The 118,850-nt window shown below is 43.8% G+C and overlaps 2 protein-coding genes and 1 long non-coding RNA gene across 7 annotated transcripts; 1 reads left to right on the forward strand and 2 right to left on the reverse strand.

Moving 5' to 3' along the window:
• Window positions 1-10,263: 10,263 nt before the first annotated feature.
• Window positions 10,264-59,654, reverse strand: LHX9 (LIM homeobox 9). 2 transcript variants are annotated; one of them, XM_072998069.2, is made up of 6 exons: window positions 59,482-59,654; window positions 47,376-49,033; window positions 43,661-43,863; window positions 39,338-39,708; window positions 20,235-20,437; window positions 13,006-18,082 (listed from the first exon to the last, which is right to left on the reverse strand). In XM_072998069.2, exons 2-6 carry the CDS (start codon window positions 47,547-47,549, stop codon window positions 17,825-17,827), a joined length of 1,209 nt encoding a protein of 402 aa, XP_072854170.1. In that variant the 5' UTR covers window positions 47,550-49,033; window positions 59,482-59,654; the 3' UTR covers window positions 13,006-17,824. The 2 variants fall into 2 exon arrangements, with proteins under 2 accessions (XP_072854173.1, XP_072854170.1); XM_072998072.2 differs by lacking the exons at window positions 13,006-18,082; window positions 59,482-59,654 and adding an exon at window positions 10,264-12,187 and having other exon boundaries at window positions 47,376-47,549.
• On the forward strand, window positions 50,626-60,590 carry LOC140706714 (uncharacterized). 3 transcript variants are annotated; one of them, XR_013544560.1, is made up of 4 exons: window positions 50,639-50,766; window positions 54,956-55,480; window positions 57,220-57,717; window positions 57,835-60,590. It is a non-coding gene; the product is annotated as an uncharacterized LOC140706714 (long non-coding RNA). The 3 variants fall into 3 exon arrangements; XR_013544558.1 differs by having other exon boundaries at window positions 57,220-57,656; XR_013544559.1 differs by lacking the exon at window positions 54,956-55,480 and having other exon boundaries at window positions 50,626-50,766; window positions 57,220-57,656; window positions 57,835-60,322.
• Window positions 60,591-74,083: 13,493 nt separating this feature from the next.
• C4H1orf53 (chromosome 4 C1orf53 homolog) lies at window positions 74,084-87,465 on the reverse strand. Of its 2 annotated transcripts, XM_020784688.3 has the most exons (3): window positions 85,592-87,465; window positions 79,345-79,446; window positions 74,084-74,987 (listed from the first exon to the last, which is right to left on the reverse strand). In XM_020784688.3, exons 1-3 carry the CDS (start codon window positions 85,886-85,888, stop codon window positions 74,916-74,918), a joined length of 471 nt encoding a protein of 156 aa, XP_020640347.3. In that variant the 5' UTR covers window positions 85,889-87,465; the 3' UTR covers window positions 74,084-74,915. The 2 variants fall into 2 exon arrangements, with proteins under 2 accessions (XP_020640347.3, XP_078248421.1); XM_078392295.1 differs by lacking the exon at window positions 79,345-79,446.
• Between the last annotated feature and the right edge of the window lie 31,385 nt (window positions 87,466-118,850).

Consider the following 118,850-nt stretch of genomic DNA (forward strand, 5'->3'; position numbering starts at 1 on the left):
CTTGAAATTAAGCTAATTAAATAGAACAAAATGCAGATTAATTGGACTGGACTAGTAAAGATTATGTAACTGTGAATAGGACTGGACTACAAATCTGCTGTTAGTAGATGTATTGACCTTATCAAAGATGGTGCCTTATTTTAGATGTTCCACACCACTAATGTACTGAGTGGAGTGGCTAGTGGGGCTATGCTGTATTGACTTGGGATGGAAGTTAAGTACAGGAGCCTATGAAAAGGGCGACACAGTCCCTTCATGGCCCCGCATAAACAACATAAAAATGCACATCCAGGGGCAATTACCGTACAGGCAAAGTTGAAATAGCCTACTATCTCCTGTAGTTCTTTCAGGGACACCTTCTTACTTTGTAAAAGAAGCTGAACTCTGTCCTTAAGTGACATTAGCTTAGCTTCCGGTACCGTAGAAGCTTGCTGCCTAGTGTCAAGCTTAATCCCTAAAACAGTTAGTGAAGTCACAGGCCCTTCCGTCTTTTCTTCAGCCAAAGGCACCCCTAATGCTCTTGCCAATGACTGAAATGTCTCTAGGATAAATGCGCACTGCCCAGTATGGGCTACTCCACAGAAAAGATAATCATCTAAATAATGGGCTGCATTTCTGCAACCCACTCTGCATCTGAGGTTCCATTCTAAAAATGAACCAAATCACTCAAAAGCAGGACAAGACACAGGACATCCCATAGGCAGGGCCCTATCTATATAATAAAAACCCTGAAAATAAAAACCGAAGAGGTCAAAATCTAACAGATGGATCGGAAAAATACGAAATGCTGACTTAATGTCATATTTTGCTAGTTCCGCCCCCTGTCCGCATCTGTGCACCATACGTATCACCTCGTCAAAGGAGGTTTAGCGCATCGTGCACAGCTCCTGTGGTATAGCATCATTCATTGACTCCCCTTCCAGGTAAGACAGATGGTGAATGTCCCTGAACTCTCCTTGATTCTTCTTGGGTACAACATCCAAAGGCAATACACAAAGATTCTCTAATGGGGGATTCTGGTAAGGTCCTAGGGCCCTACTTTCATATACTTCCTTACTATTTTTTCCTGAACAATGTTCTCCATGCCCTTCAGAGACCTGAAGTTCTTTGCAAAGAATGCCTTATGCTTGCCCACTGCAAGAATTCTGAAATCGAACGTAAAACCCTCCAACAAATATTGGGCATCTACTGGTCACGGATATTCTGCTAACCAGTCCCCCAGTACCTCTAAATTAATCGAGCTGGGGCCCTTTGCCAGGGGGACCTTCACCCCCGGGCACCTTCTTATTCTCTAGCAGCCTTATTGGTGTTTCTCTGTGTTCTGGCTCAAAAGCAGGATATGCTGGGGTGTTGAGCCCTGCACACCGAGCATTCATGTTGAAATCTACATTCCCTTGGCGTGTAATCCCAACAAAGAAAGCGGGGTTGAATCGCTTGCCCCATACTGGTACGGGAACCCATATTTGTGCCCTGTTTATGGATCAGGTGACAGCCGTTGAACCATTCTCCAGGGTTAGGTCTAGCTGGGGTCATGACCTAGAACCATAAGCCTGGCAACGGCTCATTCCAGTGCAAATTTGGATGAATCTTACTGTGCATATGGAATGATTCATCATATGTCAGCCAAGCCTGTCCCGCAAAGTCTACATATGCTCAATAAATCAAGTCTAGGTAATGGAAGAGAGCCAGCACCCTCCAGGGCTGCGCTCTCACAATCACCCCTGCATAAATGATAAATCCTGGCAACCAATTGGCCCAGGTCCTCTCTGGCTTATGCGTTCTACGTCTTTCTTTTCCCCTTTCATCCTCCTTATCAAAATCCTTCTTTTCTACTTTCTATTGAAGAGGTTGAATAAGTCAACATACTTTCTTCTCAGATTTTTTCCTTAGTCACCTGTGCTGTGTGGTCACCTACAGGCATGGCGTGGTCTCCGAAAGGCAAAGCATTTAGAGACACTGTGTTATAGCCTGTATCTGGTCCTGATGGATAAGGCCATACACCTACTCCCAGCATTGGGTCAAAAAGCACAGGGGACAAGCCTGTAAGAGGAAGCCCAGGAGGCTACAGGTATACTAATACTAGGCCAATGAGAATCCCCTATACCTGAGCCGTGCATGCCATGTGGTATGGGTGCTGGTGTGTTCAACTGGCCACTAAATGGCCAAGGCCAAACTGGCATTGGTGTCACTGTGTGCTGTGCAGCCTCTAACTCACATGTGGTGTCCGACGTTGATGGTTCACTGTCTTATACCCAGATCGCTTCCTGTCCTTCATCACACCCACTATGTCATGCGGCGGCCAGCCTTCCAAGCTCAGATGATCCCATGCCTGGTTCCTCTTCCTCGCGACTGCTCTGTGGTGTAACCATTGAAACAGCAGTCCCTTTCCCAGATGATTGCACCACTGCACAGTCCTCCTCTAAAGCAGAAAAACGTGATAAGTTTTCTGCCAAATCCCTGAGTTTGGCCTTCCTGTGACTCCTAGCGTTCCTGGCAGAACAGTGTTGTGTTGCACTAGCTGGCAAAGCCTGTCGAGTTGCTCACTCAGCCTCTAAAGCTGCAATCTTTTCTTGAAGCTGGTGCCATATTGGACATGCCTCTTCATTCAAAGATGATTGAGGTGGGGAAACTTGGGGGGCAACCCTCTTTTTGGCAGGTTGCTTACCCTTCCTTCTCCCCTAGCCCTTTTTTGAGGACATCACTATTTTTGTACACAAGACCTGGACTACTTAATATCTCCTGTTGCCTAACAAACTCCTAAAATGCTTACCGTATGACAATCAAGCTAATTGCTGCTATTTATACAACTCCCCATTTCTATTTAAAGAATGAAGTCCAGGTACTGCACCTGCAGTCCCAGTGATAACAACCATGTACAACACTCCCCCTAGTGGTGAAAACTGAATGTGAGGACTGCCTGGTGGGACCTAATCAAATCAAAATACCTAGTCCAGCTAAACCAGTATACAAACAGATAATAAATCTATTAACTAACAGCTATATTAGCCTAGCTAGCCCACAATTATTATCCTTATTTATTTATTTTTTAAAAACCTAACTTACAATGACTTATCTATAGGTGGAAATTAATCCAGCAACTCAACACCAACTATTAATTTGTAAATATCATTATAATTAATAAACTACAGTAAAATGAATTATGTAACCAACTATTATTTCTATAAATTTATATTTAAAATTTTTCTAAAAGCTTCACTAATGGATTAAGCAAGATATCCTAAAAGACCCCAACGATATCAAACCAGCAGAAGTCTGTCCTGTTAATAAGCCCAAATTATTGCACCATGTGAAGTCTCTTATTACAGAAACAATGCTAACTTTAAAGTAATATGTTTTCTGATAAACGTGTAACACCCCTCAATATCATTAAAATCTAAAAGAATAAATTAAACACTATTATTAATTCTAACTGACTGCTACCTAATTAATAACTCCCAGAGTATATTACTAAGTGGAGGGGCAGGGAGGTCTCAAAAACGCATCTTCAACATCCTCTTTTTTAAAATAAACAATTAAATGCTACAATTCTTTACGATTTATTAATTAATAATCAGTGTGCCAACACTTTAATGCTTTGTGTAGCAGCTCTAGTGGGTGTGCACGCCCAGCCTAACGGCCACACTGCCTAGCACCCCAACCTCCACTCAGTCCCGACTCTTCCCCTATTTGATTTCTTTCTTTTTTTAAAAATAATCATTTAAAAAACTCTTCAGGCTGTAATCTTTGAAAGCTGAGCTGAAGCCTGGCTATCAAACTGTGTGTGGGGTGTGTGTGCCTAGAGTGGTCTTAAGTGACTAGATAGGCGGGATATAAATAAAATAAATAAATAAAATAAATAACCCCCCCATCCAAAATGGCATTCGCTCAAGTGACAAAGATTGAAAATTCTTTGAAGCAGCGCTCCGTCTTCCTTTGCCGACTGCCAGAAAGGAAGAAGCCAAAGGAAGGAGGAGCCTTGGCTTAAATACACACCCCCTTCCCTCATCTTTTTGTGCTTACCTTGTCTCGTGTTATCCCGGAAATAGGACAATGGCGGCTCCACACTGCCGAAGTACTCAGCAGTGGACCAGGCATTGCTTTCAGTAATGGGGAAGTAGGTCACTTGACCAGGTCACTTGTCATGGGAGAAGACTGTAACTACCCATTCCAGCAACCTGTTCCCATCGCTCAGCTGACTGTAGATTGGCTGGTTTGCAAAGAAAAATCAGAATGCTTGTCCAGGTTGCTCATAGGTTCTTTATCTCATGTTCATAACCAGCAGTGTACATAATGCTATTGAAACACAAGAGCCTAGGTGGAACAAAGTGTTTTTTATAACAATTGCTAAGATTTTCCTCTTCCTTGATCCCCATGGCTTCCTGCAAGTGGAATTGCTATCAGTTCCACTAAATGAATAATTTTAAAAAAATCAATTTTGCTTACTCTGAGAAATACTACTCCAATATTTTATATCCTTACAAGATACTGTAAATCAGTGGTCCCCAACCTTTTTGGGACTGCGGACCGGCTGAGCCTTTGAGGAAGGCGGGACACCCCCCCGCCCACGCACACTCTCAGGCACATGTGCCAAGTGGTGGAGGAGCATGCATGCACCTGTAAGCGCTGGTGTGAACACTCCCCACCCCTTCATGCATGCGCAGGAGTGCCTGCATGCCCTCGCACGGGCACTTGGGCACTCGGGCACATTCATGACAGGGTGGGGGAGCATTCACACCAGTGCTGGCATGCATGCATATGTGCAAAGCAGCTGTGGTGAGCAGAGTGCATGCGAGGGACAGGCCATGGACCGGCACTGGGCCGCGGACCGGGGGTTGATGACCTCTATTGTAAATGATAAATATAATAATGGAATGCCTGTTCACATTTAAATGTCCTTCTGTATAAAAGTTTTGCTTCTATCAGGGCGGGATACAGGTTCTTTGAAACACCAATGGACGGGTCATAAAGAAACCGAGGTCTGAGAACAATTGCTTCAGGTAGTAATGGTTATCTCTCGGTCTCCAAATCCTGCTCTGCTGGCATCATTGTTAATTTTCAAACAGTTGAATGGCAATCTTAAGTACTGCTAGCAACAACCCCCTAGTTGCTGCAATCAACTTGAGCTCAAATGACTGCAATAGGTGTGGCATGTAAGACATGGAGAAAAAAAAGAGCAGACAAATATTCTCAGTGTGAATGCTCCCTATTTTGTTGTCAAAAAATGTTAAGAAGAAATTCTATACAAATGCAAGTGTTTTGTTGAAAACATCTAAGCTTTTTAGCAATGCTACAGGAGAAAGCAGAAAGGGAAATGTCTAACATTAAAATTACAGGTTCTATTACGCTGCGTGGGGAGGTTTTATTTTCGTTTGAATGACTTCAATTAGAATGAGTGTGTTCTGTGTGTCTGAAAGGAAGCCTGGGAAATATGTATATAAGCCTACGTGTTTGGAGAAGGCTGTGTCAAGTAAAAAGCCTATAATTGCTCATCAGTGCCGTAGAGCTGAGTAAAATCTCTGCACTGAAGCTCTACCAGGAAATTGCAGTCATATAACATCTGCTCTGTACTCAGGGAAGGGAAACATTTGAAGTGAATTGTAGAGCTTATGAAATATGCCGGTTATGCTGTTCTCTGATGGAGAGCATCTTACTCACAGCTTGGCGTTTTGAATGTGCCACTGGGAGCTACTCCTTATCAGGGTGGAGCTGTGAGTGGCTACATTGAAAACCAAGCTTGACTACTAGGGCCCTTTAGTATAAGGCAAATTCCTGTGTTCCTATGATATCTTGCTGTGAGTGAGCTCTCAGACCAGCCACCACAGACAGTACTAAAAAGAGACTAGTGGAACATTTATGCTTACACATTTGGCTGTTGAGTCTACAGGTGGTGTGCTTTTTTTAAAAAAAAACCCATTGCATTTATATCTCTTCCTTGCTCCAAAAACCTACAAAGCAGAACATATGTGCCTCTTTGCTATTTTTGTCCTCCCAGCAGCCTGGTGAGGTAGGTTAGACTGAGAAGTGAATGGCCTCCAGGGTTGCCCAATGATCCTTGTGGCTGAGTGAGAGATCTCTATCTGAGTTCTCCCCATTCCTGGTTCTGCACATTGTATATTGCATCTTCATTTACTCTTCATTAGTGATCCAGTGCATGTGCGAACCAGCCCATGGAGAACCATGAAAAAGGAAGAGAGAGTCAAACCGTTACCATCACATTAAGGGAACAGCAGGGTTATACTGCTTGACTCCATCCCATTCACACAATGGCTGTGCTTTTCCCAGGCTCCCAGCTTACATGTCCCATGAGCCACAACCAGCACAGCTAAAATGAAGAATACTGCAACCCAACAGCATCTGCAAAGCCAGGTTAAACTTTTCACACTCCTGGTCTACAAGCTTTCTATGTGACCCTAAACTTTTCTGACTCTTCCCCCCCCACCATCTATGGAGGGTAACAGTAGGACCGACAGGGATTTATGACCGAGGATAAAACTAGCAAGTACAGTTCACTCGTGAGAGTGGATCATTTCAAAAATGCCTTTGTGTTTCCTTTTGTGTGTGTGTTTCATTGCAGGGAAGATGGAGCTACTATGGCTGCCCATTCACTTTGTGTGCTTCTTCTTCAAACCATGCCCACGTTTTGTACCTTAAGGAGAAATGAGAAAAGGAGGAAATGCTTACTTTAGACTTCCTGTTTCCTCTGCTTATGGAAGCTGTTGCTAGAAATCTCTGACAAAAAGGAAATCCAGTTGGCCGTACATATGGCGGAGTGCCAACGCATCTGTACGTAGCATTCAGCTGAACCCCCTTGTTCAATTACGAGTAAGCACTGTGGTCCCAACCTGGGTTGAGAGACTTTGAACCTCCCTCCCCAAACCATTTCTTTCCTTAAATTCTCCTCTCACTCAGCAAATAAGGGCCAGCTACTGGTGGAGGGAGTGTTCCCTGGGATCAGTGAAGGGAGGATTTGCCCACTGATGGAATGGAAGCAAAATCAGAGTTTCAAAACTTTTGTGTGTTGGGTGGGGGTTCCAATCCAGATTGAGTGGCTGTCTCTGCACACTTACCTGCAAGTAGCAAAAGGAAATTTGGTCACACACTCCCAATAGCATACAGTTTAACTGTGAAGCAGCTGCCACAGGCAGCTCATCTGTGGTGTCCTGAAAGGTCGCCAAACTATTGTTTATTTACTATTGTGTTTTTACTGCTAGAGTTGGGGAGAGGTGCCAGAGGGATTCTCTGCCCTAAGGTGACAGAGTAATGTGCTAACTTTGAGTATGAAGCATCTTGACTTTGAAGAGGGGCTTGTGCTGTTCTGACTCAGGCAGCAAAATGTCTTTCAACAGCTTCAGAGAAACAAGCATCCACAACTTACCAGGACAACATGTTCCATTGACCAGGACTTAAGATGCATTCCCTGATGACCAAAATTTGTCACACTGCCATTTTTAATACAGCCTTTCCCAATCTGGTGGCTTCCATGTTTTAGGCTTCACCTCCTATAAGCCATAACAACTGACTGTCCGAGCTGTGAATGATGGGAACTGTCGACCGAAACATGTAAAGGTGACAAGCTAAACATTCTGTTCATTACTTCAAAATCAAATCCCTGACAAATCAATGATCTCATTCTTTTTTTCCTGTAGGAAATTATTATTACACCAGCTTTTCAAAATGTCCCACATTTCACAAACCCTTCGTTGTCTTTCAGAACTTACTTGTGCCATAAACACAAATACACAGCAAACTTTCTGACATTTCACAGATGGCAATAGGAGTATTTAAGTGTATTTTCATTCTCAGGATCACTGCCTGGCTGAATATCAGCCAGGAAGAGCTAGAAGGAGTGGGAAAGGAAGAAGAAAAAGAGTGGGGAGGATTCTGAGTAGTAAACTTCTCAGAAGACATTTGATTTGATCTGCTTGAGTAGAACCACCTCCTTCTGATGTGGCTCCATATCAGCACTCTCCAGTTTCTGGAACAACTGGTGCTGCCACTAGTGTAGGAACTCATTATGTTAATGGCTCATCTCACATCATCTCAGAATCTGCGATGACCTCTGAAAGAAGGGCATGAGCTGGAGATGTTTCCCACCAGGGCATAAAGTTAACTAGAGCAATAATAATCCTAAAGTGTAGATTGAGTTCTCTATGTGGCCCTGTCACCAAATTTTTTCCTGCATTAGAAGAGACCAAATGTGTTAGCGAGTCTCATATGAACCAGAAAGGATATAAATCCTGTATTCTAAAACAACAACGACCCTGTGATTTTGCATTCTAAAATCCAGTATTAATGGCAACTGATCTATAACTGTTATTTCCACCGGCATTAATTTATGGATTATGTTGCCCAATGTAAATATATATGTGACTGCATTTGATAATGAAATGGGACTTTGATCACTTTGGTAATTAAATGTGGCTATAAAACATTGAAACATTTATGCACCATCCTTGCTTGGTATGTCAATGTGCGACCAGAAAGGGTTGGCAGGGTCTGCAGGCTCTACTGCACTGCCTCAGGAGGTCAACGGTGGTTGATGGCACATGTTAAGATAAATAACGTCAGGACCCCATGCATCTGCTTTCTACAAGATTGGGCCGCTGTCCTTGCTCCAGCCCTTCCACCAGCAATGCCACCGAATGGCACCATCACATTTCCTTTGGCGCTATTCTTCAGGAGTGGCTGAGGAGAATGCAGCCTTCCTTTCTAGACCATATCTCCTAATGGCCATGGTTGTAGAGGAATTCTTAGTATGTTTACAACAGTAAGAATGCAAAGCTGGGTCACTACTACTACTTCTTCAGGGTGAAGTTGTGTAGCATTTGTACATTTCCTCAGCCTTCAAATTGTAATTTGTTGTCTCTGAAAATGCCTAGTATTTCTTTTTCCTTTCCCATCCCTGCCCTCATGACGGGTTAGAAGTGTGATGCATGCCAAGAGTGTGAGCATGCCAAGGACACAGATAAGCTATCAAGGGGAGGGGAGGAAGAAAAGAGAGAGACTATGCTGTATTTACTGTCACCACCATATTGGGCATGAGCTCAGTTCTTTCAGAGCATTGGGTTTTTAACATTTTCCACTTTCACATTTTCAAGTTGGCTAAGGAGGCATGCCCTTGGCTATAACAGATTTCTTTAATGTTGCAGAGGAGTCTCTGGAGCTTATTTTAGAGTGAACACTCAATTCACAAGTGGGACTGGACAAGTCAAGGTGGACATCAGCTTAGGACTCTTTGGCAACTGCTGGGTCCCTCACCCCACCCTGCTGACACCTGTCCTGTTCCCACTTTGTAAAATCCAGTCCATCTTTCTGGGGAGTATTGTGCATTTGGACCTAGGTGTCATATTAATAGTCTTCACTGACCCAGTCATAGCATCCTCTTGGGGCACTGAAAGAAATTTAAATGTTACTTTTTTAAAGATGTTAAGACATTCAGCCTCTCATGCTTCTTGTATTGCTACTCAGAATGTTGCTGACACCATAGATGCCCCCATGAGTCCCCTACATGCTTCAGCTTCCTTTGTACTAGCTGGTTAGGTTCCACCATTCCTCAGGGTTAGCTGAGAGCTCACCCTTTTAATGCAACCAAGATTCACTTCTGGCTGCATGTTGGAGGAGAAGGTTAGTAGCAGTGGATACAATGTTTTTGTCAAGAGCATTGATGTTTTTCTGATTTGAAAAAAAATGCCTTGATAAGTGGTTGAGAAAGTTTGGCATTCTGAGGAGCACTACCAGGAAAGCATTTGAGAAAGCAGCAGGAACATTACTGCTTCTTTTAAAAATATACTAAGATAAACAGAAATCAAGACCCCACATATCTGTTAGAGATGGAGTTGTTGCCTTATATCCAACATAATGCCAATGGAGTGACTATCTGTTTACTATAGTTGCACTATTTTGTAATGTTGTACAAGCCATCATGCAAGAGGTTACCCAGAAGACTATGCAATCAGTCACATAACCCCTTGTGGACTTGGCTGTGCACCCATCCCCTAATTCTGCAACTGCTAGCACAATGTGTCTTGTGCTTATATCATGCTGGATAAAAGCCAATAACATCTGTATCAGGGCTGAGGCTTTGGGCTCAAACTCTCATTAGCCTCAGCCAGTGTAGCCAAAAATCAGGAATTGTGAGACTTGAAGTCCAACAACATCTAAACACCTTGATGACTCCCTGCCTTGGTCTAGATATAGTGTCAGTTATATACATAGTAATTTACAGGATAACATAAGCAAAAAAAAGGTAACTGCCCAAAGGACTTAGAATCCAAGGATTTAACGTTTATTCAGCAGTAACAGTCTGAATTTGTTTCACGCATTAAAAAAAAAAAGTATAGACATTTGGCAATATGTACTCAGGCTTTTCATCCACTTTATTCTACTCATTGTAGTCACTTTTTCAGCAGGACATTTATTACACATTGTGAAAACATTCTTTCAGCATAAATGTCCATAATGACTACCTTTAACAACTGTTTTATTACAAATGGCTACTGTTGCCTTTCTGATGTCCAGACCATTTCTGAAGTAATGTGTGTGCTAATTTGGTGCTATGTTGTTATGAAAGGCATGGCTTTCTTTGTGTAAAACCTCCCGCCCCTGTTCAGACACTCAAAGAGCTTATGAAGACATTGAAAATGCTCAGCATACACACATAAGTGAAATATTTTAATGTCAATTCGTATTCAAAGTTACATTGTTTACATAGGGTTCATTTGTATATAATAAAATTTAATTTTAAATGAAAAGGGGCTTTTCCTTTTTTCCCTTTTTTTTGGCAAGACTGTTAAACAAATTAACACATGCTTTGGATGTACAGCTTGAGAGGATTGTAATTCTACAAAATCTTCCACAAGAAAGATTGCCCTGTAAGAATTACAAGGCCTTCATTTCTGAAGAAGTAATCACAATTTAACAATAGTAGCTGAAATTCAGCTGTGGATGGGATGATGCTGAGATCAGGTATTCTAAGAGAGTGGATTATTTATTTATTTTAAATCTGTTAAGTGATTTTCCTCATTGCATAGTGAACATGTAAACTTAGTAGGGATCATTAGGCTAGCATCACTTACGGCATAACATACTGTATTCCTTAAGCCTTCCTAAAATGATGGATAAAATATTCTAGCAGGAGTGCAATAAAAACAGGAGCCACTGGGGAAAAAAACATTAGTCAAGCAGCAGAAGGTCTCTTTCTCTCTGGTTGCTAGAAAACTATTTTTAGTGGGGGGATTCCCAAAGTTTAATTCTTAGGCCACTAGGCAAAATTACATAGAAATGTATGCTGAAAATCAACAGGATTGTGCCCTTTCTTGATAGCAATTCTTATCTATATCAACTGTGTAGGGGGTTGGGGAGGAATGAGAAAATAAGGAAATGAGAAGCAGGGAAAATACCAAGGATATCATTTTACATTGTGCAACAGCCTCTTTCATTTGGTATATAAAACACTGGGTGAGATGCATTTGTTGCATCATTTTTGTTAAAAAGCATTAAATTAATTCCAACAGTTATGTCTGTATTAACTAGGTTTGCATCAAGTAAAATGTTTATTAATGAAACTACTGTACAAGAAACATCAAAGCGAAATGCATCATACAGAAAAAGTACACTCTAGGTGACAGATGAAAAAGTGCATGCAGATTGCTTAATTTTTTTAAAGTCAGAAACAAATAATACTAATCTTGATCCCTATTACCTTGAAGGAGTGAGAATTTTCTTCTCTGAGTTTACAAAAATGCAATTGAACATATATGACTAATACACATTGGCAAGCAGGATGAATTAGCTCTGTTTTTAGATCTTATTTTACAGATATTTTTGCTTGGCAAATGTGGGTTTAAATAAAAGAAGAACAAGAAGAAGAGGAGGAAGAATCTTCTTAAATTGAACTGAGTAGTACTGCCAGGTTGCTCTGATGTCATACACAGCCTTCAGGTTTTTAGTTAGACAGCGTCAGATAACATATGTTGTGTTAACATTCAGGTAATGACATTGAGTCTTTTTTTTTTTTTGAAAATTATTTTTGGCTCAATAAATTTTAAATGTATGGTTTATCATAACCTAATATTGTCTTTGTCTTCACTGCAGTGGATTTCCGATCAAACTTTCCCCTTCTTTTAATACTTTAGGGAATTTTCAAACGTCGGGATGTTTGGCTGTAATGCCCCAAGATTTGTTCTCCCTGAAAGAAATCATAGTGACAATTTATTAAACTACAGAGCAACCTGGCTTTTAGGGGTCTGTACTTTTAGATTGTGTTCAATATACCTAACAACTAAACTGTGATGCACTTCACCATAATTATTTCTAATATTTTTCATGCAATTACCTCCACACTAAATTGGCTGGGGTTTGAGTTTGGAGTATTTTTCATTTTTGAAATAAACCTATAATCCTGACTCTAAACATGAAAGGAAACAATCCAGTAAAAGTCAGTTGTAATCAAGTTCCACTAAATGAAATGGGATGGAACTGAGCTGTTACTAAGTTAAGTCTCATTTGTTTCAATGAGACTCAGTTTTGACTAACTTTTTGGATTGTATCCCATATGATTTGGAAATAGCTCCCATTGACTTTCAGTGAAACACAAACTTCCAAATAATTGGCTCTGATCCACCTAAAGTTAGTTGCACTTGCTTTCAATGGGATGCAAATGTTAGTCACAACTACCTTGCCCAATTTCTTTCAGTGTGACTTAAGGTGCAACTAATCTTCACTGGATCAGAGCCATAGTATTCAGCATTGCAACCTATGACAGGGTTGTGGTAACAAATCAGTGGGGCATTACATTTCATTAAAAAAAATAGAAATCTGAAACTGCATCATGTATATGTAATATGAAGCAAAAACTAGAAATAAACCTATTTTGTAATTGTGATAACACTCCCATTAACATATCCACCACCACACACTCTCACACATAGTAAAAAGAACACAACACACTGCCACGGTTAAGACTCCAATTTTTAAAAAGAAAAAATGGATGGTAAATAAAACTCCTTCAATTCGAAATGGTTTATTCACACAAATTTAATAGGATATATCACAATTGTTTGGTCCATAAATATTTAGGGGAAATAGTTTCTATACAATGCATTTCTCAATAAAACAAAGAAACATGGACAAGTTTTCTAGACCACTTAACTGTACTATAAACACGAAGCTCAATATATAAGATTATTGATCAACTATATCCGAAAGAGTGCACAACTGCTTTCTATGACATGTTTGTCCCCTCTACCAGGATACACCATAAAAAGAGTTTCAGAAATAAGAGGTAAAACAGTACAAAACTAGTGAGGTGTCAAAAGGGCTTAAAACAGTTAATTTAACAAACAACACATATATATCCTGATTTTTTTTCCACAAGCTTACTCCAAAGTTATAGCATAAGGCACATTGTAGAACTGAGTTATAATTAGTCTACTTAATAAAGTAGATCTATAGTACCATATAGTTGTTCTGTCAAAGAACAAAATTTATATGTATCAATATTTTTGTACCTGTAAAAGTGTAGTAATAAAGATCTCAGCCTTTCCAAGGTTGTTTGGTCTGGTTAGTGGTAAATGCCCATAAGGTTATAGAAACAGGGAAAAGTCCAAGGTTGGCACCTCAATCCTAAATGTATGAACTTGGAAGTAAATTCCACTCATCAATTGAACTTACTTCAGTCTAAATGTGCTTTAGGTCAAAAGCCTTCATCATTCTTAATGATGACCACACTTACTAAATATATAATGACAAAGACACACTTTTTTTCTCTGTTTACAGTGTTAACATCTCTTCCATTGATTTTTTTTCTTAAAAAATAAGCTACTTTTCTGTGCTAATTTTCTAAAAACCCTGAGCAAAAGTTACAATAATGCACTTTAATGCGGGCAGTGAACTGTCAATATGTATCCACACATTAATAGAGACCAGGGGAAAAAAGAGGAAATTCCATTGAGACAGTCAATTCTAATAACAAATAATAAAATCTAAAATAAAAACAGAGATGCGTTAGAAGGGAAGTGAGTGGGAGGGCCTAAAATGAAAATTATTTGTGCAAAAGTTATTCTTCACAATCCGCTTAAACCAAGATCTTGACAGTCTCCCGTGTCTAATTTTTTTTAATCAGAATAATGGATACAAATGAACATTCACCACTGCCCAGACCATTCAGACTTTTAGCTTAAATAAAAATAAAAATAAACTTGCAAATGTAAACTAGGAAAGGTATTTCAAATCAGCAATGCATCCACAAGGCATCTGAGTTTGGCAGCTTAGAAGGGTTAAACCCAGCACTAATCTTAACTATAGAATACATACTAAAATGAATGGGACTGACTGTTAGTTAGCATTTACATATGTCTCATTGATTTCAGTGGATATACTCTAGCTGGGACAAATATTGAATTTAGCCCAGAGCTTTTCAGGTTTAAATTCCTATTTTCATAGGGCATTTTCTAATGTATTTCTCTTTTTATACATTGTTGTTGCAAAAAAATTAAATTTAAAATAAAATAAAATACAGAAGGCCTCAGCCAAAAACAACATTATACATACATTGCAGAATTAAGTCCCACTGTGCTCAGCGGGCCTTACTCCTCAGTAAGAAGGTGTAGGATTGTAGGTTTCAACCCTTTGACATAAATGGGCTTCGGCATACCCAGCTATGTGTTGATTGTAAATAGCACATCTGTCTGTGTACATGTTGGTGTGTTAACACACAAACACACATGTGCACACACAAACAAGATTTGCAAAGGGCACTATTCAGCAAAATTTATTATAATCATCATCCCACTGAAACTTATAGACTGGAACTTAAACACAATTAGATAATGTTCCATTGATTTTAACAGGACTTCCAATCCATTCAGCTGAATGCTTATTTAGAAGTAAGCTGTACTGAGTTAAAGCAGATTGACCAATATGTAAGCATATGACTGAAGCCTTGGCTGCAATTTATATTTGCTAGATTGTGCCTTTTGACATTAATATATTAAAATGCTTGACACCATTCCCATGGGCAAGAAAATCTGAAGCATGCTCAAAATAGCAACGGATAAAAGATTCTAGGATCAGCTTTTGGACATCTTAAAAAATTATATTTTGCTTATTTCCATCTTTCCCCTGATAATTATTTAAAATAGTAAAATTGCTTTAATTGTGGACACTCATATTTTAAAGCCAGAATTGTTTATGATTTTGCAAGGGACTTCTACCACACTCCACCAGATAAGCTCCAGCCAGTTTCACTAAGATCTAAAAGCATTTCATACATGATGGTTTGCGCTTTTTAATGGGGAGAAAATGACACTCCTCAAATAACTTCAGTTATTTTTCTGCAGTCCCCAAGCTACTTAACCAGAGTTAGCCCCATTTGTTTCAATGGAACTAACCCAAAGCCATTTTAATATTATTGGAGCTTGGTGTGAACCAATCTTATCCTCAGACAGCTAAAATGGGAAAGTTTTAGTCACTGGCACCCCAATTCTAAACACATTAGGTATGATCCAACCAAAGTTCAGCAATTTGAAGACTCTTATTTCTGTAGGAAAGAGAGGGACACATTTAGCTCTCCCACTGAAATCAGTGGGATTTCAGTGTTGGATTTAATCTGAAGTGTACCTATCATTTATTATGAATTCTGGTGAAAATCGGTAAATGAGCAAACCTAGATCTCATACATATTTAGAGTCTCCTACAGCTGAATGGGAATTATTCCTCTATACATGTGCCTAGGAGAAGAGAATTTGGATCTAGCATGGATGTATTAGAGTAGGGGATACACATGTTGTCATGGAACAACAATCTCTCTAAAGCAATTTTGAAGGCTTTGCTGATATGCACAGAACAGATGTTTCAACGCTTTAAATTTGGACTCACCACATTCAGGGCACAAGTTCTCCTTCTGTTCCTTAGCCCTACTATGCAAAACTCAGTTCCAAACAGCTACCACTTTCCATGAATAAAAGCCATTTGGGGTTGTTGTTGTTTTTTTACACAGAGAAAATAAAAGGAAGGAAGAAAACTAAAATATCCCAACAGTGAAATGAGAACTTGAAGTCTGACACTTATGTCATCCTTTATATATAATATTTCAAGAGTTAAATACTGGCACTGATTTAAAATGGCCACAAATCACATCCATTAAAAGTGGGCAATCCCAAGAGATGGCTGCATTAGGCCAGAAGAGGGAATATCTAACATCATGGTGCAACAGATAGCCTTCCTCCTGAATCCAATACATCTATTTGGTCTACAGGTGAGTAACACCCACCTCTAGGATTCTTGGCATTCCTGTGGTTTCGGAAGTAATGATGCAGAATACTGCTTTATGCCGCATTTGCTCCGGATGCTTCATAAAACAATTTGTCTAAACCACTGGTTTTTAACCTTGGGTTACTCAGGAGTTTTGGACTGCAACTCCCAGAAGCCTTCACCACCAGCTGTCCTGACTGGGGTTTCTGGGAGTTGCAGTTCAAAAGCATCCAAGTAACAAAGGTTAAGAACCACTGGTCTAAACAGTTAGGAGATGGAGTGAGAACTTTCCCTGTGATAGTTTGGATCTCTAGACAGCTCTTGTCAATGAGAAGCTATATACGGCCAATGTCTTGTCCAGATTTGGGGTGTCTATTTTTCCCTTCAACCTGTGGGGCTTCCTGAGAATGTTACATCAGTCAAAGAGCTGCTGCCAAAAGAAAGAGCTGCCAGTTTTACAAGCCAGTCCCAATCAGACCCACAACATGGGGGCAAACCCGGAAGGTTCTGTGGGCTGCAAAACAAGTCACAAAATGAGAGAGCCACCATGGACTAAAGAAGAAGGCAGGATAGCTCTCAGACATACACATTGCCATGACAGGCACACAGACCTACAATTTTTATTACAGGAGTTACCTGAGTGCTCCTCTTGCAATGATTTAGAGGCAGCTTTTAAGGCTGCAAGTGTAATCTAATTTAATAACTGTATGCCATCAAGTCAATTCTGACTTGTGGCCACCCTTTTCAAAATTCTCTAGGTAGGGAGTATTCAGAAGTGGTTTACCATTCTCTTCTTCCGGGGATATCCTAGGACTATGAAGTTTGCCCAAAGCCACACAAACTTGTGGGATGCACAGAGGAGAAGTGAACTCTCAACCTCTGTCTCCACAGCCAGATGCGTTACTCACTGAGCTATTCAGCCAGCTGTAATCTAATTTACAGAGACAGAAATTATGTCGCAGTATTAGAACTTTAATGTGGCAGAAGAATGCTATTGCTTCAAATGGGAGATTCTGAAGTGCTGAAAATGTCTATATGGCTCTCAGTGGGGCAACATTAAGATTTTTCTACTCAGGTATTAAAATGTCTTGGCCAGTTCTGCTCAGTGGGATCTTCTCACAGAAATATGTTCTTTAAGATTGAGGTGCCAATGATTTGAGGATAACAAACTGCAGTTTTACTTGGAAACATAGTTTTCTGAATTTCATGATAACCAATTCCCACCATCCCCAGATTCTGGAAATAAGGAACATACAATTTTAAGAGGCACTTAATAAAATTATTCAAAACTTTCCCTTTAGCTGGGCAGTGATTTTTTAAAAATCCTGAAGACACCTGTAGCTTTATAATAAAATGCCATTACTGCAAACTCATTTGCCAAGCAGTTGCAGATGCTACACACCAAGCTGGTTTTCCCAAATATTTTGTGGGTTTGTTTGTGTGTGTGTTTTTTTTTTAAAAAAAGAAAAGTCTTGCAAATAATATTAATAATAATAATAATAATATAATGGACAAACAAGAAAAGTAAGAATAAGAAGAAAAGAGTACGAATATTTTTTTGTAAAGTCAAATGTTAGAAAAGATTTGTTAAGGTAGTTTGTGAGGGGCTCCCGGAATCGTGGCTGTCCAAGTTAGAGGTCACTGATGACACTACAGTGATAGTGGGATTGGTCAGGTCTGTTAAAGTGGTCGCAGTGCCGGGTGGAGTGAGAGCGCCGCTGTCTGCTGAGGGCGGTGCCGGAAGCGACGTGCCATCAGCTTTATCAACACCCCCATTCTCCTGCCGCAAAAGGTTCCTTCTGAATTTGGCTCTTGCGTTTTGGAACCAAACCTGCAAACCAATCCCAATTGATGTTTTTACCAATGTTTGTTTTTGACTGATCCCTCTCTCTCTCTCTCTCTCTCTCTCTCAATCTCTCTTTCTCTCTCTCTCCCTCAGTCCCTCCCTTCTTCTTTCTATTTTGACGCATTTTAAAGTTGTTAGTTTACTTATGGGATTTGGAGGAGCTTCGGCAAAACACCCAATCCAGGAGTTGTCAGACTTTCTACCAGGGAGTTCTTTCAACACCACCTTGTCTTTTGAGGAACATTTACAGGCCTGCTGTGCAATCCCTGCATGTTGTAAAACATCCTAGGGCAAAATCAATTCACACAGGCTACTGACTGGACCTATTAAGCTACTTGGTTGCTCACCTGAACTAAGAATTCCACACTCAAATTAAATGGGAAAGATAAAGGGGGCCTTAATTAAACTCACCCACTTGTTCCCTGAATTTAGTCATCTATGATCTCCTGACTTTTAATTGTAGCATGTATAGGAAGGGTGGGTCCTCTGAAATTTGAACATGATGATAACAGACCCTCGAATAAAGAAACAAATGCAAAATTTTCCTACAGGTTAGAAAGAAAGGGATGGACAAGAAGTCTTTCAAGAAAGCTTGTTGACTATTATTGGTCTTGTCCATGTAGACCCCTAGGAAGTCTCTAAGAAACCCCAGAGTTCCCCATAATCTAGCTTGAATACCATTGATCTACATACACCATTTACATCATTTTTCTTTCATTTATGTTTTGTTCTGTTTTATAGTTTCTGATCAATTCATTTTTCTAGCACATAGTGACACATAGCCTAAAGAATTTTTTTCACCCATTCATTCTAGCAAATTTATTATCATTATTTTATAAGACAATCAGGTTGCTTTTGATTTTCTTTCATTTTTGCCACAACACTTAGGTAAAATGTGGGCAGGCTGAATTTTCTGCTTAGGGTAGTAAATTTACACAACAGTTTTGAAAATTGGAGAGTAAATGGAGAAGAAAAAACTCCACATCCCAATAAATGTAAGACTTTTCTCACATTATTTGTATGTGAATTATTAACATGGTAATGAAGTCACTACTCTCTGTTTGCAAAATTTCATTTAAACCTCTACTATGCATCTTTGCTGCTTCCATAGAGCTGGTGTATGGGAAGTTATGGATAATTTAAATGCCTGACTCTCTTGGTATCTGAGGACAGAATCTTGTATTCATTGGCTTTTTAAACAAATCACCATCAGTTCTCTTTTACGTTCTTTTTTACATGGTGATCATTTATTTCAATTGTATTGTTCAAAGGTCAGATCTGAGATATATCAGCCTATAGAGAATGATTCAAGCCCCCCAATTTACTACATGATCCAAAACAATGGAGTATTTTTGTATGAAACTGGACAACTGTGTTAAACATGACAGATTAAACATGATTTTTACCTACAGATTCAACAGTTCTGTTTCTGGAGTGTATTACTTCAGAATTTAAATGGGAGGAATCAAGTCTGGATGTTCCCAATGTAAAGCAAAAAACCCTTCATGCATTGCAAAATTAAACCCATGATGTATCAAAATGAGAAGACCAGGCTAGATCATCCTCCCTCAATTTAACTTTGTATAGCTACACAAGGAGTCTCCTGAGGCATTTTATTCTAAAGTAGTACAGTCCAGCAAAAGACATATCATGTTTGTTGCTGACCATGTACGGCTGCCCTAACTTTGTATTAATAGAGAGGCCTCTAAGGTTATGTTTGGCTAATAAAAATGGAAAACTTAAATCATGACCACATACCACATACTAGTAGGGAGGGGGATCACTATCTAGATTCCTCAGTGTTACAGTGCATCTGTAGTAAATAAAAACTATTAGTTAACAATTTAATTAAAAGGGAAGCTATGCTGAAGCTACAGTTCTCCTGCCCTTATCAGAACAGAAAAGCATTCCTATGAAGGATTGGATGGTCCTTTAGGCCTGGAAGCTGTAGCCTTGCATAAGGATTCCCTCAGTGTATTTGGATCATACAATTTGAGCGTATCAGTGTTGAACATAACCATTTAGGTATTCACTGAATGACACAGCTGTATTAAATTAGTACAGGGGAACCTGAAGGAGTGTGGTTTTCTTAAGAAAGGGTAAAGGGTTCAGGAGATTTGTAATTGACCGTCCTTACCTGCAGAACTCTCTTAGTTAGGCCTGTCTTCTGGGCAAGCTGCTTGAGGTCCTTGGCATCTGGGTTGTGGTTAATGGCAAAGTAGGACTTCATGGTACGGAGCTGGTGGTGCTTAAATGAAGTACGCATGCGCTTAGTCTTCTGAGATGGGGGATAAGGCTGCTGGTCTCTGTCCAGATGGTCTGCCTCATTCTCATTACAACCTGGTTGGGAAAAAAAATAACAGAAAACAGCTAAATAATTTGGCTATGAATGCTGACAAAAAAACAGCATGCTGGGAAGCATTCATCCATTCATTGTTACAGGTAGAAAAGATGGTGAGACAGACTAACATTTTTTCTGCCATACAGAGATCACACATATACTACTGACATGAGTAGGTGCAATGCTCTTAATATACCATTTTAAGACAAGGTGATAGCCTGTTGGAAGTGCTCAAGAGACTATCTATACCTTACAGAGAATGAAGTAGAATCCTAGACTGTACCTCTTTAGAGAGCAGGTGACCACCTTTTCTGATGCTCCTCCATGTTGCTGTTGCTTTTGAAAACTCTCCATGAATGTGATACGCATATACATCAATCAGAATATATATACATAACTCCCTCCCACTCCCTCTCCCTCTCTCATTACTTTAATATATGTGGGGAACTTTTTACAAAAAGAAGCACCCAAAGGCATGGCAAGGACAGCAGCAGACATTTTGCTGCCTAAAAGAAAGGACAAGGTGGCAGATATATCTACCAGCCTGGCAAATGAACCTTGCTTCAGCCCTGGTGGCACAGTATTATCTACTATATTTGAAACTAGCCAAGGGGACACAGGACAGGCTGTATGCCACATGCAGTTCTCCCCCTCCAACACCTCACTGCTGCTGCCAGCCCCACAATGTCTGCTGCCTGCAGGACTGCCTCGCTACACCCGGTGATGGGTATAAATGTACATCATTTGCATAATATCGAGTTTGAAATGGTCAGTCTGAAATTCTACCATTCAGCTTACTCCTTTATCATTCAACACTAGTTCTGAAAGGAAAACAGATTAGCTGGGAAGAGATGTTTAAACCGACGTTCAGCAGGAGCCACAAGCGGTTCTTTTCTATTTAAAACATTTATTACGTTTTCTTGATCCGCATCTGCTAAGAAAGAAGATATTAGGAGAACAAGCCTGCCAGGATTCATTTCTTTCGTGTTATTTTTTAAAGACAAGTTTTTTTCCCTGGGGGAAAGAGAGAGCTTTACTGTGTGTTCCTAAGCAACCCCTATAAACTCTTGCTCATTACATTTTTTTTAACTTCACTATCAGCTAACTGCCACCCAAATCACATATGAAGCAACTGGCTTCTCCATGCAGTACTTTTAAGAGAGGGATAGCCCAGGATATTTTGCTGCTTGAGGCAGAGTGGCAAACAGTACCCTTAATCAACCCATATAAAGGTATGCTAAACATAAAACCAGCCATGTTATTTTGGCAAATGAGGCATGAATGAATGAACAAAGGCCTTTCCTCTTCCCTAATAGAAATAAAAATAATAATTATTGTTGTTATTAAATAATTTTATTTCATGACTCTCACAATCTGCTAATCTGAGATAGCCATCTCACTTTACCTAATCATAAATTTGGCCTCGATAAAGATAGGGAATTAGTCTTTCCCCATCTGCCTCCTTTCTCATTCAATTCCCAAAAAGGAATGTCAGACCCATTTACTCTCACAATTTAGCTACACAAGGTACTGTCCTCGTCTGTGAATAGCAATTAACAGTGGCAGTTTCACAATCCTACAGACAACCCCTAACATTTCCCACCACCCCCATGATGAAGAACCCTAAGGGGCCTTATGACCACAGCAGGGGAGCTGCTTTTGTGTCAGAATTGGGGTTGATGCACTGTAGTTCCTAAGGTCTCTACTAGCAGGGGTGGTGGTGGAGGAAGCCTCTGTTTCAGTTCCAGCTTTAATGATCCCAGACTCCACTTAGTAGCCTCAAAAGTGGAGGGAAGGGATGTACCCACACCCAGTTTTGGCTGTTCCTCAACCTTATCTCCTAGAAGATGAAAACAGGCCCCCTTACTTTGTCCACTCCTGCCCTACACCAACCCAATCCTGTGACTCCTCCCTCTGTTCTCGGGAGACTTTCTGGGCTTCCTGTCAAGTGAGGCTTTGCTGCCATGACAACAGGATGCTCACTCACTTATGGCTCTGAAAGGCTACATAGCTTTTATAAAGAGCCCCTTTCATACTCCTGCCCAACCACAATGAGGTCCATGGACAGGAGCCCAAACATTACCGACATCTTTATGTAGCAATTAATACGTAAATTTAGCATTGTGCTGGAGGACCGCAGATATGGCTCCCTTGTTTCATGCACGTAAAAGGCCTGCAGTTCCTATAGTCATCCAAGTTCCCTGTGATCTTTTTACCTCATCCCTCTCTCCCCTCTACACACACCTGTCAAGATGTATAATACTCTGGGCTAACTCTGTGGCACCTGAAGCTGAAAGCCCACCAACACCCAACAGTAAACATAAAAAACATGTAAAATAACCAATCTTTGATGAGAGCAGGAATCTGCCTTCTCAGGGGGCCATCTCACTCTGAATGGTGGGCCCAGCTCTGAGGTGGCCGTCTGACATTGCCCAAGCAGCCACTCAGTTGCACTGGGCAATGGCAGATTCCCGAATGGGAGAGGATTTTTCAGGGAGTATGTGCGGAAAGGATGTAGTAACTTTGCTGTCCCTGAACTCAAGTACCTGAGGTGACTGCCTCAGTGAGGCTAACACTAAAACTGCATATCAGGCTTCTGTGGTTTATAAAGAAGGGTACTGAGATTTTACTTTAGGCTCACCACCACACTGGTGATGATAAATCATTAAGAACAGTGAAGCAGTTGTCGCAGGTGGCCAATACTAGGACCCAGCAGCCAGGTATTTGAGGAAAGGGAGACAAAGCCAGTTTTAGTGTTAGTCTCACTGAAGCAGTCACCTCAGGTACTTGAGTTCAGGGATAGCAAGGTTGCTACATCCTTTCTGCACATACTCCCTGAGATCTGCCATTGCCCAGTGCAACTGAGTGGCTGCTTGGGCAATGGCAGATGACCACCTTTGAAAACAGGTGGAAAGACTAGAAAATAGTGAATGGAGTCAGCAGGTGTATGTACATAACCTTCATATCACCTCTGATTTTCCACACACAGCAAAAAGAATGGTTACATCTATGCCTTTGCAAGGACACACTTTCTACTCAATGATTCTGTGTAAACCTGCTTTTGCACTCTAAACTTTGGAAATTCTGAGTTGGAACCCGGCTGTGGTAGATTGCCATTGTATAAAAAACCAGCCACCACATCATGGAACTTGCAAGAGCCTCGTCAAGGGGATTAAGTCTTTGGGAAAAGGAATATATTCCAGATCTTTGCCTCATGGGTTTTAAAGCTAACACTGACACTGCAGCTGTACTTGTGCAGTTCAAAATGAGCCAGTTACCCAGGGAAATAACAAATCTTCTAACACCCTGATCTTATTATGTGGAAAAAAATCCCTGTAGAGATCAACAGGACCCGATACCCGCCATGCGTTTAAGATTGGGGGGTAAACATGGGTGTTTGGGGGTGTTTCTTACTATTAAGCATGAAAAATTAGATTGCTTTTCAGGATCTATTTAACAAAGCCAGCTCAATCATGTGGGAACACAGAAAGAGACTTCAGTGGCCCAGCTTATGTCACAGAGCAAACAATGAAAATTAAATTTAATTGAAATGATGGGTTCTAAAGGAATTTAATTAGTCCATATTTAAAGCATATGTTAGTGTGTGCATATCATCTGATTTCCACACAGAGAGACACCTTGGAATACTTCCCAACAGTTGGCTGGATTTATTTGCAAAGCTTGGCCATTTCCCACCCCTGAGAAAATGATGGAAAAGCATACATTATACTCTGTACATTACATCAGTCCATTGAGACAGAGATTCTACAGTTTATATATTAAAAAAAGAGGTAAAGCATCACACATCTGCATTCATCCTCTCTTTAAGAAAAAAATTGCACTGCCTTTTACATGTTGTTTTCACAACTACACTGTGAAAAGCCAAACAACAAATACTTCTTCAGTTGTTCTCTAAATCTGATCCCTTGTGCATTTTGAGTGGTCCCTAAACCTGTAATAAAAATAATTAAAGAAAATGTGAAATGGTCGGTTTCCATTACAGGAAGAGACAAGCCATCTTTCAGTATGAAAAACTGAAACTTCAAACTGCTTGCCTCTTCAGCAGCAGATGGGGAAAAAACCTCTGAAGAATAATGGGTGAAAGAAACCAGATTCAAGAACTGGAAGCAACTGGGCAGGTGAGCTTTGAGGTACGTATCTTCCTAAGTAATAGTCAGAAGATGGCCCATAAAAAGAAAGAGAGCCAGAATAATGGTTCCCTCAGTAGAAATTTTAAAAGCTGGTTCATGGATTTCCACACACACACCCCAGAGCAGCACTATGTCAGCAAATTACGAAAAAAGTTAATTGAGTAACTATAGCTAATCAGCTCAACGACAGTTTTTCTGAGCCTATTCAACAATATATATGTCCAGGATTGCAACTGCTGTTTTGTCATTAATTTGTGTTAGAATTCTAGTATATTAAACATGTGGGCATATTATGTCTCTTCACATTCACCCTGCCTGATAGATTAAATAACCTATTTAACAAATATGGTAAATGAAGGCTAGGGTTAGGTACATCAATAGTGGCTCTTTTCTCCACTCATGGATACAAACTACATTGTATGAATTGTTATATTGTGTTCCTCCTCCACCCACCCCATTTGCTTTTAATATTGTTTTCCCCCTGGAGTATACCCCAGTCAATTGAAAGCAAACCTACTATGGGGCCCTTGCTCCAACTCATCTAATTACAGGTTATGTGATGTGCCTGATAATGTATGTAACACCATTACCTATATGCCACTTCCTCTGCACTGTATTACTTGAAAATATAATTGTGATCTGTATACCATCTAAGAGGAGAAATATGAATTATTCTGTGTTTTTTTTTTCCTTTTTTAAAAAAACTGTTAAAATGTTGATCATGTGGATTGACAGATTTAATCTGCAGAATAGTGAACAGCTTTGGGAACCATGGTATGAATCCAATGTGACATGTTCACTGATTCAAAGAGTTGTGACCTATAACTATGGAACCTTCTTCAGTACCAAAAATTTAACAGTCAGGGAGATCTTTCTACTTTCCAGTTGCAAGGCTTTGAGGGCTCTTGGAGTGGTTTTGTGGAAAGCCTAGACTGCACCCATGCTTTTATGCTAGATTTTGTTCTTCTGTGAGTCCTGCTCTGGATATAGCCCTATAAGGTCAAATGAAAAACACTATGAGAAAACACTATGAGCCCTATGGACTAAGAGTAAACTCTTTCTGAGTGTAGATAGCCAAAATCACAGATAGACAAAACTAACTGAGTGGCACCTGAAGCTGAAAGCCCACCAACACCCAACAGTAAACATACAAAAACAAATTTAAAATAACCAGTCCGCAAGCTTGGAGAAAATGCAAGGATTGTAAAATATAAATATATAGAGAGGCAGAAGAGTAAAGGAGAGATTGCCCTCTCAAAAAAAAAAAGCTAGTGAGAACTAAGAACTCATTGATGTCAGAAAGTTGCTTGGCTATTAAGTAGAAAATTGGCTGGCCCTGCGATTGGAATGGACCATCAAGGAAACAGCTTTTTCCTCCACAGATCAGCAAATGATTTAGGACAGGATTCCCCATCTTTTTAAAAGTCACAAGCCCTCTTTATAACAACCAAGTAAACTGTGACATCCCCCACACCACATTTGCATAAAAAGACATTTTTAATGGGGTAAACTACCATGAGAAGATAAACTTCCCTAAAAAAAGATGATAATGCTAGGGAAAGAAGACAGAATGAGATGGATTGGCTCAACAGAGAGACCACAGCCTTTATTTTACTAGATTGCAGCAGAGTTTTTGACTATAGGAATGAGGTTTTTTGTGGGGTATGGGAGCATTAATTCATCTGGGAGCCACAAGAGCAACAGCAATTTGACTGCACATAACACCGCCGCCAAATATCTACTGCCTGGTGAGGAGCAGTCCTCTCGCCTCTGCTTGGCTGGGCTTGCACTATGGATTCCACCTGCTGCCATTCTGCCCCCAAATTTTTCCTAGCCTCCCCTCCAGCTCAGCTGGGATGGACTCACCAACATCACCCCCAGGCACCACCTGAGAAGGAAATCCCCAGATCCCAGAAGGGAGAGGCAGTCTTTGGGGGAGGAGAAACCCCACTTTTCTTCAGAGGAAGAAAAAAAGAGACAGAGAGAGGGACTTCTTTTGACTGCACACTCCCTCCTGCCCCCCCTTCCTTTCTAGAAACCCAACACAGTGGCTTTAAAGCTTGCTGAGAAAGAGAATCAACTACTAGCCTATTAGCTTCCTCGTAGGCATATGGATAGAAAGAGAACCCCCTGGTTTGTTAAAGTTTGGTCCCCCCCCCAAGAAAACACTTTGTGACCCTTTTGGGGGTTGTGACCTACAGGTTGGGAATTCATGCTGTAGGATCTCTTAGGGAGAAACGGGTGTGCAGGCCAGTCTGGCAGCCAAGGAATGAAGTTGAGAGTGGCTTTGTCCTCTTCAGAGCAAAAGCAGCTGTGATGGCAAAAGATGGACAGTCTTTACAGGTAAAGAAATAGACTATATAGATTGCCATTGTAGGCATAGCTGGTACAGATAGATGGTCACTAGCAGCAGCAATGTGGCAAATGCTTTAATTAAGGAAGGCAGTGTTTAGTCTTCCTATCCTTTCTTCAGAAGGCAATCAATGAAATATCATCAACTATTCAATCAGGCGAGTGCTACTATAGAATTAGTCTCTCTCTCTCTCTCTCTCTCTCCTCTCTCTCTCTCTTTCTCTCTCTCTCTCTCTCTCTCTCTCTCACACACACACACACACACACACACACACACACACATTTATTTGAAAATTCCAATAATGATTTCCAAGACCTCCTGGAAAGGTTATACTTCAACAAAGTTTCCAGCTAGGTGTCCAAGAAGTGTGACTGAACTACTAGACTACAGTATATCAGTTACTATCGAAAATTATTTTAGGCACTAGTATTCTCCACCTGGCGACTTCCATATATCCTGAATTACAGCTTCTATAGTCTTCATCCAATGTGGCCAATAGCCAACAGCTATGCTGGCTGGAATTAATGAAGGTCATATTCCAACATTTCTGGGATAGACACCAGTTTAAGTAAGAATACACTAGGCATTATCTTCCAGCAGTGCCAACATATGCCTATGAAATCATTTCAAGCCTATGGACAGGAAACTTGAGTTCTAAGATTCAGTGCTGGAGAAAAATTATTTGCCTTTGCTCTTCCCAGGATAGCTGTAAGATAGCATCTATAGCATCTGCTCATTCCTTCCCCAGCTGTCCTCCATCTCCTTCTCCTCCTTGCTGTGTGACATACTAAGAACTTTGATCGGTTTCTGCAGGTTGGTTCTTAATGAGACTAACAACAGGGCGGGAATGGGAGCAGGCATAAGCAGGCATGGTCACCTTATCTCCTGCCACCTTATGAGATGGAAACCTCTGAGCTTTATTTCTGGCTCTCCACTTCATTTCCAATTCATTTATTTTCAGACGCAGGACTTTCCCACCAACTATGTGTGGCAGTCCACCAAGGACTCGGTCAATCTCCTTTCTCTCTCTTGCTACTTGGGTAACATTGGGCGTTCTTCTAAAATATGGGTGCATGTCACCATCTATCAGTATGTAGGCTATTAAACATTAACAGCTACGGTTTAACATGTGGAATTGCTGCATCATCAACCTTTGAGACAATTGGAATACATTTTACTTAGGTGAAGGTCTAGTGCTATTATCTGAGAAGTGACATGTATAAGAAAACTACAGGACTCAACTGGGTATTTTAAAAAATATGGAACGGGTTCAACATTCAGCATTCATAGAAGCGAGATTAGAAAGCCAAAAGCCCATCTATTGTCATTTTGTCCATCCTGACTCACAACAGTTCCTATTATTTGCTCTCTGCTTCTCCTAATGGAGATTATCTGGATTTAGTTTGGCATGATCTGTGGGGCAGCAACCACTCCTGCCCAAATTTTATCAGAGTGCTTCTCTATGCAGCACACTGACATTTTCATTATCTTCTCAGGTTTCAGCTGACAAATTACTACCATTACAACCAAAGTTAGACTTCTAAAACAATGGCTGTTGAACAGATTGATTGGGAAAGTTACGTGAACTTCACAACAATTCATACAGATATTTATCTTTGTGATGTTTCTCAGCCTTTGGCAATATCTTGTTCCTAGTTATCTCAAAGTAAATAGTGCGTAGAATACAAAAACCATAACAATATGCCAGAGGCCATACATTTCAGCTTACTGACTCATACCACTGCTTGCTATATAGCACACATATTGAGCTCACAAGTCTCTAGTAATGTATGACAGTGGTAGGAGACTGCAAGCTAATGCAAAGTTAAACATAATTGAGCGTAACAGGTTGTTATTGTTTTGTTTTTGTTTTTTGCATAAAGCCTATGAAGATGGAATTATTTTTCTCCATAGCCCTATAAAAGTTTGTATTAGTGTTGTCAACTGACCTTGAAATACAGTGGCATTGCCTACTCTTGGACCTGTAACGTTAGTACAGTACAATTGTAAAAACCAGCAGCTGGAGTTCTTTTGTGACACAGAGATAAACAGCTAAAAATGCTAGATAAAGCTACTGTTAATGTCAGAATTTAAAGGACTGATTAAAAAATAAGCAACCTTGTGCACTAGATTTGCCGTCAGGTATTTAAACTCTCCATTGCACCAGAGAAATTAAAATCATATTCATGACTTCTGCACTAATTCCCAGCCCCATATTCAATATGACCATAATTTAAAGATGCAGGCCTAAATATACATACTAAGAAAATGAATAGAATAAGTTTCTTAAACACAAAATCTCAAAACACAAGTCTCAAAAACAAAAACCCTGTAATCTACTATTACTAATTTTGTTGATTTGTTTTCATCCTATATATTGAATGATGTGTCCTTTCTACAGTGGACCCTTGACTTACGGAATTAATCCGTATTGGAACGGTGGCTGCAGGTCGAAAAGTCTATAGGTCGAGGCTCCATTGACCTACAATGCATTGAAAATCGATTAATCCATAACTGGCTGTTTTTGTTCCATTTGGGTTTTTTCCCGGTCTGTAGGTCGATTCTCCGGCTGCAAGTCGAACCTAAATTTTGCCACCAGAAGTCTGTAACTCAAAAAGTCTGTAAGTGGAGCCGTCTGTAAATCGAGGGTCCACTGTACTATAAATTGACTTGTGTGAGCTGCAATCCGAAGAAAATTCATGTAAAAGGTCTGAAACGCCAATCCTATATGTTATTACAAATATCTGGGAACATTTTCCCATTGAGCTGAAGCTCCCTTCATCACAAATTTACATTCATATAGAACAGGTAACACACAAACTTTTGTTATGAGAAATACTGCTCCTGCTTTTTACAACACAGAACCAAAATTAACAATACATAGCTGGAAAAGTAGTACCTAATCTAAATTATTCTGCATGCAAATTTTCCATCTAGTCATTCATACCAAGGATAAACTTGCAACAAAGGATTGCAGTGTGGAACCCTCCATTTCAACCTGCCAGCCAGCCAACTGGGCCTAATTCAGGGTCAGTACATTCCTCCCCTCTCTATCCCCATGTTCAACTTTTCCACAGACAAAGTTGGTAAGCATACAATGCCTACTGAGGAAGCCATTTTGGCACCCAGGGCTTTGATGACCCATTTGTTAAATCTGAGTCATATGACATTGGGTCACTTGGTATGCAAAGGGAGATGAGAAGGGAATGGGCAGAACCACCTGGGCCTGCACTTAGCAACTCTGTTCGTTATCTGCTAAGCCCACCTGTGTCATGTTTCCTTCTGACCACAGGGGGACAACTTGGGGAGGATACCTGCTCAGAACAGGTATGTTTTCTCATTGTCAGCAGCAACTATCAATGGTCCAGGAGCACATTTGTGTACCTTCTAGATTTCAGCAGCCTGTGTGAAAGCTCCAGTTGCCCCACCCTATTTACTGGTCTGTAAGTGTGCTCAGATTTCAAGCAGGTTTCCACCAGAGTGGTGGGAGAGCTGGGTTTCCTTCTTCCACTGTTTCCTTAAACTCACGGATACTTCTTCCTTGTACAGGGTCCTGCTGATTTTGTGCCATTACAGTCTATGTTAAAAGAAAGCATTCCATATTATTATATAGAACTGAGTTTGGTGACAATGACTTCTAAGCCACCTCCTATCAGAGAAAGACATCAGCGACAGAAGCATGCTAGGACTGGTTCTGTATTCTCCCTTTTTCAGGCAGAAGATTAGCTGAGAAACATCAGAAGGCCTTTTCAATGTTGTTATCCCTACTCTGCATGGCACCCCTGCTGTACAGTCACTGCCTGAAAAAAAATCCATCAAGCTACACTCTTGACTGATTTTTTTGCCACCAGCTGAGAACATTCGTACCTAGAAAATATTTTCCTGACCTAGCTGTTGAGTGAGAATAGGGAACCTTTGGGCTTACCAGATGTCTTCTCCTACAACTCCCATTAGCATCACCTTGTAAGCAATGGCGGAAGTTGCAGTCCTAAACATATGGAGGTTGAAAAACTTCCAACCTCTGAACAGTATGATCAGCACTTCTGCTGTCTTCGTTGTTACTATGTTAATTGTATTGGCAGTTTGGTTTACATCACACCTTATACAATTCTGAGATTTCCCCATATAGTTCACATTTTTCTGATTTTTTTAATAGTGAAAAACAGACTAAGGACAAAATCCACCATATCCACTTACCTGGAGAATAAGATCCAATAAACTCAGTAACTGAAATCCTATTGGGTAGGGTTTGCCTGCATGATGGGTATATTGTTATCAGCACCAGCAGGTTCCCCCTAATTAAAATCTTCCTTTTGCAATTTGGGGGGTTGCATGCAACCTTATTACATTGTGTGAGAGTTGCACGCACCTCAAAATCACAAAAGGAAATCTTTAATCAGCAGGCATCTGCCACTGCTGATGACATCATTCTCATTACACAGGCAGAGAAGCACAACAGGATTTTAGCCAATAAGACTTACTTGGGGTAAATATATATATTTATGAAGAAGAAAAGGACTACAATCCTGGACTAGACCCCTTTTGGCTTGAGAATGTGCTTTGTTATGTTAAATGGGATTTACTCCTGCATATGCATGCATGGATTTAACTATACTCTCTCACCAACTCAGTGGGCATATTTCTGAATATAGGATTGCCATGCTACAGTCTTTATTCACAAGAATGATGTTTTCGCACACAAAAGCACATCTCTGCCTCTGTTTGCCTACTGCCTTTTTTCATAATATACATACAAATGTTGTTAAACATTAAAGTTAAATTAAAAATGGAAGGCCATTTTAAAAAATCTAAAAATCCTGCAGCTAAGTTTATATAAGTATGATAATACAAAGCAAATTCATTTTGATATAGGTTTGCCAGCTTTTTAAACAAATCAACCCACCCAGATGTCCCTTTATAACAAAAGTTTGATCTATAGCAATCAGCCAGTAGTAATAATCTTTATAATTTCTTGGAAAAACTCCCACAGCTGATTCCTGCTGATAAAACCACTGTGAAGAATACGACAACTGTAATCTAATGTGAGAAAAGGACCTTAAAACCTTAACTTTTTTTTTTTTGCATCACTGGTGTATAAAAGCTGCATGCCAGCACCTTAGCCAGATAGATCTTTAATTCGCAAAGCACCCAAATGAGAAACCATCAAAACTAGCCAAGGCATTAGCAAAATGCAGTGGGAACATTGTCAGGAGTGACATATGCCAAAGACTGATAGATTTAGACTTTTAGGATATAATTTTCCTTTTCATTAGAACCTTGACATCTACCAATTGCAGCCAGATGTGGAAAGACTGGTTTAGGAAAGTGCACACAGATTTGCACAACTAGTGCATGCTTAACATAGCACTTTGCTCCCCATGCCACAATTAGTAATATACAAATAAACTCCCGTTTCTACCTCACTCCGTTTTCTTCCCTAACTTAACACTTGTTGCTATTTCTAAACCACTGGGAGTCAGGAACCCTTGCCAATCAAATCATCTGCAGAGCTATTAAGATATCCCAACCTGTTTCCTGCCCACCTCTGATCTATGTTCTTGACCTGGGCAGGACCTTTACAAATGTGCATGTTAAAACGAGATCTGAAACAGGACAAATTTCCTGGGAAGGGAAAAAAATGGACTAGAGCCGGAATAGAAAATATGCTTCCTTGCTTTCTTTTTAAATTGGCTTAGAAAACCAGCTGTCCTCTGCCACTGTGCCACTGTGATGGGGGAGCACATAAAAGTCTCTCTTCTAGGCAACCACTGAAAAGTGTGGGGGGGGGCTTGAGAAGTCTTAACAGAATAACCCAACCCTGGTAAAGCAAGTCAAATTCAGTTCATTTCTGTTTGTGATCTAAGCTTGGCAAATAAGAGTGAGCTGTTATGTTAAAATATGTCATCTTTATTTCACTGTCTCTCACATTGAAAGCCAACACAGCAACAACAGAGAACTCCAAATTAAAATTAGAAAAACAACAACACACACACAGCTCCCTGCTTCGCTCTTCCTGAAAAGGGCATCTCCTTTCGGAAGCCACCAGAGGTCACTGCTACATTTGTTTGACAATTCAACATGCTAAGAGTTAGGATTTTGGGAGGCAGCAACATTTTTTTATACATATATTGATGGAAAATGTTATAGCCCATGTTTCAGCTGCAACATCCAAATGAAGGATGGGTGGAGAAAGTCAATGGCTCAATGGAGTCTTTAAAAACAAAAACAAAATCCAGGCCTCTCTGACTCTTGGTGACTGTCCCTTCCTTTCTGAACAGGATTCTCTCTTCTCACTTAAAGCCCCTAATTTATCATCAGAGAAACCCAGCACTTTTTCCACATGAAACAGCTATCTTGGAGTAATAGGATTTGGGTCATGTTCCTAAATGAAACTTGTGCCCTAGATCTAAGTAAATTGTGCTGAACCTGTGCAGCTTAGTCTTGCACATGCTTTACTCTGAAGGCGAACACGTTCTTTGGGAGCTTGTCCATTAGTGTTGGTAGGACTATAGCCTCAAAAGGCAGAAACTTACTTATACAATATTGTAACTACAACCACCATGCAATTTTCAGAGTCAGATAGGCCACCAAAATGCAGGAGAAAAACTAAAAAAAAAAAAAATCCATTCAGAGACAAACCTGGTTTGATCTTAGCTGGCCCATGTAAAGGAGAAGTTCCCCAGTTCCAAGCATTGTAGGACACATTCACCACAAATGATATCAAAGGAGAATGGTCACCTGGGAATATGTCCAGCCACATCAAGCTGAGTTTACTTCTGATTGAATAGACACAGGATTGGGCCATATGGTTCAAATGGAGATTTAGATCCCATTTATCTGGAAATAAGTCCCACTGAATTTGGAGGTTGCTTCTGAATAAATATATGAAGGGTTGGGCTGCAAGAATTCCTATTAGGTTACAATGTGCCATTTATCAAGATTATTAATGCAGGGGAGAAATTGGAATAGAAAGCCATTTTGATATCAAATCTCAAGCACGGTCCCCTTACATCAGTGCACTATAAAATAGAGGTACTGTCAATATTATGTATCCTCTGGATGTTGTAATCAATCAGATTTTCATTCCAAATAACACTCCAGTCCTAAATGTATATTTACCTAGAAGTAAGTCCTCTTTAATTTGATGGGACTTCTACTCAAATAAGCCCATACAGCAGATAGAGTATAACCAAGGGAATAGTATCAGTAAGGAGGAGAGATAGAAATACATCTGTGTTTGGGATGGGTAGAAATTTAGGGACAAACTGTGTGCTTTGCAACAGAGGGTTCCTCAGCACTACCAATCAAAAGACAACATGTAACCATTCTAGTTTCTTTCTTTCTTTCTTTCTTTCTTTCTTTCTTTCTTTCTTTCTTTATTTATTTATTTATTTATTTATTTATTTATTTATTTGGATAGAGGAACACAGAAGAATTACAAATGGAAGATCACATTGTCTGGCCACACTTACCCCTCCCATAACATTATGGGACTAAGGAAAGGTAGTTTACATGACAAAAGCCTCATCTGGGAGTACTTACATCGAGAGAGAATGGATTACACAGAGAGACACGCCATTAACAAGACCTAATGCTACAGTCCCCTGTTTTGTACCCTTCAAAACCTTATTAATAGGGAACAGAAAACTGTCAGGCAGCAATTTCTTAATATGGGACTCACTTTGGGTAACAGAAGTTTCTCCCTTCGCATTCCGGACATGGGTGAGTGATTTGCTCTGGCATTGTGTGAAGATGACCCAACTGGTATATTTGACCATAGATCCCCTTTCACACTGAGTCGTTGTCTGAATGAACACACCAAGAAAAAGACTAAAGGATCAGGATTACACCTGCCTCCATCTTCTTATCTCTGATCTAGAATAGGGCAGAAACATGTTACTGTGAACACAGGGCTGGTCATTTCTAAGACTTGGAAAGCTAATGTATTTCGACATCCTTGAAAAACACCCACCACATACTCTCTACTTATCTTGGCAAAATCTGCCAAGCACTTGCTCAACATCTATAAGTCCTAATAATATGTTGGAGGGGAAAAGTGAGCAGGTGTTCAGCTCCCGTCTTGAAAACTATGGAATTTTAAGGCTGCTCTCCTGTGTCAATTTATTTAGCCATAAGTTCCATCCAACTCAAATAGTGATCAGATAAAAACACACGTATGAGTTAGGTTTAATTTCTCTGAAATTATCTCCAAAACATTTCTAGGCAAATATTTTGAAACTTTTACTTTTTAAGAAAACTTGTCTTACTTCCCCAGCATGCTCCAGTCTGCTAGAGACACGGATCTGTGTCACGCATACGCATGCATCCATACCTTCCGTTATATACACACTTGCATCCAATATTTTAAAATGCTAATTCTATCCAGAAATTGTCCAATTACACCACCACCCTTGCTCCAGATAGGAATGCTCTCCTATATCTTCTATTAGGGATACAGGAAAGCATGGCATCCGACTTGAAATCACTTTATATCGTTCTAAATAGACAGGTATGGGACAGCGATGCCAACTCTTACAAAAATCGTGGGCGACTGTTTGTGGAAAGCTACACGGTTTTCTTCGTTCTATCTTTTCCCGAAACCTTAGAAAAGACTGAGGATGAGAATTGTGTTACACACACATGCATCTGCATCTTCAGATATATATGTGCATACACACCAATTTCCTAAATATAAATTCTAGCCACCATCTACCTGGAAACTGTGCCGGTTTACACTCAGGCCTATATATCAATATTATACGAAGGAATGATTTTTCGAACCTCATTTGGAAGGAAAGAAATCTAAAGTCGGTTTGTGTTCACCATTAAACTGGTTAGGCATTGTACAAACGCTGCTTGTGTTTACGGCCTGCTGGATCTCTTTGCTCAGAGATCTTCTCCCGGGGGGGGGGGGAAACGGGAGGATGAGGGCTTTGTTCCCAACGCCCCAGGCACTCGGAAAGGAGACGAAACGATTGAAACGAAATCAGGGCGACCAAGTCTAGAAGTACGAAGCGGTCGAAGTGTTTTTGCTTTGTTTTGCTTTGGGTTTTTTTTTCTGTCGGAAAAAAAAAGAGTCGGAAGAGGAAGGAGGCGTGGAATCTGGGATCCCTGGATCCAAAATATGGCAGTAGGAATCCGGTGTTTTCGAATCTTCGGGTTCAGGCTGGGATCTTAATGTTGGAATTTGTCTTTAAAATCCCAGCTCTCCGAAGCAAACGGTTCGGTCCAACTCACGAGACGCCTATTGAAGGGCCCGATCCTGTTACATGCTTGGGCGTCGACTTCGCTGAACTCCGATTGACTTCTCGGGAAGTTGAAAGAGGGCCGCTCCGTAAAGAAGCAGGTTTCCTTAAGAAGTACAGTAAAGGGCACCCACTGATTCTCTGACCGGCCCCCGTTGCTTCCCTAAACCTTCGCTTTCTATGCGCCGGGCTCAGGCGGCGCCTGCAGTTTGGGCTGACAGGCTGCCAGTTCCAGTCCCGGGGACTCGCTGCTCCCCTCGTTTTGTCTGAGGATCTAGCAAGGGGGCGGATGAGTCTACGTGAGGCCCGTTCCGTTGGAAACCAGCCCCCCACACACACACCCCTGCCACTTAAGTATGGGATTTCCTCGGTTACAAGCCCCCCCCCCCGGGGTATAGAATTTCAGCCTTGGACGAGTATCTATTCTATGTCATTATCCCGGAGCAAACTTCGGTACAACGCGTACGAAAAACAAAACCAGATTGTGGGAGACGCTCAGTGCATGTAAGTGTACTCTGTGTGTGTGTGTGTGTGCGCGCGCGCGCGCGCCCGCGCAGACAAATTTGCGAAAAGGGCTCCGGCAGTTGGCCCGGCCCCCAGCCCTCCCTCCCGTTTCTCCCCCCCCCCGCCTGCCCGCCCGCCCGCGCCCTGGCCAGCCCCCCTCCGAGGGGAGAGGCGCCTGAGCCCTCCCCGCCTGGCAGCTCTCGGGCGCATCGCGGCTCGGCTGCGGCGGCCGGAGATTCCAATGCCATCTCCAATTAGCGGCGAACAATTAAAGCCCGGCGTCCTCCTGCCCTCCCCCGGCGTCGAAGGGGAGGAGCAGGCCTTCCTAGGGAGGGGGAGGGGTGGGGGAGGGGGAGCCGGCCAAAAGCCTCCGTGTGCCCTACAAAGCGCCCGGCTTTGGATTCTTGGGCAGACGTCCGCAAGACCCAGATTTCCTGGCAGCAGCTCTTCCCGATCCTGCCACCCTTGTTGGAATTTGGCCCTGCTGCTTCCCTTCTCGATGTCGAATCCAGCGGGACTGGACCAACACCGCCCTCCCCCTCAGCTGGCCTTCCTGCCCGCCTGGACTTTACAGAGTTGTGCCACTCGGGGCCCCGCACAGCGCGCCCTCGCCCAGCCCAGCCCAGCCCGCGATGGGCCCTCTTTCCAAAGAGCAATTTCGCGCCTCAATGGAAGGTCGCGCCCAGAGCCGAACTCGGCCGGATGGAAAAGCAGCCTCGTTGACCCCGCCGATCGGGTCCCGGCTGGGTGTCGGACGCGCGTTCCGGCCAGCCCTAGCTTTTCCCCTTTTTCCGGACCTGGGAGGAAGTCCCTCTGAACGAAGCAGGGCTTGCTCTGAGTAAGAAAGGAGTGGGTTGTAAAGGCTGCAGTCTTCCACCCATTTACCTGGGAGTCGGCCCTCGGAAACTCCACCACACTCCCTTCTCAGTCAGCATGTCCTGGAATGTGTTACAACCTTCCCCCTGAAATAATGGGATTTAATTGTGGCTGGACCGTGTTGGTGTTCATCCACATCACTGAATATAGTCATTGCTGTAACTTTTATAATGATAAAAGAGTCTCGGGATATACTCACAATTCCTAGGATGCCCCTGCCCTAGTTAGTCTTATGCTGCTGTTTTATTAACTAGAATAAGCAACCTAATGCCATGGCGTCCTCAATCAGAGCCTCTGCTTCCTTCTGGAGAAGCAAAGCGATTCGGAAGTGCGCATCTCCGAGCTGAATGCAGAGCGAACAGATAAACTCTTATAAATGTCTGCCTGGAGGAAGTTCAGTGGGTCGTACTTCCAGCTGAACGCACAATTCTTTCCTTACCTCGGAGTAGGCCACATTTAACGCAGTTGGGCTTACTCCCGAGGAGACATGCCTCTGTTTTTGATGAAAAAGATCCGAGTTCCAATCCCACTTCTGCCAGAAACAACCGGTTTACTGGGGGGGGGGGGGAGAATTCCTTTTTTGGAGTGTTATCTGCAATACGGGATTGATAATACTGTCCTGTTTTACAAGGTGGTTTTACAGCTTGCACAAAGATGCCAGGCAAAGCTTTCCTTGAATATCCAAATAGAATAATTCCCTCAAGCATTCAAAAACACCGTCATTAATTCCTGTTGTTAATATTGTTGTTGTTCAATTCAACGCATTCATTCTGAACATTAACTTCTGCTGAGGCAAAATAAACTTTTACTACTAAGATCAAGTCAACTTAAGTTAGAGGATAAGCCAAAGTAAGGCTTAAAAGAGGCCCCCTGATGGAAGGAAATAAATAGATTTGCAAGAAGTTCATGGAGGGAGAAAACACACGGAATATCCTCTACCTCCTTTGTTCACTGAGCGTCTGCCGATTTGGTTGTTTATTTTGCCTCCTAATCCAGCGTAAACGGATGCTAAATTTAAAACTAAAAATAAATGCCGGGGAAACCAAAGGGACGCATCGTGCTGCACTGGACTCAAGATGCAATCAGAAACTCGCTTCCTAGGTGTCGGCTGAGGGAGCTGCAGCCCTCCAGATTTTGTCGGATTTCAATTCCCATCGGCCGCAAACAACCAGACTAACGGCGAGGCACGATGGGAGCATCAGCCGGGCCACTTCTGCCGGCCCATCTACTGGGAACTAAGCTCAGCAGGGCTGACTGCTGAATAGACACGCTTAGGACTGGGTCCTTCCTCCCCCGAGAAGTGTACACTTACGCTCTCTTTCTTGAGACAGGCGCTTTATATAGAATATTCCACCTACGCTAAATCTGACTCAGGGGCCTCCAAGACCCCTTTTATGTTACCCAGACTATTAACCAAGACGGTGCCACAAGATTCGGGGCTGGGGGGCTGATACGGATTAACAGGGGTCGTCCACTAAAAGTGATCCGTAAACTTGCAGGGTGGCGTCTTCCAGGGAAATTGTGCACTGTGGTTCCTCCCCCTCCCCAACCAAGTAAACAGAAAAGCACGTGTGAATGGGCCTTTAGAAATGCTCAGGAATAGGCCTAGGAATACCGCAGCCGGCGGAGGGTGGAGGGCTGCTGGCCTCCAGGAATCTTGAGACATGCACGCTCTCCCTTCCCTCCCCCCCCCCCGGCCCCAGTCAGGCAGACTGGGTGTAGCGATCCTTGGTAAGTAGGGAGAGCCTCCCGCTCGCCACTGTCACCCACCTGAATTGTAGCTGACGAGATCGACGCCCAGCGCGGGGCTTTTCCTCTTCCTGGGCCGGCCTTTCTGGACGGTGCCCGTGCCGTTGAAGTAAGGCAATGCCAGGCCGCCGCCCTTGGCCGCCAGCTCGGTGTAGCTCAGCTGCGGGGGTGGGTAGGAGGCGGGATCGGTGCCTTGGAGGAGGCTCTCGAAGTGCGCCCGGCAGTAGACCACGTTGTCCTTCATGCCGAAGTGGTCGCCCGTCGTCAGGGTCTTGTTGCACGTGGTGCAGGTGAAGCAGCTCAGGTGGTAAACCGAGTCCCGGGCCCGCATCACCATCTCCGAGGCCGAGATGCCCAGGTGGCAGCGGGCACAGCGCTGCACGGAGAACCTTCTGAAGGGAAGAGGGCACCCAGTTAGCAGGGTCCAGCCCAAGGGAGGCATGCGGGCCCATTCAGACGACCACCCGAAAGCTCAAGGCAACGGGGAACAAAGGGTTATCTTTGAGTCAGCCTGCAAAGAGACCGAAGACGCGCCGGTCGCAGGGCTCAGAAAGGGTCGTCTGAATGGGCTCACTCTGGCGCACCAAGGCAAAGGACGGCCTCAGAGTGTGGCAAAGGGAAATTAGGCGAAACGGGTCAAAACTAGACAAAGAGAGATTCGCGTGCGGGGGGGGGGTTAATCAACTGTCAACAAAATGCGTTGAAAGGTGTCCTTGTTTCGGAGTGGTCAGAATTTGGAAGAAGCTGGGACGTGAATGGCCCTCGGGACTCAAGCAGAGAAAAAGCCGAGGACTCGGTCGCCCCACGGGCCCAAGCGAACAGCGTGCAGCCCCTTAACCCATTTGTCCGGGATAAGATGCCATTAATCTCAGCGGGGGCCGCTTCTGAGTCGAGGCCACTGTAGGGTTGCACTGATTGGCTGCGATGCTAGGGAGTCTTTCCCGCGAGGAGCCCCTGTAGAGCCCCGAGGGACTCGGGTGCAACCATGCAGAGGAGACAGGGCTCTGGCCCCATTCGTTGCCTTTGAGGAAAATCCTTTTGAAATTATTGGACTTAATACTTTGGAAGGATCGTGCCCCAAAGGACCACACCCAAAAAAAAATCCATTTAGATTGCACTCCACACACTTCTCTGGGCGCAAACTCTAGTGAAAACAAAGTGGCATTTTAAAAAAAAGTCGTGCATAAGATTGCCGGTTAAGGTATACCTACCCCACCCCAATTATTTTTTTAAAAAAGTACAAGTGTTTAATTGAATAAATCTTACTGGATTTAATGGCATGACTCTTATCAGTGATATATACATGTATTTCAAAGGAATCAGCTTTTCCCCAGATGCTGGAAGAAGCATTCTGTGCTTTAGAGGATGCCCCTCGTGTGGTTCCAGATCCCACCTCCCCATTTTAGAAGGAAGATCGCCTTCCCTGTGTAGGTGGGGGGTGGGTACTTAAAAGTGCCTGTTAGCCAGTACTGGTGGTGGTGTTTTTTTTTTAAGGCGTGCACAATTGATCAAAATCATACATTGGTCAAAAACAGATTTATTGGACCAATTATAACCATTCAAAACCATCTATAACTGGGCCAATTACTGGCCATACCTCAAAACCGTATTTTCTCAAACCCACATGGACATAGATAGTGGAAATAGTTTTACCCACTTAATATAACTAATCGATAACATAAATCTTTTTTAAGGAACCCCGAAACCCATTTTTATTTGCCAGACAACTGTGAGAATCTGAGACAGAGAGCTTCATGCATGTGTGTATAATAACTAGGTTTGTTTTACTTAATTATATCAATTCTAATGATGTAGGCACATGCACACACAGTGAAGCCTGGGGAGTAGTTGGTGTTTTAGGGTGGCAGCCAAAGCACTCTGCACTTGCACAGGTGTACTCTTTATGGTGGTTTAAACTGGCTGACTCTACTGCTTTTACATGGCTACTGGGAGGCAGACATTTTTCTCCTAGGGAAGCGTCCGGCTCATGGGAGATCAGGGGAAATCTCTCCTCCTAGCCCTCCAAATTAAGCATCGACGCCTGAGGCCTGAGCCACTCACTGACGGGGGCCTCCTTTCCCTGGCTCCTGCCTTGGGTTGGCAACTCCGGGGCTACGCTGGGCCTTCATCCGCCGGCGGAGGAGGAGAGCAGGCGAACAGCCAGAACCTAAACATACTCGGTCTGAAATGCGCTTCAGCTGCCATCCGACCTCCTCTCTTTGGGCTACGACCGCTAAACTCAGCGGGGCTGACTTTCCAGCCGACACACAGGGAACTGCAACGTTACTGAAGCGGTCAGTCCCGTTCACACGTTACACACCCTAACACGGTTCTGGCTCCTTCTCCCTGAGGAAAAATCAGGTGGTGATGGGAAACTGAGCCAATTTTCGAGGGCTTTAATGACCATTTGGGGTTTCTTTAAGGAAAGGTAGGAGACGCTTTGTAAATAAGGCTTACGAATCTGAATTTTAGGTTGTTTTGCGAGTTTCTTTCTTTTCCTTTCGTGTACAGTATTGCAGTTCCCTCGCCCCCAAAAGAGAGGTGAACTAGACAGAGCTATAAAGAAGTTTAAAAATCCATTCTTTTCTCTTTCCTATTTGTTCTAAGCGTTAAAGTAGCAATTCTATGCATATTATCTGGGACAGAGTGAGACTGCTTTTGAGTCAATACGCCTGATGCTAGACAAATGTCCCTTGCAAGTCGGTTTTTATGACAGTAGGAAATTTTTCCAGGGGAAGCACAGGGTTCGGATGTAAAACTACCTATTAATTCACTGGGAAAGGTCGGGAGGGGAGCCGGCAGAAAAAATCCGGATATGTCTCTTTAACAGGAAGACAAAAACGAGGCTTGTCTGCCGGCCGCTGAGCGCTAACAAGAGCGGGAGGCCAGGCCGCCCAGCAGGAGGGACCTGATCGGGTTCCACCGAAAGGGACTGGAATTTGGGGGGCGGAGAGGCGGTGTGCCCAGCCAGGCAGGCAGGCAGGCGCGGACCCTCGGGGGTGGGGGCGGGGAGACGGAAAGAGAGTTGCCGATTCCCATACGGAAGTGGCACCACCGTTTCCTCCCAAGCCCTCATTAAGGAGCTGGTTAATCAGACGCGCGAACCCCTCTGCACCTACTAGGGACCTGGAAGCGAGAGCCGCGCCTTCATCCCCAGCTGATTTCCTTCTGAGCCAACTCACACAAGATCGGGCTGCTGGAACTACCAAGAAATGGGTCGGTTTTGTGCGGTGGGATTTGTCTTCATCTTGGACCGCAGGCCAGGGACGTATCTTGGGCAACTGGACAAGTGAATTACTCCCCAATGTTGCAAGTGTCTGCGAGTGGCCTGAATTTTTTTTCAAGCCCGCCAGGAAAAAGAAAACGGAGGAACAGACAGAATCCTCCAGTGGCTCATGCCTGACGGTAAAACCTTAGGCGCCCTCCCTAGCAGGCAGTAACGGGCTCACCGGGAGAGCAAAAGAAGAAAAATCTATATGGCCACTCACGCAGCCCACCTCCAAGCTTTCTGAACTAATGACTCCCAAGTTTTCACGCAGCCGGAGGCTTTTAAGGATCTTTTCACACGTGCAGGACTCAAAAGCTAATCTGCACGTGTAAGAGATTCCGCGCTGGCCACAAACATTTGCAACCGGGACTTACTGACTCGCACACTGCCCCGTGAAGTCAGCTCACACATTTTGGCGGCAGACCTTCAAACCTAATTCACACGGGCACCGCTTGACCTGGCTGTGAAATCATGCGAAGACGCCATCAGCTTTGTTAAAGTCCGGGGGAGTCTCTGTTATCACTCGGGGTTTGTTTCAACAGTCAGTGTGTTGACTGTGATTTTTTTTTTCAGCAAAGGCGATTTGTACACAGAGCTCGGAAATATCAAGACCGAATCAAATGTGCATTCACGGATGTGATTTCCCCCCTCTCTGTTACTGCTCCCCCTTGGGGATCTAATGTCTGTGAGGGGGGTGCAGTTCACGCCTAGGAAGCCACTTCCTTGTTTTCAGTGGTGAGGTGGGAGCCCTAATAACCCCTATGTTTTTTTTTTAATCACCTTCAAATGACTCGTAATCCAACCTGGAAACTGGACACGCATGCCCCTAGCAATGGAAGGAAGAAAAAGATCAGTGATGCCCGTGTGCGTGTGAACCCTCGCGCACTCATCCAAACAGAGAGGATTCCTTCCTCCGAGAAACTCTCCACCATTCTAGGGAGCTGCAGCAACTTTTCCGGATGGGAAGAAGGGGTGTGTGTTTTTTACTCACTCTCCTGGGCGTCGGGGGATCCCTCCCTCCCTCCCTCCCTCCCCCACCACCACTACCCACCCGCCCTCAGCCCGGGGTGCTGTACCTGTAGTAATCCTCCTTGCAATAAATGCTGCCGTCCTTGGCAAAGCAGGTGAGCTCGGACTCCAGCGCCAGTTTACATTCACAGCACTTGAGGCAGCGGAGGTGCCACTGCTTGTCTACAGCCAGCAGGTAATAGCGGTCCGAGATCTTGCCTCCGCAGCCGGCGCACAGAGCAGGCTTCTCGGGGCTCAGCGGAGGCATGTTCTGCAAAAAGCAAAGCCCCCCCCCAAACACACCAGTGAACCTCCAGGCCGAGGTCACAAGGTTAAAGCAAGGCAAGCCGGCCGGCAGCAGGGGGAATGGCTCTTTGAGGGGGGGGGGGGGTGAGTGAGGTGCCGGCCTGACTGGGGTGCCCCTCCATCCACGAGGTGCGCCACGTCTACTCGGGCGTAAGCCTGGCGGCTTGTTGGCCTCGGCGGGGGACTTCCCACCCAACGCACCCTAAAGCGTTTGCCACGGTTGTGCCCCGCCCCCGTTATTATTCCCGATGGGACCTCGCCGGTTTTAAGGCTGCCTGCCATCCTAGGCACGGACCGTAGAACTCAGCTGGACTTCCCTCTGAGGAGACACGCCTGGGATGGACCTGCCCTCCTTCCTCTAGGAACTTGGATCTCGCCTCCTGGCTCCTTCCCTTCCCCAACCTCCTCACCCCACCTCGAACTTTGAACAAGGCATAACGTTAAGGCCTCGAGTCCCCAACAAGCACTTTCGTCCCCCCCAGTACTGGAAACAACCGCCCAGAAGGGCAGCGGCGTGGCCCTGTGTCTCCTTCTCAGTTTATTTTGCTTCCGGGGTTCCAGCGAGCCCTCTCAGAAGATTAAAAACCAGGACCTAACTTTGGGAGATCTTAACTTCTGCCAGGGGAATTTTAGAGATTCATTCATAACCATTCTTCACTCCGCCGCCCCCCTCGCCCAAACAAGGTCAGGCTCGCCCTCTTTCTCCCGTCCAAGGACTGGGACAAGAGAGGATCTGGGGCATGTTCAACTCAGAAAGCCTAGCTGCCCTTTCAGCCGAGGGCCAGTAGCCCGTGGCTAGTCCCCTCTGGAGTAGACCCGTCGGATCAGGCGAGTGAGACTGGTGAGTCGACACCGGTGCAAATCCCACAGAGTTAATAGGCCTCCTCTCGTTGGTACGCGTTAGGTTCCTGGTGTTAACTCCTTTTCAGAAAAAGCCTCACTTACTTCACAGATACACTTACTTCCAAGTAAACCTGCCAGGATCCAATTGCAATTCTTAATAATCGTGTTTGTGTGTGTGTGTGTTGCAACTCGATCCAACCCCAGGTTTCCCTGGCAAGTACGTCCTGGATCACAGGGAGTCCTATCTTCCATGATGTGACTTTAGAGATACAGAAGCTTCTTGGTGGGGGGCGGGGGGGGGGGTCGATGTCAGAATTTCAACAACAAGACGGGCGAAATAGAGCCGAGGATTGTTCTTGGAGTGCTGTTTCCCTACATTGTCCCTCCCTTCTTTTCTTTTCTTTTTAAAAGCCTACTCTTTTATAAAGATCCTTCCTTGCCATCTGGGTTTTTCTAATTTAGTTTAAAGAGAGGGCAGGGAGGTTTATTTGTTTTGAAAAGGTCTGTCACGGCCTATTAACATTTGAATTAATATTTCGGGGTGATTACGTCCTTCTTCCAGTTTTGTTTTGTTTTTGTTTAAATTAGGAAACGGTTTAGAGGAATCCTGGTGAAATCTCCAGCAGATTAAAAATACAAAATAAAAACCACGCCTGCCTCTGAAAGGAGGAATACCTTTAATCTTGATTGGGGAACACCCTTCGCTCCCCCTCTCCCCAGAAAAGCAACAAAGGTGGGGAATGAGGAGGCCCGGAATGCTTATAAAGCCAAACCCCGCTCCCCCTTAATAAACTTCTGCCGGGAGTGGGATGAAGGGGGGGGGGGGAGCCAGTTCAAAGGGGCGGCGAGGCGCAGCTTTCTGCAGGCCGTTCCTTCGGTTCATTGTGGGTGCCCAACGGAAGCCCGGGGATCTGAGAGCAAAAGAAAACTTCCTTATTCACACACACATACACACACCCGTCTCCCTTTCTCTCTGCTCAGTTCCCGGGGAATTAAACCATCTCAAAGGGAGCGGATCAGTCTGGGACTAACGCGCTAAATAATCTGATTCCATACTCACGAGCTAAACCAGATAACTGTAAAGCATGTATTTAGTAGGCGGTTTTTAACATGCTTTCCGGAGGCAGCAAAACGCCTTCCTTCCATTTACGTTTGTATATTTCATCCGTTCTGTCGATTTCGCTCCATCTCTGCTGTTTTTCAAAACACACACACACACACCTCATACACACCAGTCTGTAAGGAGTAGGGCAGGGAAGCGAAGCGAAGATAATGTCTTTCTTTGCTTTTTCTTTTCATTTTAAATGAAAGGGGCCGCAGTGGATTTACAGCATCCAAAGAATTAAAAAGAAAATAATCTTTTTTTAAAAAATGAATGGCACTTGGGGCTCCATCCTTCTCTTAATATTTATTTTTGCGTTTCTTGTAATTTGGTCTTTCAGGCGACCTGACATTTTTCTGAAGTATCCTGCACTTTTTTGGAAGGGAATCTCTTGGCGTATCTCTCGAGCAAAGTCCTGCTGGCCCTGTTTTTGTTCATCTTGAGCTTGAGCTGCGGATAACTCGGGAGGAACTAAAGCAGATCAAGGAGTAAAGAAACGACGCCGAATTACTCCTTCTAAACCTTCCTACCAGGACGGCAGTCCTGCTTTCCTGCTGAAGCGAAAGCCTTGCCCAGTCCGACTACAATCAAATTTATTCGGAAGAAAAGAATCCAGTGAGTGCGGACTTCCTTCTTGGTAAATTTCCTTGGAACCGCAGCAGTAGAGGAAAGATCCATGTGCCGCTGCTTCTGCAAGACCCTTGCTTTCCAACTTTTTAATCGAGAAGAACCTACTTCTGAGCAAACCAGTTTTGCTGGGAAGGGTGTTTTAAAATGAAAATAAAAATGAGGGCACGATTTAGCCCCGTTTAACTTTTTAAAGTTCCATCGGCTTCAATGGGAAAGGCTAAAGTTTCTGCTTTATGCCAAGCGGGGCAGGGAGTGGGGAAGGTGCCGGAGAAGAGATGGATCAGTTTTACTTGGAAGTACACAAGTAAATGCAACGGCATGAACTGCTTTTCCGTAACTTCGCATAGATGTTTCGAACTTAGGATAATAATTGTTCAGTTCTGTTATCATTTTAATTTTTAAAATATTTTTTAATATTTGATCTTTTGTGTGTGTGGGGGGGGGGAATCAATATTTTGCTTTTAAAGCCAAATTCCCAAGAATAAATAAACAAGCCTGCAATTTTTTTGGACATGACGCTGGAAGTACGACTCAACAAATTGAATAAGGCTTACTTCTGTGTAAAGATTCTTAGGCTCGGGCAGGGAGTACTTGGGGGGAAAAAGCCTGCATCGGATTGTACTTGTGCTTCAAGAAGGGAGAACGAATTTTCTAATCCTTTTTTCTTAAAGAAAAGTTTCTGAGAGTTCAGGTCCACGTCACTTGAGCTCAGCAACATTTTGCTCGACATGTTTATGTGATGCTGTGAGATTTTGGGTGGCTGGAGTTCCTCCCCCCTTCCCCTCCCCCGGCTAACTGGTGTCCCACCCAACCCTCCCCAGGCTGGCAAGCTCTCCCTCCCTGGAATGCTCACTTTTTTGGGGGGGGGGTGTTTCTCCCTCCCGGCACGGGGTGCCACTTACCGCTTCCCGGCCGTTCATCTGCCCGGCTTTGGCCAGCCGCGACTCGGTCTTGGACCTCCGCTCCATCTCCTCCATGATCCCCTGGATGTGGCCTCCGGAGATGCCGTGGAAAAGCATGGCTGGCGGACGGAAGGGACACGCGTTGCCTTCGGCTCGGCACCCCACTATTTCCATATACAGGCCCCAGAGTCTCGGTTGGGTTTAGAGCATCCGAAGCGCCGGGCGACGTCGGGAAAGAAGAGCCCGCAAGCCTTCGGGGCGGCGATGCGGCGGGCGGTGTGCGTGTATCCCCGGAGCGGGGCTGGCGAGGCCGGTGATGATCTAGGGGGGCTGCCCCCCTCGCCCCGCGGCCGCGCACGGCTCCGGAGGGCTCCCTGAAGAGGACGGGCAGGAAAAGGACCGAGCCAAGGGGGTGGGGGATAAAAAGGGGAGGAGGGGAAGCGGGGGGGGGGGAAGAGAGAGAGAGACGCCGAGGACCCCGGAGCCGGGACTCCTGACGCGGCCGCTTCCTGGACTGGGAGAGCTTGGGGGCTGGAGAAGGGAGGGAAGGAGAGAAGTGGGGGAGAGCCCCTCAGCAAGATCGGCCCGCAAGGATCGGGACAAAAAGGCGGGCAGGCAGGCAGGCAGGGAAGGAGGGAGGGAGGGATGGAAAGAAGGAAGGAAGGAAGGAGAGAGAGAGAGAGAGAGAAAGGTAGATAGACCGATGTCTTGAGACACAAAGAAAAGCCAAAATTAAGGGGAAAGGTTCCTTTCTTGCTTTGGGTGGTGGTGGTTGTTTTTGAAGGCAGCGATCCCCGGCTTGCTTGAAAGTTCTCAGTTGCCTCTAGGTTGGATTTGGGACTGCTGCTCTCCGACGCTCCGTCCAATTTGTTCGAGACGAAAGCCAACCCATTTTGGATAATTCAGGAGGAGGAGTCCTCGCCTCGGAGCTGCCACCAGGCCCCCCTCCTTCTCTCTCCCTCCCTCTCCTTCCTCCTCCTCCTCCTCCTCTTCTTTATACAGACAACAAAGAGCTGTCAAACTCCTCCAGCCCCCAATCCCCGTGACGGGCAAATATCCGAAAAGGGGGGAGGTTTGGAGGTGGAAAGATGGAGGGATGCAGAACCCCTGAATCTGCACTCCCCCCCCCCATCTCTGGAGTGGGGATGGTGAAAGGGGAAGAAGGCAAACCTCAACTGATCGGGCGCGAGGGAAAGATTGGGGAGTCCAGCTTGTATTCTCCACTTCCCCTCCTTGCCTGCCTCCAGCCTGTCTCGCCAGCCCAGATCCCTGCCCACCAAGTCCCGTTCTCAAGTTCAAATCAGATTTTTCCCCCACCCCCGCCGCAGGCAAGAAAAGAAAAACAATTATCTGGAGTTCAACACTTTAAATTCTCTTTGAGTTCAGAGGGAGGGCAAAATGGATTACTGTGTGGTAAGACAAGTGGTGGGCAAGGGAAGGTCACCCGATCACGACTTTAATAGTCTTTCCGACTCTCAGATCCGGATCCGGATCCGGATCAGACTCCTTGAGGTTACATCAGAGTAAAGAAAATATTACATCAAGAAAATATTGGACAGCCATATGTCCGGGATGGTATGAGGTTCTCCTGCGTTGGGCAGGGGGTTGGACTAGAAGACCTCCAAGGTCCCTTCCAACCCTACGACGATCGTATGATTCTATGAGGGGAGAGAGAAAGAGAGTCACGGATTAGTCCATCCTTCAAGGGCGCTTTTCTCTCTAAACACGTGTCTGAGGCTGCAGTCCTAATGTAGGCATCTCGACGAGGTCGACTCCGTTACTTACCACGCCAAGAACCCAGCTATCCATCTTCTTCACCAAAGGCAATATTCAAAAGTTGGTGGCATTTGCCCGGAGAGTGTCTAAAATGTGATACGCCTATTGTCTTTTTCTACCATTAAATGCCGTTTATTTCGATGGCATTTTCAGTCCCTGTGAAAGCCAAGGGATGGGAATCGGCTTTAAGGAAGGGCCGGGACGACCCTTTAAGTCCTACTGTTGGTGAAGCCGTGCGAGTGTGGGTGGAGGTGGAGGCCAGTGTCCCTGGGGCACTGACTGTTCAGCCCCTTTGAGACTGAGCAAGACAGGGCCTTCTGAAGAAACAGTAAGCCCCGAAGGATGACTGACTTCTTTTCTATTTTTTTTATCACTTCAGCGGGAAGTTCGGTCTAACTCCCGAGCCCTCTGGATACGTGAAACAGGAAAAAAGATTGTTTGCCGTGGTTAGGATGTGAATAAAATTAAGAAAGGGAAGGAAGGAAGGAAGGAAGGAAGGAAGGAAGGAAGGAAGGAAGGAAGGAAGGAAGGAAGGAAGGAAGGAAGGAAGGAAGGAAGGAAGGAAGGAAGGAAGGAAGGAAGGAAGGAAGGAAGGAAGGAAGGAAGGAAGGAAGGAAGGAAGAAAGAAAGAAAGAAAGAAAGAAAGAAAGAAAGAAAGAAAGAAATGCTAAGTGAGCTCCTGAAGGCACTGAAGAGCATCAAGTTTGGGGAAAGTCTTGCAAAATGCTGATAGGGATTTACTGAGGGCTTCACTCTCGCTTTTGCTTCCTCTCATGATGTAATAAAGAGGCTGCCATTCATTGGGCCAGCGGGGTCCGGAGGATTGGGGTTGCAAGCTTCCGGGTCGCACAACGCCCTTCTACACACAGGAAAGAAATGTTCTTTAAACCTCTAAACCCGAACATTTGCCCTCCTAGTTCGGCTTGTTCTGTGACAGATGCCGGCCTCTGGAGGTGTCTGTCGGATTGGGGACCGAACAACCACGACGGGACGGTCTGTTGCTCTGTCTCCCCTCGTCCTGTTTACTCCTTTTTGAGTTTCTCCGGTTTACTTTTCAAACCCTCCCTTCCCCGCGTGGCGGGTCCTTCTTAACCCTTCTTGAAGAGCGAGGCTAAACTGGTAGTATCTTCTCCCCAGTCAGTGTCCAGTGCAGCTTGCGAAATGGCAAATTAGCCGCTAGCATTTCCAATCGCACGCCCTCTCGGCCCTATAGCGGGGCTTTAGCTCCGCTGGAAGAAGCAGGATCCCTGGTTTTACAAAGACTCCAACCCTCGCCATCCCATCCCCCAACGAAAGAAAGAAAGAAAGAAAGAAAGAAAGAAAGAAAGAAAGAAAGAAAGAAAGAAAGAAAGAAAGAAAGAAAGAAAGAAAGAAAGAAAGAAAGAAAGAAAGAAAGAAAGAAAGAAAGAAAGAAAGAAAGAAAGGGGGAGGGCGAGCAAAAAAAGCCCCTGCGCGTCCAAACCTATCCCAACACCACTATTTCACAGAGAAGATAAAGCCAATCAAGTGAAATGAGCTTGGATTATAATTAAGCAGCAGCAGCAGCAGAAGAAGAAGAATCCCTGTCTTCCTGTTGGCACACTTGAGCCCCCAACAGCAGAGCTGTCTATTTACTGTAAGTAATGCAATTAAGAGAGAAATCTTGGGCTGGAACAGGAATCTGAGACACACACAGGGAACCTCGGGGTTTGGAGTGGGGGGGGGAGAGAGAGGGAGAGAGAGAGAGAGAGAGAGAGAGAGACAGGGACGGATCCCCCCGCCCCCGTTCCACTGAGCAAGCGGACTGTGCCAGGGCCAGGGAGGCTCTCCCGTGCCCTCTGCCCTCACCGGGGAGATGGAGGGGCCGGGCAGAAATGGCCGGCTGGGGTGGGGGGGAAAGTCGTAGGGGAGGCCAGCGAGGTACAGCCCCGCTCACCTGCAGTCCCTGGAAGAGCTTGCGTTGATTTGAACACTCCGCTCAAATCATTGCCGCCTGGCCTGCAGGTCCCCGGCGGGGCTCTGCGCGAGGGACTGGACTGCATCATCTCAAGGTGCCCCTCTTGATACGCCTCCCCTCGCCGCCACCTCCTCCTGGTTCTTCTGCCGCCTGGGGGACTTGGTCTGTTCCCTCGAACCGTCCCTCAGGAGGCCTCCCCCCCCCCTCACCTCCACGCCAACTCGCCCGGAGAAGGGCCAGCCAAGAAAAGCAGCCTCGCCCTGCGCTCCTACGCCCCTTCACTGCCCATTTGAGCAGACTGTGTGCCCAGGGACCCCGCAGAAATGGGGGCAGGCGAGGAAGGAAGGAAGGAAGGAAGGAAGGAAGGAAGGAAGGAAGGAAGGAAGGAAGGAAGGAAGGAAGGAAGGAAGGAAGGAAGGAAGGAAGGAAGGATGGATGGATGGATGGATGGATGGATGGATGGATGGATGGATGGATGGATGGATGGATGGATGGATGGATGGATGGATGGAATTTAAGTTACTGTAACTGTTAACCTAGAGAGGCTTAGAAAGCGCAGGGATATTCCTTTTGTTGTCCTTCTTTTCATTTTAGACACCATTTCACGTTAAAGCGGTGGAAGGAGGAGGAGGAGGAGGAGCTATTTCAGTAGATTAGGGTCACAGTGTAGGATGTTCATTCCGGAAGAAAGATCAGTCTTAAGACTAGGTTTATTCGTGAATTTATAAAGCGCCTCGGAGCGTTTTGTGACCGTTTTAGACAGTCAAGTAGAAAAGCGATAGCATATCCTTTTTAAAAGAAGCAAGTACATTACTGCAAAATGTATTCACACAGACTGCCATGGAGAGAAGCTGGTGATGGGAAACCACAAAAGAATAGTTTGGTCCCAGGAAAAGAAATTTCACGTTACTAGGCTGACTGGTCCAGTAAACTATTGTTGTTACTCTATTATTATTATTAGATGATGATATAGCAGTAGTGAGTTGGGGTGGGAGAAGGGAAGTCGCTGCCCTGCCTTATGAGCCAAAGAGGCACCGGGCTGACCGCTGTCGGAGGCAGGATAGTCGTCTAAAATAAGTCATGATTTGACAAGACAAGGCTAATATTAGATCCTGGACAGGATCCTCTCCTCCCTCCCGTGCAGTCCCTCCGTACGGTTCACTTTCTAATGATGATAGACCTGTCTTTTTCCCCCTTTTCTGAGAGACTACTAGCCAGATCCTGAGAGTCAGTCAAGGTTAAAGGATGCGAATCCTACGGAAATCACCCAGCCCAGCTGAGGATTCCAGCCGGCCGGGACGCTCTCCTATTGCGCGTATTCAGTCTCCGGGAAGGAAGAGAGGGAGGGAGGGAGGGAGGGAGAGAGACTGGTCCAAAGGTGATCTTTCTTCAGACCCTGCCCCCTTTCCAAGCGGCAGGTTAGGTCAAGGGGTTTCAGTTCCCCAGCAACGGGCATCCAGGGGTGTGTTGCTCCCACACCGGAAGTAATCTAGAATCTCCCAGGACCAGCCGCCGCCGTTCCCAGCCTTCTCCTCTAGGAGGTTCCTCCTCCCCGCATCCCGGATGGGAAAGAGCTCCCCTGGCCTCTTGAAAGCGGGTCACAGCCCTGGAGTTGCCATTGCTGCCTCCCACCCCCTTCTCCCCCGTCCCCGCCGTTGCCTTCGCTGAGCGTGTCTCTGCCTCTCGGGGTTCTGACGAGATGTCAGGGGAACGGAAGGCCACTGGATCCTGGGAAAGAGGGAAGAATTCTGGTTCCTCGCCCTCGCCTTCTGATGGTCCAGAAGAGGCAAAAGTGACAGGGGAGCATTACAGGGGCTGAAAGGAAAGGACGGGGTGTGTGTGGCTCAGATACGCGGCAGTCCCTCGTTTGGATTCAAGGAGGCGCCCCTGCCGCAAGGAGCTTCCAATCCAAGGCCAAAGCCCGGCACTTAAAATGTTGGGCAGGCTTCAAGAAGAGAGCCTTAAACCTCTCCCACTGACGTCAATGAGGCTTGGAAGGACTTCCCTTTGCGTTCCCTTCGGATCCTTTCGCTTTTATTGGATCCTGCGCTATATTTTCAGAAGAGCTGAAAGGAGAAAGGGAGGCAAATAGAAACAGGTCGGATCCAGGCTTGGCTTGGCTTCAAGTAGCTTTCAGTGGTTTTTCACTAAGTGGGACTGAAGTCTGGATTCGAGCCTATGACCGGCCTGCTGTCGGGAATGCCTCTGCGCGCCACTCCCGTCGCGCCAGCTCTGGCACTGAAAGTGCCCTAAGGAACATCTGGCGTAGAAGCGCGACCGCTTGCGCCGCGTGAGACATTCCCAACGGGATGCTGGCCTTTGTAACCAAAGCCGGGGCCGGCTTCCAGTTTGGAAGCATCCACGACGGGAAAAAGTAAAAAGCCAGAATCCTCTAAGAAAATGAGGAAGTTCCCCAACACATACCTGCATGCGTTAAGCTGAGGAGGAGAGGGAAGAAGTACAGTATGATGATCATCATCATTGGGAGCAATTCTTTATTTTCTCTGCTGCACCAGCTGCTGGTCTCCTGCCCAAGAGAGACCCCACAGTGAGTTTTTAAAGGGGTCTTAGTCTATCCCCTCTTCGCCCGAAGCAGTTTCGTGGATTTCAGCCGTCCTTTCGAGCTTTGCATTTGAGACTGCGCCGCCGCCAAGCGATCCCTCAACAGCTTTGATCGGAAGGGAACTTCCTTGTGTTGGCCGGGGTAAAATAAAGAGCAGCCTTAAAGCGCTCTCTCTCCTGGCTTTCCCTGCAAATGAAGTTGCCCTGCGAGCAACCAGCGAGGATCCGGAGGCCTTAATCGAGCGCGTCAAGGCGCGTCTCCTTCGATCTTTCCATCAGATCTTCCTTTCTTTCTCCTTGGGAAGCGGGACCGACGGCCGCCCGGAGGAAGCCAAAGAAGGCAGGCAGCCGGGCAAAACACTCCCGGGATTATGCGGGCCGGCAGGGCGAGATACTCAGAGCTCTTACGGGGAAAATTTTCAGAGAAAAGGGGCTCACGAGATGCTGCAACAAATTGCGTCCTGAAATGTAACGGCCCTCTAAATTTGTAGATTTGGGAGGGAAAGCACTTTCGCTATCTGAGTTCTGCAGAGGAAAAGATGGAAGTGATCTGTAGAACCTCTTCAAACCCTAAACTGCTGCATACGATGACGATGATCTATTCCTTTATGTTACATGAGTATTTTACTACTGCTGCTGCTACTACTAAAATGAGAATAAGAATGTTTCCGTTATTATTAGGAGCTATAGTAGTAATATAGTAAAATAATAGAGTCTGATCATCAGATTCAAACGTTCCAGGTATAAAATAGGAGAAAGAGGGAGAGAGGGAGACTGAGGGACCCTGTGCGTTTCAAGGTGGGTGATGGAAGAGGTTCGGAAAGTCCCTGTGAAGGATTTCTGGCGACCGAGACTCAGAACAAAAGCAGTCGCAAGGGGAGCCAGAAAAAAGCCGCCGCCGCCGCCCGGAGCTTTTGCAGAAGCGAACTAAGAAGGGAGACAAGCTTTTTCCTGGGAGAGAACCGCGGCGGCGGCGGCGGGGGGGGGGGCGATTTTTGTTTTGTTTTGTTTTGAGTCCCGGCCGTGGTCAAGAGGAGAGGAGCCGGGGAGGGGGCGAGAGAAAGAGGGAGACTCGAGTCCTCGATCAGCCACAGGCGACGGTCTAAAGCCTATTACAGCGTGAAGGGGGCTTGTCTTTGGCTCCAGGACAAAAGTATCCACGTGCGGATTAATAGCTGACAAAAAATAATTAGGAAGGGGGAGGGGGTCCATGGGAGGAAATCAGGAAGGGAACGAAAGCTAATTATTTTTACTCTCTCTCTCTCTCCCCCCCCCTTTCTCTTTCCCACTCTCTTTTAATTGCAAGTGGTTCTGCTCCGCTTTAATGTCCCAGTGGGGACATGAAAAGAGAGCCTAAGCCCCAGAAGGGTGAATGAACCTGTCTACACTTTCCTACAAGGAGTTGGGTGCGCAGGCGGGGGAATTCATTTGCTTCCCCCCCCTTCAGGGAGGGAGATCAACAATCAAACAAACAAACAACCTTATTCCCCATGCCTTTCGAAACGCACCGGATCTGGACCGCGAGAGCATGCTTCAAAAGCCTAAGACCCCTTTGAGCCCTTGACTCGAAAGGTTTCCTCTGGGCTGTACAGCCGGCCGGCCGGCGGGCCAGATCAGACCTTGTCTTCGGCTCCAGGCGACGAGGTCCCTGAATTCAGAGAAGCTTGGACTGAAGGGTGGGCAGGGTGGCCCTCCCGATGTGTAAGAACTGCCCGTGCATTGGTACTAAAGGGTGAACTGCTCCGGAAGATGTAAGCACAGGAACACACGGCTAAAGTTAAGCTCCTCCAGTCGATCCGAATAAACACGTGTTTAGATCTTTTCTTTTAAGGTAAATGGAATTTCTGAATATTTGGTTTGCCTTAGACCAAGCGCGTGCTAATTCAGCGCGCCCTGTACCATTATCTGAAACTAGAAAACCAAGGAAGAGCACTCTGGGTTTTGGCAAAGATATTTTGAGCTGCGCTCTCATCTCATCCATTCAAAATTTTCCCTCCCTCCCTCTCCTCCAGCCAGCCAGCCAGGCAGCTATCCTACCAATTATAGGAAACATCTCCAAAATCCTTCTTCCCCCATCTCTTTTTGATCAAAACCCCACTGGCACCTTAGATGACCTTCCGCGTGACTTAGACTAAGGAGGGGTGTGCAGGTCAATTTTGGCTTCCTGCGGCTCCCATCCGTTTGCTTCCTTCCTAGATTTCCAATTGGGCGTCTTAGGAACCTGGATTTGGGACCGAGCGGGACACCGCGCCAAAGAGATCTCTTTATTTTCTGAAACCTCTAGCAGCTACAAACATCATTAGCAACACAAGACTGCAAACTTAAGCAGAAGAAAAAATAGGAAGGGGAATAACTGAAACCGAAGCATACGTGTGTACGTTTGTACACACACGCACGCACGCACGCACACACACAGACACACACAGACACAGACACAGACACAGACACACACACACACACACACACGGGGAGGATAAAGGAGAGAGAGAGAGAGAGAGAGAGAGTTAAAGTGGTTCTCCATTTTTTTTTAAAAAAAAAGACATGTATTTCTCCCTTCTCGCCGAGTGGCACTGGGGTGACCTGGAGTTAAGCGGCTGTTAGCTTTAAGAGGCCGAGATTTCAACCGTGCCACGGACAAAAAGCAGCCTCAAGGTCTGAGGCTCTCGGGCCCCAACTCCCCTCTTTCACACAGAGCTAGAAAAGAGAAACATCAAAAGGGGAGGGGGGAGAGAAGGAGAAGAGGGGGTGATCTAGCACTGCAGGGTATCCAGGAGGGGCACCGGCTAATGAGCTAATAGACCCACTCATTGTATTCGAGACCAGGCAGCAATTCCAGCGGAGACGGCGCGGATTGGCCGCCGAAGAGAAGGGAGCCGAGGTAGTAGGGCGAAAAGGAATCGAGTCAATTAGTAAAACTCCAAATTACCAAAAAAAAAAAAAAAAAAAAAAAAAAAAAAAAAGGAAGAAAGCGGGGGGCTGAGTAAGGGACATCTTAGATGCAGAATTCTGCGAGTAAAAGGAAGCTACTGTACCACTTCCAGAAAAAATGCTCCTTACCCTGCCCCCCCCCCCGCTTTCTTTTCCACCGTCCGCAGGGCCACGATCTTATTGAGATCAAGGAAAGAAACCGCCGTTGAACGGAAACAGGGGGCACCTACGCGGACTCCCCATCAAATAACAGTATATGCTACTACCACATCGCAACACTTGCTAGGAACTATTCAGGCAGCATCTTACCTTAAGAGATAAGAAAGGGGTGTTTATTTCCCTCTCTCCCTCCCTTTTCCCCCCAACTGGTTCCTCCTTAATGAGTAATGAATGGGATGGGTTTGGGATCGTTGGGGGGGGGGAGCGGGGGAAGATGGTGATGTAACCAAGAGATGGGGGTTGGATCTTGTTGTTTCTAGCAAAAGATTCCCATGTTAATTAAAATAAACAGGCTGATGGTTGAGGGGAAGAAAAATATTCACTCTCTTTCTCCCTCCTCTCTCAATTTTTACCACGACCCCATATAAAATCGAAGCGAATTTTTAACCTCTGACGTGCTTACCTGCTTTTTGTTTTTTTTAGCTTACCATCCTCAGTTTCAAACGTGAATAAAGAAGAAGAAGAAGAAGAAAGCGACGACAAGAAGAATGCTAAGTAAACACAAAATAAAAAGGTAGTCATAATGCTGACACCCTACCTGCTGATTATTAGCGAAGCGGAGGAATCTCCTTCCTGCTTAGAAAACCATCAGAGATCAGCTGAGGTGCTGAGGGAAGCCTTGGTGGGAAAGAAAAGTGACGGGGCCAGGAGCATGATTGGAAATCCAGGCTGCATGGGATAGTCATGCAGAATGAAACTGACAGGCTCTCGCTCGCTCCCCCCCCCACCCGATGCCACCCCACCCCGCGCCCGCGCCCGCCACTCCGGCCCGCCCGGCGCCTACAACCCGCGGACCGGGAGAAGACGTTGGAAACGAGCGTGGAGCCTTCTTTGCTTTTGCCAGGAGGACGGAGATCTGGGTGGGTTTCTTTACCCAGAGCAACTCAGACCCAATTCCTTGCCTGCTTCTCCTCTGAAAGGGTGTGTGTGTGTGTGTGTTATAGGAGGGGGGAGGGGAGAGAGAGAATGGGATGTGGGATGTCTAAAGCTTTTTCCACCACAACGAACCATCTCTTCTTCCTTCCTCTCTTTCATCAGTTTGATCTGATGTGATCTGATCCACGGGTGTGGGTGAAGGAGACTTCGCCCGGCCAACTTGAAGGCAGCTCGGAACTCTCATAAGACTATTTTCCTGGCATAAAACAAATCAAACCGGAGCTAATTCCTAAGGCGAATCCCCATCCGTCAAATCCGTTGAAAAGAAAAGAAAAAAAAGAGAGAGAAAAGAATGAGGTGTCTATATAAACGAAATTAGAGCGGCAGAAGTAAAGCAACAGCGAAGAAATGCCTGGACTGGGACGATCTATGGAGGCAAAATAATGGCGAAGAGATCCTAGGGATAGAAATCACTTTTTTCAAACAAGAAACAGCAACTACTTTGAGGAATCCTGCCCTCATCCGAAGGCGCGTCAGCAGAAACAGACCAATTTAATGTCAAGAAACCCAAGATTTTATGCCCAACTGTTAAAGGGCTACGGATCCGTCCACTGGGACAGATCTCCTGCGCAACAGCCGCTGCCACCCCTCCCCATAGCCAGTAAAGGGGTGGTGGTGGTGGAGGGTGGTTTTGCCTGCCTGGTATTCCCGACAAGGCGGTAGCTTCCGCAGGTCAACTTCCCCAGCCCAGTAACCTTTTGAGTAGGTGGCAACTGATGGATCCTCTACATCCAGACCCAAATGCCTTCCGGTTTGGAGGTCCTGCCTCAGTCAAGTATTGTAGAACTGACCCGGAAATGAACAGGATTTCCAAAGTAACGTTTTGGCTATGGGAGAGTCATGCAAGAACCATCGCCGAGTCTGGACACCCCAGTACTGGGAAGGCGCTGCGAGCATTTCGGAGGACCTCTCCCGGTGCGCTTCTCCCCCCTGGCGCTTATCTTGGCCCATTTTAGCCTCTCGTCTGTTGATGGAATGACGGACTTGTCTGGATTTGGAGGAAAAGATCTCGGGGGGGGGGGGAGTACGGAATATTACTATATTTAAAGAAGAGAGCGAGCGGGAAGGAAGATGTTTCACTCGGGAGGGGGAAAACGATGTGGAGAACTTCTGAAACACGTGACCTTTTAAAATCCTTTCCTAAAGCATTTAGTGTATTAAATAAACATTACTGTTGGCCATCATCATCCCCACCACCATCACCACCGTTTTCCGGTATTAAAAACACTGGACTAGAGATCCGGTTCTTTTAAAACCCTTAGGTTTCGAATGGGGAAGAAAATGCGAGGCTTGGAATCACGAAGGAAGGAAGGAAGGAAGGAAGGAAGGAAGGAAGGAAGGAAGGAAGGAAGGAAGGAAGGAAGGAAGGAAGGAAGGAAGGAAGGAAGGAAGGAAGGAGGACGACAGACAGACAGACAGACAGACAGACTCAGGCTAATAATGAAAAGAATAAACTTCGGCCGGCTCTGGCATTCGGTAGGAAAGCTTGCTGAAAGATTCAACGAAGGGTGGGCTAGCAGAAATGGACATCACCACCACCATCATCGTCTGAAATGTCTGTACTTATTTTGATAACTCGTGGGGAGAAAGAGCGCGCTGAAGCATCCGGCCCCAAAGAGAGGAGAAGGTGCTCCAGAAAGGGAGAGACGAAGAGCTGCGTGCGTTTGGGTTAGGGCGGCTGCCGCCGGGGCTGTTGCTTAGCTCTTCAGCGAGGCCCCTGCTTCCCACCCACCCACCGGCGAGCTCTACCTGCTCCTGGATTCTGGGCTCTCTGCCTTCCAGAATCCGAGCAGCCCTCCAAAGACATCTTCCTCGGAACTTCAGAGAGACGAAGGTGGCTTTAAATAACTAAGAGGCACTTTCAAGCACCCCTTTCTTCTCCTCGCTCGTGGAGTAGCCGAAGAGGCAGAGTTTGGGTCTCTCCCTCCCCGCCCCGCCCCGCCTTGCAGGATCACTTCACGCACGATAAATTCGACACATTAGGCAGAAGGAGGCGGTCAGAGCCTGGACGGTACTATCTCTCAAAGAACAGGTGTGTATTGGGGGGGGCGGCGGGGCGGGGATGAACAGTGTCCGGCATTGGGATACACAGGTCCACGCCGTCCTTTAAGCACCCGAAAGTCTCCGCTCCTGTATTCTGAAATTAACCGCACGCAGAACGGCTTCGGCAGGGCATGCGGAGGAGTGGAAACGTTCCCAGCTATCGCTCGTTTCCCCCCCCCTTACCTGCCAGCTGACGTGGTACAATCCAGATTGTACCACCTCAGCCCGTCTACCGCTTGGTTCCACCGAATGTGCGGGACGGTTCGGAAGGGTAGTCACGTGGCCGGCTCAAAACTCGCCCTGAAGCCCAGCCGGGAGCGGACGCGCGGGGAGGTTGCGCTCCCGCGGCTCAGTCTCCCCTCCCCGCCATCAGGGGACCTGGTTGCGGAGCACCAGCCGCTGCACCCGGGTGGCTTTACAAGTCTCTCTCTCTCTCTCTCTCTCTCTCTCTCTCTCTCTCTCTCTCTCTCACACACACACACACACACACACACACACACACACACACACACACACACACACACACACACACACACACACACACACAGAGGTGCGCTTGAACATATAAGCATCAAACAATTAATCGCATTTTTTCCTGCTTACTAAAAGACGTCTCATCGAAAACAAGCCCAAGATAGATGGTTAGACTGCTACTCCCCCCCCCCCCCTTTCTGCCTATCTTGTGCCTCTGCCGGTGTATGTTAAGTATCTGCGTGTTCATAGCGGCATGAATTAATCAGATGGTTAATTTCAGGTTTAATTAACATGCTTCATAAGCCGCCTCAATTTCTCAGAAATAAAAAGGGAGAGAAAGGTTCCTTGTGTCTCTATACTTTTGTGAGCGTGTTTACACACATATCCTGAAGAAAAAGAACCCTTTTGCGGAATTATTCTGGTTCGTATTTCGTGAAACCCCCCAACCCACCCATCGATTTATTCGTCCACCATACATGCTTCCCTCCTTTTTTTCCCCTGTTAGCAAACAGGAAAGCGCCTCGCACAGAAGACCAAGTAACACAACCCATACTATACCCCTTGGAGGAAACCAATACTCTCGGATTACAGGAGGAACAGAAGGGGTCCTGCGCTCGACTTGGTCTTGCGCCCCTCCCCGTTTGGGGGGTGGGGGTGGCGGCTCATGTTTTGGCAAGCAATGGGACTGATCCATTTCACGCCATAACAAGTCCCCCCCCCCCCCGCGCGCACCATTCAGTCCTGGATAAAACAGCAGAACACCCTTCACAAGTGCTTGTTTTATTGTCTTGGAAAAAAATGACTTCTCTTTAGCCACCAGCGCTCCCCCCCCCCCGCCCGCCGAAACCTCCCAGAGTCGGAGTTTTCAAATCAAGAGTAGGCGGCCTGTAGCCCTACAGATAAGGACCGACTGCAATTCGTATCAGTCCAAGCGAGCACAGCCAGTGATGGAGGGTGAGGGTGCTTTGTAGTGTAACGCCACGGGGCCGCAAATTGACCGCTTCCTGCGAAACTGCGAGGGGATCCCGAAGTCTTGGGCCAGGACCCCCGAGGCCCTGCTTTTCGGCCCCCTCTGGTCTGATCTCAGGGAACTGCTTGAACAGAGAAGGGTCTCTGCGCTGGCGCTCCGTGATGCCAAACTGCCGCCGCTCAGCAGATCCAAAGGTGTGTGTGTGTGTGTGTGGGGGGTCATGTGGCGGGAGCGACGACAATCCACCAGGCCAGGCAAGTTGGCAAACAGGTTGGGAGGGGGCACCAAACGCACAGAGAAGTCGATGCCCATCTCATCTGCTAGCTTTTGGGAACAGAGGCTTGCCAGTGCCTTTAGCCCAGTGGTTCTCAAACTTGGATCCCCAGGTGTTCATGGACTGCAACTCCCAGAAATTTTGGCCAGCAGGGCAGGTGGTGAAGGCTTCTGGGAACTGTAGTCGAAGAACTTCTGGGGACCCTAGTTTGAGAACCGTTGCCTTAGGTGACGGGGCTGGGATAGCGGATGGGAGGAAAACCGGTGTGGGTTTCTCCTGGTTCTTGTCTTGGACGGGAGATCCAGGTCGCTTCCTCAAACTGTGGATCGCCTCCGCAGTCGAGTGCTGCTGTCATTCCCAAAGCGCAGTCCTGTGCAGGTTACGACGCAATGATGGTAGGTGTTAATATTATTTCTGTGACAGGAATATTCAATGCTTAAAAAACGCCTATTGACGACCATAGATTAACAGGGCTCCTGGTCTAGAAATCCTACCCACGCAGTTTCCAAGGCTCAAGCCCCAGTGACGTCACTATATCTTACTTTCCGAACAAACATGATGCCTAGGATTGGGCCAATGGAGGCTTACATGGAAGTAAGTCTCGTTCAACTCAACAGGTTTAACAACACACTGTGTATGCAAAAATGCATCCCACAATATTTAGTAGGTTACTTTTCAATAAGTGTGATTTCAGTGATTTCAACAGGAGTGTTAAGCTATTGCTGTTTTCAATGGAGATCAGTAGGATGGAGACCATGCATCAGATCTGAGGTGGTTCCTGCCCTTAAGTCATTTCATACCCTTTACCTAATAGTATAGGGGACATGTCTGCTGTTTCAGTTCCCTTTCTCATACAGATGCCCCCAACTAACGGTGGGTATAGAAGATCATTAACCATTTGTGGACCCAAACAGTTGGTGAGCTAGCTGTACATTCACACTTGCGTACTACTCACTGGATACATGAAGCATCAAGCCATGCTTTGCCTGACCTAAATGCTGGAAGTACAGACAACTGCAACAATGCTTCTATTGCACACCTGAAAGGGGTAACAGTAGTGGGAACATATTGTTAGAGCCCCCACCACCACCACCCGGTTCTTTTCCTGTCTTGTTTGAGCTATCTCCTTTTTGCTTACAGAATGAGGCTAAGCTTCTGGGACATCATTTCACTGCCTTCCCCCTTACATTCACTTCTTTTCACTCTCTCCAAAGGGAGAATCCAGGGAGCAGGTTCTCAGCCTTTGGTGACTTTGGCTTCATCTCCCAAGAACACCATCATGGCCAAAAGTCAGAGATTCTGAGTTAACATTCAAGACAGCAGGAGGGCTTTGAGAACCCCTAGCCCGGAATAGCCTTGACCTGCCCATCTCTAGATGGCCTACTTCCAATAAATTACTGTACTGTTTTCTTCTTTGCTGCTTAACGAAGCATCACACTTCCACATATCTCCACCGCTAAACAGACCAAACACCACGGGAGAAACTAGTATTTCCTGGCAAATAAAACAACCCTTTCCCACATACACATTTTATGTAACAAAGAGCCATCAGGTGATGAAACCTGCATGTGTGAAATCAGCCCCCTTTATCATCCGACTTCCAGGCAGTCCAGAACAGGTTACTAACCATCAGAGACAGAAATATGGTGACATATGTAATTTACCATTTATTTAAAATACTTACACCCTCCTCTACATTTAGAAATGCTTTCAGAGAGGTTAAGGAATTGGATGGCAGAAGAATAGTCCCCACTCTTAAGCTAACAGTGATGACAAAAGGGGGGGGGGGAGACAAGGAAAACAAGAATGACCATGTTTGTCCCTATTTAGCCTAAACCACAGTAGTTTCAATGGAAATCACCAAAACCCGCCACTCCCTGCCCCTCATCTCCCATAGAGGTGTTAGGAAGACTGCAGTCTATATTTAAATGTCCATGAAACACTTTGGAGTTGTTTTCACCCAAACACATACACACACACACACACACACACACACACACACACACACACACTTAGATAGCCTTTCATTTTAAAATCTTAATGGGTTTTTGAAGCAGCCATGGGCAGGTCTCTGCTTCCCATGTGCAATAATCATGAAATAATCATGGCTTGGAACTATGGAAAGGAGATACAGGACTGTGGTTCTGTCTTTGAGAAGTAAATCATATTATCACAAAGGCTGAAGAGGAAGTTCATTGCCTGCAAGTATCTTTGGTCCAGCTGGAGAGATCTGAACATATGGCTGGGTTCCATGCTAAAACCAAGGTAACAGGGTTTGCATTAAAATATAGCAGTTAGGCTTTAACGAGTCGCAACATTTTTTTTTGCTTTGTTTTGTGTTTCTTATTGAAACACACACATACACAACAGAGCTACAAATATGTATGGGCTTCTAAAGGAACCCATTCAGCTGGCTAGATCGTTCAGTCAGCTGGTGCAACTGACTGTGCCTTGTAAGAAAAAAGCCAGTCTGTGTAACCTTGGGCAACCTTTAAAATCCCAGAGCACTGTGAGAAAAAGTCACCGGCAAACCAATTTTGAGTACCAAACACCTAGTAAACCCTGAAAAGGGGTCAACATGTTGAAATCCATGACAGGTAATTATTAAGTCCCATTCAACTCGGTGGGATTGTAGTGAATGAGTGTTTAACTTTAAGACCATCAAGTGCTGAGCTAATAATAGAATAATGCTACCCTACTGTGTTCCCAGTCTATGAAAAGAAGCTCCCTCTGGTCTAATTAATTGTCAAGAGAAAAAGACCTCTCCCCCACCCGCTTTGCCTGCCTAATAAGCCACCTGCTGTCTCCACTTTCCAGCAGAATTTACATGGTTTTTACTGGAAGCTGCTGAAGTGGCCTGAATAGAACCAGGGCCAGCCCTAGAAAAGGACGAGGAGCAGCCTGGGCGAGGAGTGTGCACCCTACGACTAGCTTTGCAGGACCACCCAGGGGAGCCCCATGTATTGATCCTGGGGTGGATGGGACGCTAGGGGCCCTGCTGTTGCCCCCCTACAAGGAACCATCCATTGGCATACAAAACTGGGGGCCACGTGTGAGGGTGGTTTCTTGCATGACTTAGGAGTGAGAATTCTCACCTGCAGCTCCTCTTTGCACTTAGACCAAGAAGAAGAATCAGTGCTCTCCATTTTAATTACATGGTGAATAAGGCAGCAGCTTCTACAGGGCTCTGCATGTCCCAAATACCTCGTGTAATTCTAAACCCAATTGCAGAGAGCCTTTTTTATTTTGCTTCCTGGGATTCAGCCTCACAGATCGTCTGTTCGATCCTTGGTATTAGCCCTCTCTCCCACTTACTCAGGAAGGAATCTGCCCTCACACCTAGCCCTGCCTTTTAGCTTCCACAGAAAATGACTCTTCAGGGGCATCTTGCCTGAAAAAAATCACATGTAGTGTTCACTCCCTCATTGCTTGCGCTCTTTTCCAGTCCCATCCAGAGTTATTCCTATGTCAAGAACAGGCTACCTGCTCTGCTACATTAAAGCCTTCCCTTTTCCACTTTTCTTTATAGTAACCTCTGTAACTGGGGCTACCTGGCCTGGGAAGTCATAAGGCTGCATGACTCATCTTGTCTCGATCACTGCCCAAACATAAAAGAAGATTTTACCTGGTCACAATGAAGCCAGTGTGCTATAGTACATAGAGTGACAGATTAGGATTCAGGGACCTGCATTCAAATCCTTGTTCTGCCATGGAAACTCCCTGGAAAGTGGCAATGCTACGTCCCTCTCCTAGTTTAAAAAACTCTTTGAAAGTCACCTGAGGTCATATGTGACTTGGCAGCACATGACACACACAATAAGAAGCAGCAATGCTAGGCTGTGCAAGCGTATCAGACAAACAAACAAACACAAGAGGAAAAAAAATAGATGTCACAACATTTTTGCCTCTTGTTTGTTTGTTTGGTCTGTTATGACGAGTTTAGACTCCCTTTCAGTTGGGTTGCAAGCCTAGGTAATAAGTCAGCTCCTTCCTCTCAGTCTGCCAAGGATACATTTTACAGCCAGCTTAAGTCTGACCAAAAGAGTAAAAATACTGTAATTCATTTAACCTGTTCTTTATCAGAGTGACTGCAAGCTGAGTCTAAACAATTCCATAAGCCTCAGGTTAGCATGTGTTCTGTTTTCTATATGCATCAACTCAGCTTGAATGCCCAAAGGCCAGCATTGAGGATACCCTCCAATTTCTGGAAAAAAAACACACACACAAGAATGGAATGGGATATTTCCCTGACTGGAATCAGAGGAGTGGGGAGACCTTTCTATTGGTATACGAAAATAACTACAAACCTATTTATTGATTGGTTACATTTATATTCCATTTCCACCCCAAGGCAATCAAGAGGGCACACAAGATCCTTCTCCACCATTTTGCCCTTATGGTATCAGAAAAACTGTCAGGTAGATTTAGGTGTGGCTGGACAGCTGAGTTGACTGCAGAGCCAGAGGTTGGGAGTTCCCCACCTTGCACCCTGGAAGAAGAGCCAGTCTATGTAGCCTTGGGCAAGCTGTACCGCTCTAGAGAACCCAAGGAAGAAGAGAATGGTGAACCACTTCTGAGTACCTAGAAAACCCTGAAAAAGAGCACCATGTCAGAATTGACTTGAAACCCTGTGATTATTATATTGTTATTTAGATGTATATGAGAATGTTTTAAAAGGCCCAGGATTATCTAGTGAATTGAGCTGGTTAGGACTTGAACTCATAATATCCACAGTCTTCAATATTCACAACAGAGCACAGGGAGTGTGGTTCTCTGGATGTTGAACTTCAGATCCCATCAGCCTTGCTGGCTAGAGCTGATAGGAATTGCAGTCCAGCTGCAGGACGGCTCATTGCTCACCCTTGCCGTGACTTCTACTCCACAGTAAGAGTAAGCCCATTTGAACTTACATGGCACCTCCTTCTGAGCAAGATTAAGTCCGAAATGGTCTAAAACCAGTGGTTCTCAAACTGAGGTCCCCAGATGTTCTTGGACTACAATTCCCAGAAGCCTTCACCATTTGCTGTGCAGACCAGAATTTCTGAGAATTGTAGTCCAAATTTGAGAATCACTGGTCTTAAATGACCAACCACTGATAGGTACATAAATGCACACAAACGTGAAATACTTGACCTGTCTCACCTACCTCTGTCTACTTGAAAGGAAGTGCCACAGATCCAGAGATTGGCATTCCTCTCAGACTCTAAACGGAGAAAGTCACCCTGCACCCAACTGGAGATGCTATTCCTGCCTCGACTTAAAGGAGACCTACTTTTCAGCAACATCTTCCTTGTTCTTGCTTGGAAGGAAGCCCTGCTGGAGTTCTTTTCACCCCCTTTCCCTGCCAGCCTATAGACGACTGGGCAGTCTGTGCTAGGGACACTAGAGAGGGGTGGGCGGGGAGGGGAGGAAAGCAAATCACTGTGACATGATAAAGACTCACAGATTTGTTTCAGTGTGAGGTTCCATGGTTCCAAATCCACTTCTTCAAGCAAAGGGGTACAAATACATCACCCCTATATTTATTACATAGTGGTTAGCTAAACCGAACTGGATTTTTTTTAAAAGAAGGATTCCCTGCATTTTGTCATTTTGTTTTCTTTGGTTTGGGTTGGGTTTTTCGGAGTTTGTGTTGTCAATCCCTGTTGAATTCAGCCAGCCTCCCCTGCTCCTGCTCCCACCAGGACAGCCAATAGTTAGGAGATTAGGGGAGTTGCAGCCCACATCCAGACTACCATCTGGAGGGCGCCAGCTTCAGGAAGGCAAGAAGTAGGGTACTGAAGGTCTGATCAGCCTGCCTACCTTTCTTTTCCTCGATTCTTCCCCCCCACCCCGCCGCCTTCCACTCCTGGCACAGGGAGCCGGCTTGCTTGCTAGAAAGGAGCCAAGGATGCCAAACCACAAGAGAGCAATGCTTAGCGGATGGGAAGGAACCCCGGGAAAGAAAAGGGTAACCAGAAGACGGTGGTTCCCCACCTTGGGCCCCAGATGTTCTTGGAGTACTACCCCCAGAAATCCTGGCCAGCACAGTTAATGGTAAAGGGTTTCTGGGAGTTTCATTCCAAGAACATCTACAACCCCAAGATTGGGAACCACTGCGGTGTGAGACTCCAGCCTACAGCCCATTGACTTCCTCCTGAACTCGGTGGTTGCCGGGTTAATGCTTTTGTCTTCGGTGCATGGTCAGATGAGTAAGTCCTTCCCTAAACCCGCGAGGGGGGGGGGAAGCGAAGGGATTCTCCTAATATCGCGAAACGACAACTCCCATCGGCCTTGGGCAGCAGAACCAAAGGAGTGGAATGATGGGATCTGTGATCCAACATCTGGAAAGCTCCGTCTGGAATCCTCTCCGGCTCTCTCTCAGTGAGACGACGGAGTTATGGATTGCAGTCGGGCGAGGACTGGGAGAGAGGTGTTTGTTGGGTGGCATCAAAGCTCTGCTTTTACACCATTTTTTAGACATATGTACATCCCTGTTTATTTTGTAGTTTATCTTTTAATCCCACTGGTGCTTCGCTCGCATCTTTTCACCACTATGCAAGCCGTGTCTACTCAGAGTAAGTCGCAAACAGTTCAACGGCATTCAGTCTCTAGTAAATCCCTACTGAAGAAATTTGCTAGTAGTTTGGCTCACGCCTGCACTGTGAAACCACGAAGTCCAAAATTTGGGGCTGGGGGGGTTAACAAAGAGGGACATTTAAACCCTGCTCATCTCAGCAGCATTTGGGACCCTCCCATTGACGTCAGCAATAGAACAGCAGTATTATGTTAGTTATAGGTACGATCCTTTCAGGCCAAGGCTTCATTTTCTTTCTGAGGTGGCGGATACAGTGTTTGTCCTATAAATATAAGAAAGAAAAATAAGAGTCTCGTGGCACCTCTAAAACTAACAGATTTGTTTTAGCGCGGATTTTCCTGGATTGCCACCCACTCTTCGTATTGGATCCATTCAGAAAATTGGATGTAATCGGAAAGGAATACTCGATACGATATAGTAGATAGTGTTACAGACTGGGATTTAGGAGCTCTCGGTTCGAATCCCTGCTCAGTCATGGAAACTCACTGGGGGTGTTGAACTGGTAAAACCTACTCCTTAAAGATCTCACTTACCTTGAAAGCCTAGCTAGGGTCGCTATACATTGGTTCCGAATGCTCATAACAACAAACCTGGAGTCTCAAAAATACTTCAATACCTTTTTTTTTGGTTTTGTTACAGGAGATAATTAGGGCTTTCCCTCTGAAAACTCTCATTTAAACACACCTTAACAACGGCAAAGGCTGGTTGGTCTCTTTATCAAAGCACTTCGCCCAGCGCTGTTAGACCGCATGATTAAGTTAGAGCCCCCCCTCTTCGAAAAGCGTAATTGCTTGTTAATAATAGAAAGGAGGAGGAGAGAGGGGCAGAGGCCATTCTATTACTAATCCAAGCTCTTCACGCCACTTGCACAGGGTGTTTATGAATATTCCTTGTCATGAGTTTGCATGCATACAGAATTTCCCTTGATTCCCCCACCCTCCAAATAACTACAGATCTAGCCTTCCAGATCAGTCTGAAGCTGCCTCTTGCACGTGCAGCATGAAGACACCTGCGGGTTTGTAAGCGAGGGACTAGTTCTGCTGCACTAGTCAGTTAAAATCGAGGCAGAGGGAGACTGCACCCCGGTATGGACTGAAGTGGCAAAGTCCGTCCCCCCGCTTCGGGAGCGCACGTCCTTCTGCTAGATGCATTGATCAGAGACTTCAGGTTGAAACAAACAAGCACAGAAGTTGACATTTTGACAAAATTGCTCAGTTTCTTCCCCTTGATCTTCAGGTAGTCTGATCTTCAATGTCTGCTCCGGGGTAAGTCCTTTTGTGCTCCCAGGTAAAGGTGCGTCCGGTTGCAAACTTGCTGCTTTTGTTTGTTTAAATGTCTTAGGGAGCTCGATTTGGGAATATAGGAAGTCCTTCCATGTCAGATACAAACCTGCCTTATGCTACGCAGTTTGTGCCTTTACTGGGAGGGAAAATGCACAGAAAGGTGTGTCTTTCTTACATGTATTTCAAAGATGAATCTCTTCTTGTTGGAACTCTGTTTGTTTTTAAATACTGGTTTGGTTTTATATTTTACCTTTAGGTAAAGTGATTCAAACCCTCCAAACTCATTGGTAGTTGAATTAACAAACCAAGCTGCAGTTTCCGGTTTAATCATAAAAACATTCATCAGATGTCACAGCTTCACAAGACAAATGAAGGTATCTTTTCATCAGTAAAGTCAGTTCTCAATAATAAAATCACTTCTTAGAAAACTGGGAAGAAAGCCAGCATCATGCAGCGACTAGATCATTGAACTAGGGCTGAGAAGACCTGGGTTCAATATCTGGCTTGGCCATATGGAAACTCACTAGAGAGTGTGGTACCAGGATTCCCTATCCAGCCTGGCCAGAAAAGAATCACTTCCAAATATTGGGATTTGTGCATTGTCAGACAAGAGAATACACTTTTTTTCGTTCATTTGTCATGCACAGAGATGCAATATTTATTGAGTTAATCTATTTATTGCCAGTGTGATACAGTGGATTGAGGACACAGAAGACCTGAATTCAAACCTCTGCTCAATCATGGAAACTCAGTGGGTGATAGCATGGATAAAATCACTCCTTGAATACCTCACATATTGAAGAAAAACTCTTTTATGATGGACCATAAGTGGGATGTGACTTGGCAGCACATAACATAAAAGTGAGAAATGGTCATATCTAGCAATATTGTGCATGGATGGCTTACCTTTTAAACATGTATAACTGAAAGGTATCCAATTGTATTTATTTGTTATGTACTTACTGAAAAAACAATAAAACCACATTTGGAACAATGTGGAAACAATGCCAACTTGGGCTTAAATCAAATACAGTGGTGCCTCGCATGATGTTAATTCGTTCCGAAAAAATCGCTGTCGAACGAAAACGTCATGCAATTTTAAAAAGCCCATAGAAACGCATTAAAACCCAATTAATGCGTTCCTAGGGGCTTAAAACGCACACTCCAGTGAAGATTCTCCATAGCGCAGCCATTTTCGCTGCCCGTGCGGCAAGGAATCTGTGCCAGAAAACAGTGGGTGGCCCTGTTTTTCACCCAGCGGCCATTTTGAAACTGCCAATCAGCTGGCCGAAAATCATCGCTTTGCAATAATCGGTTAGCGAAACAGGGGACTGATCATCGCAAAGCGAAGTCACCCCATAGGGAACATTGTTTTGCGATCACTTTTGCGATCGTAAAATCTTCGTCATGATGCGATTTCGTCATCAAACGGAGTGCTCGTAATGCGAGGCACCACTGTAATGTCTAAGTAGTTGAAGGATGGAGTTGGCTGAATACCTCAGAGAGTTAGGGAGAAAGAAGTTGAAAGTCTGATTCCCCACTGAGCATCCTGGGAGAAAAGCTGGCCTGTCTTGGGCACAGCTGCACTGTCACAGAGTACCCACAGAAGATGGGAATGGTATGCCATTCCTGAGTATACCCAGAAACGCTGAAAAGAGTTGCTATAATTTGAAATCAACTGCAGAGCACACACACCCCAAAGGGGGAAAAAGGTAAAGGATATTTTAAACATACACATGTCACAGTAGCATCAAGTAGTGGCTCACATGTGTGAATGGGTTACAGTGGTAGCTTAAAGAAGTGAGCAAACCGAGCAACCTCCTGGGTTGCTAGACTGTAGGTACCTCCCAAACTTTGTACTACAACACCATGCTAACCTCCTTTAGACAGTCAGTCTCAGAGTGCCTTGATTTTAACTGAGTAGTACTGTGGAACAAGTCGCTTCCTTACAAATACAGAAGTAGAGGGCGTTCGCATCCACCAGCCCCAAGCAATCAACACATTTTGTACATTGGGTTGTTGGCTGGGATTAGCCTTTATGCCTTTCCCCATCCTTCACATACACAACTGCCCAGTTTTCTAGGCTTTCAGGAGGAAGAGTGCATATTGTTTTAGCAAAAGAGGGGAAGAGATTCACAACTTTGTTAGCACTGATTTACAGTGACATCCCTGTCCTTTCTGCTGGTTTTGAGTATTGGAAGATACTCATATTGACTATTTGCTTAGCACTGAGGAAAGGGTGGAATCCCTCCTTATCCTAATACGAGCTGCCCAAAGACAACCTCAGGCAGCAATCCTGTTCTTCTACAGGTACCCTGGGACGGTGCAGCTTGACAGATAACTCAGTGAATTAGATAACTGGCTGTAGAGCCAGAGGCTGGGAGTTTGATTCCCCCCAGTGTCTTCCAGAAGAACACCAGCCTGTCTAGCCTTGGGCAATCCTGTACAAACTTGGAAATTTTTTTTACAAACATTCCAAACCAAACTAGGCAGATTCAGACTTACCCAGATTGCATCTGAATCAGATCAGTCCAAACCGCCGCAAACAGTAGAACAAAGAATGGCCAAAATTCTGTTGCTTAGCACAGTAAAATACACTAGAGTAATTTCACTGAATGAATTGGGATTTAATTAATCAACTCTTTTGTAAATGACATTGATTCAAAAGGGGCTACTCTAATTGCAACTTACTATGCTAAAGTAAGTTGTTCAAGCAGATCCATCTGAATCAATGGAATTTATGGAAGAGCTGACTCACCAAATCCCCACTGATTCAATGGGGACCTGCTCTAGTGTAATTTACTATGCAGAGCAACAGGATTTTGGTCCATGTGTCCAAAATGCAAGACACCATGTTGTACAAGGAAAAAAAGAGGGTAAAGAAAGTGGGAGGGGGTTGGACTTTGTTTACTGGTAGCTTTAGGTTCCAGTAGGGGGCAAAAATCTCAGCAACATTCTCCTAGCAGTGTTTACCTGAGAGATGTATTCGTTCACATTTTCACTAGCTGTTTTTTTTAAGGAGGATCTTTTTTAATAGTGCTTCTACTCCTTCCATCCTGCCATTACCCAATTTTCAGTGGCCCCTTCCTAATCCTATTCCAACCCCACCTCAACCTTGCGTTGTTTATACGTGTGTGTGTGTGTGTGTGTGTGTGCGCGCGCACGTGTGTGTGCATGTGCGTGTTCGTCTCTCAAAAAGCTTAGTAGTTTTATTAAAGAGTGCCATTTTACTTATCTCCCCTTTCTCAGTTTGGTCTTAGGTTTTAAAAATTTATTTTTATTTCAATCTGCCAAAAAGGTGGAACACACATTAGAAAACACTAGCAAATGCTGAAATAACAGTGGCTGGCTTTAAGTCAAATTTTAAAAATGGATAGCATTACATTTCGTAGACCCTTCTCCCTGAAATGTGACAATGTGATCCTTTTTGAAGAACCCACCATGTTTCTTTAGGTATTTCTTTTAAAAAGTTATGGCCTTGTTTCCCAATACAAGCCAGTGGGAGATATGAAGATTCAGATTTCTACATTTCTATTTGGACTTGGATCCCACTTAGCTTGGACAAGGTCTGAATTTGTATTACACCAAATGTGTGTTCTCTTGGACTGCCCTGTTGAACATATCAGGACACATATCTTAGTAAACATGCATAAAATATACCATTTTGCATCTGTTTGCTTTTGTTTGCTGTGTGGAACAGTCAATGTCTGGGGTGGGCAAGAGTTCTCCAGTAAAGCAAACACAGCAGCAAAAGGAGAGAATTAGAAACCTCTAAACAAGATGTCTGCCCTCCAGGCCAGTTAGACAGGGCCAACACAAGGATGAAAGGATTCGAGTCCTTCAGGACTAACAATTGAGACGAATTGTTACCTTCTCTAGCACCATGAAAGGAGTGACTGAAAAAACAAGAGACGAGAGCAGCATGATGGCAGTATGGAACTTGTGAGTTTAGAGGCAAATACAGCTCCTGATGAGACACAATGGTATGCAGCTGTTACTCTTGTGCTCTGCTTTTGGGATTCACACAGACATTTCAGATCTATTGGTTTATGACTTAGCCATGTATCAGTTGAGCTGTAGAGGTCACAGCAGCAAATTGTTGCACACTGACAAGCCACAGGTTACACTGTGAGTGTCCACCTGGATTGTGCAACTGGCAAACACAGGGTAAGGTGAGTGGTGCTTCATTAGTAAACAGCAATCCACTACAATGAGTTATGCAATTTATGTATATATAAATCACCACAAGATGTTGGCTATTCTAACACACTTCAAAAATGCACTGCAGAAACACAGTCCAAAAACCAAGCTCTACTCCTTGATGGAAATATGGATTCAACAAAGTTCCTGAAACAAATGAAGAAGGCTTTTAAAAGATGGTATAATCAGCTGCAGGAAAAATGCACAGCTTTGACAGTTACAAAATACATAATAATCAAGGTTTGTATCTCAATTACTGTGTAGTACTTTGCATTATATTTACTGTATTTGTAACCATTGTGTCAGACCAAAGGCCATTTTGAAGTTGAAAAGGATAAAAGGAAATCTGCTCTTACTTTTCTTACAAGAATGCTTAGCAGGATTAGCACTTATTTCAGCTGAATATAAAGTGCTGGGAAAACATTTAGGGAAAATACACACTTTGCTTCCATGAAGACATGAAAAAAGGCATGTTCATCAAATATAAAATAAGCCAGTATAAATAACTTATGTGAATACTACACAGGAAATCATGGTATGGTTGTAGTTTTATATCCATTTGCTTATGAGTGTACAATTAAATGTCAAGTAAAGTAGGACTGTACAATCTATGGTCCTCATTATATAATGATGCTGACTGATTACAAGTCCCATAATCCCCCACTGTGGGCTTGGTTGGTTGGGGACTGGTGAAAAATGAGATCCAACAGCATCTGGAGGGCCACAGGTTCCCCAGCCCTGAAATAAAGGAAATGCAAATATATAGGGCTGTGTCACAGAGATATTTAGGATATAGGCATCAGAGTACTTAGGATGAAGATGTTAAATCCAATGATTTTCAACAGAGAATGCTTGCAGTGGTTATTGTTTTTACTATCCAGTTGCACCTTGCATTATATAATTACACTGAATTTTTTTTAAAAAAACACCCAATGACTATCTTATGGATCTGTCTGGAAAAGATTGGTCTTTGTACTAGAAAAGATTGGTCTTTTAATATCAGTCTAATCTAGCAGGGCTCAACAAGGCACATCCTTAAAGTGTTTCAAGGAGAAGAATGCAGCACCACTAAGCAAAACAAAAGCAAGTCCCGAAATGGCTGGTTGATGACTTTAGAAAGCAAAGCGACCATCTTGTTGCAGCCAGAATAGCCTTGTCAGTGACTCAGCATCACTGGCACACACATGGATTATTTAAAGTTACGATTAGAAAACATTCAGGATATGGAGCAGCAGAGGTCAAAAGAAAGCCAATATGCAAAATGAGGAAATTGAAAGGGCATAAAAGAAGGAAGAGGTGGGAGTGCTGGTTGATTTTCCCCAACTTTCATGGCATGATGCAAAAAAGAAAAAGCTTCAATCCTCAAGTGTAGAAAAAGGAATTGAACCGCTTCTTTTTGGACAGATCTTTAACGTTGGCTTGGCCATATGGACACTGTAGAAGGAGAGAGAGATATGAAATAAGTCATTCTTGACGAGGTCTTAGCTTTGCCCATGGTTAAAAGAAGAGCTGTTAATGATGCTTCATAAATCATTTTTGGCCTCAAAAGGCAGGGGAGAAATTAAGCCACATATTCCGCTTCTCCTTGTCCCCCTCCCCAAACAAATGGTCCCAATTACTGGCCAAGAAACATAGTGATTCATAAGGCCTTATTCATTCTGTGAAGGATCTGAAACCCATTTCTCTTCTACATACAATGTCTACCAGGTGTAGGGAACTTATGCCCTTCCAGATACTACTTAACTACAAGTCCCATTATGTCTGGTCACTGACAATGCTGGTCTGGGATGATAGGGACTGGAAATTCAGCAACACTTGCAAGGAGGACCACATGCCTGTCCTTCCACCCACTGATGTGCAGCCTTTCTTGCTTAGAAACCCACACAAGAGGGGGGGGGGAGATAGAGTTCTACTTCTACACCCATAGAATGCTAGGTGGGAATCCAATTCTCAGGGCAGGCCAACTCTGTGAGTTTTGACTCAAACTCGGGTGTAAAGTTCCACTGTGTTTAGGGGGCTTTTGCAGAGGCCTGCATCCTTATATAGGCAGCTCAGAGGAGCTTGGAAAGACATGTTATGCAATTGTATGAACAGGCTGATGCAAGCCTTTATATCCTCACTAAACACAGAGATGTTTTAAATCTTGTTCAGACTGTCAAATGGGACAGACACAGAGGCTGCCTGTGGAGAGCCAGTGAGCCTCGATGATTTATTCACTTGCCCTCATTGGAACGGCAATTTCTAAGGCAGCTGCTGAAGACTTCAGACTGAACTGTGTCTGCTATGTTCTAAATACTACACTGAATACAACTCTGGACAAGCAGATTTTGTTTTATTATGTGTTGGTGTTCTTCCCCCTCCCTTAAAAGTTAGGATTAATTTTTATATAGATCAGAGATGGGCAGTATATGACCCTCCAAATAGCTCAACTCCCATTATCCATCACCACTGATTATGCTTTGGCTGACACTCCTTGAAGAGTAAATAGCCATTATGATACCTAACCTCTGGTAGGATGAAAACAACAACAAAAATTGTCTACAATTATACAGTTGATGGGAACTGCCGTTGAACAACCTCTGGAGGGCTACATGTTCCTCTCCCAGTCAAGGCTAACGGCAGATGGCAGGCACCATCTCCAGGCCTCCTGTCTTGTCTTCCACAAATGACAGAATGCCTCTTCCAAGACAATGCCTGATAAAACACAACTATAAATAATGTGTGCCTTTTTCTTCAGATATACTTTGCATTCACATGCAAATTTAACTAATCAAACTGATTACAGGTTGACAAGTCAGGTAAAATTTCCATAGTGGGATGAGAGCTCAGGGTTGAATCCTGTGCAGCTAGGAGAACTGTCATGGCCACGTGGAGAATGGACATTGGTACAGATTGCTTCTTTGATCCTTTTTTTCCACTGGTCAGTCTCTGAAAGATTGTGAATGAAAGAAGGCTTGTTCACCAAACAGTTACTCTGTATCAAAATATTGTACAAATGCGTGCAGGACTGGAGAGTTAAGTGTGCTAGAGTATGTTTCCCCATTGCACCTCCAGGGGGAAGAGTCAGCCCATAATGCCTTGGGCAAACTGCACTGTCCAGAAAAGCACAAAAATGAGGAATGATAAACCACTTCTGAGTGCCTTTTAGCTAAGGAACCCTTACAAGGGTTGCCATGTGTTGGAACTGACTTGATGGTAAAAATTAATTAATTAAACACAAGAGGAAAAGAATCACTGGCATGTTGTTTGTAAACTAGCCTTTTTTCAATAGGCAACATCCAACAAAGTATTCTGACATTATCTTTGCCATAGCAACACTTCTTAGTAAGGATTCAGAACCAGCTCTTGGCATTTGCTACAGTCAGATTCATTGTGAAACATTAAGCCTTTTTACTATTGAAAAATCAAGTTCAATTTGAGTGGTAGTTACATCCAAGCATGTGTTCGAGATCTACGCCATAATGCACTGGAAGTAAGCCATAGATTTTGAGCCCCTGCACTAAGGGTTTCAGAGAAATTATTGATATTTGAAGTGATTACATTTTAACCATCTTTGTATCAGTACAAAGGGCTAAGCCCACAGATCTGTAATCTCAGACACACTTGCTGGAGAGTTCTCCACACTGAACTAGGACTTATGTCTGAATAAACACGAGCATATAGAAATGTATACATTTTGTCTGGAAGAGGTAGAAACTATGACAACTTACTGCTATATCTGAAAACATTGTTTTTAGACAGAAGAATAATCGGTGTATTTTCATAACATGTCAAGGAAATAGATGTAGCTACATTAGAAACTATATCTCTACCAAAGACTCCTTATGAAATCAATTTATGTTTCTTTTGCTTTATTAGCTTCTCCCCACTCGTTATTTGGCTTTTTTGTTATAACAGAAAAGGGAATACATTTTGTGGGTAATTATGCAGTTATACTATTTTCAGCTTTGGGTTTTGTTTTTGTTTTTGCAGTAAACTACTGTGGGATTGATGTTGTCATTGAAAGCCAGGATATAAATTTCCAAATAAACTCTGAGTGTTGATACAGCACTTTGAAATGCTCAAAGCACTTCATAGCAATAATGGAAATCAGTTGTACTGAAATAAGTGGGATTTATTTGTGAATAATAATCAATTTCTAAAATGGGATTTTGTCTCCCATGAGCATGCATACAACAGAACATTAGGGTCTTAACACTGATAGTGTCACCAGTCACAGTGATAAAATGAGACAAATCTGGAGGGTGCACAGAGAATTAAAGCCTACTAAAAGCAAGGCTGCAGCACTATAAAAAGGAACATTATAATACCCAAAGAGGACTTACTTCAGAGAAAATGTAGATTGACTATAGGAGTCTACAAATTCAGATTTGCCTCCCAAAGAAATGTATTCGTGGTATGTATCAACTGACAATCCATCACTTCATCTTACCTGAACTATGAGTGGGCATATTTTCAACTGTATTAGTAAAGGTCCACCAAGAATCCCGCAGCTTTCCCCATTTATGGGAAAGTGGACTCTAGTGGAACTTGTGCATGAACACATCACCCATCAAATGTTATTGGAATTCAATGCTTATCATCTCTTACTTTACCACTGGCTATATGGGAACTGATGACAGCCATAGCCCAACAACATATGGAGACAAATGCCTTCCATTCTTGCTGTACCTTGGATGGGTTTGTGATTCAAGAAGCAAATCATAGCTTGACATAAAAGAAAAAGATGAGGACTTCACCATTTTATCCGATTTATAGCTGACAGCAGGTGCAGCACAAAGTAAGTGTGGTGTAGAGTGACGGACTAGGATTTTGGATACAGGGGTCAATTCCCCACTCAGCCATGAAACCTCATTGGGGATGTGGAACTGAAAAATCACTCCTTAAAATATCTCCCTTATCTTGAAAGCCCTGCTAGGGTTACTGTAAATTGATTCTCACTTGACAGCACATAACAATGTGTGCAACTACACAGCACTGGAAATGTGAATTCATTCGCATTCATTCACTGTGAATTTGCACCAATGAATTTGGGTCTGTGTGATTTAAGTGGACACGCAGGAATCCAGAAAGAGCCTTTTTAAATGTTTGCTTGCAGTTCTGTGTATAGCCTGTAGATAGCACCATTATAAAGAATGGCCTCAACAAACAATAAAAAGACTTCCTACTTCAGTTTCCTCATCTTGTCATCTTGCTAGCTTTTTTTTTTTAAAAAAAACTCTTGCCCTCACAGTCATTTCTTAACCTGTAAAACAAAAACAACACCAGTGTTGCCCAGTGTGTGTATGTGCGCACATGCTCACATGCATGTGTACATGTACATGTGTGTGTGCGTGCAATGTGTCTGCATGCCCGGCTTGTGAGGCAGGAGGAAGCTGCTTTGCCAAAGCACTGCTTTGTGTTTATGTGCATGCACTTGACTGGGCTTTCCTTTCTGCATTGACTTATAAAAAGATAGAAGGATCTCTGGTGGGAAGGAAAAACTATGAATTGGGGCTCTGGGACTCCAGCTGATTCACATTCCTCTTGCATAATGTGTTCAATGGGAAAAATGTGAATCAAATCATACTAAACATGTAGTCTTTCCCATATAACCCGCGTAGTCAGCCTCTAAATCTGACTGATTTAGGGATTTACTCATGGCACTCTGCTGGGTCAGTGTGGATAGATTTGGTTCTCCAGATGTTTTGGACCTTAGCTCCCGGAAGGTATAACATGGCAAGTGGCAAAATAATACAGAGGGCCAAAAGTTCTCCAGCCCTGGGCTAAATGACAACTTTTTCATACTTACATGTCTGCAGGCAGAGCCACAGCAATGTCCCCTCTGCAAATGGGCAACTCTGGTGAATACCAGATAGCCAGTGATTGGATCCACATAACTATCCTGTCCAACCTTACAAGAAAGAAAGAGATGATTTGTAGTACTTCCTTCAGTTTTGTGATCTCAACAACAAAAGTTTATATACCGCCCCATAGCGCTTCATGCACTCTCTAGGCAGTTTACAATTATGCAGGCTACACATTGCCCACCCCCAAAGAGGTGGGTATTCATTTTATCAACCTTGGAAGGATAGAAGGCTGAGTCAACCTCGAGCTGGCTACCTGTGACTGAACCCCGAGTCATAAGCACAGTTTTGGCTGCAGTACAGCAGTTTAACCACTGCACCATGAGGCTCTAAATGTAAACTGTAACAAGGCTGGGAAATTTCTGTCTTTAAGTCCATATGAGTCTTTTTGACTTCTGGAGAGACCCTTCTCTCAGTTACACCCTCTTACCAGGTTTATTTGGTAAGGACACAAGACAGGCCTTTCTCAATGGCTACTCTCAGGCTTTGGAATGCACTGCCCCAAGAAGCCAGGTTAATCTTCTCCTGCCTGTCCTTTGATCGCTAGGCAAAAATTTTCCTTTTCAAGCAGGCTTTTAACTAGTAAGTGGGAGATCCAGCGGACCATCTAATTAGAGCAGGGGTCTCAAACTCAATTTACCTGGGGGCCACTCAAGGCAGAATCTGAGTGAGGCTGGGCCACATCAGATTTTCCACCAAGCTGATCAAGAGCCCGAGGAAGCCGCCCAGGAGTTTCCTTAGCCCAGCTGGGGTAAGGAGGAGGAGGAGGGGTGCGCGAGCCCTCATCGCCGGCCATGACCCCCTCCAGCTCCTTCTTCACTACCACCACCACCACCAGCAGGACAAAGAAGCAGAGAAGGGAGCGCCGGTGACCACCTAGCAGGGTGGGGAGGAGGGCATAACATAAAATTTTAAAAAAAACCCTCACAGAATTCTCCTTGCCAAAGGAGAAAAGCCCCCACTGGTACCCGTGAAATTAAACAGAACGGGCGAGGGCCCCACAGGTGCGCACGCGCATGTACGCACACAAAACACACACATGGCGGTCCGGCAGCCTTCCTCTGAGGGGCCCCCTCAAAAAAGGTGCAATCAGCAGCAGCAACCCCCCACCATGATGTGAGGCGAGCCCAAGCAGCCTCCAGGGCTGAGGCGGCTGAAGCAGGATGAAGAGGAGGAGGAGGAAGCACCACTGGGTGCTGAGGCGGCCGCTGGCCGGGCTGGTGCTGGGGGTGCTGAGAGAGAAAGAGAGCCAGAGAGCCGCTTCCCTGGAAGAGGCGGTGGCAGATGCTGTTGGCGGCTTGGAGGCACTTTTCGAGGATGGGCCGGGAGTGAGTTCCACTCTCAGGCATTGCTCGGCAGTGGGTCGGGCGCTCAGAGAAAAGGGACGGCAGTGTGCCTTGCTCGCCAGCTCTCCCCCACAACAGAGCCTCTTGCACTCTCCATCCCGAACTGCAGCCTGCCAGCCAGCAGACAGGTGGGCTGGCTGGCAGGCTGCAGTTCTGGAGGGTGCAAGAGGCACTGTCTTGGGAGAGAGCTGGAGAGCGAGGCAAGGCTTTTTTTGACTCTTGACAGCAGAGGATGTGTGGGCACTTTGGGGGAGGCAGGCAAGTCAGGGGCCACAAACTATCGTCCGGCGGGCTGCAAATGGCCCCCGGGCTGCATGTTTGAGACCCCTGAATTAGAGCCTTGTGGTGCAGTGGTTAAACTGCTGTACTGTAGCCAAAGCTGTGCTCACGATCCGGGGTTCAATCGCAGGTAGCCGGCTCAAGGTTGACTCAGCCTTCTATCCTTCCAAGGTCAGTAAAATGAGTACCCAGCTTGCTGGGGGAGGGGCAATGTAGAGCCTGCATAGTTAACTTGTAAACTGCCCAGAGTGTGCTTGAAGCACTATGGGGTGGTATATAAGCAGCACGCTTTGCTCTGCTTTAATTTTCAGCCCCGCTGGGCATTGCCCCACCTCTCTCACACACAACTCCACCTCACCAAAGGAGTTAAATGCATGGAGGAGGAAGAGAGCTGCACAGAGGGAGGTGGAGTTTTGCATGTGCCTGCACCCATCTTAAAAGGAACCTTGGGGAGATCTCAAGAATATTATGTTCATTGAATTTAGAGAGTTAAAAATATTTTTAAAAATATTTTTAATTGTGGTTTTAATATTGATAAATGTTTACTTGTTTTTAATGTGTGGTGGGGCACTTGTGGGTGAAAGCCAACTCAAAGCAGATGCTGCCACCAGTCTTCAACTCTGTGCCCATGAACTAGTTCCATGTAAAGACACTCAGGGGGAAATATGTATATAAATGAATCATGCCAAAATTCCATATGGCCATTGACTGACATTTTTTAATTGGGAGTGGAGAGCCAGGGGCAGGGGGAAAGGGTATACTTCTACAGAATCGTAAACTCTCTTGCATATTGTTTTTGGTAACATAATTGTTTTTGGTATATTTTAATGGTATTTTAAAATCTGTGATTATTGTATAGTTTTAATTGTTGTGAGCCACCATGGGTCTCCTATGGGAGAAAGGCAGTATATAAATAACATAAATAAATAATATTAATTAAAAAATAAGACATTAATATTTAAGTCATTACTATCTACCATTTTATTTAAAATCATAAAATTAAATTCCTACATCAATTTTAACAATGCATTAGGAACATATTTACTTTAAACTTTAAAACAATCGACTATCATGACTGAAAATGGGCAGAGTTAACCTCCGCAAAAGTAATGATTAAAATGTAACAAAATATGAAAGATTAATAGCTACTGAACTATCTTGGAATTTAATTATTTAAATAATAATACTAATAATTTTTTTGTAGTTACCTAGTGTGGTGTAGTGGATAGAGTCCCAGACTGGGACTCAGCCATGGAAACTCAATGAGGGAGTGAAACAGGCAGAATCACTCCTTAAATACAGTATCTCACTTCCCTTCAAAACCCTATTAGGGTTGCTATAAGTTGGTTCAGACTTGACAAAACAAAACAATGATGATTTGGACATCATTGTTTACAACACAAATAAATAGAGGGTAACAAAATAATTTTTAACAGAGTGCTTCTAAACTGTTGATTTGATTTAGAAGCATAAACAGCTGCCTCACCCAGAGTTAGATCATTGGTCCATTTGGTGCAGTACAATAATCTTCAATTGCTAGTGGTTTTCTGGGATTTCAGGGAGGAGTTTGCTCCTGCCCTGCCTAGAGATTCCTGGTATTCTCATTCTACCAGTTGTACATGGGGAACATGCAACCAGAACACAAACATTACAATAAAATGTGAGCAGACTGGCTGTTTTCAACCTATGTACTTGTGAACCTTTTGGGAGATTATTAATAGGAGACATATTTTCTTGGAGCATACTTGTCTTGATCTGTAATGTGTAGATACAGAAAAGCATTGACTGTATTCTACACCAATCACGTCCATACTGGTACCTTACAGCTTATTGTACTACAAGTTTCATTTTACTAATAATAGCTAGGAAGCAATGGGAGTTTGAGTCCAACAAACGGGGGTGGACACCAACTTGCAGAAAGCTGTTTGAAGCAGTGACATGGCTAGAGTAAAAAAATACTAGGCTCAGGATATTTTCCTAGCTATTTTCCTAGCTCATCCTCCCCAGAGAGCCTTTTCCTTTAAATTCTTCCTCTATTTGTAATTTAAATGGGGAATATAATTCTCTGCCAAGGTAATACAAATTCCACACAGTAAACTGAATCAAATTACTAGAATAAATAATGTAAATCAAGCACCTATGTGCATGTTTGTTTCTTTAGTATAATTTTATGTTCTTCCCTGGTTCGTTCTGGGAATGAGAAAGGAAGAATTATTGCAGACTTATGCTTTACCATCCAATTTTTCCCCCATTACACTTCTGGGCTTCTAACATTCAGCCAGACATTACCCACATGCATTCCAGCATATAGTCATTTATAACTATGACTGTTAGGAAGTTGCCTTGAGAAAGAAGGCAAGAAAGCAGGGGTTATTCAGGAATTATGCTTCCCAGACAAAGAATGGTGATGGGAAGGGAAATGAAAGGACCATGCCTGGGAGGCTAATCACAACAGGGGTCCCTTTGAGTTTTATTGCAAGAGGGTAGGTTTTGTGAAGGTGAGAATGTATAGGTTTTTTTTTAAGGCTGTAAAAGAAAAGGGGAAAAAAGAAGCCAAAGCAGGCAGTGGACTTTATCCACAAAATCTCACATTAAAATATAACATTTTTAAGGTGTCACAACATTTTTTTTACCTTTTTAAATGTTGTTCTTTTGTTTTTAATTTCTCTTTTGTTTTTGCCTGAAAAGCAGGCATCATGGCTGTTCAAGATCCCTCACCCAATTCAAAGCTTGTAGCCAACCATTAATTTAGCATGTAAGGCAGAAAACACCACAACAAATCTGACAGATAAGAATTTGCTGCTTTTGCATGATATCCTGCTGTCCAAGAGAGCTGCTTCATTCTGCCTAGTGGCAAGGCCAGTCCTGGCAGGTATATTTACACTGTTTCAATATCAGGGGAAGAGCCAGGACTATAATCCCGGTTTGTCACAATCAGTTCAAAATCTGCTGTGCGTTATCCTTACTTTTACCTGCCATTGAATCAGCACTTGGTCTTGGCCTGGATGGGCTGAGGATCATAGCTGTGAACCACAGATTGAATTAACCATAGATTTTATATGTCTTCTTAAGAGGTGATGATTAGGGGACTGAATAATAGGCTATCCTGGGCAAGGTTCTCAATATGGTGACACATGCTACTTATAACAATTCAAAATGGCTGCCAGACTTCTGTTCCTTGATTAGTTTTGGGTACAGTGGACCCTTGACTTACAGACGGCTTGACGTACAGACTTTTTGAGTTACAGACTTCTCTGGCCGCAAAATTTAGGTTTGACTTGCAGACTGAGATTTGACTTAAGACCAGAAAAAAACCAAAATGGAACAAAAACGGCCTGTTACGGGATTAATCGGTTTTCAATGCACTGTAGGTCAATGGAGACTTGACTTACAGACTTTTTGACTTGAGAACCGCCTTCCAATACGGATTAAGTTCTCAAGTCAAGACCCCACTGTAGTCAGAATTATGCTTTTTTGCAAATTAAAAAGTTACAAATACATATAGTAAAATATAAGAGAAAATTGCAATACAAATGTTATGATTATTAAAGAGACAGAAAAACATATATACAAAAGATTAAATCAGAAACCCTAAACTTGTACATTACAGATGGTAATTAATGTAAAAATACAGTTTTACTTTGTCTGCCTACCCAGATAACAAATTTTATTTTACTAGTTAAGGCTTTGCCGGACACTGAGATGTGTTGTAGGTGGTTACTAATTATACTTTTAACGGGCAAAACTTTCCAACAGATTTTTTGTTCACTATTAGGGTAGGATTTTACCAATGCGAGAAAGCTCCATGTTATCTGTGCATGAAACTGCATAGAAAAAACCCCACAATTTTTGGCTGAAAATGTACAGCCACTGGCCAGCAATCACTCCTGGGAGGGAAGCAGCTGGCTGTGCAGTAGAAACTGGTGATCAATGTGGGATCAGATGAGTTTTGAAGGATGTTGCTCTGACACTTTTAGGAAGCTATTTAAAATATGAACCTGCCTGGACTAGCTCTTCAAACTTAACTTCCAACGCAAGGGATAGAACAGCAGCATCCTGAAGGCTGCAAGGTAACTTAGGGTGGTGGTAGGGGCCAGCCCTGTGCTGTGACATGCACAACTCGGTTCTCCAACACCCTGCGACCCGAGGCAGGCTAGTTGTCTTCTTCTACTTCATGGCAGCCCTGGCCCTGACTGGAGACCTTCAAGCCTGGCCCATCGGTGCTTGCAAAGGTGATGTCCCTTGATAGCGATGCCAGGAGCCCTTCACAGCTCCCTGAGAAGGAAAAAGCCAAAGTTTTCGTAATGGCGACATTGGGAGTGGGGGGGAAAGCATTGCCTCTTCTGCCCTTCGGCGTTCAAAGCCCAGAATCTTCGTTCACTAAAATGCTTTTATTTAAAAAAAAATCTCCTAGTCTTCGGGGTGTGTTCCCATCGAAATAGTCTTTCGCCTGCCCTTCGGGCGAGATTTCCAGCAAGCAGCCCGGAGCGAAAAAGCCGCTGCACCAACTCATTTCCCCCCCCTCACCCCACCTCCGCTCATAAGAGAGAAAAAGAAAGGCACTCACTGCGCATGCCTCCTCATGGAGCGCCACGATCTTTTGCTCCACCTCTGTTAACCCTTTGCTGCCCGCGCAGAGGGAAGCCTCTCCGGAGTTTTGTCCGCTGGGCGGGTCGGCGGCAGGGCGCTCCAGGGCGGGCTCGGCTCTAGCGGCCGGGTTGTTCCAGCCGCTGCCGCTGCGCCGGTCGTCGCTGGCGTCCTGGCTCAGCGGCCTTGGCCCCTGCTTGGGTTCGCTCGGGCGGGTGCGCGGGTTGGGGATCCCTTTGCAGCAGCGCGCAAAGGAGGCGGCGGCGGCCGCCGCCATGGGCTGGGCTTGGATCGGGCGGCGTGTGGGCGCGCCCTCTCCCTTTGCCAGGACTCGCCACGGGGCCGTCGCCGCCCCTCACCTGCCTTCTTCCCGCTCTAGGGCCGGGCGAGGCTCCACCTCTTGGCTCTGGGCCCCTTTGAGGAAAAGGTTCTGGGCCTCGCAAACTGCGCTCTTCTGGCGCTCTTTCATGCCGTACATAGCTTTTGCTTGTGCGTTGGGTTTAATATTTATTTATTTAATTTATACGCCGCCCACACTACCCAAAAGTCTCTGGGCGGCTTACAACATTTAAAATACAACAAAAATTCGGAGAAATTAAAATGCAATTAAAATATATATAAAAATTGCCATTGGACCCACAGCTAATACTGTATTATTTCAATTAAAAGCCTTCTGGAACAGAAAGGTTTTGACCTGGCACCGAAATGTCATCAGTGTCGGGGCCAGACAAATCTCAATATGCACCAGCGGGTTAGCTCTGTCCGTTTCTTTCGATATCAGAGGTCTTGCCCGGAACCTATGAAGAACAACTGAAAGAGTCTCTGAGCATGTGCAGAGTGCCAGGGCCTCTCATAATGCTGAACACTCCCCATCCTGGGGATATGAGGGGAAGAATTCCTCCTCCTCTGAGGAAAATATTTGAAAATAGAGCTGGGCCCAGGTGTCCTCTTCCCTCAAGGTTGAACGTCCGCAATTATGTTTCGGAAGGGATGGTGTTTCCCATGAAATAATTAGAATTATTGAGAGGGGATATAAATAGTTGCTTAAACTCTGTTAGAAGGGTTTAAACACGCACTCAAATGTATGGGAGGCCATTACAAATATATCTGCATTGTTTCACTGCAGTTTGGATTGTAGCCATGATATCTATTAGTAAACATCTTAACTGTTATTACTAACATTGGCACTTCTTGTTGTCAGTGGACAACAAACACCACAGATGCCACAACCGGCAGAAGTTGTGTGAGCTTATGGCACCTCTGGACTAGAATGCATACCCTATCTATCAACTGTTTTTATAAAATCGAGGATTCAAGGCCATGTTTATGCTTGAAGTAAATAGACATGGGTACAGTCATTGTATGTTAGACTCTTTTTGGTTCGTCATTGTATGTTAGACTCTTTTTGGTTGCAACTGATCTGTTATTTCCGGAAAATTGCACTCTTCCAGTGCCCAGTCTATACAGTAAAAGCCCTACAGTGATGCAGTTGGTTTTAGCAGCAAAGCATTAGAATTTTTTTAGTGAGTACAACACTAGAAATAACATGAAGTGTCATCTATGGAAGCTCTCAATTTTTAGAAATTGTTTAACTGTCCTATCAAGTCAATTCTGACTCATGTTGACACTTTCCCAGGATTTTCTAGTTAGAAAATACTCAGATGCAGTTTACCATTCCCTTCTGGTGGCATCCTGGGACTTGAACTTACAAACCTCTGGGTCTGCAGTCAGTACCTAACTCACTGAGCTGGCTAGCCAGTGTTTACCTTTGGCTGAAATTCAATAGTAAATCACACATTGAATCAGTGGAACTTACAAAGGAGTTGAATCACCAGTCAATGAACCTATTTTAGTTACAGCTTACTACTGGATTTCAGCCACTGAATTCTAAATACAGTGGTGCCTCACACAACGATGTTAATTGGTTCCAAAAAAATCAACGTTGTGTGAAACATCGTTCTGTGAAACACCATTTCTCATAGGAATGCATTGAAAACCGGTTAATCCGTTCCAATTGGAACGGATTGCCATCGCTGAGTGAAAATCCCCATAGGAAACATCGCTGTGTGAAACAATGTTTCCTTCATTGCAATGTATTGAAGCCGACTCAATACATTCCAATGGCTTTGCGAAGTCCTTTTTCGCTCCTGTAAAAGTGTCTTACAATGTTTGGAAGCTGTTTTAAATGATTGCAATGGTTAGTCCACCTCCTGAAACCTATGCAAACTGATTTTGGTGTTGTTCTGACACTTCGTTAATTTATGATGATTTTTTGTTTTTTCCATTGGAAACCATTAGGCAGACCATCCAATGGTTTCCAATGGAGAAAATTCAAAAAATCATCATAAATTAACGAAGTGTCAGAACAACACCAAAATCAGTTTGCATAGGTTTCAGGAGGTGGACTAACCATTGCAATCATTTAAAACGGCTTCCAAACATTGTAAGACACTTTTACAGGAGCGAAAAGGGAGATCGTTGTGTGAAAATCCCCCATAGGAAACATCGCTGTGTGAGGCAGCAAATTTGACAGAAAAAGGCATCGTTGTGTGAATTCATCGTTGTGTGAGGCACTCGTTGTGCGAGGCACCACTGTATATGTAATTGCATCTGCCCATTCACATGTAGTACATAGGGCCAATCCCATCATTAAGTGGAATTAGGTGGCTGCCTCTGGTGGCTGATTTTGGCTGCGCTCAGAGGATATCAAATTGTTAGTTGGTAAAATTTGTTTTTATTACCTGAGAGAGTGAAACATGTTTAATGTTTGTCCTCATGTGCCACAGTAGTTTGCTTGACTGTGTCCCTGAATTAAACGGTTGGGGGAGGGAGTACCATTTTCTGCTTTGTGTCAAGTACCAAATTTGGTACATAAGAGATGTTTTGGCTTTTTCCAGATACTTGTTCAACTAAGTAGATGCTTGCAGTTTACTTCCATTAAGCATTTCCACTAATGTGGTGTGAGATAGGAGTGAAAAGGATTGTGCTGGTCCACTTTCTAAGCAGAAACCAGGTCAGCTGTGGACAATTCTTATAGGCTACAACAGGACTGGTGATATTCTCTGCCCCTTGCAAAGGTTTCTGGGCAAGGCTAGCTTGTTGCTGTGAATAAGTAATGTTTTATCTCCATTTGGTGGTACTGATTTTTTTCTGTATTCTGTCCCCATTTCTTACGGCAGAGAAAACAGTCAATAACCTTCAAATTGTGTTTTGCAAAGAGATCTATCATTAGTGTGACTGTGGGAGCTTACTAAGTGCATCCCTTAGCAGAGGAAGCTGTTTAACCTTTCAGAGAAGAGGGTAAGGGAAGCATTTTTCTGAACAATTCTCTGATGAACTGTGTCACAATTCTCTGCCTTGTTTTCCAAGCTGCAAAATGCTTCCAAAGAAGGTTTTGGGAATGGCAAACAATTTAGCAAGCTTAGAAATAAAACAGTATCTGCAAGGAACACAGACAGTTTGAAATATAAACCTGTGGCCTTCCAGATATTGCTGGTTTCTCAACTTCCATCAACCACAACCTCTGGGATCAGAGCACAGATTGGAAATAACACGTTAGCATATGCACACTAATGGACAATTTGTTGCTTTTTGAACTAGCACCAGAAAAAAAGGCCATTTTGATGGTTGAAAAATATAATTAATAAACTACCTTTGGACATGCCCTTTCCAGATAGAACATATCACTCCACATACCCCTTCTCAAAAAATAAAAGGGCCTATATATTACTTCTAAAACTACAATTATGTTAGGTACCCAAACGTGACCATACAAATGTGTTTTGGGCTATAGTACTCAGAAGCCTTAGCTATTACTGCCAAGAGCCTATGACATTTCTCAGAGCTCCAAAAGATTATAGTGTAAGACCCCAAAGGGCCCCAGTTTTATTGATTGATTCATTGGATTTGATTTGATTTGTATCCTGCCCATCTGGTCTATGCGGCCACTCTGAACGGCTTCCATTATAATACAAACAATTAATTTTAAAAAACCACATAGTTACATAAATCTACAAATGAAAATGTGGAAACCAAGAAAATAGAGTAAAAATAAATAAAGGAGAAATGAGAAGAGAGATTCAAGTATTGACTGGAGGGAAGGCCTGAATAAACATCCATGTTTTTATTTGGCTTTTAAAGTTTTGGAAGCCATCGCTCTGTTTTGAACCAGTTGACCATGCCTTTGCTGACCTGATGGTACCAAAAAGTTGGATTGAATGTTTAAGTAAAACCTGCCTCAGAGACCTTGCTACCTGATCTAAGGCAGCTACACAGATTGTAGTGACCAATTCCTGTTGCACCAAACAGTTCAAAAGCATTGTCCACTATGCAAAAGGAATGACTTGAGACAGTGGGGAAACATGAAAGCAAAGAAGAAAAAGAGTTTGGCTGAAGGAGATGCGGTTCATGCCCATTTCTGAACAAGAATGAGACGTGGAACCTGACCAAACTACCACCAGGCAAGAAAGCCATTGGGTGCAAATGGGTCTCCAAGGCAAAGCAGGGTGCGGAAAGAGAAATGGAACACTACAGGGCAAGACTGATTGCAAAAGGGTTCCTGAAGAAATATGGAGAAGACTGATGTGAAACCTTTGCTCCTGTTGTCAAGCACTATAAAATGCTCCTGAGGGTGGCAGCCTTCAAACAGATGAAAGCCAAGCACCTAGGTGTCAAAACTGCATTTGTACATGGAGAAATTGCTGAGGAGCTGTATATGGAACAGCAGGGCAGGGAGGCCTGTGCTCCTGCCAGAGACTGGTCAAATAGCCAAAGAGAGGGGGGCACTCCGACTAGTGAATGGATCATTAGCCAGGAAAGCAGGGGAAGGGAACATCTCACTTCTATTCACAAAGACACGAAGCAAGGGAAAAACCTAGAACCTCACTCCTTTTTTTTAAATCAGTTAACCACTTCTTACCTAAACACAAAGCAATAGTCAGCACTGTTTTCAACGAGTTCTCCAGCTGGAAGACAGAAAGGTGTCTTCCAATTTCCAAACCCTTGCCCTACAAGTATGTTGTCAGCATGTTTTTTAAAAGAAGTTCTCTTTTGAAATAAAAAGTGAGGGGCCTGGGGTTTAGCAAAGATTATCACTTGTGTGCTGTTAGCATTTAGTTCTTTTTCTTAAGAGGGCAGAGAAAGGTCCCACCAAGCTTGATATTCCATGTTGTTTTTGGCCTTCTTGAATGAAAATACTAGGCTTTTTTAGGCCTTGCGATTCTTGGGCCTGGCCTCTAGAAGGTTATTTACCAGAATATTTTTGGAATTTAAAGTGGGACTAAGTTAGGGTGCATAAGTCTCCAACTGGGAGGAGGTAACAAGTGGGGTATCCCAAGGCTCAGTCCTGGGTCCGGTGCTCTTCAACATTTTTATTAATGAATTGGATTAGGGAGTGCAGGGAATGCTTGTTAAATTTGCAGATGACATAAAATTGGGTGGAATAGCTAATACCCTGGAAGACAAACAAAATTCAAAATGATTTTGATAGGCTGGAGCACTGGGCTGAAAACAACAGAATGAAATTCAGCAGGGAGAAGTGCAAAGTATTGTACCTCAGAAAAAAACAAACTGTACAGTGACAAGATGAGGGATACCTGGTGCAGCAATACTACAGGCGAGAAGGACCTTGGAATTTATTTATTTATTTATTTCATTTATACCCCGCCTATCTAGTCAATTGTGACCACTCTAGGCGGCTTACAACATACACTTAAAAAATAAACATATAACTCATAGCTCACAAGCTGAATATGAGGCAACAGTATGATGTGGCTACAAAAAAAGGCAAATGCTCTTTTAGGCTGCATTAATGAAAGTATTGTTTCTAAATCCCATGAGGTACCTGTTCCTGCTATTCAGCACTGGTTAGGCCTCACCTTGAGTATTGTGTACAGTTCTGGACACCACACTTCAAGAAGAATGCTGACAAATTGGAACAAGTTCAGAGGAGGGCAACAAGGATGATCAGGGCGCTGGAATCCAAGTCCTATGAGAAAAGTATGAAAGAAATTCATGTGTTGAGAAAAGAACACTGAGGGGTGATATGATAACACTTTTATTTATTTATTTATTTATTTATTTATTTATTTATTTATTTATTTATTTATTTATTTTATTTTATTTTATTTTATTTTATTTTATTTTATTTTATTTTATTTTATTTTATTTTATTTTATTTATATGCCGCCCACTCTACCCAAAGGTCTCTGGGCAGCTTACAACAATTAAAATTCAACACAATAAAATATAAAATGATTAAAATACGATTAAAATACAAATTCCTCTTCATGGATTGCTGCCTTGTCGTGGCGAAGGGGCTTGAGTAACTCAGAGAAACTATGGGCTATGCCGTGCAGGGACACCCAAGACGGACAGGACATAGTGGAGAGTTCCGACTAAACGCAATCCACCTGGAGTAGGAAATGGCAAGCCACTCCAGTATCTTTGCCAAGAACGCCCCATGATCAGAAACAAAAGGTTAAAAGATATGACGCTGGAAGATGGGCCCCTCAGGTCGGAAGGCGTCCAACATGCTACTGAGGAAGAGCGGAGGACAAGTACAAGTAGCTCCAGAGCTAATGAAGTGGTTGGGCCAAAGCCGAAAGGACGCTCAGCTGTGGACGTGCCTGGAAGTGAAAGGAAAATCCAATGCTGCAAAGAAAAATACTGCATAGGAACCTGGAATGTAAGATCTATGAACATTGGGAAGCTGGAGGTGGTCAAACAGGAGATGGCAAGAATAAACATCGACATCCTGGGCATCAGTGAACTAAAATGGACAGGAATGGGCGAATTCAGCTCAGATGATTATCATATCTACTATTGTGGACAAGAATCCCGTAGAAGGAATGGAGTAGCCGTCATAGTCAACAAAAGAGTGGGAAAAGCTGTAATGGGATACAATCTCAAAAATGATAGAATGATGTCAATACGAATCCAAGGCAGACCATTCAACATCACAATAATCCAAGTTTATGCACCAACCAGCATTGCTGAGGAGACTGAAATTGAACAATTCTATGAAGATTTACAACACCTTCTAGAACTGACACCAAAGAAAGATGTTCTTCTCATTCTAGGGGACTGGAATGCTAAAGTAGGGAGCCAAGAGATAAAAGGAACAACAGGGAAGTTTGGCCTTGGAGTTCAGAACGAAGCAGGACAAAGGCTAATAGAGTTTTGTCAAGAGAATAAGCTGGTCATCACAAACACTCTTTTCCAACAACACAAGAGGCGACTCTATACATGGAAATCACCAGATGGGCAATATCGAAATCAGATTGATTATATTCTCTGCAGCCAAAGATGGAGAAGCTCTATACAGTCAGCAAAAACAAGACCTGGAGCTGACTGCGGTTCTGATCATCAGCTTCTCATAGCAAAATTCAAGCTTAGACTGAAGAGATTAGGAAAAACCACTGGGCCACTCAGGTATAATCTAAACCAAATCCCTTATGAATACACAGTGGAAGTAAAGAACAGATTTAAGGAACTAGATTTGGTGGACAGAGTGCCTGAAGAACTTTGGATAGAGGCTCGTAACATTGTCCAGGAGGCAGCAACGAAAACCATCCCAAAGAAAAGGAAATGCAAGAAAGCAAAGTGGCTGTCCAACGAGGCCTTAGAAATAGCAGAGAGGAGAAGGGAAGCAAAATGCAAGGGAGATAGGGAAAGTTACAGAAACTTGAATTCAGACTTCCAAAGAATAGCAAGGAGAGACAAGAGGGCCTTCTTAAATGAACAATGCAAAGAAATAGAGGAAGATAACAGAAAAGGAAAGACCAGAGATCTGTTCAGGAAAATTGGACATATTAGAGGAACATTTTGCGCAAAGATGAACATGATAAAAGACAAAAATGGGAGGGACCTAACAGAAGCAGAAGACGTCAAGAAGAGGTGGCAAGAATACACGGAGGAATTATATCAGAAAGATGTGGATATCCCGGACAACCCAGACAATGTAGTTGCTGACCTTGAGCCAGACATCCTGGAGAGCGAAGTCAAGTGGGCCTTAGAAAGCCTGGCTAACAACAAGGCCAGTGGAGGTGATGGCATTCCAGTTGAACTATTTAAAATCTTGAAAGATGATGCTGTTAAGGTGCTACATTCAATATGCCAGCAAGTTTGGAAAACTCAACAGTGGCCAGAGGATTGGAAAAGATCAGTCTACATCCCAATCCCAAAGAAAGGCAGTGCCAAAGAATGCTCCAACTACCGTACAATTGCACTCATTCCGCACGCTAGCAAGGTTATGCTCAAAATCCTACAAGGTAGGCTTCAGCAGTATGTGGACCGAGAACTCCCAGAAGTACAAGCTGGATTCCGAAGAGGCAGAGGAACTCGAGACCAAATTGCTAACTTGCGCTGGATTATGGAGAAAGCCAGAGAGTTCCAGAAAAATATCTACTTCTGCTTCATTGACTATGCGAAAGCCTTTGACTGTGTGGACCACAGCAAACTATGGCAAGTTCTTAAAGAAATGGGAGTGCCTGACCACTTTATCTGTCTCCTGAGAAACCTATATGTGGGACAGGAAGCAACAGTTAGAACTGGTCATGGAACAACTGAGTGGTTCAAAATTGGGAAAGGAGTACGGCAAGGCTGTATATTGTCCCCCAGCTTATTTAACTTATATGCAGAATACATCATGCGGAAGGCTGGACTGGAAGAAACCCAAGCCGGAATTAAGATTGCCGGAAGAAATATCAACAACCTCCGATATGCAGATGATACCACTCTGATGGCAGAAAGTGAGGAGGAATTAAAGAACCTTGTAATGAGAGTGAAAGAGGAGAGTGCAAAAAACGGTCTGAAACTCAACATCAAAAAAACTAAGATCATGGCCACTGGTCCCATCACCTCCTGGGAAATAGAAGGGGAAGATATGGAGGCAGTGTCAAATTTTATCTTCCTGGGCTCCATGATCACTGCAGATGGAGACAGCAGCCCTGAAATTAAAAGGCGCCTTCTTCTTGGGAGGAAAGCGATGACAAATCTGGACAGCATCTTGAAAAGCAGAGACATCACCTTGCCAACAAAAGTCCGAATAGTCAAAGCTATGGTTTTTCCTGTCGTGATGTATGGAAGTGAGAGCTGGACCATAAAGAAAGCAGACCGCCGAAGAATTGATGCCTTTGAATTGTGGTGCTGGAGGAGGCTCTTGAGAATCCCCTGGACTGCAAGGAGAACAAACCTATCAGTTCTAAAGGAAATCAACCCTGAGTGCTCACTGGAAGGACAGATCCTGAAGCTGAGGCTCCAGTACTTTGGCCATCTAATGAGAAGAAAAGACTCCCTGGAAAAGACCCTGATGTTGGGAAAGTGTGATGGCAAGAGGAGAAGGGGACGACCGAGGATGAGATGGCTGGACAGTGTCTGCGAAGCAACCAACATGAACCTGACACAACTCCGGGAGGCAGTAGAAGACAGGAGGGCCTGGCGTGCTCTGGTCCATGGGGTCACGAAGAGTCGGACACGACTAAACGACTAAACGACAAAATACAAATTAAAATTTAAATTGCCATCATCAAGACCTCCTTGAGGGATGGCTCTTTCAAAAGGGCCCCCTGGCTAGATCTTAATAGCCGGGTAGGCTCATATGGAAGGAGGCGGTCCTTCAAGTATCCAGGGCCCAAGCCGTTTAGGGCTTTCAGATACTTGAAAGGCTGTCATTCAGAGAAGGGGCGGGATTTGTTCTCAATCAACCCAGAGTGCAAGACAGGCAACAGTGGTCTCAAGTTACAGGAAGCCAGAGTTTACTTTAATACTGTATCAGGAAAAACTTCCTGACTGTTAGAGCAGTATGACAGTGGAACCAATTACCTCAAGAGGCATTCAAGAAAAACTTAGACAACTACCTGGCAGATATCCTTTGAATTTTATTCTTGCTGTAGTGTATCACTACTCCAAGGTAGGCTTCAGCAGTATGTGGACCGAGAACTCCCAGATGTACAAGCTGGATTCCAAAGAGGCAGAGGAACTCGAGACCAAATTGCTAACCTGCGCTGGATTATGGAGAAAGCCAGAGAGTTCCAGAAAAATATCTACTTCTGCTTCATTGACTATGTGAAAGCCTTTGACTGTGTGGACCACAGCAAACTATGGCAAGTTCTTAAAGAAATGGGAGTGCCTGACCACCTTATCTATCTCCTGAGAAACCTATATGTGGGACAGGAAGCAACAGTTAGAACTGGATATGGAACTGATTGGCTCAAAATGGGGAAAGGAATACGACAAAGCTGTATATTGTCCCCCAGCTTATTTAACTTATATGCAGAATACATCATGCGGAAGGCTGGACTGGAGGAATCCCAAGCCGGCATTAAGATTGCCGGAAGAAATATCAACAACCTCCGATATGCAGATGATACCACTCTGATGGCAGAAAGTGAGGAGGAATTAAAGAACCTTGTAATGAGGGTGAAAGAGGAGAGTGCAAAAAATGGTCTGAAACTCAACATCAAAAAAACTAAGATCATGGCCACTGGCCCCATCACCTCCTGGGAAATAGAAGGGGAAGATATGAAGGCAGTGTCTGATTTTATCTTCCTGGGCTCCATGACCACTGCAGATGGAGACAGCAGCTACGAAATTAAAGACACCTGCTTCTCGGGAGGAAAGCGATGACAAATCTTAACAGCATCCTAAAAAGCAGAGACAACATCTTACCAACAGAAGTCCGAATAGTCAAAGCTATGGTTTTTCCTGTGGTGATGTATGGAATTGAGAGCTGGACCATAAAGAAAGCAGACCGCCGAAGAATTGATGCCTTTGAATTGTGGTGCTGGAGGAGGCTCTTGAGAATCCCCTGGACTGCAAGGAGAACAAACCTATCAATTCTAAAGGAAATCAACCCTGAGTGCTCACTGGAAGGACAGATCCTGAAGCTGAGGCTCCAGTACTTTGGCCATCTCATGAGAAGAGAAGACTCCTTGGAAAAAACCTTGATGTTAGGAAAGTGTGATGGCAAGAGGAGAAGGGGACGACCGAGGATGAGATGGCTGGACAGTGTCTGCGAAGCAACCAACATGAATTTGACACAACTCCGGGAGGCAGTGGAAGATAAGAGGGCCTAGCGTGCTCTGGTCCATGGGGTCACAAAGAGTCGGACACGACTAAACGACGATGACGTAGTGTATCAGGCACTTTAAAGGAGGTTTCTGACAGCTCTAGGAGACAGGTGGGCTGGTGATGCTGTAGGAGACAGGTGATGCCTAGAGGGTTTGATTGGGGAGCAGAGTTTGGGGTAATTATTGAATATGTGTCTTGTGTATGACATGTCGTCTTTGGAATAAAGAACCATATGCTGAAGCAGTTATGTCTGGACCCACAATATAACACTGGCAACAAGGATGGAATTTTGCTTGCCTGCAGAGGGTATGTTAGGTGCTAGTTCCCCTGTATTCAGCACTGGTTAGGCTCACCTTGAGTATTGCGTCCAGTTCTGGCCACCACACTTCAAGAAGGATGCTGACAAATTGGAACAGGTACACAGGAGTGCAGCAAGGATGATCACGGGGCTGGAAACCAAACCCTTTCAGGAAAGACTGAAAGAATTTGATATGTTCAGCCTTGAGAAAAGACAGAGGGGTGATACAACACTTTTCAAATACAGTACTTGAAAGGCTGTCATGCAGAGAAGAGGTGGGATCTGTTCTTGATCATCCCAGAGTGGTGGACATGCAACGATGGGCTCAAGTTATAGGAAGTCAGATTTCAGTTGAATATCAGGAAAAACTTCCTAACTGTTAGAGCAGTACAACAATGCAACCAACTACAGTGGGGTCTTGACTTGAGAACTTAATCCGTATTGGAAGGCGGTTCTCAAGTCAAAAAGTCTGTAGGTCAAGTTTCCATTGACCTACAGTGCATTGAAAACCGATTAATCCCGTAACAGGCCATTTTTGTTCCATTTTGGTTTTTTTCTGGTCTGTAAGTCAATTCTCAGGCTGCAAGTCAAACCTAAATTTTGCGGCCAGAGAAGTCTGTAACTCAAAAAGTCTGTAAGTCAAGCCGTCTGTAAGTCAAGGGTCCACTGTACCTTGAGAGGTGGTGAGTGCTCCAACACTGGAGGCATTCAAGAGAAACACCATCTGACAGATATCCTTTGATTTGTATTCCTGCATCAAGCAAGGGCCTGGAATTGATGGCCTTATATGCCCCTTCCATCTTCACTATTCTATGATTCTATGTCTAGCAAAATTGGTTGAAATCCTGTTGGCAAAGCTGCACCATGCAATTTGGATAATGTCATCAGCTGGGGCCATGCTTCATCTGTTTCAGGAGAATTAAAAACTTCTTATTCCACTCATATTCCTGGTTCAAAGGATCCTTAGGTATCCCTTTTCATCCTGGGGAGGCCTTCATGAGCCACAGAACAGAACATGGAACAATTTAAAGCAGGAAAAGTGCTGCTATGGGACCAGGACTGGGGTGTTTGTTTGTTTTTTTAAATTTAAACTGTTTCCTGTCTCATTCTGAAGCTCTTGAAGACTTCCCTGGGATGATATCTAGGAGTCTGGGGGAGGGAACAGGAAACTTTTAATTTCACCAAAACATTTGTGGTGTAGCTACGGCTGGTGACATTTTTTGCATTGCATGGCATTATTTGCACAACAGGATTTTGGCCATTACATTAATGACTATCAAAGCAGAAATAAATCATGCAGAATAGTAAAAATACAGAAATTATTATGCAAAATAAGAGAAATCATGCCAGATTTCCAATCTTGTGTATGGGAAGCAGGTTTTAAAAAATTACCTTTTCCACGTGCAGAATTAAAGGAAGTGTCTACATATCATTGCAAAACAAAGCAGTTGCACCCTGTTTGTAAAACATTCTTATTGCCAATCTTCAAAATGGTTTCACTAAACACAGAAAACATGTAATATCAAAGAGGTGAGGAAATGAATTCATCACATTTCAAAGCTCTTTAGAGGCTATTTTTCTACAGAAGATGTGAAGCAAGATTTAATTCTATTGCAATGTAACATGATGTGCGCACCAGATAAATGTAGCTGCAGGCAGAATGGAGGGTAAGAAAAGGAAATGTGTGTCCAGGACTGTTGTTACTATCAACAGGGCAGAATGATCACATTAGAACAGACGGATTCCTGCTGGTATTATAATGTGATCAGCTATAGCCAGGAAAAGAGAGATGATGTAACACAAGAGCAGAGCCACTCTGGTGCGCTGGCATCCTGTTATGATCACATCTGTTCAGTGGTGAATGCCTGGAGAGCAAGGCTGCAGGGTGGGAGCATCTGACCATACAAATTTTAACTTCTCTAACTAATGTGTGCATGAACTTTTGGTTTCATAAAGCATCCTTTGATGGATGGGAGCCACAGTGAAGCATTGTGACTGTACCACTGTAATTCTGGTCAGAGGGAAGAGATTCAGATAGAATATATTTACTGCTGCTCACAAAATGAAACATTCAAATGCCCCCAAAGGGTGAACTTCAGTCTCTCAACCAAACCTACCTTACAGAATTACTGCAAAAGACAACGAATAGAGATCATGCTTTAAGCTTTTTGAAGAAATAACTGAATAAAAGTTTAATAATATTTAAAAATCTAAAATAATTGGAACCTGCTATTGAGGTTCATGGGACAGTGGACACCGAAGCTATCAACATGAATTTGACCAAACTCCAGGAGGCCGTGGAAGACAGGAGGGCCTGGCATGCTCTGGTCCATGGGGGTCATGAAGAGCCAGACACGACTTAATGACAACATTGAGGTCCATATAGTTTAAAACTGGAATCACAGTCAAGGTATTTGTTGTTTAGTCGTTAAGTCATGTCTGACTTTTTGTGACCCATGGACCAGAGCATGTCAGGCCCTCCTGTCTTCCACTGCCTCCCGGAGTTTTGTCAGATTCTTGTTGGTTGCTTCGATGACACTGTCCATCCATCTCATCCTCTGTCGTCCCCTTCACCTCTTGCCCTCACACTTTCCCAACATCAGGGTCTTTTCCAGGGAGTCTTCTCATGAGTTGGCGAAAGTATTGGAGCCTCAGCTTCAGAATCTGTTCTTGATCTGTCCAGTCAAGGTATACATATTGTCAAGTACGGAAAGGATGATAATGGTGAAGAAGATAATTCTAATGCCACAATTAGTTATTGATCTTTTCATATTATTCACCTCAGTGGTGAAGAAGATCAGGTTGTATTAATCTCTTTGTAGAAGATACACATTCCTGTTGTGGTCCTGAAGTGACGTCTTCTCCTTGCAGTTGTTCTGCTTTGAATTCATCCTCCTCGAACAAAGGTGAATTAAAAAGGATACAGAATTCTAGAGAGGAGCTCAATAATGTGTGCTATGTAAGGGTACAAATAAGTTCATGGACCTTTGGCCTAGATGGGTGGGATAGAAATCCAATAAACAAACAAACAAACAAACCTTTTGACAACACATGCAGCATGTCCAGGTATTTCATTTGTTCCTTGCAGCCACTTCAAAATAAAAGCAGTGCATCTTGTGTGCTAAGCAATCACATAAATAATAAAAGATCTATCCCTAGGTAAGCCCAACAACGAAGCTCAAATAAAAGAAATTATGCAAGTACATTCTTTAAATGTTATATGATTTGCATAATTTATTCTGCATCTACTAGTGTTCAGATGGATCAACGTGCTGCATATAGAGTAAACAAAATTGGCCACTAGAAATCATATTCAGTTACTGCTTGTATTTCAAGATTTCATCAGGTATTGTCTGTACATTTTCAAACATATCTTGACAATATAAAGGATAGAACATGCTTTTTTTTTAAAAAAGGAAGGAGAAACAGCTCAGTGCTTGAAGTCTTCCCCCACCTCCCATTTTTAATGCCTCTTGGCTTGATGTCATGAACAAATTTCATCAATCTACTATTTCTTTCCCCTGGTCACGAATGAAATATTGAATGAAATAGGCCCATGGCTGATCCTCAGGGAACTCTACTGGTTAGTTGTCTCCAATTTGAAAAACATCCCTTTTAGCAAAATCTTTCAGTTGTAATCCAGCATGCTGTAAAGTCAATGCGATTCCATTCAAGGAAAAGGAGTTAAGTAGGATTAACTATACATAGGATCACAGCTTTTGTCTTCTGTTTTTTTGCTAGTTTCTGTCCTCTGCTATAATACCTAATGTTGATTTCCATATGAAGGAGTTTAAATAATAATAAGGTATGAGTATATGATATCAATTGGGTTCCTGGCATACTCTATAGATCTGCTGGAGATTTAAAAAAAAAAAAAGGAATAGCAGGACATCGATTTTTTTAAAATAAGGGCTCTTCCAGATGGAGCAAATATTCCTCCTGTACTTTCTCCTGTTTGCTCCTGGCTGGCCACAAAGGAGCATGGGGCTTACTGGAATTTGAATCCAAATTGCATGTACATCAAAATATTTTTGCAAGTTTCAGTTAAAAAAATATTCTCTCCCAAACATTTTCTCCTACACAAAAAGACCTAAATTTGAAACACTTTCTTCCCTCTAGCAAATTGCAGCTATACAAAATCCTGGATTTTCCCACTCTCTCCTGTGCAGCTGTCACTCTCATGCTCTTAACAGGGAAGAGGGGGACAGCAGGTCATCATCAGTAGTCAAAAACTCTTTTCTTCAGCCAGAATAGGTGGTCAGTTAAGCATTTATTTTAAAAAGAAGTACATGAAAGTTCAGTGTTCCTGCTCAGAAGCACTCCTCCCCCAAAGCTCTAGAAATTTAATGGAAAGCTTCCAACTAGGAAGTACTAACCTCAGAAGTGAACAGAGAACTGCTATAGTGCTAAAATCCAAATACTTCATCACTAAGAACTGCTGAATAGTACAGTGGTTTAGGTATCTATCTGCGGTTCCAGAGGTTAGGAGTTTGATTCCCCACTGGGCCTCCTTGGCAGCAGCTGGACTTGATGATCCATAAGGTCCCTTCCAGCTCTAAGATGATGATTACTACTACTACAGAAAATATATAATATGTAGAACATGTGCTCTATATGAATGAGTAGTAAATAAACTCCCTTTGTTCTCAAGTAGCTATTTTTTCCAATAAAGGAAATATTAGCTTATTCTAGCACAATATCCTGTCATCTTATATTCTCTCCAGAAGTATTAACATAGTTCTAATTCCTCCTTCATGTGCGACAGGTTTTGAGCAAACTGTTTTTTGTTTTTTGTTTTTGTTTTTTTTTTTGCAATATTCTCCCTTATATCAGAGTTTGGAAGTCTTATTACAAATGTGATTACAGTTCCCAGAGTCGTATAGCTGGCTTGGCTTTTTGTGTTTGTGTGTGTGTGTGGGTGTACCCTTCTTCCTACACCCCCACCCCAATTAATTGTTCTGTTCAAATATTTGATAGTAAGGCTGCAGGTTCATGCTCCAATTCTGTTGTTGAACAAAGACTGCCACCCTGGCTTGAGTGTTGACCTGAGCATTTCAAATATTTGACGATGCAATAGCATGAAAGAATGATGGGTGAGTTGGTATTCCTGTTCTCCATGGTACTTTGTAACATCTGAATGGAAGATGACTGGTTCTCTTACTTAGGGCATAGTTTCTGGACCTCACCACTGTGAAATTCTTGAGGTTCTGTTTAGTTATAAAGTACTATAGATAACCTCTGAGCCTGTATCAGAAATGTCTGTAATTGCTTCACCACATCGAGAAGACTATACAGTTAAATTTTGGGGAGATTCTGGAATTTAATCTCACAAACTTGTGGAACCTAAATACATTTTAAGTTAGAGATCTAGTGAGCCAATTTACTGTCACGGTAAAGCAAAGCTGCTTATACATACTACCCCATAGTACTTCAAACACTCTCTGGGTGGTTTACAAGTTAATTATGCAGGCTACACATTGCCCCCCCCCCCCCAGTGAGCTGGGTACTCATTTTACTGACCTTGGAAGGATGGAAGGCAGAGTCAACCTTGAGCCGGCTATCTGGGATTGAACCCCAGATCGTGAGCACAGTTTTGGTGAAAACGGGGAAAGAGTGCTAAATTGTTCTGTTCTAAATTCACTCCCTTGGTATTAGTTGTTAGCCAAGAACAGGATAATGTACAAGCACCTATATTTTGACCCCAGGTTTTTCCTTCTGTGGCTAATAGCAACTTGGGGCTCAGGGGAGCAATTAAGATGAGGTCATCAATGGACATGGGGAATGTTTGAATCCCTCTCTCTTACTCTCATGGTTGTAACCCAGAATGGAGGTCTTCATGGCTGTATTTAAAGTCAGTTGATCATGAACCTCTGATTGAATTAATTTTATTTTTACAATGCCTTTCTCCTTTAAGGGCTCAAGGCACTATAGGACCCAATGAATTAAGCATTTGAAACTTTAAAATCACCACTGCTGCCTTCTGGCTCAAAAGAAAACTGTGGAAAGTTAACTTTTTGGTTTGCAACTCCCAGACTGCCAGCTAACATGACCCATTGGCTGGGAGTTGGTCTCCAAAAAAACCCTAACTTTTCCAGACTTTGATTCAGAAGCACTTAGACTTGACAAATTAATGCATCAAATGTCAAGAGAAGTTAATGCCTGGCTTTTAAAATAGAAGCATCATGTGCTTTAAGTAATGATTACCTAAAGAGTGGCAAGAAAGTTTTAATTATGCTGCAGCTAGATTAATAAATAGTTTGGGATTTGCTCTGCAGTGAGCATGGGTGAATTTTGAAGTATTTTTCAATTATCCCTTGACACAAAGGCCAATGCGGATTAGTCCAGTCCTTTTTGCTTCTGATTTGGAGGTTTTTTTCCCATGCTCCTGGGGATTTCTACATTTTAAAAGGAAGAATGAATTGAACAGTGTTTCCCCTGCATGATCATTTGTTTCATTCTACAAAAGGAGAAGGAGGAGTGTGACTCCAGGTGCTGTTATGGTCAGCTGGGGTGTGATGTTTCAGAACAGGAGTGATCTTTCTTCCTGGTCTCTCCAAAGTGTTTAGTGAGTTTAGTGCTAGATCATCTCTGTACAGACAACAACAACAACAAATTGCATCATATTGAGGGTCAGTGTGGACACTGATAATGAAACAATCTAGTCTTTGTATGATCACCTGAACCAAATGCAACCATACAAAAGTCTATGAATCAAGCTGCAGCAAACCTGAATTGCTCTGATTGGGCTTGCCAGTATACAGTGATACCTCGGTTAACATAATTTTTGGTTTTCGAATGAAAATCCATTGAAAATAATGTCTCGGTTTACGATCTCCCCCCCCCCCCCGCAATACGAAGCAAGTTTCCCCCAGGATACATTGCACCTGGGAGGTTTATAGCACCATCCCTATACATGTGTTCCTATTGGAAACTGCATTTTGGTTTGTGGATTTTTCAGAATACGAAACGCCCTGGAGAACACATTAAATTCATGAACTGAGGTACGTACTTCTGTAGTTGCACCCTTAATCAAGCAGTGGCAGGAAGCATTTACTGAAATGTCAAAAAGGTGCATCAACCTTTTAAAAAAATGGCTGATGGCTGTCGTTTTTGCAAGAGTACCATAGCCCTACATGGTTGCTGAACTTTTTTGGTATTGGACTGTAAGGCATTTTGGCTTTTGTGTTCTGCACTTTAGAGCACAGATGTGTCATGAAAAATGTATCTACTCATGCTGCAGGCTAGGGATGACAAAACTGCATGTGCATGCCACAGTCGTGGTGGTAATTCATCCTTTGTACCATTAACACACTTGTTGTGGTTTAAGGGAAGGAAGAAGGCTGTATCCTTGCAACCTGGCCAGCCTTTGCCAATACCTCAGTTCCTCTCCCCCATCACAACTTCCCATGTCAGACCTCATATGCTTCCTTACTTCAGCTTTGGTTCCTTGACTTTTCCTTTGGTACCCTTTTGGTACCAGCTAACTTGGCTTCAGATGTTGGGCTCCATTCTCAGACTCTAAGCAAATTGCCATTTGGCTGGGATAGTGTTGTGTACATCAGTGGTCCTCAACCTTGGGCCTCCAGATGTTCTTGGACTACAACTCCCAGAAGCCTTCACCACCACCTCTGCTGGCCAGGATTTCTGGGAGTTGAAGTCCAAGAACATCTGGAGGCCCAAGGTTGGGGACCACTGGTGTACATGATAGAAAAGCTCTGAAAACAAGTCAGGTTGAGTATTCCCAGGCAATACTGAAGAAAGCAGAGTGTGTCAGTTCTGCTTCCCATCACTGCTTCCATTCTTTTCCTCACACATTTGTGAAAAGTGACTTGATGAAGATCAGAGCATTCTTTACCCATGGAGGCTCTCTGCAGGATCCAGGACAGTGGCTCAGCTTGACCAGGGCTAAGGTCATACCATGTCAAATTCATATTTGATGCCTTTGCTGACCACCACCAGCTATCTAGCTCTTCAGATGAAGATCTTTTGCAAGTATCACGGTTTCCCAGCCAAGATTCCATGTAGCCACTTAGCTACACTACTCTTGTTCATCCTAGGGTAGGAGAACCCAGGCAAGAACCAGAGATGGTGAAAGTTATGGAAGATGAATGGAACTGTATCACTACCAACCCACCCATTCTCTTCAGACTTAATAGCGCTTCAGGGAGTTTATCACAAAAAGTAATCCCATGGTTAGGTACTTAGAGGTAGTGCCAATCTAGAGTTAGTGGTAGTGGCCACTCCCCCCCCCCAAAAAAAAATCCTAGTATCTAGGCAAGGCATGGTTTTTCAAAATGCATGAGCAAATGTGGAAATAGGCTTAACAGCATTCAGTAAGAAAACACACTAGAAAATAATAAAAGCTAATCTACCCTATCTAATACTTACACATTAGCAGATAGTGTAGTTCTGGGATATGTACAGAGTGCATCCTCCTCCTCACTGCCATTACCATGTTAGAACTGCAGAGCTGGAAGGGACTCTATGGATAATTGAGTCTAGATCCTGTCAAGGAGGCACAGTGGGAAATTTAACTCTCAGTCTCTGGCTCCACAGCCATGTCCTCAAACCACTGAGCTATCCAGCAGTTCCTGTTATGGCTTTTTAGGACAGCAAACAGAGCCAGTCTCAGAGTCTAAGTTCCTTCGAAATATCAAGGAAAAGTAAGGAAACAAGGCACTTTTCTTCTTAGAGACATGGTAGGCTAACTAACTAGTTTTCTTAATCCCTTTTGTACAAGTAAATGGGGCAATGTCATGTTCCCGGGGTTTCAAGAGCAAAGTCCAATAAGCCAGTCCAATGTCAGAAGTTCAGAGGATGCAGAGCCAATACCAAAATGCCAAAGCCAAATCACAAACCATAAGCTGAGGTCAGGGTCCAAAGCCAAATCACACAACGTAGTCCAGGGTCAGAGTCCAAAGACAAGGGTCCAGAGAACAAGGTTCAAGGTAGTCAGGAGCGTGGATGCAAGCCAGAGATTTGACTTGCTGCTTCCACAAGCTTCCCAGCTGTCTGGGAGCTGATTATATAGCAAAACAGTCATTGAACTGCTGGAAGCCTTTCATCCTGTCAAAACTCAGGACTAGCTAGCCTGATGTTTCTGTGGGTAGCATTCAAGCGATCCTCTGAACTTTGCATCATAAGTCTTTGTTGAAGTCTAGCCCTCACCCTGGCTCCTGGGGGAGGAGAATCTGGTGGCGATTCAGTTTTCTGTGCTTCTAATCACTCAGCATTCTCCATAGCTGTAGTTAACTCCTCAGGTTCCGGATCTTCAGCTGAAGACATGACAGGCAACAACATCTTAATCCCCTTTCATGTTCTGTCAGGACAAAAAGCATTTTCCTGGCCTGCTCTTTTTCCCACCACCAATATCTGCATAACTGTCTGGGAAGGAAGCGGATTGACTCCTTTCATGTTAAGAGTTACAGCTAAAGTGTCAGAATCTTTGCCCTCCAATAAAATATAAGCATGGAAGTATCTGCTCTTCACTCAGTTTTTTTTCTTTGAAGTGTTCAGTGACAGGAGATAAGTTGAAGGTATGAATTGTTCTTTTACACATTGACTTCTGCCTGTTCTGTCAGCTTCCCAAGCACTCACAGGCATATAGAGCTGTCCAGTAACTGAATTCCATGTTTCAGATTCCCCAAATCCTCAGTTCCTTCACACAGCCCTATCTAGAAATGTTAAAAATTGAACTTGGGACTAAATATGTGCAAATTTGTGGTTTTGGACTACAATTCCTGTAACTGTCTGGGGAATTCAGGAAGCAGTAGTTCACAAACACAAAACTTCACATCTCTGCCTGGGGCCTTTTGGTCCCTAGGTTAGACCTTTGGGTGAAGCATTTTACCCCACTCATACAGCATTTCATCTCACACCTGTGATCAAAGCCACTGGAGGGCACCCTTAGGAGGAGTGTGGTCCACCATCCAAATATGTCCCATTTTAAATATTTTTAAAGCAAGGACCCTCCACATATTATTTAACTCAGACACCCATTAGCCCTAGTCATTCTAGCTAGTAGGCAACAAGCATGGGAAGTAGTCTAATAACAGCTGAAGGCCATGAATTGCTTCCCCATTTCACAGAGTAGGGTGAACTAAGGGTTGCAACGTAATCAGATTCAGAAGATAGGAGGCTATGAAAATGTCTAGCTGAAATGCTAATGCTCTTCTTTGGAATCTGCAAACAGGCAAGGTTTTGATGCTACATCTGCTGTTTTAATATAATGAGAGTGCACATGATTAATATATAAGGATGTATTAGCAATGTGATTAATATAGATGGCTTTAAAATAGAAAAGAAAATGCTGTAATTCATTTGCTTATACAAATACTTTTAGGCAACTACATATAAAAATAAGCCTTCTCCACATTGGTCAGCACGGAGGATGAAAGAAATAATGAAAATCACTAGGGCTGCAGAATTGCAAATAAGCATGCCAGTGTCTGAGCCATACTTTGCACACATACTAGCAACTTAGTGTTAGTTCTCTCTGGTAACTGTTTCTGTCCGATGATTCCCCCACCTTTGCAACAGGAAGCTGCAAGGGAAGGGAAGGGAAGGTTAGTAGTTATATTTCTAGAAGACATACCCACCCCATCCCAGATTCACCACCACATTGGAGAGCCAGTGTAGAGATCAAAACATTGGGTTGGGACTTCACTGGGTGACTCTGGTCCAGTTTCAGTCTCAGATTCCCTTACATCACATGGTTCTTGTGATAATAAGACAGGAAGGGGGAGAGGAGTCATGTACACTGCCTTAAAATCATTTGCAAGAAAGATGGGATAGAAAAGGAACTTATAATGGATAATGAAAACAAATATGTCGCAGTCAGGAGTCCCTGGAGGAACAGTAGAAAGAGGTGTGTGCTTATTATGCAGTGGGGGGGCTGCAACACCACTAAGCAGATGAACCCTCTCTGAGCTCTGTCTGTATGGCCATAAATCTGGCCTGGAAGTGATTTTGACCCACGTCTCCTATCAGCCCTCGAGAGCATACTAAATAGGGCAGAATTCCCAGAATTGTAGTCCAAGAACATTTGGAAGGCTATGTTTGTCCACTCCTATGATAAATGTTCATAAACAGGTCCAAAGATATCCAGGGCTCCACAGTTTCAGATGAATGCCAGGCAGTCTGAAAGGGCCAAGGATACCTGCCAGCAGGTCATGTGGGGGTGGGAGTGGAAGGGGAGCAGGGCCGTTTGGCCTGAGCCTCACCTCACAGGAAGATCTCGCCTCAGGCAAGTATGCATGATTGGCTTTGGTGTTTTTTTTTAAAAAAACATGCCATTCTTTACATTATTTTTTAACTTCCCTTCCCAAATAATGATGGGACCTTAAAATGGGAGATAGGCCGAGCTTTATCTGAGCTCTTGGAGGGGCTGTCTGCAAGAAAATGTAGATGGAGTAGGTTGAGAAACTTGTATGCCATAAGGCAACTGTGATGACAAAGAAAAGCAAGTGAAGCTGGACAAAGTGGGAAGCGGCACTACCATTCATGGGGAGCTCCTAGTTTAGCTCTCAAAAAAGAGAACTGAGAAGTTCCTGTGAATGGTGGTACTTCAGTGTCCCACTTTGGCTGGCTTTGACCATTTTTCTGTGAGAACCATTGATAAAGGGTGTGAAGCTGAAGAATCGGTGGAAGCAATCCAAAGAGGTGTGCCGTCCGTGCAGAGGAAGGATGCAGAAGAACCAGACCTACAGGCTGTAGAGAAAGGGACAGAGGAAATGATTTTGAATAGGGGGGGGGGGGATGAAGAAAAAAAGAAAAGCCTGGGAAAAGATCTACCAGCAAGGGGGTTGTTTTGGCAGGAAAGGATGAGAGTATAAAAGAGGGGACAAGAGCGGATAGAGGGCAGTTGACAGCGGAGGCTGAGGAAGAAAACTGTTAGGAAACTGAAGATGAAAAGGAAAGGAATGAAGAAGGTTGGGTCGACTCGAGATAGCAAAGGAGTACCTTTACGGAGAAGAGTGGGTGGCATTCAAGGTATCAAGAGGGGAGGCAGAGAGGGAATCGTGGAAGCAGAGGTATAAAAAGCCTCCCTATTGAGGACAGAGAAAAGAGGTGGGGGGGAAGGAAGAAAGAGAAAGAAAGGTCTGATAGAGAAACCAGTATCAGAGAAAATAGATGTCTCTGGCTCAGTGGGAGCACTCCTGAGAAGAGTCTTTTCCACCCCAAAGTCAGACCAGGCCTGGACAAGAAGGTGTCGGGACCATTTGGGGGATGGGTTTATTACCTGCACAAGCTCTAAACCCCAGAGAGGAGGAAAAGAAGTTGAGAAGCCAGCCCAAGGAGCCGGGCAGCAGTTACAGTTCTACTCCTTGACCATTTTTGAGGGATCTGATAGTCATGGAAGGACCAGAGTGCAAAGGAAAACCTACAAAGAAGAAAGGCAAGTTATTAGTTGATTTAGAAATGCTGGATTTATTAACAAATAAAGAACTGCCTTTGATTAAAGAAGTAGCTGCATCATCACCTAAAGAGGAGGTGGGCGACCCTGGGCAGAGTCACACAGGGCTAAATCCACTATCTCACTGGTGACTGTGACAGTACATGATTCCTCTCCCCACTCCTCTTCCTTGTCCAGAGCAAATTGACTCATTAATTAATTCACTGCAGACTTATCCAGAATGCTGGTGTAAGACTTTGGCGTTTGTGAAGCTAAAAGGCAAAACAAGGCTACTTCCCCCCCCCCCCAAGTATTATTCATAAAGAAACTGAATCTGTGGCAGGAAAATGGCAGTCCCCCACAGCAACAGTTTCATTTTCCTTCATGGTAAAGCCAACCCTCTCATCCCTTTCAAATGAATATTTTTATTATTATTTCACTGTGCTTGCGAAGCAAAATAGTGATGTTTAGAGATGCGGGTATTTGTATACAAATACAAATATCCCTGCACAGGTGGCATTAACGAGGGTCCAGCAACATGGGGCCGGACGGTCCACTCACCGATCTGTTGCGGACGCAGGCAAGGCAATTCCACCAATGGCTCTGCACTGTGCGATCTGATCACCACTCCTGGCAGGAGGCGGGAGGATAAGCCTCGCTGCAAGGCCAAAGAGTGCTGAGCAGATCACGCAGTGTGGAGCCATTGGTAGAATCGCGCCGTCCACATCCGCGGTGGATCAGTGAGTGGGCCGTCCGGCCCCATGGGGCTGGATGCTTGTTAACGCCACCTGTGCAGGGATATTTGTATTTGTATACGAATACCTCCATCTGTAGTTATGTTTTCTTTGAAGAGATGGTGTTAAGACATCTTCCAGTTAAAACTCAGTTTTAGAAAGTGCAACTCACTTGCTCCATAGACAATTCATGTATAAAGATGCATGAAGCTGAACATTACCTTATTGACATTTTATGTGAAAATAGCCACGTTTTTCTAACTGGGTCATCTGCCCATTAATTCATGCTCTTTATTGCTGAGTGACATTAATCTAGGTAGCTTTTATATACGTTTAGTCCTTCTGTAATGCTTTGTAATTCAACTTAAAGGGAATAAATTCCATTAAATGCTCACTGTTTTAAATTGTAAAACCATAAAAGCTGGTAATATGATTAAAATAGATCTAATCTGATAATGCTGCACATTGAATATTTTTTCCATTGTCCTATTATTTTGATATATGGGGAAAGTGGTCCCATTAATTTATTCTCTCCTGTTCCCTTCTCAGAACTCCCCAAATTGTTGGCACCACTTTTGGCAGTGGATTAACTAAATCTGTGAGATAGCTTGCATATGCAAATTATACTTGCAATTATTTTTCTGTAGCAGTCACAGCAGACTTAGGTGATGATACAACTGCCTTCAAGTTTTTGCCAAAATGTAAATCTATCCCATTGCATTTGGTGAAGCTGTGCATATGTCTTTAGTAAATCAGGCCCAGAAGGTTCTCATGAAATTAGAATGCCAAAGCAATATGAGGACACTTATAGTACCCTCTTAAGTTCTCATGTATATGGGACACATGAAGTACCCTAACTTACAAAAAAAGAAAAGACTGTGATGGGCTTACACATTGCCAGCTGTCTATGAACATTATATAGAATTGATGGTGCTAATTAGGTGATATTTCTACCCCAGATTTATGAAGGAAATGAACAATATAATACTGTTTTTCTGTCACAGGGATGAGGAATGTGTGTCCCTCTAGATGTTTTCAAACTATGACTCCTATGCACATTAGCCAAGACAGCCAGTAATGGAAGATAATAGGAGCTGGAGTCCAGCTTGCTCGAGTTTTGTTTGCAGCCTTGCATGCTATCTGTGGTTTGAGTGACAGGGAGAAACTTTTCTGGGTTGGGATGATTGTCTATTTCTCTGTCCAGTACTAAGCAATCATTTCTCCCAACCTTTGTTCTTTTCTCTCTCTTTAGTGTCTTGGTTCCAGTTTGTTTGTCTGCTGTTGATCTGTTCAGTTGGCTGCTAAGTATCTGTGTAGTAAAAAAAGCAGCATAGATTAGTTCGTAACTAAAAGCAACTGTAAGTAAATACTTTTTTTAATTCTTTCTCTTACATATGTCTCAGAGTGAAGGCTTTTATGGCTGGGATCTAATGGTTGTTGTGGGTTTTTCAGGCTCTTTGGCCATGTTCTGAGGGTTGTTCTTCCTAACGTGTCGCCAGTCTCTGTGGCCGGCATCTTCAGAGGACAGGAGTAGCACTGGTGAAACGTTAGGAAGAACAACCTTCAGAAAATGGCCAAAGAGCCCGAAAAACCCACAATTGTCCCAGAGTGAGTTATTGAGATTTTAGATGCCAGTTAATGAGAAAGGGGTGGACTCTGGGGAATTTGTAGCTATTCTCCTCTGTCTCTGTACTTCTACTTTGTAGCAAAAGGAATTGTACCAGAAATTCAGAACTCTTCAACACGGTTAAAGTGTTCTTCTTATATACCACCCCATAGTGCTTATAGCAGTGGTGTCGAACTGTGGCCCTCCAGATGTTCTTGGACTTCAACTCCCAGAAGCCTTCACCACCACCTCTGCTGGAGAGGATTTCTGGGAGTTGAAGGCCAAGAATATCTGGAGGGCCACAGTTCGACACCACTGGCTTATAGCATTCTCTTGGTGGTTTACAATTGTAATTATGCAGGCAACACATTGCCTCCCTGCACCCCCCTGGAAGGATGGGAGGCTGACTCAAGGCTACCTAGAATTGAACCCAGGTCGTGAACAGGCCTTTGGCTGCAGCCCTGCAGTTTAACCACTGTATCACTAGTTAACACCCAGAAGCCCACACGTTGCCCATCCCTGCTCTGCTGAGCTCATCAGAAAGCTAGGACCTGTGCAAACAGAATGAAAAGCAAAGTTTGTGGCTGTGGATCTTAGTTAGTAAGAGGCATAGTTATCCCCAAACTCCCCTAGTTGTACTGGGAAACAATGGCCTTGCACGAGTCTGTGTTTGTAGATGTTTCTAACAATCATGCAGCCTGTGGATTTTCTTGCTGAGAAAGGGAAAAGGAAAGAGGTTTTCTGGCCCATTCTCCTGTTGGCTGGGAAGGCCTTTTAACAAGAATACTAACAATGAGAAGATCAATGAGAAAAGTGAACAGTATTAATCGTTATTGCTATAGATAACACTCACTGCAGCTAGCAAGGATCAATAGCCATTCCCCTCTCCATTCCTTTCAACCTATGGAAGGTGATGTGTCTGCAGAGATATTTTGGTTCATGTGTTGGGTCTATGTGAGAGGAAGAACTCTTGATTTTCCAACATTCTTCCTTGCTTGTGGAGTTTACACATGGGCCACCTCACTGCCCATTAGATTCTATAGACAGCATCTTCCAAAGAGCTATAACTCCCAGTACACATTGCAGCAACTTTCTTTCTCTTTAAATTAGCAACAGGAATCAAAGTCGTCGAAGGTGGGCCCTTCCCTAGGTAAGTGAAAGACAGGTGTCTGCAGGTGCATGTTTGTGGGCTGGATGTCCCAGAATTATGCCTGGAGAATTTTGGTACTGTAGTTGAGAATTCCGTAGCCACTGCTGTCATCCGTGGTAGCCTCCACTGCCAGAAATCCGCTGCCACTCACTGTGGTAGCCTCCACTGCCGTGGCCTGCCTTAAGAGAATCCGGTTGCCCTTTGAAAAGATGGCAGCTGCAGCTGCCCTGCCCTAACAGAAGGCACAGTGGCCATCTTTGCAAAGGGCAGCCAGCGTCCCTTACAGGAGGCCGTGGTTGTGGAGGACACTACAGCAGACGGCGATAGATGGCAGTGGCAGCTGGCAGCAATGAATGGTGGCAGTGCTGGCAGGTGGTGAATGGTGGCAGTGGCTAAAATAGGAAGGGGCAAGGGCAGGCTGTGGGGATGGGTGGCTGTGGGGCTGTCTGGCTGTCTACGGGCCAGCCAATCAGCTGTTCAGCAGGTTCATGGGCAGAGTGGAAAGGCCATAGGCAGAGCCTTCCCCCTTTTCTTATGGGGGACGAATAAAGATGAACAAATATTCATCCCTTCGTATTCGTTGGGGTCTCTGGAACTGACAAATATGAAGGGATGAATGTTTAACCAATCAGCAATGTTTAACGACTATCACGATTTATTTTTGAAAAAAAAATCCCCATGTCTATTTATGACATTTCATGGTGATTAATTATGCTTTTCAAATGTTGTGATTCTATTTTATGTGTTTATATGATGGAAGCCACTTTATGAGGGCTGGCCCTTAAAGGCAGCCTAAAAAATCTTCATGCACTAAGATTTTAGAAAATGCATTGAATTGTTGTTTGGGTCTATTGAATCAATCGGAATTATAGAGGAGCAGACTCACCAAATCCCCCCCCCCCCCCGATTCAATGGGCCTACTCTGGTTGTAACTTACTAGGCTAAGCAACAGGATTTCAGTTGAGCAATGTAACTTGTGGTTCTGATAAGATTCCAACTAGGAGAATAGTCATTATTTTAACTTTGTTTTGAATATTCCCTGTAATTGTGGAACAATCATCTTCATTTTGAGTATGTGTATAGGAGAAATAAGTAACCTTGTCATTCAGTCTGAATGTTCCTTTTGCATTCTGCCGATGCTGCAGTGCAGTCCCTCTTCAGAACAAAGCAACCAGGGTCTAACATGATATAATGAGGACCTGCGTGTGCTACATTTGAAATCTATACACATGATTGTTCCAGATTAAATAAGAGACAAATGTCAACTTGCTGCCTGCTATTAGCACACACACACCCTAATTTCTCTGCTGTCTGGGCCCAGCTGAGTTCTTCTAATGATATGCTGTAAAGTAAAAGAAAATACTGGTTTCGTAATGTCACCTGGGTTAGATGCACTAGGTGAGCTGGGGTTTGCTTCCAGTTGTAAAATCTTGTTTTTCAAAGTTGATGGATATTCAAGGAAAAATGTTTGCGAGTCTCTCTAGGCTGTGGTTTATGATTGCATTATCATTCTTCTGCCCCTGGCATGCTTTAAGGGACAGTTGGTTGAATCCCAAAAGAACGGCAACGTTTTAAATGGCCAAAAGACATGTCAGGAAATATATATTCTCTGTTTTATAATAGAATAATTTGTCTACATTCTGGACAAGGATGGGGGGGGAAAGATGTTTCACCCCTATTTCTCTGTATATGAGTGTGTATGATGTATATAATTGTTGTTTTTGAAAACACTGATTTCAAATCCAGAATATTTTAGAAAATCAACATAATACATGATTTCAGTTAGTGTTTTCCTCTGTCATTGATATATTATCTCGGGATGCCAGCGGAAGTCTCAGGGAGCCATGCTTCTCTGGCCTCTAACATATCACCCTTTCACAGTGAGGGAAACCCTGGCATAACCCAGGCTTTGCACAAGTGTGTCGTGGTTCCAGTGTAGAAGTCCCCTTATGAGCTATTCCTATAGCTTATAAACTATTCCTAAAGTTTCCAAACTCAAAATGAATGCAAACCTACCCAGTCTTACAAATTCGTATTAGAGATGAACTGACTCACTGAAGAAATATGGGCTTGAGTCAAGGTCAGTTTAGATAGGAAGCTGGCTGTCTCTGGCTGGCACTGGCCACATTTATTTCTTTTGCTTTCTCTGGTTGCTTGCTTTGTGTGTGTGTGTGTGTGTGTGTGTGTGTGTGTGTGTGTGTGTGTGTGTGTGTGTGTGTGTGTGTGTGTGTGTGTGATGAATTGCATTATTCTGATAGTGTATACTACTTTCTTTATAATAAGAAATATATCACCGTTATTTCCCATTTTCTTCATCTGAAGAGACAAACGTGGACATGGAATATCAAAATAAACAGAAGAGAAATGCCTGCTTTCATTGAACAAACTAGTCTAAATTGTGCAACTGTATGTAAGAATTGAAATAATGCTTTCAAAACCGTATTCATAGGAAGTGCTTAGAAGGTAATCAGGTGTTTCTCAACAGAGGATCAATAAAGGTTCCAAAAGCTGCCAGGGTGGTGTAATGAATAAGGCAATATATTTATTTATTTTATTTAAAATATGTTCATCCCACCTTTCTCCTAAAAGGACCCAAGTCAACTTATGGTCTTTTAAAAAAAACAGTATAAAAAGTTTAAACAATAAATAATTAAATATTTTTTCTAAGAAATTTATTAAAAACTTGTAGATAAAAGCAGTACTAAAACACATTAAAAACAACAGAAACACAACAGTGTTTGAGACACACCCTCCCTCCCCCGACAGCCAGTCACTAAAATAATGCCTGCCTAAAGAGAAAGGTCTTTACCTGTTTGTTGAAGGACAGCAAAGATGGGGCCCAGCAGACCTCCCATGGAAGGGAGTTCCAGGAGAACTGCAAAGTAGAAAGCCCTCTCCTGTGTCCTCACCAAATATACCTTTGAGTGTGGTGGGGCTGAGAAGTAGGCCTCCCCTGATTATTTTAAAAATCTGGGTAGGCTCATAAAGGAAGATGCGATCTTTGAGATAACTTGGATCCAAACCATTTCGAGCTTCCTAGAACAAAACCAGCACTTTGGATTTTGCCTGGGAATGGTAGTCCTGTGATGGACTCGGTCTCAGGAGATCTGGGTTCATATCTCATTTGACTGTGGAAACTCCCTAGGCGTGCCAAAACTACTTCTTAAATATCTCACTTTGACAACCCTGTTGTGATCTCCATACATTGGATGCAACTTGACAGCATATCACACACATACACAGATAGGGAAGTTTTTTCAAAGCACAGCTTGATCATCACTACCAGTCTTTCTCTGCAAAGTGGAGCTGCAAAAAAAGCATTTAAGCATCAGATGTAATTTGGGCAAAAGATAAGTCTGGATTTGCTGATATGTTTCTGGGTGATTTTGAATAGATTAGTGAGAGTTTCAGGTTCCCAAGCCAATTCTATATTTCAGAAACATGCCACATTGAAGTGGATTGAGAGGCTTCTGAATGGATGTGCAGAGCACATAATTTTCCCTTTGTTCCAGAGTTAATATATGGTTGTTGTTGTTGTTTAGTCGTTAAGTCGTGTCCGACTCTTCGTGACCCCATGGACCACAGCATGCCAGGCCCTCCTGTCTTCCACTGGATAACTTTCAATGCCTTCTAGCTTGCAATTAATGAGTCCCCACTGGGATTCTTTAGCACATGCCATGCATTTGTGTCCCTGGAGAATCCCATGAGCCATTCATTAACTGCCTACTTGTTGTTGTTTAGTCGGACTCTTCATGACCCCATGAACAAGAGCACGCAGGCCCTCCTGTCTTCCACTGCCTCCTGGAGTTTGGTCAAATTCATGTTGGTAGCTTCAATGACACTGTCCAAACATCTCATCCTCTGTCATCCCCTTTTCCTCTACATATGGTAACATGTAGTAAAAACACAGTCTGATGTTGCTGCAGGGGAGGAAAATCTCTACGAATAGCAGCCATTTAAATCCCAAGCGCAGAGTGATGTTGCATGAAACAGCAGAAGTGATTGCAGATTAAGGATTAAAAGATTCATGGAGATCTTGTACCAGATATTTAACAATAGCAACAGCAAAATGTTGTCTCCTTCTCCTACCATCCTAAATTAAATGTCAGAATTAAAGAGAATTTTGAATTAAAAAGAGTGGAGTTTTCTCTAGAAGGACGATGAGACCAGGTCAGTTCTGACTCTCCCCTCACTTTTTAATGTCATGTATCAGGCTTCACTTGGTTGAACCAGTTGTTGGATCACAAGGTTCTTGAAAACCAATGAGTTGTAAGCCTGAAGTCTGTCCACTCTTGTTCTATATTCTGAGCACAAAAAGGTTATTTTAGGAATCCCAGCTAGTATGGCTGTTGCATATCAGACCAAAATTTTTTGTGAGGGGTAGGGTGTACTTATTTTTCCAAATTATGCATCCTCAGTTCAGGTAGAGATACTGAGATGCTGTAAACTAGCATGAACCGAGAAAGCCCACGAGAAGGCTTTGTGATACAGGGACGCGGAGGAATATTCTTTGAAGAGAGTGGCAGTTTTCTTCCTTCTGTTGAAAAACAGGATTTTCTTTTTCGAAGAAGAAACACTCACTCCTCCTCATGGATGGCACATGCCTGCTGGATATTTGCTGTGTGCAAACCCAGAATTGCTCTTTTTCTCTCTCTCCAGCTGCGCAGAAATACCTTGCTGCTGCTTCAATGGCAATGGTTCTCTGGGACTTGGAAATTACAGGCCTTTTATTGTAAGTTTCAACTGGAGTGTTCCTACTGATTCACGGGAACTTACAGAAATGGTCACTCACCAAAATCCAGTGGGTTTAATGGGCCTACATTTGTGGAGACTAACAGTTGTATTTAGGCCATGAGATATCAAGGAATGTTAAATCATGCATTTTCAGTGCCTCATTTATGAATACATGGTAGCACCTGTCCTTGGCTGCAGCATAGGGAAGCCTTTATTAAAAATGTTGTGCAGGTTAGTTGGATAGAAGGGGAACATTTATACATGAAAATTGCTCCAAGATCACAGCTAGCAATTCTGATCCGGTGGTCAAATTGTTGTCAGGAATGTTCTGATATTAAAGGCTCCCACCCTGATACGAATCTTTTAATTTGATTAAACTAAAGGTGACTATTGCCAGGTGATGACATCATCTGGCTTGCTTGGTGTAAACTTACACTAATGGGATTTCAGCCACTGTTTCAGAGACCTTTCAGAACAATTGCATAAATTTCTAAAAACATTTATTAGTCAAATCTGAAAACTATGTGTTTTCCCAAGAAGGCAACTGTGTTAGTCTGTTGCAGAAAAAGCATTTCCATATTTTGCTGCATCTAAAACTAACACATTTATTTGGCACAGACTTTTGTAGACATAGGCCACCTCTTCCCATGCATAGAGCACAATATTCAGTCCACAGGCTCATATACATACTGTTTTTTATTTGAGGGGTGAGATGAAATGAAGTGAGATATAGCAAATGTGAACTGTATAATCAACACTGGTAGTAAACCTTCAAATAGCTGGTTAGCAGAAACATCCTGACTAGGGATGGGCATGAATCAGAAAATTGGTAATTTGTTTTGATTCATAATTAATCAAGGTTGACAAATGATAAATAACAAATTTACAATTTTTTTCTGACAAAGTGATGAACCAATTCATCAATTCATTTTTGCCTTTACAACCCTGCAAAATGCCAGCACCCAATCACCTAGAGACACAAAAGTTTCAAAGAAACTTCCCCTGACTCTCCTCTACAAGCGTTTTAAGTTTGGTGAAATTTGGGTTTCAGAAGTCAAAATTATTTTTATTTGTATGAACAATGCCCCAGTGTAGACGAATCAATGAATTTTGGGGAACGTTTGATTTATGAATTCATTGGGCTATAAAATAGCATCCCAGGCACCTAGAAACACCAAAATGGCAGAGAGGATTCCCCTGACTCTTCTCTACAATCTTTCCAATTTTGGCGAAGATTGAATTTCAGACATTCA

The sequence above is a fragment of the Pogona vitticeps genome, chromosome 4 (genome assembly GCF_051106095.1).
Source record: "Pogona vitticeps strain Pit_001003342236 chromosome 4, PviZW2.1, whole genome shotgun sequence".
In the NCBI taxonomy this organism is placed as follows: domain Eukaryota; kingdom Metazoa; phylum Chordata; class Lepidosauria; order Squamata; family Agamidae; genus Pogona; species Pogona vitticeps.

Coding starts and splice junctions, on each gene's coding strand:
- LHX9 (XM_072998069.2), bottom strand. CDS start 47,549: ATGGAAATAGTGGGGTGCCGAGCCGAAGGCAACGCGTGTCCCTTCCGT. Junction 39,709..43,660: donor TGCAAGGAGGATTACTACAG/GTACAGCACCCC, acceptor TCTTCCCTTCAG/AAGGTTCTCCGTGCAGCGCT. Junction 18,083..20,234: donor TAACTAAGAGAGTTCTGCAG/GTAAGGACGGTC, acceptor ATTGGTTTGCAG/GTTTGGTTCCAAAACGCAAG.
- C4H1orf53 (XM_020784688.3), bottom strand. CDS start 85,888: ATGGCGGCGGCCGCCGCCGCCTCCTTTGCGCGCTGCTGCAAAGGGATC. Junction 79,447..85,591: donor TCCATGAGGAGGCATGCGCA/GTGAGTGCCTTT, acceptor CTTTCTTGTAAG/GTTGGACAGGATAGTTATGT. Junction 74,988..79,344: donor GTGGCTCTGCCTGCAGACAT/GTAAGTATGAAA, acceptor CTCCTTCTACAG/TGTCCATATGGCCAAGCCAA.